The sequence below is a fragment of the Cupressus sempervirens genome, chromosome 11 (genome assembly GCF_028749045.1).
Source record: "Cupressus sempervirens isolate cs-2001-9-10 chromosome 11, ASM2874904v1, whole genome shotgun sequence".
NCBI classification, from domain to species: Eukaryota; Viridiplantae; Streptophyta; class Pinopsida; order Cupressales; family Cupressaceae; genus Cupressus; species Cupressus sempervirens.
The window spans coordinates 701,111,846-701,256,024 of record NC_143128.1 but is presented as its reverse complement, the minus strand read 5'-3'; the positions used below and the strand labels follow the sequence as shown (position 1 = coordinate 701,256,024).

Here is a 144,179-nt window from a genome sequence, read left to right as displayed (position 1 = left end):
GTTGGATCAAATAGTTGGTCCAAAGGAACTAAAAATGAGATTAGTATATGTTGTCATACTCCAATAGTAGTATTTGTAACTATAATTTACTTGTATGGGGTTTGTGATAAATTGGTGAAAATAAGGAATTACCTAATTCATAGCGATACTAAGATCAAGCCTAGATAATGTCCAAGTAAGGGGTTTTGAATAAACCTATTAAAGATATGCATTTAGACTATTGGAACAACCTAATTGAGATATTTGAAGACCTTAGAAAGAGTTGGGACAAGCCAATAAATTTGATAACCCAATTTGAACATTTTGAGGGACCCTTGTGGAGAAGGGTAGGTATTTAGTTTAATGGTTTGAATCTATTCTTGAAACAAGTCATTTGCTGAATGTTTATTACTTCTTGGGGATCTAGTTTGACTCCTCAAATCATTGGTATCAAATCTAGTAGATCTATTGAGGGCTGCAAAATTAGTTACTTGTGTTGTAGATTTTTATATTGAGAAGATGCCTCCAAAAAAAATATATAGAAGAAGATACAAGAGCTGATATAAGCTACTAAAATAATGGATAGAGAGTTGAGGAAACAAAGAGACTAAGATGCAATAAGGTAAAGAGAACTGAGACAAGTAAGCAAGTAAAATGCAACCATCTTGGAAATCTTGGAAGCTTTGGAAAGGATTCCTATGAGGGATGTGCATGAAGAACAAGAAAGTGATGCTTAAGCACTTGAGAATCCTCATGGAGAGGATGGAGGGGACTTAGATCTTGAAGAAAGATGGATGATAAGGTTTTTGAAGATATTTCAATGTAGTAGAAGAAAGACAATAATTGATTTCCATATCTATCATGACAAGATAGATAGTGAAGAGGTTTTGGGGTTGATAGATTCCCAAGAGAACTATTATAATTATGGAGATATAAGTGAAGTAAAATAAGGTAAAGCTATACAAAACATAGCTAAGAGGGACAACATTGACATGGTGGAGTAGTGTAATGGAAAAGAGGTTTTGTAAGGGTGGAACAAACATGACCAAATGGTGAAGGATGTGCCTCTTCCATCAAATAATACAATCCAAAAATGGAGGATAAGGAATAACTTGAAATAAAAGGAGATGGGTTTGATGACCTACATAGAGGAATTTCACAAGTTGAGCATAAGAGGTGGATTAGAGGATAAAGATGAAAATGTTGCACGGTATCTTAATGGGCTCATATAAAACTTGCAAAATGGGATTACCTTGATTTTTCCTAAGATGCTTAGAGATAGTTTCCAATTGGCTATAAGTGCATAAGATATGGTCAATAGGAAGACAGAGAGACAAGAAGGTGGTAGAGGAAATGCAAACAGAGGAAGGGGAAGAAAAACCAATAATATAGGAATAGGATAAGGAAGAAATGATAAGGGTAATGAACCCTTTTTTTCTTATCAAAGAGCAGGCTATAGAGTTGGAGGAAGATTTTGTTTAGGTAGAGGAACATGGATGTTTACAGGAAGGGTAGGGAACACATCAATTTAAGTGTCAATTAATTAATCAAGGTGAAAGGAAGATTAAGAAGAGGGTCAAGAAGTTAGAGCACATAGAGGTTCAGATCCTTATGTTTAACTAATTTTAGAGACTAAAGGATAAATGTTGATTTTTATAAGGGGAAAACAAAAAAAGTGAAACCAAAGCTATTAATTTTTAGAGCACAATATAAGAGTCAAGATAAGTTGTGAATGACAAGAATTCATCTAGGTTCCAATGATAGTTTAGTTTCATATGAAATGGTGAACAATTTATATTTGGAATGGTCACCACGCAATAGGCTGTATAGAGCATCACATGTAAGTAGTGATGATTTTCTTAAAAGATAGATGACTATGAGGTGACTATCCTGAATTGAATGAAATCTCTAAGAATTGATTGGAATCTAGTTCTATATGATTGTGCCTTACTTTAAATAAATGGAAGTTCTGAGCATTGTAAATCTGTTTCAAGTCATTAGAATGTGACTTCCCAGAAGTATGTACTTATAACTATTTTAAACTATGTCAAACTCTTCATGAAAGCTATGACTCAAATTCATCACCATTGTGTTGAATCTTCTAATATACATCTCCATTAAAATATGTTTGCTGGTGTAAACCTGTGAGGAATTGTTGGTCCTAATTCAGTTGTGTGTCGATATTAGGAATGTGACCACTTAATGCTACAAACCTTAGTATTGACATAATTTAACCATATTGCGGGTTGAATTCAATTGGGTTTGGAAATAAGTTATTTTTAACATGTGTATGAACTGCCAGCGCAATTCTAAATATAGTAGATAATAGCCTTCCATGTTTGATATTGAGGGATAATGTATGCACATGCTATAACAAAACTAGAGGATCATATTATATGCAGATTGAAATTTCTATTTTTCATTCAAAGCATAGTAAAAAATTTATTCTAGGAAGTCTATGCTAAAAACTATAGTGTACAAACAACCATTACTTCATAAATCACTTCAACTCAATCATTATGTTGTACAAACAACCTCATTGAATATGTCACTTGAACAAACCGATCATGTTACAATAGTATTAACCTCATGGAGCACACATGGGATGAATATACATAATCAACTATTAACCCTTTCCAACACACCAACTTTATGATAATAATGAGTTAAATTCCAACAAACTGGAATCCTTAGAGAGAACTATATCTGTCATTGCCCCATTATCATCAGATCGAGACCTATTTTCCTTCTTACTTTTTGATGATTGTGATCCTCTGCAATTCCAGGCATAAGATCATTAACATACAATGGTACTTGAACAAAGCACACTAATAAATATTGAGGATGTGAATTGATAATACCATTTTGCAGATGATTTTGGCATCTCACCCTTTATCACTTGTGCGTCAACTTTATTAGCCCTCTTCTTTGGTGGCCTGCAAATGAAGAATTAGCACAGTAAAAAATCTAAGATAAGATTAATCCACTAAGATTAACACACATGGGATGAATATTCATAATCAACTATTAACCCTTTCCAAAATTCCAACTTTATGACAATAATGAATCAAAGTCCAACAAATTGGAATCCTTAGAGAGAACTATATCTATCACTGCCCCATTATCATCAGATCGAGACCTATTTTCCTTCTTACATTTTGATGATTGTGATCCTCTGCAATTCCAGGCATAAGATGATTAGCATACAATGGTACTTGAACAAAGAACGCTAATAAATATTGAGGATGTGAATTGATAATACCATTTAGCAAATGATTTTGGCATCTCACCCTTTATCACTTGTGCATCAACTTTATTAGCCCTCTTCTTTGGTGACCTACAAATGAAGAATTAGCACAGTAAAAAATCTAAGATAAGATTAAAAAAATGGGTCCTATTAAAGAATCTAATATAAATTCAAATAATATATCTAGATTCTAAACAAATAAAAACTAAATCTCATCACTTACACATCATAACAATACGGTCCACCTTAGTCATGTGATAGTCTTGGGGAAGAGGTTGTAACATTGTATTTGGATCCAATTGATCACTTTTTATCTCTCTCCCTCTCTCCCTATTCAATCTAATGAACCAATTGGATCTGCTCGACATTTTAATGTCTTAAGTATTGCCTCATGGTCTGACTCATGAACTTTTCAAAGAATCTTATTATGTGGTTTTCGACCATATTTTATCAAGTGGACATTTGATGCGACAATAAGGTTTGAATAATGAAGAATCTTCTTCTCTGTTAGCCAATCCTTGAATAACCACAAGTTAGGATTCTTCATAGGATATCATCTAAGCCATGTGCCTATTACAACCACCGCACTGACATGGTACTCTAAACCTTCACCATCTATAACCGAGTGATCCAATTTTTGTTTGGCTTCAACACAAAAACACAAATAATAATATGTCCCTTCTTCATTGTCTTCAGGTGCAATAATAGCAAAAACATGGCCTGCAGTGACAAATGTAGAAAATGTGGTCATTAATTCAGAAAATACTTGGGCAAAAGTTATAAAGTTACATATTGAAATTACAAATATATATATATATATACATATATATATATATATATTATTAGGTTACACTAGATCTTACAAGCAGTCAAAGTCAATAGACGAATCCATCTCTACCATTTCCAATGCTTGTGGGGGATGATAGGTGTCAATTGGGTTCAACACCCATATATCTCATTTGTCCACCCATTCAGTTGACTCACAGTCATCCCAATTTTCCTCTACACATGATGGACAATAGCATGCCATTTTTTGTGTGTGGATACTCCATGAACCTGCATTAGAGCTTCTAAAAGAGTGTAACTCACTAGATCCTATTAGTATTCAACAATCTTGATATAGTGCAATGTTAGTATTATCTATCAACCAAAAAAATCTACGAACTGTAGACTCACCTTCCTTACCTGAACCCATTATAGTGTTACACCATTGGATGATGGATTTTGCATCTATCAATATTGCTCAATCTTTGTACTTTAGTTCCTCATGAGCCAAGGCTCTTTTATGCATGCACCTGCACCATCGTGCTCTCCCTTACCATGACCAACCTCTATGGAATTCCACATATATTGAATTCTACACAACCTGTGCATCCTGCTCAACCAATAGAACATCCGTGCATTCTTGAATTGATATGCACAATTGTTTGACCAAATAATGTGCTGATGATATGATATGCCCTTGTTAGCCAAATCTCTATAAAATAGTTGAAAAAAACCATGTACAAACTCTGTAAAATGTGATCGATCATCGTTGATGTAAAAATGGTACTCCCTCAAAATCTTCCTATCATCCTCTGTACTTGTAGGTGAATCCATGAATGTTATGTGAACAAATATGGAAACCTGTTGAGATGAATAATACTTTGCTTGCACTTCATTTTGTGGTTGTAGTGTGTAGTTCTCTGCAAAATCTACAACCAAAACAATGGTATCCAATGGAAACATATCCTTGCACAACTTGAATTGCAAATCCAACCATCGAGCTCTATGGGTATGCCTTGCATACTCGTAAATAATCTTTTCACGAAAAATCTTCATGAACTCATACACTGGAATATTTTTAATGACTAGATCACATTTTTTACCATGTTTCCCATCTTTTAGAACATATATCACTATCTTGAATTTTCTATAATCTACTATTTCATTTTCAATTGCATGTGTACTATCCATATGTTGACAAGTTGATAAAAGTTGCAAAGAACCACAAAATAAGCACGTACCATCCAAGCATGATGTCTTGTAAAATTGTTGGTTGTCCCCTATTTCACATAAAATGTTGGATATGAATTCCCTTGAAGATCTTGGTGGCTCTTTTATGTCACAATCTTGCAAAAAAACTGAGAATGCAAAACTACACATATATGCCTAAAAACATCAAAATGGTTAGAAAATTCAATATTTATCCTACAACAACAAGTTGTGCGTGTTTGATTTATCTTCACATAAAGAGGTTTACCCATCTCAAAAAATCTTTGACTTATTCAAATTTGAGGATACATACCAATAAATTTTGCAAAAAATTGTCTCTGAGTTGAGTCCAAAAAATGTTTCGCATGTGGCTCGCGATTTTGACTACCAATCCTCCTTCTTACAACATCTCTTTGATTAGGAGAAACATGTGTATTATTTTTCCAAAAATCTTCGATCAATGATTTCAAGGCTTCACTAATTTATTTATCCTTTCGCAGTAGTCTACCGCTAAATGTCCATAACTCATTTTTTGTTGGATCTTCTAATCTCTCGCGCCTTAGCATGGCTCTCCTTAGGGTACCTCTACCAATTTTTAATGTTTTGCTTGTCTTTCTCATGAGTTGAGCTTTTTTCACTTGGCTACTTACTATTTTCGATGTAAGTACTCGTCTTGTGATATTACTATCTTTGGTGCATGATTTAAAACCCACTTTGTCATAAGCACTCATTAGATTCTTTACAATATTTCTTTCATTTGAATTGTCCATTGTTTTTAGCCCAATAATCTTCATGATAGGCCTAAATTTCAAATTTTTCATCATTTCAACAAATAATTGGCATTGACCTATAATATTTAATTCTTCAAAAAATAATCTCCACATACTATTAACTTTTCTTTGACAAGTACGCTTGCTAATCTTGTCAGGCATTGATTTCAAAATGTTAGTATCAATATCAATCAAATATTTTGGTCTTCTAAAATGAATTTTAAAAGGTGTTCTAATCTCTTCAATTCTCTCAACATTTTGAACATCAATATAAGGTTGAGTGTATTGTGTACCTTGAATCAAAGATGATGTGCCTTGGCAATAAGATGTAAAAGATGGAATATCACCTACTTGATTTGTTGATGTTGTGCTTTCAACATGATATGATGGAGTGTGTATATCGTCGGATCTACAAATCAGTGTCTCTTCTACATGAGAGGATGATATGCCTTCAACATTGGAAGATGGTACTCCAACATTGGAAGATGGTGTAGCGGACGATATGACTCCAACATTGGAGGATGGTGTAGCTTCACAATTCAATTGTCTTCTTGAACGTAACAATCTCATTCATTCTCTTTGTCTGTCTAATTCTTCCTCTTTGTTTCTTTGTACTAGTGGTTCTTGATCCTCTTCGAAAGTCAATTCTTCATTATTGCTTTGTAATTTTCTTTGTTCACATAGTAACTTCATTTTATGTCTTTTAATTGCCAAATCTCTCTCCCTATCTTCATTTGTTTTAATCTTTGGTTTCTTCCTTGGCATGATGATGATTTCTACATGTCAAATTATTCAAACATTTGAATTACTTAAAATGTGTAAATTACAAATTATTCAATTACATATAAAAATTATAATTATTTGAATGAATACACAATATATATCAAACGATTTGTCAAATTTCTAACCATTCTGAAATAACATTTCATTCAAACATACAATTTTCAATGAATTCATTATATATTAAATAACATGTCAAATTATAATCAAATTTGTATCTATATAAAAACAAACAATATTTAAAATGGATTGCACTAACCTTTTCTATACAAGGAATATTCTAAAAGTCTTCAAATCACGTATCCAATGATTGAATTTGGTGTTTGCTAACTTCCAAAAGTGTTGAAATAGTGTTTGCTATGTTGAAACGCGTGATTTCTGTCAAAATAACAGAGTGCATAACAGACCAAAAGCAAGAAATGGATGAAATGGGCCTCAAGGTTGGTTTTTTTACCATTTTTAGGTGATTTGAGATAGTGTATATGCACTATAAAGCATGTACGCACTATGTGAAATCACATCACTCCCCATCCTCCCTACTCCCCATCCTCCCTACTCTCTATCCTTCCTACTCTCTCTCCCATCCCCTCCCTCTCTCTTCCTACTCTCTTTCCCCTATCCCATCCTTTACTCTCTCTCACTCTCCCTCTCCCACCACCTACTCTCTCTACCTCTCTCACCCTCTCTCCTCTCCCATCCCTGACTCTTTAGATCTCTCACACGCACTCTTATCCCCCCTATCTCTCTCCCTCTCCCTCTCCTACTGCCTACTCTCTCTCTCCTCTCCCATCCCCTACTTTATCTCTCTTACACACATTCCCATTCCCCCTATCTCTCTCCCTCTCCTACTGCCTACTATCTCTCTCTCAAGTTCTCTCTCTCCCTCTCTACTCTTTCTCTCTCCCATCTTGTACAAGCTCTCTCTACCACCACCTACTCACTCTCACACTCTCTCCCATTCCCTACTCTATCTCTCTTACACACACACTCCCATTCCCCCTCTCTCTCTCCCTCTTCCACTCCCTCTCCCACCGCCTACTTTCTCTCCCCCATCCCTTGCTCTCTCTCTCCTCTGCCATCCCCTACTCTCTCACACTCACACTCTCTTCCATCCCCTACTCTGTCTCTCTCACACACACTCTCTCATCCCCCCTCTCTCTCTCTCCCTCTCCCACCGCCTACTTTCTCTCCCCCATCCCCTTCTCTCTCTCTCCTCTCCCATCCCCTACTCTCTTACACTCACACTCTCTTCCATCCCCTACTATATCTCACACACACACACACACACACTCCCATCCCCTACTATGTCTTTCTCACACACACACTCCCATCCCCCCTCTCTCTCTCCCTCTCCCACCACCTACTTTCTCTCCCCCATCCCCTGATCTATCTCTCCTCTCCTATCCCCTACTCTCTCACCCTCACACTCTCTCCCATCCCCTACTCTGTCTCTCTCACACACACACTCCCATCCCCCCTCTCTCTTTCCCTCTCCCACCACCTACTCTCTCTCCCCCATCATCGTACTCTCTCTCTCTGCCACCCCCTACTCTCACACTCTCACACTCTCTCCCATCCCCTACTCTCTCTCTTTTAGAGATACACACACTCTTATTCCCCCACTCTTCTTCTCTCCCATCCCCTACTCTCTACATTTGTCACACACACTCTCATCCCCCCTATCTCTCTCCCTCTCCCTCTCCCACTCCCTCTCCTACCACCTACTATCTCTCTCTCTCTCTCTCAAGTTCTCTTTCTTCCTCTCTACTCTCTCTCTCTCTCTCTCTCTCTCTCTCTCTCTCTCTCTCCCATCCCTTACTATCACTCTCTCTCTCCCATCCCCTACTCTCTCTCACGCTCTCCCATCCTGTAATCTCACTCTCTCTGTCTCTCCCATCCTGCACGAGCTCTCTTTGCCACCACCTACTCTCTCTCACACTCTCACACTCTCTCCCATCCCCTACTCTGTCTCTCTTACATGCACACTCCTATCCTCCCTCTCTCTCTCCTCTCCCATTCCCTACTCTCTAGACTTGTCACACACTCCCATCCCCCCTCTCTCTCCCTCTCCCACTCCCTCTTGCACAGCCTATTATCTCTCTCTCTCTCAAGTACTCTCTCTCCCTCTCTACTTTCTCTCTCCCATCCCTTACTCTCACTCTCTCTCTTCCATCCCCTACTCTCTCTCACACTCACTCCCATCCCCTGCTCTCTCTCTCTCTCTTGCCCCCATCCTGTACGAGCTCTCTTTGCCACCTCCTACTTTCTCTCAAACTCTCACACTCTCTCCCATCCCTTACTCTATCTCTCTTATAAATAAATACACATTCTCATTCCCCCCCCCCTCTCTCTTACAGTCCCTGTCCCACAACCTACTCTCTCCCATCCCCTATTCTATCTCTCTTACACGCTTCCATTCCACCTCTCTCTCCCTCCCACTCCCTCTCCCACCGCCTACTATCTCTCTCTCTCTCTCTCTCACTCTCTCCCTCTCTCTCCCATCCCTCTGCCATTGCCTACTCTCTCTATCTCTCTCCCTTCTCTCATTCTCTACTCTCTCTCTCTTTCACACACACACACACACCCATCCCCCCTCTCTCCTCTTCCATCCCCTAATTTTTCTCTCACTTGCTCTCCCTCTCCCACTGCCAACTCTCTCTCTCTCTCTCTCTCTCTCTCTCTCTACTCTCTGTTACATTTTCACACTCTCTCCTATCCCCTACTCTCTCTCTCTCTCTTTCTCTCTTACACACATTTCTATCCCCCCTTTCTCTCCCTCTCCCACTCCCTCTCCCATCGCCTACTCTCTCTTCCATCCCCTACACTCTCTCTCGAGCTACTTTGTCTTCCCCCTCTCCCATTCCATACTCTCTCTCTTTCACACACATGCACTTCCATCCTCCTCTCTCTCACCCTTCCTCTCCCACTCCATCTCCCATCACCTACTCTCTCTCTCCTCCATCCCCTACTCTTAATCTCTCTCTCTCAACTTGTAATCTCTCTCACACTTCCTCTCTCTCCCATCCCCTACTTTCAATCTCTTTCCCCCATCTTGCACTCTCTCTTTTCCACCCCTACTCTCTCTCACACTTCCTCTCTCTCGCATCTTGTACTCTCTCTGTCACCCCTACTCTCTTTCCCATCCTATACACTCTTTGCCACCCCTACTCTTTCTCACTTTCTCTCTCCCCTCTCTCATCCCCTACTTTCTCTCTATCTCTCTCTCACACACATGACCATTCCCTTATCCCCCCCAACCTAGTTCTCTTATGCAATTTAGGTCTTAATAGTGCGTGCACACTATAGCAGGCACGCGCTACTGAGAAATTATGTTTTAGATAGTGCATGTACACTATATTATGTCCGCACTATAGCGCACACATTATTGAAAGCTTATTTAAACCCAAGCCAAAGGCTTGGTTTTGCCTTGGAGATCCAACCCAAAGGTTTAGAATTTATGAACAGGTCTGAGACGTGTTTTCTAGCAAACATACCAAAAATGATTATTTTTTCTTGTGTGCTCCCCTTCAAGATTCCTCGTGGTTGGGTATCGATAAGATCAGGTTATATAGCATTATAGGTCTCTTTGTTAGCTATCTAACCATATAATTTATTTTTAATTTGAACTATTTCAAACCTTTCATCTATAATCTCTTTTGAATGTATGTTAATTTTTTGTCAAAAACCACCATGTACTAATTGGGCTATAGATTTTAGCTTGTTCATTGAATTTTGCAACAACTTAGTTTTTTAGAAACTAGACTCCATTCTACACACTTTGAAAAAAAAAAATTGATTTTAGATTAGTTTTCAATTATTTCTAGGGGGAGCACACAGATATTTCACGTTTTTGGGATGTGTCTAGTTAAAAAATTTATTTTTTAAAAAATACACATTATAAAATTACCCAAAAAATCTGGGATAAACTACATAGTGTTAAGTAACTTTTGACCAGAGCGATTAAAGAATTTCAAAAAAAAAGTAACAATTTTACAGGGGCCACACTTTGTACTGTGTTATATTTTTTTGGAATAAACAATACCACTTTTTGTGGGCCCCTTTTTTGAGGACCTAAAACTAAACCATTTTGAAAAAAAATTAGTAGTTTAGAAACTAGATTCAAAGGACTACGACTTTTGTTTTTTTCATATCTTAAAATTTTGAACGTAACTATCTTCACATTCTTGTTGAAGTTCAAAATTTGTAGATTTCAGGAAAAAGGTGTCCACTTATACCCCCCTTTTGGCACCACAACTTTGTGCACTTACCCATAGACATGAATTGCAGGAAAATCAATGCACATCTTAGCTATCCACCTTTACCAATGATCACCAATGCTTATTTTAGCCCGTGTTCGACCCGTTTGATGTCTCAAACACCTTTCATTACCCCCTGCATCCCAAATGTAGCCATCCATGCCCATGTTCCTACCTTTTGGCCCATTTTGGTCTCCTTGCTTCTTCAGGTTTCTCGCATGGCCCTAGTTACCCCCATATTCCAACAAATCTCACTCACATCCTCATGCCACTCACACAAATTTTGAAATCATCTTACCAAAAAAATTCAAAAATTGTCTAAAATTACCAAAAAAAATCAAATATTGCCTACAATTACCAAAAAATTCAAAAATTGCCTAAAATTACCAAAAAAATTCAAAAATCATCTAAAATTACCAAAATAACTCAAAAATTGCCTAAAATTACCAAAAAAATTCAAAAATTACCAAAAATTACCAACAAAAATTCAAAAATTTCCTAAAATTACCAATTTTTAAAAAAAATTTGTCCAAAATTATCAAAAAAATTCAAATTTTGCTAAAGGCATTTAATAGGGGGTCATAATTACTGAACATAGCCATGAACGCTCAAAAAATTAACAAGACCCCAAAATTCTTGTCAATTCCTGCCTCACTTTAGCTCAATTAGGCTATACAATAGGACATACACTATTTTGAACCCAACACACCTTGTTGATATTAAGAAGCAGAGTAGTAATATCCTGAAACATTTTGTTGGACTTTGAAAAATTTGGCACAACTCAGATAGCGCAAGAGGTGCCCTCGTTTCCTTCCTCTTGTCACGAGCAACAATTCCCAACAGATCATTAGTCTTATTTATGTTGCAGTGGCCACGATTAGTCTAGCCCCCTCCAACAATTATATCAATGCTATCTTGAAAGTCGAGCTATCCATTGGGCTCTTTCATCCTCACTCAATTGGGGGCATAGAATAAGTAAGCATAAGCATGAGATCTTGGGCTCTCCCTCTAGCACCTTTTTAGGCCCAAATACCTTTTATAGGCCCCTCAAATGCCTTTTTAGGCCCAAACACCTTTTACAAGGCCCAAATGCCTTTTTAGGCCCCAAACGCCTTTGCCAGGCCTCTCAAGCACTTTTTTCAAGGTCCAAGTGTCCTTTTTAGGACCCCTCAAGCACCTTTTTCAGGCCCAAATGCCTTTTTAGGCCCCTCCAGTGCATTTTAAGGCCCAAAGCACCTTTTTAAGGCCCCAATGTCCTTTTTGGACCCCCCCCCAAAGTGCATTTTTAGGCCCAAAGCACCTTTTTCAAGGCCCTAATGTCCTTTTCAAACCCCTCCAGTACCTTTTTGGGTCAAAACACTTTTTCTTAAGGCCCTACTTCACTTTCTTGAGGTTCGAGTGTCCTTTTGGGGCCCCCAAATGCCTTTTCATAGGCCTTGAGAATATCCATCTGGACACATACCTAGAGGAATATCCCAACATTGGCCTTATAATTGTCTGTAACAACTATTAATATATGCAAAATTATGCCTTACACATTGAGGCTCCCCATTTATTGCATAAATCTATATTCCTCGTCCATTATGAGCCCACATAGACATTCTCACCTACCAGTAATGGTTATCCTTACTATACAGATCATATTGTTCCCACTTTTGCAGAGGTTAAAACCATTCCAATATTTGTCACAAAACACAAAAACATCCAAATACCTATCACAAAATCCAAAAACATTCACATATTCCACAAAATACAAAAACATCCAAATATATTATGAAAATACCAAAAATACACATGACAATGCATTACAATCAACATCTGTTGTCCCTTTGATTTCCACAACAACTAGCACAAAATTTTTATTCTCCTGCAATGACAATGACAACATTACAAAATAGTGTCTACCGGATCATTTACTCTGGCCTCCCTGGGGGAGGTGGCAAGATAGGGTGTCCAATCAATGGTGTCTCTTCTAGCCTCACTCCAGATGAAGAAGCCCCTAGTATCAACCCCCTATGTACCCACACTGCATCAATGGGAATTAGAAACCTCCTGCCATGCAATTGTGCACTCAACAGTTGTGCAAATTCCCTATCTATGAACTTCATTTCTTGCTTGTCCTCATTCAAGAATGCCTAATAATAATGTCCCATCCAATAAGCAGCTCTGTGGTGTACCTTCATTGTCTGGTGTGTTTCCACAAACACATTCTCCACCAACTTATTCACTCCCAGTGCAGTGATTGCTCGTTGGGCCACATCCTGCTCTTGCTACATTTGATCAGTCATCATTTTCCATCGCTCCATGTATGTTTTTGCCTCACTCAAACACTACTGTAATTGCCTCACCTTCCCCTCACTTAACGCTAACTGCTCTTGCAACTTCAATGCCAGGGAGTTTTCTTTTGCAATTGCCTCCCTAAATGACTTCGACTATGACTGTAGTAACACCAGTTCATTCTACATGCTCTCTAACCCCACTTGTGCCATCTTTAGTGATTCCTACAACCATTGAGCCGGTGATCACTCCACTCATATTCTTGCATCACTTCCCTCCACTCGTACGTGCTCCATGCACAGTTCCATTTCTAGCAACTGAGTCTGTGCATGCTCTGCCTCCAACACCTCTTGCACTTGTCTCACCTCCATTTGCGCCCCATCTTCCCATGCCTTCTCCATCAATCCCAGCAAAAACATGACCTCATGTTCTACATTCTCTACCCAGACTCTCTTTGTGGCTAACAGTTTCCATAATTTTTCTATGTCCCATGATGATTGACCTCCACCTCTCACCTCTAGTTGTGGCTCATCCACATTTGCACTACTTATTCCCCCTTCTATCGTCCCTTGCCCTAGATTCTCAAGATTCATCAACTGATGTGTCTCGCTCACTACTTCACCCCCACCAATGCCTCCCTCATCCTTCGAAGCTTCTCCCATGGACTTTTTAGGAGATTTTATCTCCCCCACCTCCTCCTTTGCTCCTAACATACTCTTCATCATCCCAGGTGGACTATTCTCCACCTACGTCATCAGCTTATCATCCAATATCACCTACAACATCTATAGCTCTGCAGTCCCTGACAACATCATTAAAGCCAACAAGGGCATTTCCTCTGCACTAATTCCCACCTCTTCAAGTTCTGCTGACCCTTGTCCTACCTGACTCGCCTCACCTGGCCTCGAAATTAACACTTGGAGTTCCAACTAATCCACCAGCTCCTCGAAGGTTCGCTGAACATGCTTCACTCTTCGCCCTTGCTTCATCCACTATCCCTAGCTAGCATCACCCTCTTGCTGCGACTGATCTGGTGAGCCTGACATAGTTTCACTTGCATGATTCCTGCAACTTCTCAATATATCCAATAATCGCATTCTACTCTTCACCTCACCTTGTTCCATTCCCATGTTATCTGCTTACATATAGCTATCACTAACTTGAGACTTGATCTTTACTAGCCTTCCACGTATCCACTCTTTGCACCTCGTCGCACTGGTACTCAGTACACTTGACTCTTGGCTTCAACATTCAACCACCCTAATTCCTATTGATGCACACCACCTAACAACATCCGTTGCTAAATCACTGCCGACACATCCCATGCTTTCTTATTTTCCTAGTACAACAGTTGCTCCCTAGCAGAACTAAACAAACTTGATACTATTAAGCACAATTGGAAGCACACCTGTTACACAAATAATGGTTTTCTACACTATCATGTGCTTTTAGTACCTCGATGATGTGCTTGACTAGAGGTACCGGGATGAATTCATGATATTTTTATTTGTTTTTCACTGTTTAACTCCAATGATCCTTTGGTTTCACACTTTATTGGTGTCCACCTGTAAGTGCCTCCTCTCATTTGGAGAGCCATGTGTACCTCAACCAATTTTGTGTGTTATCTTAGGTGAGGTCTTCTATCTAACATGTGACTGTTTGCGTGCCTATTTTTTTTATTCTTCTATAGCTATAGTTTTTGTTTTCCAGTAGTTGTCATATTTTCATGTACATTGTTCATCTTTGTTGGTACTTCTTGACATGACATAGTATCCATATCACTATAGCTAAGCTAGTGGTGGTTCTACTTAGTCACTTTTTATCACATGCTCTACGCTGAAAATTAATTTACATCTCTTTAAAAAGGGACAATTAGTTGCATTCATCTAGTTTTCATTTTTATCTTAGGCTCTTTGAAAACAAACAGTTGGCACATAAGTCAGGACTACACTAGATGACCTTCATGACATCACCCAAAAAAATTATGACTGGTTATCCAATCACCAACACCAACATCAATATCTAGATGAGCTTTTAGTGCTCAACTATCATGGACTTTGTCTCCTCACAATATTGCCACCATGCATTACACTTCATTTTCTCACATCACCGTCTTATATTTTCGTCCCACCTATTGCATTACATGGCTTTTGAATCTAAAACAATTCTAGTCACTATTGCCTTGTATCATATTTAATTCCTCATCACACCCTATCCTCTCTTGCATTACATGGCTTTTTGAATCTCATTTCATCATATCCTACTTCCTTTCTCTTTCATCTATCATTATTCACTATCACATCCCATTTCTTTCTATTTCATTTCATCCCATACCACAGTTCGTTTCATTTTATTTTGCTTCCCCCATTTTCGTACATTTGTGACTTGCATTTCGTGTTCATCATCACATTACCTTTATTTCATGCATTTCATCTCTTTTATCTCGTGGATTTTGAATCTAAAAAGTTGACATCCCATCTCATCACTGTCGACTCTCAGCCAATTTTCATTTCCTTCCATTTTTCTCTTTCATTCATGTTCATTGGTCATGATACCTTTTATCCCATTTTTCATTTATGATATCATATAATTTCATCCCATCTTCCCATTTTTATTTTTTTTTCATATTTCTCATTTCATCATGTCCCATTAAATGACACCTTGCCACACATTTGTTCATTTACATTTTTTTAATTTCCATATTCATTCTATTTTCATACCATTACATTAAATTGCAACAAATGTCATTTCATTTCATATTCCTACCATTACATTACATTGCATCTCATCATGACAAATTTCATTTTATTTCACTACATTATCCATGGTCATTTCATTACTTATTGTTTCATCACATAACCTTTCTTGCATTAGATATTTCATCTCATCTCATTACCCATTTCATTACATTTCATGTCATCACATACCACTTTGTTCATTAGACATTTCATTCCATTTCATTACCTATTTCATTTTATCCCATTTCATTACCTATTACATTTCATTTCATTTCATTTCATATCATGTCATCACATATCATTTCATTCATTGGACAGTTCATTCCATTTCATTACCTATTTCATTTCATTTCGTTATCTATTTCAATCCATTACCCATTGCATTTCATTACCTATTACATTTTATTCCATTTCATTACCTATTGCATTTCATTCCATTCCATTACCTATTGCATTTCATTCCATTTCATTACCTATTGCATTTTTTTCATTTTACTCCATTTCATTACCTATTGCATTTCATTGCCTATCTCACTTCACTTCATTTCATTACCTCACATTGTATTTCATCACATATAATTTCTTTTCCATATTTCATCACATTTTCATTACATCACATTTTATTTTATCACATTTCATTTCATGTCATTACATTCATAGTATCACATCACCTTTTCATTACATCATTAGAGACATATCATCTATTCTAAAATCATCATCCATATGTCATGCTACATTAATCATTTACACACACACACACACACACACACACACACACACACACACACACACACACACACACACACACACACATATACATCTACATCGACTCCTACCATATCCATCAAATCAAACAATCACATGCATACATAAGTCCATGATATAAAAAGTGCACACATCTGAACATCACATAAGCTCACGTATCTTATAAAGAAAAAATAACAATCAAACAATACATCCAAAGGCCAAATCCACATGAATATTAGATGAACTACACCACGAAGAACATCCAAATGATCACATAACATGAACATCAATAAGTCACAAATGTCTATCCATATGAACATCCAAAAGTACATTTGCATAAATGTCAAATTAACATCAAAAGAATAATCATACATAATGAAGCATATGATCATAAAACATAATATACACTCATCCATGAGTCAGTGCCTGATCTGATGGTCCTTGCTCACTGGTGACACCCATCCCCTCTCGAGGCACTTGCTCTATCGCATCTATTGATGATGCAACCTGCCCAATCACAATAGTTTGACTCGATGATGCCCCATCTATCCTCAGTGGTGGTGGTGGCCCTAGTGTCATCACAACTATAAATGTCTATAGGGTGCTCAACACCTCACCCATCTAAGCCTCTATGGCACTCATCTGAGTCTCCAAATCTATCAAACCCCTTGGCTTCTTTGGTGGTAGCTATGCCTTTGGTGGTACTAGCTATTGTACCTATGGCTATGCCTCTGGTAACACATGTTGTTTTCCTTGTGTTTGTGCACCCAATGAATCTTTGATCAGAGCTTGCACCCATGGTCTCTATCGCTGAACAAACTGCACATCCTCTAGCAACCTAGCCCTCACCTACTCTGCTCTAGCCCACTCTGCCCCTCTATCCCACTGACCAACCATTGCTCCACCAACCATCCCTCCTCTCACTTGTGCACCACCTTGGCCTTGGATCCCTCCAACCCTCCCTGCACCCACTAGTCCTTTCACTAGGCCTCGTACCACTCCCCTCTATGGTAGTACCATAGCTACTTGACCTCGCCTCCCCCATGCTCTGACCACACCTCTCACCCTACCTCTAGCCCACCATCTCCCTCTGCCTCTCCTTGGACCACCCTCATCATCATCACCCTCTCCCTCGCTCGACAGCTCATCAATCCCCAAAATACACTCAACTAGATCTGTGTATCTAGGGAAGGGATGCTCCCGAAATCACCGTGCATAATCTCCCTCCATCCCTACCTATGTCACCCCATCTCACAAGGCCCATGGCTATAGTGTGTCTATCATTTGCAAGAAGGCCTCCAGATAGGCCTCATACTCTAGAGTCAACCCCCACACTACCCTCTCTAATTGTACCTGGGAAAAATGTGTTGTCCCCTATGGCATGCCTTGCCACTGACCAAATTGTCTCACCACCTGCCTGAAACAAAACCACTCTATCATGGCAAGAATCTAACCAAGCAAATACCTCAGACTAAAGAAATACACCATCTCATCATCATCTTCTGCCCATGGCTTTGTGAACCTGTAAGATCTCCACACGACCTCATCAGCATCATCCAAAATCCATCACTAATACTTTGTCTTGCCCAAATGGGGCTACATGGTCATACTAGAATAGGTATACATGAATGGCATACCCTAAGGTTGTTGATGCACACACATTGGATGCATAATGGGAAAATGCTCCCATGTCCATAGCTGTAACAAAATCACCCCTACTGACAATGACGACGCATCAAAATACATAACCTGATATAAGTCATGATATAAGTGGGCCAAAATATAGTTTCCCCATGCAAATCTCCATGGCTCATCGATCATATCCTGTATCAGTCAGCCCCATCCAATTAGACACCCTCACCCTTAGCAGTTTGGCAACAAAAATCCCCTTATCAAACCAACCAAACTATCAGCAATGCATCATAGTGCAACATTTGAAACCATGATACGTTATCATCTCCAATGCTATCATCCCCAAACAAGTCTCAAAAAGCAGCACCATCAGTAGTCTAATCATAATAAACTAGATCCCCTACTATCAGGATCTGAAATATCCTATATACATCCTCAAGAGTCACTGTCATCTCCCCCATCGACAAATGAAAGGTGTTGTGGTCCGAGTGCCACCACTCGGCCACAGTTGTCAGTAATCCCCTATTCACTCAAAATTGGGGCATCTGTAACAAATATGGCAACCCACATCTATCTATCACCTGATAATTTATGCCCTTCAAGCAACCTACTACCTCTAAGGGCCATAGATACAGTACTCATACCATGAGCTTTTTCCCACACACCTATTTTTCATCAGACAAACAAAAACATTAGTTTTTGTCACAAAGTGATCATCAAACATTAGTCTCATATTTATACCTAGCTACCTAGCTACTAGTTCTATCTTGGACCTGTTACTTGTCTTTCTCTATCTAGAGCTACTTGTATTTCAGACTTGCTTGTCTTCCCTACTCTGTATCCTAAGCTAGGGCATCACCTATCTATCATTAGATTGATCCTAAAACATCACTTCATAAATACTTGATTACTATTGTCTACTCATTATGACGATCCCTGGCTGACAGACCTAGAATCTAGCCTTTTACTTTATCTTATGCTCAACTCAGGGCCTACACTCAGTTTTCACACTATAATAATCATTTGTGTTATTTCCTAAGATAAATGCACTGCTAAATTATTTAAATGCCTCAAAACAAGCCAGTGCTCTACTTTTGCATTCAGAAGCACTCCATCATAACTCATATGTGCTATAACATGTATAGGTGCTATTTACATCATCACATGCACTATTATATGGATCAAAAGTGCTATTTCACTCAAATGAGCTGCCATATTAGACATATGTGCTATAAAACCCATTAGATGCACTAAAACAAGCAAATGTGTTACTAAAACAACCAAATGTGCTCTTTCCCTAATGCATGTTCTCTGTTACTCCTAGATTAGGGTTTTAAATGCACTATTTCGATGCACAAATGCACTATAAAAGTATTCAAATGCGCTAAAAGAATGCATATGCACTAAAAGAACATAAAAATGTGCTAAAAGGTTAAAACTACCACATTTACCCTAAAAATTTGTGCAAAAATCCAAAAAAATAGGTACAAATGCAAAATCTCAAAAATGGAAAATCTTGACAACTTACCGGGGCACCGTAGTTTGCGGGATGCTCATATCGACGACCCCTCTTGAATCTATGCTCTTGTATAGGGACCACCATCCTCAATAAATCAGAGCTCCAAATCACCAAATGCAAAAGGGGAGTGTGAAAATGACAAGGGTAAAAGGTCCTTTTGACCTATTTAACCCCCCTAAGGGGCATTTATACCACTTTTTCACCCCATTTATCCATCATTGGAATCTTTTTGCTCACTCTCGTAAATTGGGTATTGTATCAAACCAATCTAATCATCTTTTTCTGTCAAATATCCAACATTTTAGAAATAAAATTAGAACCCACTTAACTTTTGCACTTCCATATTTTCTTCCAATTTCATTTATGAGGGGGCAGTATATCTGTATCAAATTGGGGCATCCAAACTAGAGCATTAAAATTTTCACAAAAATAAAAAATGTCCTACCCCAGCCAAAAATTTCAAACATCAAGTCTACCAAAACCAAGGTATCCAAGCGAAAATATCGCAACACCAAACCAACACCGCAATCAAATCATCAACGATCAGACATCAAACCATCAATAGATAGACACCACGACAACGGCAAAATATCATCAAATAGACATCCAATCATCAAAATTTGACCTAAAATCTAAAAATCAAGACAGTCTTTGAACTAATATGCTTCACATATTAGCTCAAAGAGGGACATTTGTAGACACCCAAAAATTGGCAAAAACCTAAATTGTGCAATTTCAATCAATCAATGCAAATTAAAGAGAAAATCAAAAGAAACACAACAGAATTTCAAATCAAATCACATTAGGTCATTAATCACCTATCAAATCGACAAGACCTAAATCAATTTTAAAAGAGGAGAAAAATGATTCAAATTCAAAAAATGAGGAAGAAAATAAGTGTTGAGAATAAATACGACATTTATTAAATCAAAGAAATCATTTATCCTCACAAAATTGAAAATCTCCCCTTTTTCATTTTAAAATAATTAGAAATATCCTCAATTATTCTCAAAACCAAGTTTGTTCGACTCTTCCTCCTGGTCTCTTATGAGATATTTTCAGTTTCAGTCTCACCCACTAGTCAAAAGTGAAAATCCTGATTCTTACCTCAACCCCTTTCGAAATCCTATAAATAGAGGGAAATTCAAGAGGCAAAGGACCCAAGTTTTAGGCATCTACACTATAGGCACATTTTGATTCATCACTTTAGCATTATCATTTTAGCAAGTTCATAGCATATTAGTATTCTTTTTATGTTATTTAGCATCATTTATTGCATGTTTAGCTTGTTGCATATCCATTTTGATAGCATATAATCTGCATTATAGATCTTGCATGCATTCTTGTAGATCTACATTTTTAGCATACTTCCATTCTAGAACTCACTAAGATTTTGGTCTGAGAGCTATTTTAGTAGTTGTAGTTAGGGAAACATGAGACGCTCGTAGAGATTACATTATGATGATGATATCTTGGGTTTAGTTTAGTTCGTCGTTAGTCTATTTTCATTCTACACTAAAGTTTCATGAATGCGTGTTCACACCATGTATAAGAACATTGAGTGGAGGGTTTTGTGGTTGTGTCACTATGGGTGAAGGGTTTTGTGGTTGTGTCACAATAGGTGGAGTGTTTTGTGATTGTGTTATGACAGGTGGAGGGTTTGATTGTGTAGGAGGTGGTCTTTTTTCTCTCCCTCATTTTTTTGGATTCCTTGATGCATCTATATCAAAAAAAATTTAAAACAAGTACAAAACTTATAAATTACAAAACCAAATTATAAAATTTGATTAAAAAAATACATAAACAATGAATAGAATGAAGATTTACCTTGTTTGTGGGGTGCCATGGATGGAGATGCAATCAAAAATCATTTTTTATGGTAAACTCGATCAAGTTTCTCCTGTGCAATTCACGCTATTGCTGTCATTTTAGGGTATAAAATACCCTCAAATGTGAACATCAGTCACAATATCTACTTTATAAAACCTAATTAAGTTATGTAAAGTATAATGGCCAGGGTTGGATACCAAGCCTAGTCGGCATTTCACTTTCAAATAACTCGATTAGGTTTTCAAAAACTCAATTGGGTTATTGAAAATTTTTCTTTTTTTGGGACGGGTGTCCACTTTTTTGTACACCATCTTGGTGCACTTACCCATTATTGAGAGGGGGGTGAATCAATAATCAACCAAACCATCAAAATTTTCGCCTTTTAAACCTCTAACTGATAATCAACTTAGAGCATTAAATAAAATCATCCATCACATGAAATCATTCACCCATGTGATACATATATTTTGGCTATGCAAAAACCTAACTTGGATCAAAATCACGGTGGGAATTAGTACCCACTAATAATTTGTATTCTTTTGAAGTATGCTCTATTAGGAGTTTACAAAGACATTGTTAGGTGCCACACTGTTAGGAGATTTACCTTAAGCCCTGTTAGGATATTTTCCCTATTAGGAGTAGCCTTGTTAAAAGACTTTGAACACTAGTTAAAGTGTTACTCTATTAAAGGATTTAAAATAAGGAGCTATTAGGATCCTCTCAATTAATGGATTTCACCTATTACAACTATTAGGGAATAAGAGAAAGATTGATCTATAAAACAAAACTACCTCTACTTGATTAGATCCACTTCAGCTCTCTTTTTCTTCTCAATCCAGGGTAAAAACACAAAGCTCTGTCACTGTTTGTGATATCTTGTACCGTTTCGACCGAAACACTTTCGGTCGTAACGGTTTCGACCGTAACTGATCCGACCATACACACGTGGCAGTTTCGCGTGCCTACGTGGCGCGTACTGTTTCGTCCGAAACAGGTTCGGCCGAAGGCGTTCCGGCTGAAACCTCGAGCCGGAATAAAACTCGGCGCAAACCTCTAGCGGCTATCATTGTTACTATTGCAATTCCTGGATGTTTGGAGAGTGGGTTAAGGGTTTCGGCTATAACTGGTTGGTGGTTTTTTCCTCCCCATTTTTGAATAGTTTTTAAACATATTTTTTGATTAATAGATGTTAATCGTACTTAAAATAGTTTTTTTTGACGTATTTTGTGAGTGAAATGCTTTAAATTATTTATTTTTAATATGTTTAAATTATTTTAATTATTTTAGATTATTTTAGAATGGTATTTAAATTAATTTGTTAGCAAAAATGTAGTTAAACATGTGATAAAAACATAGAAAAACATTAATTAAAAGTGTAGAAAAACATTAAGTTAAAATATAGAAAAATATTAGGAAAAACATTAGGGTAAAATATAGAAAAACATTAGGAAAAACATTAGGTTAAAATTTAGAAAAACATTAGGAAAAACATTAGGTTAAAATATAGAAAAATATTAGGTTATGAGGTAAACATGTAAAAAAATATTAGTAAAAAATGTAGCAAACCTTTAGGGAACATTATTCAGTTTCTAACATAACCTGATGGATCTAGAGGTGAAACAATAATATCTTATGGTGAAATTAATTTTGACATTAAATACACCTTCTAACATAACCTTATATTAACTACAATCATAACCCATACCACATTCTAACCATAACATAGGCCCTCTACTAACCGAATGAACCACACTTCGATATTGATGATGTTCATTTTAACAACTAGTTATTGTTAGGTAATAATGATTCTTACATTACCAAATGACACATAACGAGCTCATGATACATTTCTAGGTATTTTTATCCATATATATATGTTAAGGGGACCTAGGGACTCCTACTAGGTCATTACGTCTGTTATAGGTTGTAATAGGTATTCATATGTTTACTAGCACATAATAGGTATTGTCAGGTAACAATGAGTCTTACATTACCAAACAACACATTACTTGATCACTTATGTCAACTGCATTTTTCAATACGTTATCCATACATGTGTGTCTTAAGGGGACATAGGAGTCGTAATAGGTCATACTATTTTTTATAGTTTCTAATAAATCTTAATATTTATTATTAGGATATAATAGGTCTTATTAGGTAATGATGATTCTTACATTACCAAATGACACATAACGACCTCATGATACATTTTTAGGTATTTTTATCCATATATATGTTAAGGGGACCTAGGGACTCCTACTAGGTCATTACGTCTGTTATAAGTTGTAATAGGTATTCATATATTTACTAGCACATAATAGGTATTGTCAGGTAATAATGAGTCTTACATTACCAAACAACACATTACTTGATCACTTATGTCAACTGCATTTTTCAATACGTTATCCATACATGTGTGTCTTAAGGGGGCATAGGAGTCGTAATAGGTCATACTATTTTTTATAGGTTCTAATAAATCTTAATATGTATTATTAGGATATAATAGGTCTTATTAGGTAATGATGATTCTTACATTACCAAATGACACATAACGACCTCATGATACATTTTTAGGTATTTTTATCCATATATATGTTAAGGGAACCTAGGGACTCCTACTAGGTCATTACATCTGTTATAGGTTGTAATAGGTATTCATATGTTTACTAGCACATAATAGGTATTTTCAGGTAATAATGAGTCTTAAATTACCAAACAACACATTAAGATCACTTATGTCAACTGCATTTTTCAATACGTTATCCATACATGTGTGTCTTAAGGGGACATAGGAGTTGTAATAGGTCATACTATTTTTTTAAGGTTCTAATAACTCTTAATATGTATTATTAGGATATAATAGGTCTTATTAGGTAATGATGATTCTTACATTATCAAATGACACATAACGACCTCATGATACATTTTTAGGTATTTTTATCCATATATATGTTAAGGGGACCTAGGGACTCCTACTAGGTCATTACGTCTGTTATAGGTGTTATCCATACATGTGTGTCTTAAGGGGACATAGGAGTCGTAATAGGTCATACTATTTTTTATAGGTTTTAATAAATCTTAATATGTATTATTAGGATATAATAGGTCTTATTAGGTAATGATGATTCTTACATTACCAAATGACACATAACGACCTCATGATACATTTTTAGCTATTTTTATCCATATATATGTTAAGGGGACCTAGGGACTTCTACTAGGTCATTACGTCTGTTATAGATTGTAATAGGTATTCATATGTTTACTAGCACATAATAGGTATTGTCAGGTAATAATGAGTCTTACATTACCAAACAACACATTACTTGATCACTTATGTCAACTGCATTTTTCAATACGTTATCCATACATGTGTGTCTTAAGGGGACATAGGAGTCGTAATAGGTCATACTATTTTTTATAGGTTTTAATAAATCTTAATATTTATTATTAGGATATAATAGGTCTTATTAGGTAATGATGATTCTTACATTACCAAATGACACACAACGACCTCATGATACATTTTTAGGTATTTTTATCCATATATATGTTAAGGGGACCTAGGGACTCCTACTAGGTCATTACGTCTGTTATAGATTGTAATAGGTATTCATATGTTTACTAGCACATAATAGGTATTGTCAGGTAATAATGAGTCTTACATTACCAAACAACACATTAAGATCACTTATGTCAATTGCATTTTTCAATACGTTATCCATACATGTGTGTCTTAAGGAGACATAGGAGTCGTAATAGGTCATACTATTTTTTTTAGGTTCTAATAACTCTTAATATGTATTATTAGGATATAATAGGTCTTATTAGGTAATGATGATTCTTACATTATCAAATGACACATAACGACCTCATGATACATTTCTAGGTATTTTTATCCATATATATGTTAAGGGGACCTAGGGACTCCTACTAGGTCATTACGTCTGTTATAGGTTGTAATAGGTATTCATATGTTTACTAGCACATAATAGACTGACCTTACTATCAACCTTAATAAAACTATATCCCATTTACTTTATTAACATTCTTAACTCTAATTCAAACTACTAAATTAAGTCATGAGTTCTAAATTGTAAATTAACATTTGCTAACTAAACTCATTTACTTATCTAGTAACAAATTTTTCTATCCCTATGTCCTAACTCTCATCTACACTCCCCATAATCATCAAAGCATTTACATCAAAATTTAGATTTTAGTCAAGAATTATATTTTTTTATTGCATGTATGTACATGTGTGCACTTAGTTATAATTTAATCAAGAAATTTTATTTTATTTTTATTGCATATACATGTACATGTACGAATATTTATTTTTCACATTTGCATGAGCACGTTACAATGTACATTAGATATGGTCTCTAAGATAATTTGTTTTAAAATACATATGTATGTTACATGATTGTTCATTTAGCACTATACATTTAATGTTGTGTATTTATATGTACATGTGTTTCAAATTAAATTTAACTTTTAATTATTTTAATTTAAATAGACTTGTATGTTTATATTTGTATATATATGCATGTGCAGATCTCTAGATATTTATCACTCAGATTGTAGCTTCACATTCATATTCTCATATTTATTTTCATATATACATTATGGCATCCGATTCTGGGGATCGTGCTCTTGCATCCTCAGGGGATGCTAGTGTTCGTGGTGGGGATCAGAGTGTTGAGTTTGGTACAGCACGTAGATCGACCTCCACCCATGATAGACAACAGTTATTTAGAGATACAGTGGCGAGATTATCTCGTGCTATGCAGGTTTTGGATACCTCGCTTTCCTCTTCTACCACCCTCCCTAATAGGGACAAGGTCATAGCAATGTGAGAGGAGTTATTTCGTATGATTCAAACAGTTGAATCATACAACCCTTTTGATGATATAAGCATTGAGACATTTTATTCTTCTTTATCTCACAATGTCACTAGCACTATGAAGTACACACAGATTGATACTGAGGTTTCCACCGGCATGGTGAAAACCATGTTTCCATCTTATGCAGATCGTTGCAGAGTCAGAGGCTACTTTGCGACGAAGTGTATTGATCCACTCATTGCACCATTGGTGTATCCTCGTTGGTTGGCTACTCATCATAGATGGCCACAGAAGGATGAGTTCCCCCTATATTTTTGCAAACAATTGTTTGCAGAATTTCATTTACACTATGATGTTGACTATACAGATTATCCAGGGCATGTTGGGTAGGGTCAGGGGAGACTTTTTGACAGATTTAGACCCGCGGACACTCCTGTGCCCGTTAACAAATGGGCAATGGTGGGTCCAAACCTTTTGGTTATGCCGAGAGGTCCACAGATGGCTACTGCAGTTGAGAGTGTTCCTGATGACACAATTAGGACACATTTTTTCGAGCATCGCCACCGTCGCCACATAGTTACACGAGATTTCTTCTGATTGATGTAGTCGATATATGCTACGGTCTCGAGGTACCGCTCCCATAGCTGCATCATCTAGCACACCTATTGATGATGATTATGGAGTTGCAGACATACCTTCTCCTGTAGACATTTCTGCAGTCTTAGAGGTGGATGCATTGCATCATTTGGCATCATATTTAGCATCTGATCTTTTAGATGCATATCAGGCATTATCTACACTCTCAGGGATTCCACTTCGTGACATGAGCTCTCAGATTAGACATATTTTGTCACGTATAGCAGTCCCAGAGGATTCATAGAGGCAGGAAGACATTCTTGCACCTTCTACTACTCCTACTGCTACATAGGCCCAGGCTACAGCACCAGCCCCAGCTACTCAGGACCCTATAGAACCCCCCCTACTCAGGATCTCAGTGGCACCATATAGCCTGGTCTATTTACTTCCATGCTTTCAGATCAGGGCCGCACTATTGACTTGGATGCTGATACTATTTTTTCATTACATGATTCAGATATCAGTCAGATCGACAGAGCATTACATAATGCTACGGTAAATATCTCTATATGTTTAGATTTATTTTTATTATAGTAAATAATATGTCTATATGTTTAAATTAATGTATATGTGTGTGTTTGTGTATGTGTTATAGGGTTTGAGTGATAGTATGTTACGTTTTGTTGATCTGCAGACATCGACAGATCTTACACGTCGTGAGTCCTAGGTATGTTACAATATATATATATATATATTTGATTTATATACATGTAGATCTTGATATAATTTGTCTGTACACATAATTAAATGGTTCACTTGTTATTATTTGACACAAGGTTCAGATGCAGCTGATAGACCCTTTTGGGGACAAGGCCCAGGATCAGGAGGGGGGATGTAGCTGATTAGATCATATGTGGCCTTTTATTTTATTACACACATGTTATGTCTAGATACATATTTATCTGGACAGTTTGATGTTTTATATGTTATTTCCATATGCATACATTTTATATCCAGACACTTTGATGTCTTATATGTTATTTTCAGATACATGGTTTATATGGACACTTTGATGTTTTATATGTTATTTCTAGATACGTGTTTATATCATGGACACTAAATGATGTTTTATATGTTATTTTCAGATACATGTTTATATGGAGATTTTGATGTTTTATATATGTTATTTCCAGACATTTGATCTACATGATCTATTTTTATACATTTGATATGGGTACATTATATTCTCTAGATATATGCACATGTACATGTTATTGATCTTTTAATGTAGACATCTATTTTATTGATCTTTTGATGTCTTCATCTTTTATGTAACTTATGTATGTGTTATGCACATGTTTCTATATGTTATTCATATTTTCAATATTCAAGTTTACATGTATATGTATAGTTATTCATCTTAATGCCTTAATCTAAGTGTAATTAACTATATAATTTTAATGGTCGATGTACATAACAATATAACATATATTTAATGACATGTCTTAATTAACTGTATAATTAACTATATTTAGTCTAATTATATTTAATGTAGATCATGTATTAACTATATTTAATGACATGCCTTAATTAACTATGATTAACTATATTAAATCTAATTATATTTAATGTCTTAATAATTAAGTCTACTTAATGACTTAATTAACTCTATTTAATGGCATGCCTTAATTAAATATAATTAACTATATTTAACCTAATTAACTATAACTAACTATATTTAATTCTACTAACTATATTTAATCTAATTATATTTAATGTCTCACTAATTAACTCTATTTAATGACTTAATTAACTCTATTTAATGACATGCCTTAATTAACTATATTTAACCTAATTAACTATAACTAACTATATTTAATCTAATTAACTATATTTAATCTAATTATATTTAATGTCTTAATAATTAACTCTATTTAATGACTTAATTAACTCTATTTAATGACATGCCTTAGTTAACTATATTTAACCTTTAAATTAACTATATTTAATCTAATTATATTTAATGTCTTAATAATTAACTCTATTTAATGACTTAATTAACTATTTTTAATGACATACATTCTTAATTAACTATAATTAATAGCATTTAATTAATAAAATATAATGTACATGTAATATGTAACATAGTTCATATAACATATACATGTAAGAACATAACGATTATATACAAACATAAAGAATGTATCATATAAGAACATATAAAGATTATATGTACATACAAATACATACAAATACTAAAAAGGTTGTCTTAAGGGGAGGTCCTAATAGACCTGGTCTTAAATGAGATATCCATGTCGAATTTAAATAAAAATAACAATAGATGTCTAATTTTGCATATGCAAGATAAATGATCCAATGTACAAAAATTTATAAAACAAATATCCTATCAATATTAAATATGAAAGTATAAGAGCTATACAGGCATAACTCAACTAGAGCTCCACAATAAGTACATAGGTAAACTAGAGCTCCACAAACAATGTATTGTTAGGATCCCTCTCTACTTTTTATTATCTCTAGAAGTTTTTCATGTTCTTCAATAGGCAATTTCCACTTTTGATTTCCACGACGTCCTTTTCTTTGTACTGCTTCAAATTGTAATTTGGTTGCTATAACATGATTACTGTAGTGTAAAACCTTTTCTCCAGGCTTGTATTCAATAAATTCAATACCACTACCAATTACCCTTGTTTGTTGATAATATGTTCCTTCAATAACAACTGATCCAATTGGATATGACTATTCATCAGCATCTATAGTTCCTTCTAGCAACTTGTGTTTTGCTTTTGTGCATCTTAAAAGATAATAGTCCACATTTTCTGCATTATCTAGTAAGGCTTGAACTGCAAAAATATCTCCTGCATGTATATAAAAAGATAAATATAAATTAATTTTAAAACAAATATACATGTATATTAATTTATATATATGTATATATGCACACAAACCTGCCACAACTAAATCAGAAATGCGCTCATAATCAGCTGAATATACAGGTTCATGAATGTCAATGTCAATGTCAACATCTTCAAAAGGAGGCTTTCTAACTATCTCCTTCAAATCCCAATGTGAAACATATCCATTCTCAATATTTTCACATGCACTCACTACATTGTCCTTAATGCAGTCATCACAAAAACATGTTTTCTCTCTTACTTTAAGTACTGGAGGTTTATGGTTTCCTGTAGTCATCACTTGATGTAAACTTCTAATTCTAGGAATCGTTTGACAATTGTAAGGATTAGATCGATCTATATTTGTTACAAATACAAAAACTAATTGTCATATTTCAAAATAAATATTTAATTAAAAACTCAACTTGATTTGAAAAAGACATTAAAAATAAATATAACTTAGTTCACCTTTCACCTCCCAAAAGTAACGCTTATTGTATTCAGTATCTCGAGTAGCAAAATGAACTTTGCACCATTCAACAATTTGATTTGCACTCTCTATCCTATTCCCTGTATGTACATAAAATATGCATGTATATATAAAATTTAAAATATATGCTATTAGAGTATTAAACATGTACATTTAAAAAATGCATATATTTACCTGCAAGTTCATGTTGTTGAAGCGCATGTTTTATACATGCTCTTGCTCCATCATGCTCCCCTTTTCCGTGTCTACTTTCAAAGAAATTCCATAAAAACTTAACATTGGTTCTAGCATGTTGCATTGCTAACCAATTAAATGCTTTTGCAGATTTGAATTGTCCTGTGAACGTGAAACATGATAAGTATCTACAATTATCCAAGTACATATATTAAATAGAAATAGACATGTCCAAATAAATACAAGTTAAAATAAAGTTAAATAAATGTGTAACTATTTCGTGTATACTAACCTGCACATCCATCAGACCAAATCCAGTGCTCTGAAACATTTATTCCATGATTTCTGAGATCTTCATAGAACATTGCAAAACAATGAGCCACATAACTCCTGTCATGAACTTTACCATCACTAATATAGAAATGAACCTCTTTGATGATGATGCGTTCATTTTCATCCAATTTTTCTATCTGATCCACCTCAAATTGTGCATGTCTATAGGTCACTTGCACAAATATTGCAACTTGTTCAGAATGATAATATTGGCTTTGGAGCTCTATATGAGGTGCAAATGTATAATTCTCAGAAAAATCTACAATTGAAAGTATACAACCAGGTGGAAAATAATTTTTGGAATCACGAAACTGTTTAGCTTGTCATCGTGCACCATGACAATGTTGGATATGTGGATATATCAATGGACAGAACTTGGCCATGAACTCATCATAATGCAATTCACTCTCCTTCAATATAATTTTTCTGGATTCATCCCCTCTATTATTTTGGTATGTCTCATATTCATATCTGATCCATGAAACTGGTGTGGATTCATTAATATTCTCAACTTGCATAATTTGAGAAAATTTGTGTAAATTTGCACAAACTTCACACTGATTTTTGATGCATTGCACTTTGAATTCATCTGAATCTTCTAATTTATCACATAATATGGACCTCACAAATTGTGTTGTACTGTTAGGGATGACCAAATTAGGATCAAGTATTGCCATAACTTTTTTAAATGATTGCAAGTGTAGACCAAATTCAACATGATTTCTACAACAACAAGTTTCTCGCATCTTATTTATGCATACAAAGGAAGGACGTAAACTCTCAAACATTCTCTAACATATTTTGACATTTGAAAATTCTTGTTTGAATGCTTCAAAAAGTTCACTTTGAGTTATATCTATGAAATGTTTTGGATGTTCAATTTTCGCCCTTGTTTCTTGATCTTTAATTTGTATAGTATCACGCCTGTTGGAAGAAACACGAGAATGTGTGGTCCAAAATTCAATAACTTGTCTTTTTACTTCTTTAGAAATCTTGTCTTTTCGAGGAACTCTACAAATATTCACCCAGTTATTCTCAATGTTATCATCTAGCATATTTCTCCTCTTGATGTATCTCTGAACAGTTCTTCTAGATATATGTAGTACATTAGAAATTGCAAGTACCTATTTTCTATGTGTCAATTTTCTACTAGATATAGTAGTCATCAATGCTCTACGTGCATTACTCAAATCACCTCCTCGAGTTGTGTTGTCAATTTTGTTATAAGCATTTTGCAAATTTTCAACTATTGTTTTATTAATATTATGAGCATGGCTTTTCCTGTTATCAACACCCAACAACTCTAAGACAGGTCTCATATCTCTTCTCCTAAATAACTTGACAAATAATTTTGTCTGTCCAAATATACTTTTATCCTTGAAATATTCATCCCACATGTTCTGACAATGCTTTTTGATAGTGTTATCATTTATCATATCTTTAGATGGAATTTGGTTAAAAAGTAGTTCTTCATCCAAATCCATCAAATTTTTTATGCTTTCTAATTTGTCTCTATCAATACAACTGCCAATTTCTTCCTCTTCATTACTTTCATTTTCTTCATGAATCTCATCATGTTCAGGAATTTCAGTAGGTTGGTTTTGAGCATGTTTTGTATAGCCTTTCATTTTGTTATCTCTTTTTCTATCATATTTCCTTGATCTTTTCCTTTTACTACCCATTAAATATTTCAATCTATAGAAAAATAAAAATAAAAATTTAGATTTCACTAAATATCAGCTAATGGTTCAATATATAATACATAAAAATAAAAATAATTAGAAGAGAAAAAAAGCACCTTCAAAATATTCGATCCTTTGCAATATTGATTACGCAAAACAGTTGTTGAAAATTGCTTCAAAATTAATTGTTTTTTGCAAATCTTCTTCCAATTTTCGCTCTCCCTGTATATTTAATTTTTTAAAAAAGATAAAACAATATTTTTTTATATCAAAAAGTCACACTAACCACTAGCGATTTCTCAAGCTGACTGGGGGTTTCGGCCGAAACAATTTCAGTCGAAACTATTACGGCCAAAACGGTTTCAGCCGAAACAGTCTATGTGGCAGCCAAACAAGCAAAAATCAGAACTTTTGTAAACATCTCACTTTGAAGGCCAATTTGACCTACTAAATTGAAGTATTTTTTAAAACTAAAAATATACTTTTGTAGTTCTCGGAGTCATGATTATGATTGTATAATTTTTTTAAAGTTTTGATTATGAATAATATGTTATAATTTAAAAATATTACAAGTAGGTATCTTAAGATTCAAGAAGATGTCTATTCAAAAATAAGAAAAAAATAGTAAATCATGTTAAATTTTTATTTTTATTTTTATGGTGCACTAGAGGAGAGAGTCTTCTTCAAGAATATGTAATTTTAAAAACAAAATATGTAGATTTGATGGAAAAAGTTTGACGGGAGAAAAAAACTGTCTATTTCTGATAACTTTGACTTTGACCAGTTATAACTTCAAAAATATTAGCCGAATTTCAATTTTTCTTTTTCAGTGCACCAGGTATACATGTTAACTCTAACATATTCTAAAATCAAACCAAAATATGAACATTTGCATATATTTGTTTGACGGGAAAAAAACTCTATATTTTTAGTATTTTTTAAAAATTAAAAAATACACTTTAAAAATTCAAAAATAAATAAAATTTTCACTCAATTTAAAAAAAAAAAAATATAGACATAAACTTCATCCAATTTTACACATTTCATTAGTTTACATCATCTTCAAATTCTAAGCACAAATGCCACTTTTATTTCGTTAAAGTTGAAGACTTTAAATTCTGATATCACTTCTCCTTTATAAAAGGTGACACAGGTTTGTGCTTTTACCCTTCACTAGTCTCCTTCTTGGTTGGACCACACCATCCACTACTTCACTTTCACAACTGGACCACAACCAACGACATTAAACATGTCCTTTCTATTATTTATACCAATTTTTGTTGCTTCCACTAACTTTACCAAACCCTAAACATATTACTATTGGGAAATTCAAATATCCTGCTCAGATCCAATCATCACAAGATGTTATCTTACGTTCAAACATCGTTACACAACTGCACCAACTATTTTATAGTATTCTATGCTAGAGGTCAAACAAGTTTTGACTTGCCATGAGCTTCCTCTAGGATCTTCTCCGGAAACTCAATCGTGATCAATGTGATGTCAGATCATCACCTCTACATGTACATCTATATCACTAGATTATAGTTGAGTCACTTTAATTCATTAAAACCTTTTCACCTATCACTAATTCCAATTAAGTACTCATCACTCAAGAACTCATTCTTTGTTAATATGTTTATTTCTTCTTTAACCTATCTATCACAGCTTCACTAGTCACTCATCAAACCTAAAAATATTCTACATGTCGTATTTTCATCCTAGATATGCTTTACCTATCATGATAATGATTTTTTCTTGTAACTACATCAACTTCACTATCAAGTGAACTGCGATCGCTCCACTTCATTCATAATGGATTTGACAAACCAATCAAATCGATTATCGTTTTCCACTAACTATTTTAGAAGTTGTATTGTTATCTCACTAACCACCTTACTCTTCTCTTCACTAACAACGATCAACATATGTAGCTCAAGAGATAACTACAATGATCTCTTGATTATCATACACACCTAATTCTAACTACAACACTTAGTTCTCCATGGTTATGCTATGGCAACATATTGGGAACACTAGGTCAATATTTGACATCAATGACAACACAATAACTGATCATCATGTAATGAAATCATCACTCTTTTTATCATCATCATCACATCATCAATTCTGCTAACAATCTCCCTCTTTTGACACTAATGACAACACATGCTATGCTTGGCTTGACTTCATGCACAAACCCATTTAACAACAAAATTTATTTGAAACAAAAATGTTTCCACTTCTATCTTTTTCTCCATTCTTTTTACAAATTCTCCCCCTTTCATTGCACTTTCCTGTAGAACTTTATTCATATAGATGTTCTCCTTAATTTGCATATTAACATATTATCCTCTTCATCACTTTATGCACTTCTGACCTAATGAAACAACAAAATCACTCTCTCCTTAAAGTCATTCTTCATTCTCTCCCATGAAGTCATTTTTCATTGTCTCTCCCTTTGACAACTATTCTAAAGGTGTCAGTGCACACTTGTTATCTGCTCTGCAACCTTTGCTTCTTCACCACCTCTTCAATTTGCAACTATTCACCCTAAGGAGTAGCATCCAAACACCAATTCAAATAATAAGATATTTATTGACCGCACTTGAATTGATGCAACTACATCGTCTTCTAGTTCAACTTAGGTGAGGGAATTACCTATAACCTTCCCCTTAGAAACTCAAACATATCCTTGGGTAGTGGCTTTGTGAATATATCTGCTACATGTTCCTTAGTTAGCACATAATCCAACTTTACTTACTTTGCTTGGACTTGTTCTCTAAGATAATGATACTTAATTGACTACATGCTTGGTATTAGAATGCACCAATGGATTCATTGAAATCTTTATGGAACTTGTGTTATCACAGTAGATAAACAATGATTCATCTATCTTCTCTAGTATCCCTCCCAAAATCTGCTTAATCCATTATCTCTGTGCAATTAATTGCAACATCTACATACTTACATACTTTGCTTCCTTTGTTGATTGGAATACAAAATTTTGCTTTTTGCTTGTTCACGAAATAAGTCTTCCACCAAAAAGAATTCTCCACCACTTATGCTCTTCTTGTCAAGTTTCTAATTTTGAGTCTCTATAAGAACCCTTTAACACGTGTTTGACCCTTTATAAACAACAAAGTTGAAGCTCTAATCTACCAACACATTGAGTAAAAGGAAAGACAAAAATCCATGATCACATCTGAATCTCGATGAACACAACAATAGTACAACCGCTTAACTCGCTAAATTATATAATATTTTTATTATAAAAGAATACCACTTGTCAAAAATATAAAAAATAAAATAAATTACAAAAATATATTAAAAAAACAAAAACAAAACAAAAAAACATATACATACATATCTGTCTGTGTGTGTGGGCATAAAATATCGGGTCTTGAAGCCGCCATTACCTTGACGACGTGTGGCAGGTTTCGAGCTGTTCACGGATTCACGCGTCGGACGCTGACGTGGCGTGGTTTTGGTATCCGAATATAGACAAGTAGTAAACGATGCCACTCAATTCACTATCTTCTATAACATCCAAGCCAAAGTTCAGACAATTGCTTGTCACAGCGGTTTCACTGAACAAGAACAACGTTATGGCACAGACAATAAGTGGTAAGCTCTTTATCTCATTCTATTTCAATTAGGTTTCGAACACGTGACTTCCTTTAATTCAATTGAGTTCAGTTTTATTTGAAGGCTTGTAAAATTCAGGCATTTACAGTGTTCATTTGAAAATTATGATCGGCCCACCCATGGCTTCGCTAGCATACACGTAGTCGACAAATAAATTTCTTTTAAGGAATTATTCTTTGACTTGATTTGACGGGGTTCTTATTTTCAATTCTATGGAATTAGTCCCCGTGTTTAAAATTGGGCATTAAAATAATATTACCTTCCCAGAAAGAATGAGTCAATGTGTTATTGTTAAAAGACTTTTTCAGATCATTTTCCTTTTTTTGAACAAATTTGTTCAATAATTGTATTATTAAACTGCCTTTGCACTAAGGCCTATGGCTTTTGATATTTGCTCTGAACAAATTGTTGCTAGTTTCAATTTGAACCTTCACACGCTCAAAATAAAAGCAATGAATGCATTTCTTTCTCGGGGCCTATCTGATTAAGTTTTAGCATAATCCTTCCTCAGAGAATTTGTGCTTAGCACGATACCGAGATTCTTAACATTTGTATATTTAAGGTTAGTTATTTACAGCAAGTTAGCATTTTACCGGGGCCCTCGCCCAGCAAAAAGTAGCTGAAATTCACATTACCATAGGCCTCTTTACCAGTATCAAACAAAGTCAAAATAGCGAACTGCCATGAAAAAGCAGCTGCATCAGGTCCTTTTGTTTAAGTTAATGCCTTTTCCTTGGAGCTTCTTGCACAGTGAGCTGTCATTATCAGCCACAAGTATCGACTGTGCCCCTCGATACCTACTAATACGGTTAGTTTCACCATTGTTCATATAAATGGTAGAATTAAGGGTCTGCTTTAGGTTTTAGTCAGCCTGAGTTTAGGTTTAAGACTTTGAGTAAATGATTAAGATGAAGGCAGAAGACGCATTTTTAGAATATTTGACATGCTTCATGCTCCCATTTGGCTTGGCTAGACATTAGTGAGCAGGGATATCAACTCAAGCCAATGGCTATTCTTATAAAAAGCTTCCCGTACAAACACTTGGTATGGATGCAAATTATTGCACTCTCTTTTTTGAAGAAAACTCCTCTGCAAGCTAATGAAACTTTTTCTTGGCATATATTCATAAGAGCTTTAACCAGCTTCTGCTCCTTTTTGATGCAGTCCAATTGATTTGAAAATATACAGTAGGGAGTCAGGGCTTTTGGTTCTAGCATACCGCTGAGGACTTTTGACTTTTATTTTATCTATAGGACTTTCTGGTCTATAGTCTTAGCTGTATGGGAAATTATTTATTTCAATCTTATAAATGGGATTTGGTGGATAATATATTGGATGGAGCTTTTTGATTATCTTATTTAGTCGATGATTTAGAATAAGGGCTTATCATTCATGTGCATTGCAAAATTGAAACCAAAGTAACCAGATTATGATAACTATTTGCGCTGACAATGTGATTTTGATTCCTGCTTAGGGTTTATGTATTCACGAGAGTACGATGTCTGTGTACATATATTACTTTTGAGATCTAACTGGCCTGTGGTAACTGGTAAACATCATAAAGAATAGGATCAAAGTTCATAGTATCATTACACCCACAAAATTCATGATTAATCCAAAGTATTTGTGGCCCACTACATTTGTTGTGCCATTTCCCTTGTTTTCCTCAAGTTTCTCAATTTTTTATTTAGAATTGGTTTTATGTATACAGGAGAAGCAGGATATATATATTTAGTGTTCCACCACCCACTGGGGATGAAGGGACAAGGGGACAAAGCGCCTAAGTTCTGAGATGGTGGTGGGTGGTGCCAATATACATATAGTACTAGAAAAAGTAGTAATGAAAAGATGGATATGATCTACATTCCAAATGAAACTTTGGCGAATTACTAAAATAGCAAATACTAAATACTAAGACATAAATTGTATGTGTTGAATATGTCAAATATGACTGCTCATTATGACTGATATTGTATGGATACCGATACTATCATTCACCACTGATTATATGAAAAGCTTATGCATTGAAATTAACCATGGATGAAAATGGAATTGGATGAGAATTGTTGGATTATTATGAAATTAGCACCATGTGAATGGCAAACATGGAAACACCAACATAGAAACCCCTGTTCTGATTTTTATTCAGGGTAGCCAACGTAGTCAGCAATAATTAGGCAATAGCAACTACGAACCCTCATAAATTACCCATAATAGGCTCTCAAATGTACCTACATACATCCATACTTACATATAGATACATATCTACATATGCACGAACATACATACCTACATACACATGAATGTACATACATACATAGGAAATTTAAAAAAAAACACTTTTGAGATTTCTAGGGACAGGAGACTTCCAGAAGTCCCGAGGAAACATAGTGGACACTTGGGCGTCACCCAGATGTCTCAGGGACTCTTGGCCATCTCCACCATCTTTGGCCATCACGGTGGTGCCTGAAAATATCACCATGTCAGCTATAACCTTGATGGAAGACCCCATCCCTGTCCCTCTCCTCAAGTTTTCGAGATATCCTTTTCTTGGAAATGTGGTGCTATAGGGGTGAATTGCGTTCCGTGTGTCAGTGAATATATTTGATATTTGTATTGAATATAAAACAAACTTTATAAATCTTCAAGTACAATAGATGTGACTATCCTATAAAACATCATATTTGACCATTTAACTATGCATATTAATTATGGTTAAAAAGACATACTGCAGTCGTTCCATTAGGTAGTTTTTAAAAAAAAGCAAAAGTGGACTGGCCACTATATATATTTTATTTATAAAACTTGATTCAAAGTCTTCATTGGGAAAGAATCAGGAAAGAAAACCCAGCATCATTGACGTTCCATAAAAAGAGTTAGAAAGTATTCACCTATTACAATATTGGGTGCAAGAAAGCCAGCAACAACATCTCAAAACAAAATACCCCAGATCTATACACTATAAGAACTCACGTCACATAAAATCTGCAACCAGCAACAAACTCGATGTAAAATCAGCCCACTTACTTGCAAGCTTTTTTATCTGATGTAATCACTTAAATAAATTCTTCACCAAAAATAGTATTCTAATCACTTTATGAAATTCCATTAGGTAGTTATTCGTAAGTATATTCTAATCAAATTTCACCTCACATTAATATGTAGTTGTTAGTTTACAAATTTATACCACTTAGCTCAATACAATGTGCCTAACAAGTGGCAATCCAAACCAATAGTTTAGTTGGGTGTGATGATTTCTACACTAATACTCTGCTTATTTTGGAAGGGGCAACTACCTTCTTATGATTAAGAACAATAGAAATCAAACCACATATGCTTTTAACCATAAAGCAAATTGGGAGAGGAGCTTTTAACCAGAAAGTTTTCAAAGGCAAGAATCTCTATTTTTAAAGAAAATAGGATGAACACAAAGTTCCCCTAAATTTTAAAGAAATTGTACATCATCATTGATTTGCATATTACTTCACACAAAGTTGATAATCAAACAGAGACTCATAAATTCATATCCATAGAGTAATTTGCCAACACATAAAGAAAGTAACATCCAATAGTAGTGCATCCAACATAAGTTGAATGAGTGACCTGTTGATGTGAGTTTTGTTCCACAACAGCATACAAAATTGAATACTTAGTATGTCAAGATGAAACACCAAATCTCCAACTCTCTCTTGAATAGGGATGCTCATGTGGTAAGCAATGTAGACAAATTGTGTGATCAAATGAGACAGCCTCAAGGTTCCTTCTTATTGTTGACTTTCACTCAGTTTTATGAAGTGGTATGATAGTTATCACAAAGGGACCTATGCTGTTCATTCAATGGATATCAACTAGACTTTAACCTCTTCAAACTACTTCTGACCACATAAACTATTTTAGTCGGATAAAACTATTTTTGATACACACACACACACACATATACTTATTTGATATATATATATATATATATAACTATAATTAAATTTATTATTATATTAATTACTTAATAAACGAATAGACATGTCCCATGAAGGGACATGTCTCTTCTTGGCTTATGCTCTTTATAAATTCAAGAGGTTGCTGCCATTGGAAAACACATACCATAAAATAGGCAGTGCTATTACATTTGCAGCGATCCATGAAAATTAACATGGTACTAGAGTAGGTTTGAATCAAGGGAAAATAAGTTGATTTTATTTGCACTAGGTAATGAATTAGAAAGAACATACATCATAGTTGCTTCAAATAGCAATGATGGGAAGGCACCATAGATAAAGAGTGGGAGTAGTAGCAGTTATTTGGACATTGGGAATATTGACCAACATAACTCACCAACAAAAGTGTCCAGATGAAGGAATGTACGTGGCCTTGAAGGGGAAATTGGTTGCATGTGGATCTGAATGTTTGATCTACTTGCAGTGTGATTGCTACTTGGTGGTGCAGAAGCACCCAAATAAAGAATGTACATATGCCAATCAGTCACTACCGAGTGTCAGTTCTGTGCGAGGCGATTGGAGGAGTTTATCTTGGGATTTGTATAGGTCCTTGTGGGGTCGGTTTACCCTATTCTATATTGTTCTAGAACAGTCTATAAGCCGTTTTGGCAAGAAATAAGGATCTAGATCTTTCTGTGAGCTGTTTTGGTCTCGTAGGGTCAGTTTTCCTATTTTGTAATAATCTAGAATGTTTTGTAGACCATCCTAGCAAGTATAAATAGAGTTTTTAAGTTTAGGTTTAGTCAAGTTTTTGGATATGAAATTACGGGGAGAAGAAATCTGTAGGAGAGCAAGTGCATATACTGTTCCTTTGATGAATTAATTAAGAAGAATATTATTATCTATCTCTTTCTGGTGCTGGTTCCTTTTGTTTTTGCTCCTATTAAATTTATCTTTGCATCACTTGGGCTCATGGCAGATCAGAGATAACAATGCAGAAAATATAGCACTTCCAACTAGGATAGGTGTGACTGACAAACGTTGCTTGTGCTGCTCGAATGAGAGTAAGATTCGGGTGCTGGAGAAGTAGTTGACACTAGATTAGGTGCTTCACTCTATAGTTCAAAATGGGCGATGTTTAGAAGTATCGAAAGGTTCAAACCCTTAATGAAAATAAACAAGTTTTATATTCAATGGAAACGATGGGACACATTTTGCATGGACAAAAGGTAATACGTAGTGGCAGGTCAGCGAATAACAAAAGCAAGGTTTACCAATCACTGAATTACCCACAACATGGTACGACCATAAATACAATAGTGGACTTAAGACCGGTCAATAAGACTTGGAAAATGAACCAATTTTCCACACACATACAAAGGTATTGACCAATTGTAAGGGAGGGAATCATCGGACCCCACCAGATTTATGGAGGGGGGGAATAAACTATATCCTACATAAAGTTACCAAGATGATTATGAACAGATTGCACTTACTTTGACTTCATCATTCATGAAATGTTGTCCACATCAGCCACTAATAATGTAGAAGATTGTAGGACACATAAAATGGACCCACCACTAAGGTAATTAGAATTGTGTTAATAGTTATTTAATAATTTGAATTATTAGTAATATTATGACTTTTCTAATATTACCAATGAGAATATAAAATGGAATACAACTCAAGTATAATTATAAATATTGAATATGGTTAGTTATAAATAAGAATGTCATATGAACATTAAAATAATTTTATTGTTCAGAGGGAAGAGGCAATACTACACTATTATGATTATTATGAATAATTGATTATTCCTAATCATCCTTGAGTATTATATTAGTCTATCTCTTATTTTTTTATTTCAATGTGTTCTATAAGAGCTATTTGCCTTGATCTTTTCCTCCAAGTATGTTCTTGCAAGAAAAGGGGAGATTAATATCAAATTCAAAAGGAGTCTAACACTTCAGTATAGGAAACATTAGATGAGGAGCTGAGATGATTGATATTCAGAGGGAGTTCAAAAGTCTATGTGTGTGACTATATGATTTTAATGAGCCTACTCCCTATGTACATCATGAGGAAGTGATGACTTCCAAATGATTATCACTTGTATTTGCAGAAGTTATTAGAAGGTGACGATCTTACAATAACTTAAATCGTGATATACATTTAATATAAGTGTTGAAACAAATCATGATAAATTAGATCTTGTGAATCACCACTAAGTGTTAGATGTCATTCACTTGACGGTCTATGAGTTGTTTGTATAGATATATGATATGTATTTGGTGAGTATCATGTGTTGATATTCTGCAGGCTATTACCTTATTGAGTACTTGGTGAATATCACGTGTTGATATTCTGTAGGCCAATACTTAGAGTATTTGGTAAATATCATATGTTGATATTCTGGAGGCCAATACTCATGATATCAAAATGGTGGAGATCTTCTGATCAAATATATCCTTACATTTTGCCATTCTAAATATTACCAATGGCGTGATATCTATGCGTTTATCCTCCCTAGCTAGAGGGAGTGTTAATGTTTGGTAGCTTCAGTTAGATGAGCCTATTTTACATATATATATATATATATATATATATATATTATGAGATATAAGTTTATATGTGTAAAGTATTAATTTTTTTGATTGGTAAGAGGCTGAAGCCAAGATTAATTATTATGTGTTGTTATTAATTATTATTATTACCATTTATTAATTTGTGAGTAGATTCAAACCCAAGACCTCTTCGATAAGAGGCTCACAATTTACCATTGTGTTGTAGGCTCTTGCCTTATGTGTAAAGTATTACTATGTGAGAAATTAATATAATAATAATTCATGGAAATCCTATATATATATATATATAATAAAATTTATTATTACATTAGTTACCTAATAAATGAATAGACATGTCCCATGAAGGGACATGTCTCTTCTTGGCTTATGCTCTTTATAGATTCAAGAGATTGCTGCCATTGGAAAACAGATACCTTAAAATAGGCAGTGCTATTACATTTGCAGGGATACATGAAAATAACAAGGACAATGTTGATGATGGGGTGAGCCTATAACCAATCCTCTCCTCGCCGTATCAACTAGGCACAGGAGGTGCTATCTTCTATAGATGTAAGAATGATTTTCACATTGTCAATATTCATCTAAATACTCTACGAAGGTGCAATCTAAATGCACATCTCCAAAAGAAGTTAAACACTTGTTGTTTAGGCCCAAATCTGACCTTGCACTATTACTTATAATCTGCAAGTACCAAATGGTATGGATGTAACATACAAATTCTCCTAACCAATTAAAAATAGTATTTATCTATCAACTAATCCCATTCACATGACAATGATTTCCATTAACTAATTATAACTGGAAAGAAGTAACTGCTACCTAATCTAATTGCATTTAACTTCAATGAATGTAAAGGAAATAAATGAATGATTACTTTGATATCATTTAAATCAATCTAACATGTTCAACTGAAAAATAAAGTAGCAACTACCATTTTAAACATCTAATATATTTGTGCATATTTTCTACACTATCTATTTATGCTTCCATGATTCCAAAGGTAAAAGTGCAAAAGAACATACAGATATTGTTAGAAATGGAAAAAGAAATATGTAAATAAGCAAGACCAGGAAAGAATCTAAGAGAGTTAATGCATGAAAGGATATTACCATAAGATAGGAGAGAGAAAGCTTCAAGATCCAACACCATGAGACAAGATATTTGGAAAGGGGAAAGCAAAGAAAACCCCTTGTGATATTATGAATGAGGCATGAAAAGCCTAAGAAGAAAGAGAGAGAGAGCAAGAGAGCAATTGCTCATACAATAATTGAGAAGAGGAAGAAACCTCATTGTGAAATGAGAGAAGAGGGTCATCTCTTAAATAGAGATGAGAGAGAGGAGTTAGAATGTAACTCCCATGTCTATGAATGCCACCATTCATAAGTGTGTGAGGCCAAGTGTGAGATTCCTCTTAAGGAGGAATAATCTAAATTACAAATTACAATAAATATTTGTCCTCACATATTCCACTAGAGGACAAAATAAGATGTAGTGGAAAAATGACAAAAAAGAAATATATTAGGATACCTTGGCTTATATCCTAATATATTATAACAATAAAGAAAGGAAGTCTAACCTTGGTTTATAAATACACCAAGGAAAGATTACAACTTCTAACAGATATGATGGAGAATTCCCTTTGTCTTGTTGTTTAAGCCTTGGCATTGGTGAGAGGAGCACTAACATAGGCTTAACCTCTCAACCGTGGACCATACTCATCCCCACACATCCTAACTTAATAGAACGGCCCTCCCTACCTCAGAATCAGGCTCGGGATGTTTTTAAGTCTAGCCATCTGAGCAATCCGGTGGTTTGAGTGTTCCATAGTTATTCCTAAATAATTGAAGCATCTGGACAAACAGAAAGATCTCATGATAGGCACATCTGCCTATTTCTTTGCCAAGTATTTCAAATTGGGTTTGTAAACCCAATTTCCACCTCTTGAGTTGACAACAGGTTTCATCATTAGGACATTCATGAGCTATTATATGCATTTTGTTTCTCAGTTATCTGATTTCAATCTTGATTTTGTTTGCAAGTTAGATTTTACACCTCTCCACCAATCATTGGCCTTTCTGCCAGGTGAACTTCCTCGGTGTCAATATAATTTAATTCCATGCAAGGTAGCATGTTTAAGCTTTGCAACATTTGGATACCTTCCAATATACATAATTATCTTGGTTCAAAATAAAACTGATTCACTGGTGAGAACTCTGGGTATTATTGTTAATTGACAAAACCATAAATACTTCATATATCAGTAGGTGGTATAGTGGATTAGCTCTAGTATTTCAGTCTTAACCAACTGAGGAGATTAAATCGTTTTAGATTAAGAAGAAGAATTAAAGGTAACAAATGGAATATACATGAGAATAGATATTGATTTACTACTCAATCGAAATCTCAGTCTTCCGTACTTTAGATTATGATTAATCAATGTAAATAAAAACATGACATTGGACTACTTTGTTAACGGTTTTTGACTATATTCTCCATTCAATAATCGGCTCAGTAACATCTATAGCATCAAGGCTTCTTAATAACAATTTTGACTTCTATAGGGCACTGATAGTTATTAGATTGAATGTTAGTGAAATGCCGACTGAAAAATAAAAACAAGAAATGCATAACTTGAATTCCAACTTGGGTTTCTCTCTCCGCTAACTGATATTCTTGATTCCCATTGAGTATGGCCTTGATTTGGTTCTATTACTATGGATTAAAAGGAAATCAGAAGAGTGATATCGATTTTGTAGGTGTAGAATGGATTATCAAGAGGACGGGATTCTCAGGATTAATAACGTAGCATATCTTGGGAGAAAGGAGGATATCGCAAAAATGAGGAGGTTGCTCCCAAACGATCTCAAAAATGGACTTTTAATGGTTAGCTGTGACCTTTAGGCTACCATCGATTATCAAGAAGTTTTTCTTTTGATTCCTACATAAATTCAAATTTTGGATAAGAAGAAACAAGGAGGGAAAAATAATTAAAAGTTGAAGGGTTCAATCTTTATTTTATTATTATTATAAGTCCTTATGTATGTTTATATATGTATATCGATGAGATGACATCAATAGATTATATAATTATAATTTATTGGTGCCACTTCATCTTTATATATATATATATATCTATATATATATTCGTATTTAAGAGTTTATGATAATGATTAAATAAGAAATTGTCAAAAATAAATCTTCCAAGGTATATTTATATTTAATTTAAATTATTTAAGGTTTTTATTTTATTGTTTTTCCTAATAGCTCATGTGGTCCTATAATGCAATCTGTGGTCAAGTCTTCGTATCCTTTCCAAGGTAGTCTTAGGTCATACCTATCGATCCTAATGATTGGACCAATCGACCATCCCCTTCCAATGATCCCGTTTAGCAATGCTTCCCCTCTCTTCAGTCTTCTTCTTGCAATCACCCAAGAGAAACATTCTCGCCAAGACATTAATTCAAAAATATATTGATCGTTAATTCCAATCAAATAATTGTCAATCATCTAATGATAGTTATAGGTTGCTTGATTATTTTCCTCAACGCCTATATTAACTAACTCATTTTGCATGAACATGAAAGAAATAATTCGTTATCAGTTGGTACAACATATATAATTAACTAACTCGTTTTGCATGATTAGGAAAAGTATCAATCTGTTAACAGTTGATACAATGTATATAATTAACTAACTTGTTTCACATGACATGGAAAATAATAATCTGTTAATAGTTGATACAAAGTATGTAATTAACTAACTTGTTTCACATGAACATGAATAATTCGTTAAACCAACAGTTATGATCAAATAAAAAATTAAGGCAAAATTTGGGATATAACATACCCACCCCCTTAGATTTTTCATCGTCCTTGATGAACATAACAACAAAATTTAAGCAATACTTAGATAGTTTATACAAGAAGAAAAGAAATGTTCAATTCTTAGTTTCAGTGAAAAGATGGGGATATCTTTGTAAAATGTCATGATAATCCTCCTAGGTGGCATTATCCTTAGCATACTAGTCCAACTAAATCTTGCACTGAGTCACTTCCTGATTTCGTAAGTGTAGCTTACGTACCTCAAGTATTCTGAGTGGTTTACCTCTACCACCCCTAGTTCTCATACCTGCAATAATTTCCAATCAATCATATGTTCATGGTGGGTAATATACTTTTTACGATATGACACATGGAAGACGTCATGCATCCTGGCAAAGGCTGGTGGTAAAGCAATCCTGTAAGCTACTGGGTTCACAACTTCCAAAACTTCAAAGGGTCCCACATATCTTAGGGCTAGCTTAGCGTTTTTGCCAAACTTGATAGTACTTTTCTGAGGTTTAATCCTTCGTAATACCTTATCCCCTACTGAGAATTCTCTACGTGTTCTTTTGGCATCAACATAACTTTTCTGTTTGTCGTTTGCTTCCTTTAACTTTTGACAAATCTGGATTACCTGTTCCTCCATCTCTTGAAGCATTTCAGGCCCAAGAATGATTCTATCTTCCAACTGATTCCAACTTATTGGGGTTCGACATTTACGACCATACAAGGCCTCAAAGGGAACCATTCTAATGGTGGATTGGTAGGAGTTATTATATGCAAATTCTACCAAGGGTAAGTATATTTCCCATTTGTACTGTTGGTCCATATAGTATACTCTTAGAAGATCTTTTAATACCTGATTTATCCATTTTGTTTGACCATCTGTCTCAGGATGATAGGCTGAACTAATATTTAATTTAGTACCCAAGGTTGTAGATAATGTTTGCCAAAACGTGGAAGTTATCCTAGCATCCCTATTTGAAATAATTTTCTCCAGAATTCTGTGCAACCTAAAAATCTCTTTCAAGAACTTATAAGCAATCTCGGGTACTCCATAAGTTAAATTCCCTGGTATAAATGAGCAACCTTTGTCAATCTGTCAACCATGACCAAAATAGCGTTGTGTCGATTCCGTGTCATAGGTAATCCTTGTACGAAATCCATGGATATTACTTGCCATTTCCATTCGGGTACTTCATTTGGGTGTAATAGGCCTGCGGGGTACTGATGTTTTGCTTTTACTCTCCGGCATTCCAAACATCCTGCGACAATCTCGATTATCTCCATTTTCATCCCTTTCTAGAAATATAGAGGTTTTATATCAGATAACATTTTTGTTACTCCTGGATGTCCTGAATATAGGGCTAAATGAAATTCACCTAAAATCAGTCTTCAAAGTTCAGGGTCATTGGGCACATAGATTCTGTGGTGATATCTTAATAATCCGTCCTCTTCTAAGCTAAACTTTGAATACTTAGGATCTTGCGGGTCTCTGATAAGAGCTAAGCTGATTTTTGTATAAAATTCATCACACTCCAAGTGTCGTAAAATTTGGTCCCTTAACCTGAAGTTTACAGTAGTTATTGCCGAGATGTGTCTTCTCCAGCTTAGGGCATCTGCCACCTTGTTTTCCTTACCTTTAATATAACTTATGTCGAACTCATAATCTGCTAAGAATTCCAGCCACCTCCTCTGTCTAGCATTAAGATTTGGTTGGGTGAAATATACTTCAAACTATGATGATCAGATCTAAGCTCAAAAGGTTTTCTGATTAAGTAATGTCTCCACATTTGCAAGGCATGCACAATTGCTGCTAATTCAAGATCATGGGGTGCGTAATTTTGTTCATAGTTTTTCAGTTTCCTAGATTCATAAGCAATAACCTGTTCATCCTGCATTAACACACCCCCGAATCCTTCTCCGGATGCATTTTTTATAACTACGAACTGCTTTTGTGGATCAGGTACCCTTAGAATAGGTGTTGTAGTCAATTTTTCTTTCAAAAACTCTAAGGCTGATTGACACTTTTCTGTCTAGATGAATTTCTTTCCCTTCCTTTGAAGCGAAGTGATCAGATAGGCTATCCTTGAAAATTTTCTGACAAACTTTCTATAGAACCCTACTAACCCCATAAAGCTTCTAACTTCAGATACATTCTTAGGTATGGGCCATTCCTTAATTTCTTTTATCTTTGCCGGATCTACCGCTATACCCTGAGCTGATATAATGTGCCCTAGATACTGAATTTCCTTTTGGTACAAAGCATACTTAGATATTCTTAGATAATTTCCCATATAGTTTGTGTTCTCTTAATCTTTGTAGAACTATCTCTAAATGCCTCTGATGTTCTTCTTCGTTCTTAGAATATATTAAGATGTCATCTATAAAGACCAATACAAACTTGTCCAAACAATCCTGAAATATGCTATTCATTAAATTCATGAAAGTTGCTGGGCATTGGTTAACCCGAAAGGCAACAATGTAAACTTAATGTCCATACCTAGTTCTGCATGCGATTTTATGTATATCCTCCTTTATTCGAAGTTGATGGTATCCTGACCTTAAGTCAATTTTTGAAATACTGTCGCACCCTTCATTTGATCAAAAAGATCATCTATCCTTGACAATGGGTACCGGTTCTTGATGGTAACTTTATTGAACATTCTGTAATCTATGCATAATCTCATGGTTCCATCCTTCTTCACAAACAACACTGGGGCTCCCCATGGTGAGACACTAGGGCGGATCAACTTCTTAACTAACATATCTTGAAGTTGGATTTGCAATTCCATTAATTCTATAGTTGTCATTCTATACGGTGCCCATGATATGGGTTCCACTCCTGGTATCAAGTCTATGGTGAAATCAAATGCTCAGGAAGGGGGTAGTCTAGGAAGTTCTTTAGGAAATATGTCTTGATAATTCTTTAAATAGGGATATTTTTCCTCAAAGGATTCCTTAAACTTTTCTCTGATTTCCCCATCTTCATAAAGGTAGTCATCTCCATAAGTGGTTTTTTTTGGTTCTGTCCTTAATCCTAATTGCAAAAATCTCACAGCCCTTTCTCCCATATCTTTTAAGTTGCATTGCAGAAATCTGTTTAGATCTAATTTCATGCTTAATCCCTGAAATGCTTGTTGGTCTACCTTGATCATCCACACAGTTTACAGTTTTGGCCAGACAATCTACTTTGGCCTTATGTTCACTGAGCCCATTGATTCCTATGATAATATCGTATGATCCAAGGGGTGCTACATATAAGTTCAGTTCCGTTGAAAAATTCGAGAAGTCAACATGAGCTTCAATCAAGCATTGCTCTACCTTAGCCCTTGACTAGTTCGCATATTCGACTGTCCATGGTTTTGCCATAAAACTAGATCTTTTTGAAAACCTACTTAGCAATCTAGGTGATATAAAACATTTAGATGCTCCAGTATCAATTAATATGGACATAGGGTTTTCGTAGATCTTACCCGAAGTTTCAATGGGGCCTATCTATTGTTCTGCCTGCCTATTATCCAGAGCTGCGTGAATCCTCTATTGAAAGACTTGTTGTTGTTGTGGTAAAGGTGGTCATTGTGGCTGGTTGATGTCAGGTTTACTGGGGCACCGGTTTACAAAATTATCGTCTCCACAGTTAAAACATCCTTCTAGTGGTCCTCTCTTTTCATTAGTCCTGTTGTTTTTATTTTTTATAATAATTTCTTTTGGCATCCTTAGTCCCATTGCCCTTTAACTCTAGTTTGCTATTTTTGTAGTCCTTATATTGCTTTTTTTGAGGCCTGAAATCAGCACCATCTGAATTCCAGGTTGTCTTCCTTTTGTTGTCTCGGATGGAGTCATCCTTTCTGATCTTGTGTTCTTGCCAAACAGCCTTCTCTAGGGCCTCTTCCATGGTTCGGGGAGCGAGAACATCAATAGCTCCTCCTATACTATTGTTCAATCCCACGATAAATTTCCTCACCTTCAAATTGGTGTCTTGTTGATAAGGTGGCATGTATTTTAGCAATCGAGTGAATCTCTTCTGGTACTTATGTACTGACATGTCTCCTTGTTTTAAGTTTTGGAAGTCTAAAAGCTTCTGATCATAACAGGTTTATGGCAGCCAATGTTTCCAGAATATGTTCACAAACTTTTCCCAAGTGATTTTAGTGGTTCTAATGTTCTGTTCAATCTTGGTATTTCCTAATCAGGTTGCAGCTTCTCCGATAAAATGATATATTCCCTAAACTGCCTTCGAAGTTTTAGAGAAATTCCTAATCTCAAAATATTGTTCCATCTCAGTTAACCATGCTTTTGCTTCCTTCTCGGACTCAGAATTGGAAAACTTAGGTGGTTTTATTTTCTTAATGTCTGCTGATAAATCAACCACTATCTCTTTCTTCTTTTGCTTCTCCGATTGCTCGGGAGAGGGAGTTTTGTTATGCTCAGAGACTTTTGTCTTCGCTCTAGGAGGTTGTGAGGTTTGAGTTTCCTAACGGTTTTGTCCTATCTGGGCTGCCATTTCATACATTCTTTTTTCCATGGTTTCTAGCTTTAGTTGTGTTTCTTGCAAGATCTAGAGTAGCAATTCATTAGAAGATTGAGGGTTCTCACATATTATGTCTTGATTTACAATGTTCTCATTGCTGTTCATTTTTATGTTTATGGTTCCCACTTGTTAATTTACAATTGTGTCAATTATGTGAAAAGAAGAGATCTTTTACAAAAAAGAAAAGTCTTACAAACACATAATTTCAAATAACTTAATTTAATTTATCATTTCGTTGCTTCACTTAAAGCAACCTTATTTACAAAATATCCTCTATTGAGGATGTTTACATCAACATAACATTTAATCTTTCTTTGCAACACTTAATTTTGGTTCAGCTTGGTACATATCCCGCACAATCCAGGATCTATGAAACTAGAAGAGAGGATTGCTCTACTGAACATTCCAGCTTCGAATTAGCTTGTTTCTATATGCTGCTTTGCTAGCCGGAGTCCACTTGATTCTTTCTTTCTTCATCTGCTGAATTGCCTGATTCAGAGTTTTATTATCTTGGGGTACAAAACTAATGAGATAGGGAAAGATGGGGTGTCGAGTCTTCTTGCGGGGTGTTTTACGTACTTGCATCCTATAATCAGTCCAGAATCTTTCAGGTTTCAAGAAGGTAGGGTGCCCTAGGTTCAGTGTCAAACCCAACGCTCTGATACCATATGTAACATATGAATTTTCCTAACCAATTTAAAACAGTATTTATCTATCAACTAATCCCATTCACATGACAATGATTTCCATTAACTAATTATAACTGGAAAGAAGTAACTGCTACCTAATCTAATCAGTGTAACGAGACTCGGACTCGGCTTGGACTCAGCAAGGGTAACTTGACTCATGACCCGGCTCTGACTCGTGACCTGGCTCAGCGGTGACTCGGCGGTGACTTGGCAAAGTGAAAAAACCTCGAAATTTTGAGATTTTTTAGGATTTAAAGAACATTCCATGCACCCATTATTGAATAAAGCATAAAGACACAATAACATCATTAAATAGAAGATAATTTGATCATAATGCACATGCCACATACTTAAAGTTAAAAACTTAAAACTTAAAAGTCAAACATCGATTACATATGTACAATACTACAAACTACAAAGTTACAAACTTACAAAGGTAAATTGCTAAAAGTAAATACTATATTACTAGTAATTAAAGTCAAACTAAGATAAATCCATGCAAACCATCAAAATGTATATGTATTATCATTTATGCATTATGAAATCCAACACATCAAGATTCAATAGTCATCATCAAATTCAAATGTTCCAAATGCTGATCATATATTAAGTTACTGTTAAACTGTTAAACAAAAAGTTAAAACAAGACTATAATTCTACAGCTATGGCTCCTAGTCGGAGTCCTCATCATCATCGTCATCCTCATCGTCATCCTCATCATCATCGTCATCCTCATCCTCATCCCCAACCTCAGCCTCAACCTCAGGCTCAGGCTCAGTATAATCTATAAAATGTCTCTTAGTAAGGCGTCTAAGGTAGGTCCTGGATGTCTCAGTAGCCATAGCATCAGCTCGTGAGGTGCCTCTAGGATCAACTGTACTCTCTGCCTCTGGCTCTGCCAATCTCTGTGAGCTGCCACTAGGAACAACTGGAGCTCTTTGGTCCTCTGCTACCATAGCCACAACCTCAGCCTGGCCCTGTCTATCTGCCTGGTCAATCCACTGTAGGTCCTCATCATCAAAGATAGGATCAGTAGCCTCAGTGATCCAATCAGACTCTGGATCAACCTCCTCTAGAGTAATCGGAGAGGTGTCACTATCCAAAATCTCCCTGATCCTAATGCACAGGTTGTAGTGCACAAAGACTAGACTATTCATTTTCTGCACAGACAACCTATTACGCCTCTTCGAGTGGATGTGCTCGAACATGCTCCAGTTGCGCTCACATTTAGAAGCACTACTTGGCTGGCTCAAAATGCGGATGGCGATTTGCTGAAGGTTTTTGGTTGAAGGCCCAAACATTTGCCACCATCTATCTGAATTTTGAAAAAAGGAAAACAAAAAAATATTAGTCTCATTTCAAAATTTGAGCTTTAAGTTTAAAGCTAGAAATTTATAAACTAGTTTGTATAAGGCTTAAGCTGCAATCTTTACCTGGCTGCAATTTTGTACGACCTTCTTTGCAAATTTGACTTGAAAAAATGGGCCCTGATGCATTATTATAGGCATCCATCTCAAGCAATATTTTTTGTGGGATTAGGAGACATCTTCGATACCACTGTGTATAGGCCACTAAGAACCTCCTCATCTGCCTTGAAATCATCAAGGAAACGGTATGCCGGATTGAGGTAATAGGCTGCTGCGTGGATGGGCTTATGAAGCTGATTTTGCCATCTCCTATCAATTATGTCCCAAATAGGGCCATAGTTTTTCTCAACTCCTACATATTTGGCCATAATAGTCTCCTTGACCCTATCCATGCCTTCATAAATGTAGCCCATAGAGGGCTTCTCGCCATCAACAACTCGTAGAAGGGCTACAAGGGGCTCGGTGATCTACAAAACAATTAAACAAAAAAACAATTTAGTGAATGATGAAACTTTGCAAAGTTGCACAATGAATATAAATCAAAAATATGTATGAGACAAATTAATTTATAAAATTTTAAGTCTTAAGCTTTTAAAATTTTAAATTACCTCCACAATCTTCGAACATGGCTCCCAAAAATCATCATCATCATAAATGCATTTTGTTGCGTCTATCCCTGCAAGGCTGCTCGCAAAGGAGGAGGAACTTCATTCTGGACCAACAAACATGCACCTCAACTCTAACCTTGAACTCAGCAAGGATTTTAGTGTGATAAAGTTAGAGGCAAATCTTGTGATACCAGGACAAGCCAACTCCTTTCCCTTCGTGTATTTCCTCATAGTGCTGAGGACCAAGGCATGATTATAGATGAACTTACAAAGATTTTTGGCCTTGGTAACACATGATTTCACCCATACAAGCTTGCCAATATCCTCTAACATGAGGTCGATGCAATGGGCTGCACATGGAGTCCAAAAGATTTTTGGGTGTCTCTCCATCAATAGTTTTCCTGCAGCAATTTTAAATTAGTTAGTAAACAATGAAAATTTTTGATGTATTAAAAAACTTTTAATTTTCAAAATTTAATGAAAAATTAAAACAAATTTTTTAGAAGTAGAACTTAGAAAGTTAGAAGTTCAAATTTTACCTGCAGCAACATAATTAGCTGCATTATCTGTCACCACTTGGACAACATTGTCTTCCCCCACCTCCCTTATGACCTCCTCAATAGTCTCACATAAGAATTTTGCATTTTTCACACATGAGGAAGCATCTATGGACCTCAAAAACATGGTGGATCCTGAAACTGAAAATTAAACAAAATAATTATCATTCAAAAATCAAGAATCAAGAATCAATACTCAATAAAACAAAATTTTCGTTATTCAATAATAGTATACATTAAATTTTAGACTTCAAGAAGTAGAGCATGATGAATTACCTCCGCTAGAAACAAGAAAATTTAGGAGGGTTCTGGACCTCCTATCTGTCCATCCATCTGTCATGATGGTACACCCCTTTTGGCTCCAAATCTTTTTGTGGTCCTCCAACTCAAGTTTCATCTCCTCAACCATATCTAGCAAGAGGGGGCCACTCAACTCATCTTCAGTGGGGGCTTTGAACCCCGCACCACAGATGGAAACTGCATCAATCATCCCCTGCCAATAGGGAGTCCTATTACATTTATAAAAACATTTTAATTAGCATATTTCAAATTTTCAACATCAAGTTAAAAGTATAAAATTGAATATAAATTTTAAAACTTAAAACGTAAAACAATCAAATATAAATGAAGTTGAAAACTTGAAGTACCTGGCTGCTATAAATGGAATGTCGTAGAAAAACCAAAACTTGCAAATTGCTCTTACTCCAGCTTCATGTATCTCCCTATTCCAGCCCATGCTCTCAAGTGAGGGTTGCGCATCAAGAGTGGTACGCGGTACAAAAAACTTGTCCAACTTACTAGATTTTCTGACTCTAGGACGAAGAAGAGCAGCACTACTAGAAGGGGCAGCAGCAATAGCATCACTAGAAGTGCAAGGAATAGATGTAGAAGAAGCACGAGCAACAGAAGCACTAGGACGATAGGGGGACGGGAAGAACCTTCTCCAACACAACCTACTGACTCAGAAACATTTGCAGATGAGCGTGGAAGGGAACTAGAACCAATCAAAGCTAACTCTTCTAATTTTTTTTTTTTTTAAATTCTATTTCTTGTTCATATTTTTCTAAGGCTACATAACAAAAACGTTGAGCCTCAACAGATGTAGCTCCACAAGGCTCAATATCATGACCACATAAGCCAGCAATATGGTATTTTAATCTATTTATCCCCCCACTATTAATGGTTTTGCAAAATAGGCATTTTGTTTGAGTTCTCTTTCTACCCGAAAATTCTATGGTGAACTTCCAACACTCATCTTTTTTGTTGCCTTTAGAGACCTTGGGTTTTTTACCTCCAGAAGGCATTATGACTTAATTAAGGAACAATGTAAAGGTTGCTGCAATAAGACATTTTAGACCAAATATTACCATTTCAGCATTGCATTTTATGAAGATCTAAAGTAAAAAAAAAACTCATAAACAAACAAAAAAAATTTATGCAAAAAACCCATAAGTATAGACAAAAAAATCATCAAAATCTAAACAATCAAGTCTTACCTCTTTCAAATGCTTTGGGAAGTGTTGAGAAGAGCTCCTATAAACTCCTTGATGATCTAAACGCAAGCTCCAATGTCACAAATGCAAGCTTTTCTCCTCCTTTCAGCTGGTTGCAAAACAAGAAACCTCTATTTCTTTTCTACCTCTCTCTCTCTTTCTTCTTTTCACTATAGACTGTTATGGGAGCCCTTTTAGGGTTATATGAGTGAGATATGTAAAAAAAAAAAAATTAAAAAAAATGCAAAAAATTATATTTTTATGGCCCGGTTTCTTGCCTGTCGCGGCCGAGTCAAGAAGGCCGGGTCATGCGAGCCACTCGGTGACTCGTGAGTCATGCGAGTCACGCCTCGTGACTCGTCGCTCGCGAGTCACGAGTCATTGTGACTCGGCGAGGTCAGCGCGGCTCGCTGACTCGCCTGACTCACGTGACTTGCAGCGAGTCACGTTACCCTGAATCTAATTGCATTTAACTTTAACAAATTTAAAAGAAGTAAATAAATGATTACTTTGATATCATTTAAATCAATCTAACATGTTCAACTGAAAAATAAACTAGCAACTACCATTTTAAACATCTAATATATTCATGCATATTTCTACTTTGGCCAAGGATTTCAAATTGGTTTACAAACCCAATCTCCACCTCTCAACTTGACAACAGGTTTCATCATTAGGACATGCATGAGCTATTATATGCATTTTTTTTCTCAGTTATTCGGTTCCAATCTTGATTTTGTTTGCAAGTTAGGTTTTACACCTCTCCACCAATCACTGGCCTTTCTGCTAGGTGAACTTCCTAGGTGTCAATATAATCTAATTCCATGCAAGGTAGCATGTTTAAGCTTTGCAACATTTGGATACCTTCCAATATACATGATTATCTTGGTTCAAAATAAAACTGATTCACTGGTGAGAACTTTGGGTATTATTGTTAATTGACAAAACCATAAATACTTCATATATCAATAGATGGTATAGTGGATTAGCTCTAGTATTTCAGTCTTAACCAACTGAGGAGATTAAATCATTTTAGATTGAGAAGAAGAATTAAAGGAAACACATGGAATATACATGAGAATAGATATTGATTTACTACTCAATCAAAATCTCAGTCTTCCGTACTTCAGATTATGATTAATCAATGTAAACAACAACATGACATTGGACTACTTTGTTAACGATTTTCGACTATATTCTCCATTCAATAATCGGCTCAGTAACATCTATAGCATCAAGGCTTCTTAATAACAATTTCGACTTCTACATGGCATTGATAGTTATTAGGTTGAATGTTAGTGAAATGCCGACTGAAAAATAAAAACAAGAAATGCATAACTTGAATTCCAACTCGGGTTTCTTTCTCCACCAATTGATATTCTTGATTCCTGCCGAGCATGGCCTTGATTCGGTTCTATTACTGTGGATTAAAAAGAAATCAGAAGAGCGATATCGGTTTTGCAGGGGCAGAATGGATTATCAAGAGGACGAGATTCTTAGGATTAAAAACGTAGCATATCTTGGGAGAAAGGAGGATATCGTAGAAATGAGGAGGTTGCTCCCAAACGAATTCAAAAATGGACTTTTAATGGTCAGCCGTGACCTTTAGGCTACCATCAGTTATCAAGAAGTTTTTCTTTTGATTCCTACATAAATTCAAATTTTTGAAAAGAAGAAACAAGGAGGGAAAAAGAATTAAAAGTTGAAGGGTTCAATCTTTATTTTATTATTATTATAAGTCCTTATGTACGTTTATATATGTGTATCGATGAGATGACATCAATAGATTATATAATTATAATTTATTGGTGCCACTTCATCTTTATATATATATTCGTATTTAAGAGTTTATGATAATGATTAAATAAGAAATTGTCAAAAATAAATCTTCCAAGGTATGATTTATATTTAATTTAAATTATTGAAGGTTTTTATTTTATTGTTTTTCCTAATAGCTCATGCGGTCCTATAATGCAATCTATGGTCAAGTCTTCGCATCCTTTCCAAGGTAGTCTTATGTTATACCTGTCAATCCTGACAACTGGACCAATCGACCATCCCCTTTCGATGATCCTGTTTAGCAATGCTTCCCCTCTCTTCAGTCTTCTTCCTGCAATCACCCAAGCAAAACATTCTCGCTAAGACATTAATTCAAAAATATATTGATCGTTAATTTTAATCAAATAATTGTCAATCATCTAATGATAGTTATAGGTTGCTTGATTATTTCCTCAACGTCTATATTAACTAACTCATTTTGCATGAACATGAAAGAAATAATTCATTATCAGTTGGTGCAACATATATAATTAACTAATTCGTTTTGCATGATTAGGAAAAGTAACAATCTGTTAATAGTTGATACAACGTATATAATTAACTTGTTTCACATTACTAGGAAAAAAAAAAATCTGTTAACAGTTGATACAACGTATATAATTAGCTAACTTGTTTCACATGAACATGAATAATTCGTTAAACCAACAGTTATGATCAAATAAAAAATTAGGGCAAAATTTGGGATATAACAATGGACACTAGCTCTGCCATTAATCACCATTCAACAATAGCTTCCATGTATCTACTTCTACTTATACTGAACATAAAATAAAATCCTAAATGAGGAATTGAAGAAACCATGCAATACTCCAAAGCAATAACAAGTAATCCACCATGAAGACCAACAATGAATCAACAATTACTTTGATAAAATCATGGCAACAATTTGAACAAGTCTCATCATCCTCAACTTCTAATCTTATTCTCCTCTCTAGTTAATGACTAGCTCTTTACAAATGAGAAGGCCTTGACCTTTTATAAGCCTTCAATTATAATGAATGGTCAAGATCAATTTAAGATTAATGACAAAGTTTTACCCATTACAAATCCTATTTATGGTTGTCACACCATCAACCAATTACATAAAGGCACCACTCTATGGGTCAATAAGAAAATTAAAATGCTTTTGAGAGCCAATGAGAAAATTGTGCACTTGGCATAATATGATTGAAGTGCTTGAACATGTACAATTGGAAATTTCTGATTGGTAGAAGACAAGTGGGTGCCACCTCAACATACTTATCTTGTAGACTTGATTAATTCCTTTCTTTAAAAAATATCTCTTGATACTCAACATTAGCAAGCCTTTTGTTGTGATGGCATATTCCCAAATTTTCTTCATCTTTTGTTCTTGGAAATTTTCTTCATCTTTTGTTCTTGGAAATTTTCTTGTTGTCATGATTTGAACTTGATTGTACTTGCAAACTTGTATCTTGAACTTATTGAAGTGGTGAAGTCTTTCGTGCTGCTGGGTCCTTCAAAATGAATTTGGATTTGTAGAGGAGATTCAAGTTGATAAATTTTTTTTCTAATTTTTCTTTCTCCTCCTTTGTTTTCTTAAACTCCATGTTGATCTTGATTTTCGAATTTGCACTTTGGTAATCTAATTTCAAACCTTCTTCTCATTTGATGTCCTTGAGCCTGATATCATAGGCTCTATTTGCTCTTCAAGCTTTTCCTCTTTTTGAAGATTACGTTTCAAAACGAAAGAGAAAAAATATCAAGCTCATGAAATGAAGGAAATCTGAAAGATTTCATGAAATAAAACTTTATCAACATCAAAATGAGGAGGCAAAATGCAATTGATCGATGGTATTTCTCAATTTGAAGACCAAACTGTTTTTTCTTCTTGCATATCCCAAGTTTTGATTTTGACAAAATGGCTTAATCTTGTAACTTGAAATGAAATTTTGTGAAATCTAGGCTTTAGAGAAGCTTTGCGACATAACAACATGCCCATATTTTTCCTTCTTACCACCTTTAATCTCTGATTTTTGGGTAATAAAATCTTCCTTAATGCTCAAAATTTCTTCCTTTTGGAATTTCAAGTTGTTAAAGTTTTAGTCAATTCAGATGTATTTGTCTTTTATATTTGTGTGTTGATCTTATATGAGATATTAAGTTTATTGTAATATATATATATATATATATATATATATATATATAACTCTGATTAATGTTTATTATTATATTAATTATCCAATTATCGAATAGACATGTCCCATGAGGGGACATCTCTATTCATTATCTATTCTTAATATAAAAATCTAAGAGGTTGTTGCATTTGGAAACACATACTGAATGTAGTGGCATTGTTAGTACATTTGTAGTGACCCCAAGAATTTAATATGGTATCAGAGCCAGGTTCTCCTATGTGTAAAGATTACAGTTATGCTGGAGATGAATTTGTAGAGAGATATTTTGAGCAGTGGACATATTGGAGAAGATCATTGCCAAAAGAGTTACACATTAAATATCTTATATTACTGCTAGAATTTATAGATGGAGATTTAAATTTTTTTAAAGTGCTGCGCAAGATATGATTGTTGGACAAGTTAGTGCTGTCAATTTGATGTCGCTCAAGAGCTTGAATATCTTCCATTGTCACCAGCAAAGTAAATGCTTCTCTTCTACAGTAATTTACTAAAGGTGGTTGTTAATGTTTCAATGTCGAGCTTAGGATGTTTGTAGATTGCTTTGGGAGAGAGCACAATGTTTGTATGTCTATGAGAATATCTTCTCTTCCCTATGTTGCTTGACTCTCTGTTTAGGCTACGGCTCAATGCCTTTGTTAGCAATGTTTGTTTGGACCTGAAAACCTTACTCGAGGAGATGTGCAGACTCATGAGGAATGATTAGAAGTCTAATTGATACAAAGAGATGTGCAGACTTATGGGGAGTGATTAGAAGTCTAATTGATACGAAGACCATTGTTAGTTGGAGAATGATGGAAAGACATGATTAATTGTTGATCCATATTGAGTTACAGTAATCGAAATATTCCATTTCATGAAAGACGGAAATCAATACAATTGAGAAGTATCATCAGTGAATCAAAATCAAGTATCTTACAATGTAAGGAGCATAAGTATCATCATAGAAGTAGTATATGGACTTGCATGCAATATAATTAACGAACAAAAATAAATGAAGAGTCAACATGATTGGCCAGTCAAAGACTTTCATGGATTGAATAGACTTTCATCGAGGAACACAAAGGGATGCACTGCTTCATTATTATAAATCGTCGCCAATCAAGAGGCCATATGTATTCACATAGGTCATAACCACTAGCCGCCTTGGATATAAGAAACAAAGATGTCAAGTCATCCTCACATACTTGTTCAGAATAAGATCACATAAGAATATTAATGACCAAATTAACAATATAACACAACGAATTTTCATCTCAAAGGAAGGTCAATATAATTAGACTCTAAGTTGGAGATGATGACCTTATTCTAGAATTGTACAAAGACTATCTATGATGGACAAGAAAATGACTCCTCTGCAATGGATACGTAATGGGTATCAATTTGTGGGTGCTGGCATAGTGGGGACTCAATCCCTGATCGTCTGCAAACACAATGCATTCTTCACAAGTGCCAAGGGGAGATATGTTAGAGTTTGAGAAAATCTATGGCTAGGGGCTTATTTGATATTGATTCTCAAACATCATGCCATGCTTGAAGAGCATAGGAGATCAATTAAATCAATCACAAATGATATATTGTAAAAAGAAAAACTCTGCCAAAGGAAAGGGATGTCAAAAGGTGAAATCTTGATCATTTAATGATTCTACCTTTGATTTCATTGACTGAACCTTGATTGGAGCCACAGGTAACACTGATCCATAAACTGTGCTTACTGATAATGTGCGGTTTGGGGAAGCCTTTGGACATCGAACCATGCATAATCATACAACACTCTCCATCCAAGATTGAGGGGCAAACATATAAAATAAAGAAGTTATTGGAGGCACGCAAAACAAGGGTTTTCGAGAAGTGAAAGGAGGAATGAAAGCAATCCCTTTACTATTTAAGATCCTCGTAGAAATAAAACTTAAGCAACTCGTTGACGCTCTCTCTTCCTCTCGTATGGGTCGGGTATCTCTATTGTAATGGCCCTGTTTTTGGCCAGTTTGTGCAGTTGATAGAGTTAGCTCATCATAGCAACCCTCATGAGCTGATCGGGAGTTATGGGGGTCTCAATTGTGGACTTACTATTTTTAGTAAGTTTATTTTTGGCAGTTTCTATTTTTGGGCGATACAATGGGTAGTTGATTGTCACCTATAGTTAATCAGGTTAATAATTGTATGAGTTCTTGTTTATTTATTAATCATTGAGTTGCATTATTATAATAATGTTTATATTATTATAATAATGACTTTAAGAGATATTTCTGAAAAGCAAATTGGAAAGTTTTTAGTGTTGAGTTCTTTTGGGAAGCTTCCACAATTTCTGAAGTGGAGTTTTAAGAAAACTTTGACCAACGAAAGCTTATAAATGAGAGCTCTTTTCTTTGGGAAAAACACGCTTGAAAATATATTTTCTTTTTGTGCCTTTGTGGCTTTTCTTGATTTTTGACTTGTGAGCCCTTGCTGAAGTATAAGGGTCTCGTCTGAGAAGTTCTTGGCAATTGTGTTGCAGCATACAATTGGCCAACATTCTCCTACTATATGCCTGTAGCTAAGGAGAATTATCTTGATTAATATATTTATATGCTCATATTGACTGCCTAAGGGTTTGAAGAAATTCTGAGTTCTTTCATTGATAATTGTGCTGAGGTAAACAATTATCAAATTCTCCTACTGTGTTCACTGTGGCTAAGGAGACAAACATCTTGGAGGTTTATTTGGCAATTGAGGAGAGATCGATTTGGTTATAGTGACAGCTGGAAGTGTCATTCTAGAAATACATGTGGTACTGAATTTCAGATTTAATGCCGAATAATCATTGTAAGTGGACTCGGTCATTAATTACAGCTAGCAAAGTGCAGATTATACATCTTGCAAATAACGTGAGTGATCCTGTGCAACGTAATTGACATCAGACTTTAATTACTCCTCGTGCAGTTTCTATTGGGGTTGGATTCATCTAATTAAGCATTGGACGTTGGGGTCTCTAGTTGCATTAGGAGTTAGAGGTAGCAGCCACTGAATATTGGAGCCACGTTGGATACATTCTGGACATTCCTTGCTGATTGGCGCCACCTGCAATTACATACAGCAATCAGGTTCTTTAAAGCATTGTAATTTGAATAAAAGTTTGCTCAGAAAAACTTAACTTTTCTTGACAATAAAATCCAATATAAATCTGGAGTTGTTTTTTATGATCATAGTGTTCTCCTTTGTGTTATCATATACTCTGAAATATAGTTTTAAAGAAATAAAACAAAGAAAAAGAGGAATTTGTTCATTAACTGATTAAGACTTGCAGAGGTAAACCAAGGGTTTATACATCTATTCGCAAGAGCTTATCTCAAAGAGATAGAGATAGAAGAAGAAAGAAGGGTGATTTTGCTTCATATTGATAGTAGCCATGATGCCTATGGGAGGGACATTGCATATGCTGTGAAGGATGTGAAGGACCCACCATGATGACTCCAACAAGGCAATTAAGGGAGGGACATCCATATGAATAAATGGAGAGAGACGAAGTGTAAGGGGTCTACCTTGAACAATGCCAAGATCAACGTAGTGATATGGAACGACATTTTATTGGTGACATGGTACAAAGAATACTGAAAAATAACTATATAATTGCCCCACAGAGATCTATGATGGAGTAGAAAAATCATTATATAATAAATAAAGACTGTAGAGGGTATAAAACCTTCGATCAAGAATAGAGATCGAATAACAGGAAATGTAAAAGGTGGCTCGGTGAAACATGAAAAGAATCAACAAAGATTATAAAGCCAAATTCCCACATAACACTTCTATTGTATAAAGTTTGGTCTTCGTAATGGTCAAAGTGAGATGTGGGACCCACCAACAATGAGTAACATGAGAGGTTTAAAGGGAAGGAAGTAATGGCATCAAAGAGACCTATAATGAATGTCCATGTGACATGATCCACTATGGAAGGTGAAGTTAAGAAGGCACGATCAACTATTGTGTATTCTGTTTGAATGAGGACTAAGGTATGCTGATATTTATGAATTAAAATATAAATAGTTATTGAAAAGAGATTCATTTTTATTTAAATAGGAATTTGATAATCACAGTTAGTTATTTGATTAAGAAAATAATATGTTGAAGTTGGAATAAATGCTTATATGTTCAAAATATAGACATTTATCTATATTATTAGAATGATCTCATCAAGACAACTATAGCGGGACTTAATGAGCAAATTATGTGTGTGTGTGTGTGTGTGCAGAAGACTGAATATATGTACATATATTCAATATATATATATATATATATATATATATATATATATAATCTATATTTTAGTGAAATGGTTTTAATTATTATACAAAATTATTCTTGAGCATTATGTTAAGTCTCTTTTATTTTTGTAACTCATTATATACTATAAGAGCTATATGCCTTGATCTTTTCCTCTGAGAATGCTCTTACAGGAAAAAGAGGGAGATTGAGATTCAAAGAGAGCCTAGCATGTTATTAGAGGCAACCTTGAAAGAGAGGGAAAAGATTGAGGATGTTATTTGGTTAACCTTTAGTAATCTTGGTCTTATTGATTAAGAGGGAGTAAACCATGTTGAGATGGATTCTCCAGTGATCGGTAAATTGGAGTAGTCAAGAGTATTGTAATTCATGTATATATCTTGTGATTGTGATTTAATAGGCCTACCCCTTGTGTACATCATAAGGAATTAACGACTTCCAAATGATGTCACTTGTCTTTGTAGAAGTTACTGTAAGGTGATGATCTCACAATAACTTGTATTATGTGACATCACACCTTAGGTGAGTACTTGGTGAATATTGAATGTCGATATTCTGGGAGACCAATACTCTTGATATCAGATGTGATATCAAAATCCTATTTGAGTATTTGGTAAATATCATATGTTGATATTCTGGAAGACCAATACTCATGATATCAAATGTGATATCAAAATGATGGATATCTTCTGATCAAAGAGATCCCTAAAACTTGTCATTCCTAATATTACCAATGGCGTAATATATGTCTTGTGTTTAGCCTTCCCAGCTGAGAGGGAATGTTGATGTGTGGTAGCTTTTGTTGACTAAATTCTATGTTATACATTTTGAGTAAGTGTTGTACTTAAATCATGAGAATATTCATCTTGTGAGACTTACAACTGAGTGCCTAGATGTCATTAAATTAATTGTCTTTGAGTTGTCTATATAGATGCATATTGGGTATGAGGTAGGTATGGATTTTGTGAGTCTAACAACTAAGAGCTTAGATGTCATCATGTTGATTATCTTTGGGTTGTTTGTATAAATGCATACTAGGTATTTTAATAACTAAGAGCTTAGATGACAATTGTTGATCATCTTTGGGTTATTCAAAATATTCAGATCGTCCTTTACCTTTGATTATCAAAATGTATTTATCCTTCTTGACTAACAGGGAGTGTTAAAGTTTTAGTCAATTCGGATGTATTTGTCTTTCATATTTGTTTGTTGATCTTATATGAGATATTAAGTTTATTGTAATATATATATATATATATATATATATATATATATATATATATATATATATATATATATATATATATATATATATATATATATAAAACTCTGATTAATGTTTATTATTATATTAACTATCCGATTATCGAACAGACATGTCCCATGAGGGGACATGTCTATTCATTATCTGTTCTTAATATATAAATCTAAGAGGTTGTTGCATTTGGAAACACATACCTAATATAGTGTCAGTGTTAGTACATTTGTAGTGACCCTAGGAATTTAATACGAGTGGTTGGCCAAGATGAGGCTATTGTTTTTGTAAGATAATTTATCCCCTCTTCCGATTAGTTTACTGTCTTGGATGATGTAGTTTGCTACCAATCGGGAAGAAAAATCGCTGCTGGCTAAGGGAGGAATTTTCTGCCTTTAGAGCAGAGGGGAATTAGTTTTATTTGATGTTGAAATGAATTAACATTACCCCTCTTATATAGGCAAAGAGTAACTTGAAAAGACATGTCCTTGAGAAGGCTGACTTGTTCTTAATTAAAACTTCTTAATTTATTTCCTCGACTTCTCCATATGCAAGCCAGCATAGTAAAGGAGGGAAGCGGGCAATTGTATGTTTAGCTGGTCATTTCACACCTTTATCTTTTCGCATCACCACTCTCCATTTCTAGGAAAACTTTAGATGGCATAGTGGATAATTAATCCGAAGGGAATGGCAGAAATTTTCTTTGATTTCCTTTAAACTCTGATCTTGTATCGTGTCAACATTTTATTTACTCCATCGCATTCTTTCATTCATTCATACTTGGAGACTAAAGGTAATTTTTAGAACTAGTAATGCAAGGCGGGATTCATTGATGTCTACGGATTTTGAATCCCTGGGGGATGGCAAAATCTGCTATCTTGCAATTTTCTTTTTCGCTTATTGTCGTTGCTCCAATACTGATTTTCACTCTCAGTTATGTCAACAAAAAATCAATATTTCGATGTTTTCAGTCTCTACTCTGCTCTTCATTATGTGAATTGGAGAGCTTAAATGTTTTTCAACCATTATGTAGACAAAGCAGAAATGAAGGGTATGAGGGTGGTGGAATCTACCACCCTCAAAGATTAGCCTTTTTTCCAACTTAGCTTCACTCTTTTTCCTTCTAATTTCTCCATTTCCACTTTTCAGTCCTATTTCATCCTTATTACATTTATCTTTCACCATGCTCTCAAATTTTGTCTTGAATTGCCCTCACCAAAGTGGTAGGAATTCTACCCCTTTGAGGTTTTTCTTCACATTCACAACTTCAACTTTGCCGAGTGTGTTTTCTAATGGAGCATTTCACCTCCAAAGAAACACACTTTTCCATCAAGCTCAACAAAGGAGTGTCTTTGCACTTCGGTTTTACATCGCAAGCTACTTGATTTGAAAATAATGACTTGGCTTGATTTCAAGCACACTACATTCTCCCCCACTCAAATTAGGTGACAACCAGTCGTTGGTGCACCCTTGCTCCCTAGGTTGCACGAAAGACCTTCGTGTTCAACTTCTACCGATCAGAATTCCTCCCAGTGAGAAATTCCATAACCTTCTCCTTGTCACGCCATAAGATTTCTGATTTCTCCCATATCAAATGTTCCTGATATGCATCTTCCCAAATCACCAAAAATTCTCTTACCACCTTGCTAATCCCACGCACCCTTGTGCCAACGACTTCTTTAACTCAACAAGAGGGGTTATCCAACACATTTGTTGGGCCACACTCTAGAATGTTCCGAGCAAGGTCATCAAGATCCTCTTCATGAGGCCGTAACTGCGAAATGTGGAAGATGGGATGAACTTTCAAATGCAGTGCTAGATTCAACTTATATTGCACTTTTTCAACCTTGGTGATCACCTCAAGCGACCCGTCCCTACGACGTACCAAGGATGAGATGATGCTTCGAGGTGCCTTGAACTAGTCTAGATTCATTCTCAATAAAACCTTATCACCAATGTTGAACTCTAGCTCTCGCCTCCTACGATTAGCAAACTTCTTCATTAGGTCACTGGCCAATGTAAGATGATACCTTGCTGCATCCACCTGATCGTTCCACCTTTTTGCCACATTCACTGCATTTGTATCACTATCTTGATACCCACTAAGAAAAGTGTGTGGAGATAAGGGTTGTTGACTAGTTGCGAATTCAAAGGGTGAGTACTGACTAGAACCGCTTTTCTGAAGATTGTAACTAAACTAGGCAATTTCCAACAACTCCGACCAGTTCTTTTGGTCTCCATTCACAAAATGCCTAAAATAATCCTCTAGCGGAGCATTAATCCATTTGGTCTATCCATCCATTTGAGGATGGTAACTCGTGCTCATAAGCAGTTGAGTTCCAACCAGTTTGAATAACTCCGTCCAAAACTTAGATGTAAACCTAGGATCTCTAGCACTTATCATGGTAAGAGGAACTCTCTATAATTTCACCACAGTGCTGAAAAAGAGTTGAGCCGCTATCTCGACAGTACAGGGATAAGGTTCCATACTTAATGAATCGATCCACCACGGCCATGATACTGTCAACTCCTTCAACAAGCGATAACTGGGTAATGAAGTCAAGGGATATGCTTGCCTAAGGTCGAATGGGAACTGGCAATGGTTGCAACAAACCTCCAGGTAAATGGGACATTGGTTTATCTTGTTGACAAACATGAGAAGTCTTCACATACTGCTCAACCTCATTACTCATCTTCGGCAAAAAGAATCCTCGTTCTAGCAAAGCAAGTGTCCTATGCTGCCCTGGGTGCCCAACCCAGGGGGAATCATGACACTCATGCATCAACTCTCTCCTTAACTCCTTCCATTTAGGAATGTATACTTTGTTTCCTACAAAATATAAAATGTCACCGACTAAATTAAACCTCCTAGTCCGCCCAACTCGGACTTGGAGCACAATTCGATGAGCTTGGGTGTCTGCATCAAGGCCCTCCTTGATCCTTCCTACCATTTCTTCATTTAACTCAACTCAACTTGTAAACTGTTTCTCTTCCACCTCACCTACGATACCCAACTAAGCCTTTCGGCTAAGTGTATCCGCAACTACGTTGTGTCGGCCAGGGTTATAGACGAGCTTAAAGTCGAATTCGGCCATGAGCTCTTTCCAATGGGTCTACTTCAGTGTCAGCTTCGCTTGAGTTTTGAAGTAAGTAGAGCTCATGTTGTCGGTTCTAACAATAAAGGGCACACTGAGCAAGTGATGACGCCAAGTTCATTTCCTTCTTGTGCGTAGGTTAGTTCCTTTCTTTGTCATTCAGTTTTCTCGATTCAAATGCCACCAGGTGACTGTTCTGCATTAGGATACCACCAATAGCAAAATTCAATGAATCAGTCTACACTTCGAAAGGCTCACCATATCTTGGCAATGATAAAACTAGCTCTTGAGTTAATCTCTCCTTGAGCATTTCAAATGACTCTTGCTACTTTTGGCTCTAGTGCCATCCTCTATCCTTATTGAGCAAATTAGTAATAGAAGTAGCAAGCTTAGAATACCCAAATACAAATCACCTATAATAATTGGCTATCCCCAAGAACTACCGCACCTCATGCACATTCCTTAGTGGCTCCCAATCCAAAATGGCTTGCAATTTCTCAAGTTCCGGTCGAATCATGTTGTCCCCAACGACGTGACCCAAGAAGTTCACCTCTTGTTGCGCAAAACAATGCTTCTCCTTCTTGGCGTATAACCAGTTGTCTCTTAAATTTGCAAACACCCTTGCTAGGTACTCATGATTCTCTTACAACGATCTACAATACACTAGAATGTCGTCCAACTATACTACTATGCAACTATCTAAGAGTTGTCTAAATATATCATTCATGAGCATACTAAAAGTAGCAGGGGCATTGGTTAGCCCAAACGACATAACCAAAAACTCAAAGCTTCCATACTTGGTGGTAATCGTCATCTTCTCCTTGTTGCTCGAAGAGATGCAAATTATAGTAGCCTTGGTGGGATCAAGCTTCGTGAAATACCTCGCCTTAACCAAATGGTCAAAGCTGTCTGCAATCAGCGGCAATGGGTACTTGTTCTTTACAGTAAGCTTATTAAGAGCCCGATAGTCAACACATAAGCGAAGCATCCCATCCTTCTTTTGAAATAGCATGGGCGATGCATATGGAGACCGTGAAAGTCAAAGGTACCCAACTTCCACAAGTTCACTTAGCTGTGTCTTCAACTTAACCATCTTTGGCCCAGAAAGACAGTAAGGAGCCCGAGTTGGTGGCCTTGCTCCCGCCACAAGTTCTATCGCATGATCAACATGCCTTCTTGGTGGAAGACCAATTGGAAGACTATCCGACATCACATTAGAAAATTCGGAGATGACATCCTTAACAACATCAGGATCAGTTAAATTTGAAGAGTTATCTTCATCCCAACCTCTAACGATTGCTGCCAAGAACAACTCCTCACTTCTCTTTCATGCTACCTTCTTTAACCCTAGTGCACTTAACCGCTTGCTCAAATCTTGCGTTGATACTGTAGAAACCATATAGGGTTGGGCCAAATCCAATACCATAATGCATCCAAGATGGGGGGAAATTACAGCGTTAGCTCGACGCATGAACTCCTGCCCCAATATGAGATCATATTTGGATATCTTTATGGCAACAAGATTTACCATCCCTTGCCAAGTTCCTACTCGTATGACGACATTTCTAGCATCACCCTCAATCTCCCTAGCCGAGCTACTAACAGCTTTGAAACATGTTTCAGATGGGTCGATTTGCAAACCCAAACTTCTAGCCCTATCTACCACCATATAGTTGTGAGATACACTTGAATCTATCATGGCGAGAACCTTCTTGTTTGTAAAGAACGCTTCCACATTGCATAAGTCATGCTGGTCTTTCTTGGTCGATTGGCTAGTAGGAGTCTCTTTGAGTACATTGAGCAACTGTAACACCCTCGGTTTTTGCACTTTCTCTTCGGCTAAAACGACCGCTACTCTTGCTCATTTAGGGCACTCCCTTGCCTAGTAGTCAGGTTGATTGCAAATAAAGCAAGCCTTCCCATTTCCTTCCTTGCTCTTGTTAGCTGCGATCTACTTCTTGCCCATCTGCTTTGAACCGCTCGATGTAGACTTTTGCTTCAGCTTGGCATCATTGTTCTTCTTGTAAGGTGATCCATTTTGCCTGTCTCTTCGAGACCTGAAGTTCTTTCTAGCCCCACGATCCAATCTAGGACTGCCAAATCTCTTGGTTGCATCTCCTTTGTAGTCGAGAAGTCGATCTACTACTGCTATAGCATCCGCTAAGGTTTCCACCCTTTGTCATCGCAGCTTGTCTGATGCCCAAGGTTGCAAGTTTTTCATAAACAAGTAAAGCTTCTCAAAGTCATTAAGCTTGGAACACTCAAGGTCAAGAACCTGGAATGCTCTAACATAGTCGTGAACCTTGCTCGTGTGTTTCAACTCATCAAACCTTTCTCTAATTACCTAATCACAATTCCCCGATTTGAACTGTTCTTGGAGAGAAGCTTTTAGATCTTGCCAATTGTCAATTTTCGGAGTCGGTTTGTCTGCTCACAGATCACCAAGGTGTGTTTGCCACCAAAGCTTGGTGTTGCTCGTGAAGCATGTCGTGACTTGCTTCACCTAAGCATCGTCTACCATGCCCGTGGTGCCTGAGAGAAACTCTTCGATGTCCCAAAGGAAATCGCCGAGCGACTTGTCATCTCGATCGCCGTTGTACTTAGTAGTTAAGCTTGTTGGCTTGGCAGTGTTGGTATTTCCTTGCAACAACAAACTGTGCAAAGAGTGGCCATCCAGCATATATTGCATCTCTTCTTTAAAACCTTCCATGGCGTCCTCAAAGCCTTTGGTCTTTTCAGTAAGCTCAAGATTGGAGGCCTCAACAGAGATGAGACATTCCTCAAATTCACCTACCTCGAAAACTCGAAGGCACGAGTCATGAACCAAGAGCCAATCCTTAGTCTTGGGTTGACTAGGATTACCAACAAGACCAGGTTGTGGTTGAGTTCCGTCATGATGAGCATTATCTCTGTGTTCCGATTCTGCCATGGCACCAAAATGCCAACTTTCTTGGCCGTCAAAACCAAGGCATCTAGCCAAACACCACCCAAGCTATCTTCCAACTCCTTGGATACCAACTTTCAAGATCAACCACTACTTTCAAGATTAACAGCTCTAGTACCAACTATTACAGGGTCAGAGTTTTCTAACGTGCGGTACTACCTTTGCAACTATCCTAGACATTCAAAATCGTCCTTAGCCCCAATACAAACTACTCTTAACCAATGGTATGTAGAAGATAATCAACCGAGATTTAACAATTCATACATTACACAAGTAAAACTAGTAATAACGAGCATTCAAGCTATAAGATAAAGACAACTCAAATAGGGAAACTCAGATTTATTATTCATAAACACCGCAATCGTTTACAATATACCATCTGACTTCACAAGTCGGCTAACACCGAAAGTGCTTGTGATCTTTGTTACTAAATTTTTGCACACTTTTAAAATTTTAGTGTGAAGGGAAAATGCATGTGTTATTCATTGTGTGCCAAGAGATATAAATGTCCTTGTATTTTTTATTTTAAAAAATACAATTGATATTTAAAAAAGTATGAAATGAATATAAAAATGTTGGAAATGAAAATCTCACACAAGTCGTGAGTTTGACTACTGCTTCTATACATATTGAAAATAAGAAAAAACATAGCACAAGGAAGTAGAGTCAGAGGTAACCAGTCATTGCCTTTTAGCCTTTGACTGGTTATGTGATCTATGTTGTCGGTAAAATGTATAGTGTAGCGGATGGGTAGAGTAGTATCCGAACGGGTGCGTGACGCTTGAGTCACCCCTTTGGAAAGGTATATGTACACGTCTGAGATGAACTTTGGAATCATGAGTTATAATTGATAGATCATTGATCATTGTAGTCATTGTAATCGGATTGTAATCTGCAAGTGCATACATGAATAAAGTACCTGTTCTGAATTGAATCGTGTTATACATGTGTTGAACTTCTTACCCTATGCGGTAAACATTTGGCGCCGTTGCCTTTGAATCCCTCACATGCATAGGAGCTTTTTGAGAGGTGGGGACTAGATTTTATTGGACCATTGAAGGTGAGTAAAACAAGGTGCTGATACATCGTGGTAGCTACGGAGTACTTAACTCAATGGGTGAAGGCTAGTATCAGGAAAGCACAGGTGGAATGGGTAGTGCAAATGCCAGTATTTTGCACCAGAGACTACGAAGGGTTTTTGCGAATTATGATTGAAACATATGACAGGTTCTCCAGAATCAGTACATTTGAATATCTTGGTTGCAAGTTAACAGTATCATTCAAACCGGCGGATTTTACACGGGTTTTTGGCATACCTGGTCATGCATAGGGAGGGAGAAAAATAGAAAGCAAGCCGAAAAAGTTAAGCCATGAGGTGAAGATGAAGTTGATACAACTTGTGTGCGAAGACCTGTCACAAGTAGAACAGGAGGCTCTTTCATACACGTCCAAAGGCAGAGGACTAAAGAAATCTCATATCCAGGAGGGGCATTGGCGTTGTTTGATGGACATAGTTAAAAGCGGTCTCACAGGTTCGAGCCGTGCTTCAGATATCTCGTTTCCACACGTAGCCATGATGAATGGAATCTTGCACGACAGAGTGTATGATTGGGCAACACTATTGGCCGAGCAGATGTCAGAGTTTATGACATTGCAGCACAAAACGTTCTATATGCCACATTATGCTATTGGTTTGTTTTTGGATGCGACAACGCGGATGATCCCGAATGATGCATTGGAGGCAAAACTTGGACCACTCGCACCTGGCGAACCACCTATAATGTAGTGGAAGCACTTGGATACTCTCGGCACCAAAACAGTAGGGCAAAAGCGACCAAGGCCAGATGGTGGCGACACAGATAGTGGCCGAGAGGAGACATCTTCAGAGGAGAACGGATCTGAGGGGGAAGAGGAAGATGATGAAGAGGTAGGAGTGTGCTTTCGACTACGACACACTTGGTTCCTGTAGGTATACATGGTATCCTAGGGTTTGGACAGATTAGACACCCGATAGTGATGACGCCAGTCTCAGTTACAACGTAGCCCACCGTAGAGACATGAGCTGTAGCAGAGTCACATCCAGCACCGACGGAGACAGTAGTCCAAAGGCACTGATGAAGCCGGCTCGTGAGACCCTACTCGATATAGGAGAGACTTTCGTACCGAACAGGGAGATGGAGATAGACATGGAGACAGGGGTGTTGGAGGTACCTGTAGGCGAGGAGTTGGGGGCACCAGGTGTCCGACTGGATGCAGTAGAATCTGATGCGATGGTCGCAATAGACACGACACTGATGGCATCACCTAAGCAGGACAGCGAGAGAGAGGACAAAACCCAGAGGGTGAGTGCTTTTCTAAGTACGAAATTCCACCAAACTCCGGCACCTCGAGTGACATACTTGCCGACACCCACACGGGAAGCAGTGTCAGAGAAGGAGTTCGCGCAAACACGGAGTGAAGGAGTGCTGCATAGCGCTGTTGAGCATATGGCGGATGCAATGGAGAAGGCTATGGGTATACAACAGGAACACCCACTAGCGCAGGAGACAGTGTTGGTAGAGGTAATTTTTCTTGATGATGTCGCAGCTCTAGCATCTCGAACTCACGAGGTTCTGGCTTCAGCAAAGACGCAGACATTGGAGTCAGTAGGGAAGGAGCTGGAGAGAGTCATATCCTTCATATGGACGGGATGTCCAGCTGCCTTTACGGTTTGTTTTGAGGAGAGGGGATGGCTCAATGTGGAGACCACAGAGATGCGACAGGATTGGTCAATGACGAGGGAACCTGAGAGGGAGGGCCGGATTGAGGTACTGATTCAGGAGATCATGAGGTTACACAGAGAGATATATTACACCCTTCGGAGGAGTTAGGTGGACCAGCTAGCAGCTGAGGGAGCTCGGGAGGAGTCAGCTGCCAGGTTTGCTTCGAAGAGGGCAGCCTGGGAGTCGGAGCAGGTGGCCTAGCAATCCGAAAGGACAGCCCTATTAGCAGCAAAAGAACAGTTAGCAGCAGCAAATGAACAATTGAGGACAAAAAAGAGAAGATGGCAGCAGAGAAGGAGAAGGAATTGGGAGAGGTCAGAGAGGTGATGCAGTTAGCCTTAGAGCTCCAGTTGGAAGCAGAAGCAGAGTTGAAAATCAGAAAAGAGCAGGTCTACAAGCTAAGGGCAAAGGTGAACGAGTTGCGGAGACGGACGACCACTACGCCAAGGATGCATCCCTCTGTCTAGTACTTATGCATTGATGTACTTCGTTAGAAAATTTTGTTAATGAATTTTGTTGTATTGTCGTCTGGAGACGACCTTTTTTTTTGGGGGGGATGATGTTGTCGGCTACACTATACATTTTACTGACAACATCAATCTTTGTTGCCGCTCCTGGTCCAGCTCTCGATCTGATAGCTCCATGATGTTTGTTCTCCTGCATGGGAAAAATGGGGTTAGATCTGAAAAGATCTAAGCAATGATTGGTTATTACCAACTATGTACCCAGACATGCTATATATTTCCTATTCTGAATACATATAAAAACAACAGAATGAATTCTAAGTGCTTTAATGCAAGAAGCGGAAAATATAATGTTAAAGGGACATATTAACTTTGGTATGAAACCTTTCATTGTAATCAAGAATAGATACAATCACAGGAGAGTGGTTTTATGAGTGTCACGAGCCCGTGCTCGAACCTTATGAAACAATCATCATTATCATTGCTGTAACTCACAATGTATTCGAAAAGAAACAAAGAAAACAGAGAGAAACCATCTTTGATATTGGTGCCATGAAGAGAATTAGTTATCTGTTGGAGAATGAATTGCTGGAAAAATAGAGCAGTCCCTTGTAAATCTTGAGTATTCTCACTGCTGATGAAAGTTTTAAATTTTGAACAGCAGGGTTCAGATATAACTTTCAGCATCAATCTTTCAAAACAATCTTTATGAAAAATGGTAAATGCTGAAACATATGGGATATACATATAGCAAACCTTCATGATGGTGGCTCAGCAAAAGAATGTGAGAAAGGAAGAAAGGAAATAGCTAATGCTTAATTCGAATCTATGAGGTTCTAGTTTTCAAAGAAAAAGCCACATTCTGTATTTTGCCATCCTAGGTCGGCCTGACCTATAGATTTAGCAAGTAGCTCGCTGTGAGATTACATTATGAACCTACATTATCTTGGTGGTTAGTTCATCTCAAGGTTTCCCAGTTGGCATTTTATCATGTGAGAACTTGATGTCTCTGGGATCTTTGGGACTTCTTGAACTATTCTACAGACCATAAAATATTTTGTGGACAAGCTTTCAAAAAGTGGCAAGTGGATAGAGGCCATCAGATATGCTCATGCATTTAGTGTAATGGATAAAATAAAACCGGCAGATTTGTTGAAAGCATATTTGGAAGATAGACAGAAAGCTATAGAGGACATGGCGAAGAAGGGAGGAAAAAATCCATCTTATCTGCTTAATTCAACAATTGAGGAGATTATTGCCATAAATTCAGTCATCAAGGTTGTCAAAGAGTATAATCTGGAAGATATATGTCCACTTGCTGGTTTACAAAATAAACTTGAGAGTTTGCAAAATGAACTTGAGAGGTTGCAAAAAGGTAAAGAGATGGGAATGGATATAGGGGAACACTGTTTGTCCAAGATCAGAAAAATGAAGTCAATAAGAAGGCTGCCTCATCTACGCAAGAGAAGATGATGGTAATTACACCAAAGGAGAAGAAAGCTTCTGATGCTAGGTCTATGAAGGAAGATTATACCATAGAAAAGGAACCCGATTTCAAGGGAAATAACAATAGAAGTTTGAAAGGAAGCTCCAGCAACAAATTTCCTTCCAAATTAAAAAAAAGCAATGCCAGCAAATTCAGCAAATAATTTCATGGCGACATGTGTGGAAAACACAGAAATGGCAAACCAAATCTTTTAAAATACCTTTCATATTCATGGCTGCCAAGAGGAAAACCAGAGAAATCCCTGATTTCGAAGCTCAAACAAATTTCTTTCTTGGCCACGCACAAAACTAATGGATTCTTCATGCTATGGCGGCTATCAAGAATAGAATATAGCAGCAAAATAACAAATCCATGCTTCCGGCAAGTGCTAGCAAATGTCTTTCATGGTGGCTTCATCAAAACAAAACCCTCATTTTCCTCAATGGCAGCTGAAGACCAGTGAAATCCTTCACGAATTCTCCAGCAAGCGCTTTCATGGCGGCCAAAAGTAGAAGACCCAACAAAAATGTAGAGAAAAAGGATGGAAAAGCGCATTGGAGGGCTCTGGTTTTCCTCTCAAACCCTTGTTTTTCTTCATAGCGGCAGCTCTCTTCTTTTCGCAAGTGCAAGAAGACCAAATGAAGGGTATAACATGCTTTTAGGGTTCGAAATGCCCTTTATCCAATGCTCATGTCCAGGAAGGGGCTTTTGCCTTGTGTTTAAATTTCCCAATATTGCAAGCTTTGACGCCCATGTTATGAGTTTGTGATGTTTTAAAAAGGCAAATACAACTTTTCTTACCCTTATCTCAATACTTAGTGTTTTTAATTATTGCAAAGTTTTTGTTTTTTTAAAATTTTTTTTAAAAAGGTTTCAAATTAAATATGTTTCCTTGCAATAGTATTTTATTATAATATAATTTATTTTTGTTATTTTAATAAGTATCAATTATTCTAATAGAATATTAAGTGATTAATTATTATCACTTAATATTTTATATAAAATAATTAATATTTATTAAAATAAAAAGAATAAATTATATTATAATAAATTGCAAATTAATAAATATTAAATGCTTTATATTTTATTTTCGAAATATAAATCATTTAATAAATATTATTATGCAAAAAAATAAATATTTAATTTTCTTTTAAAAGGTTAAAAGACAGATATTTTGCAAAACATTATGACTAAGTGTTGAGTCAAAGGTGAGGATTTTTTCTTTAAAGAGGAATTATTGCATTTTGGAGACTTTTTGGAGTCTGCTTGGAGATAATGACTGCATTTATGAGGGGCAGTTATGAGGATATTATCAAACCATGCCTTTTGGGCTATTTTGTACACCTTTTGAAGTCTTTTCAAAGGCTCAAGTTTGGCCTTAAGGGCTGAATCCGACCTAGCATTTATGGCTTTCAAAATGCAGTTGGATGGAAAGTGCACAAGTATGAGTTGAAGGCTTATTTTGTTGAGGTTCTTTTTCATCTCTGCCTTGCTGTTTTTGTAAGTTTTTCAGACTTCTTGACAGGAGCAGAGACCTTTTTGTAACCCATTATTCAGAGAGATATACAGATTTGCAGCACTTTTAGATAGGAATTTCAGTTTGTGCCTTCTCTTTTTCTGTGTTTGTGTGTCATATTGATGCCTTCTATAGGATTGTTTTAGTCTTTTGCAAGTTGAAAGTTGTGTTATAGAGTAGTTTTGGATTGTGAGTAATTTATCCTCCTTTTAGAAATTGTTATTTTAGCCTTCTTATCAGTTATTGATGCAAGGATTCTGGTTATTGAATTGTGCAAAGGAGCTTCCTTGTTATTGTTTTTATTATGTGCTGGTTATCTATTAGATCTTAGAAATACTTTTTTGGTGCATCACCCTTAGGATTTAGATTTAGATTTTTTGCTATCCTTCTACCCTTTTTCCTCCATCAAAAAGATCAGTTTTAGGTCGTATAGAGTGATTTACCAGATAGGAAGCCGGCCTAGAACTCAGAGATTCATTCTAGCCACAGTTTACCCACAACCTTGGAATGTTTCCATGTTACTCCAAAAGGTTAAGTTTTCTACAAACTTAACAGGGTGCAATTTGGGTAGATAACAATCTTCACGAGTACAATTTAGCCCATCTAGACATCTTGCCAAGAGTCATAGAATGAACCCTCCAACTCGCCTATCCAATTTTCCTTGACATAAACACAAACATACATCCTACAAAACAAGCTATCCTAGCAACCACATCCAACATCATTTTCAACTCTCTCTAAATCACCAAGCATCCAAGACTAAGTAGGGGATCCGAGGTACCATAGAAGATCTTCAAAAGATCCGACCTACCGGTTAACAATTGGCGACTGAACTTGGCGATCCGTGGATACTCAACTTCACCAATGATCACTTCATTTGGCTGACAATCATGCCACACAACTTGGGTTAACTGAATGTGCTTCCTCCAAGCTATCTCGAGCCCTCCAATCTCAATCTGTGCATAATGATTTGATTCACACCCCCAGTCTACCGTTAGATTCATGCAATCCAAGTGTGTTTTCTAATGGAGCAACACACTGTTCCATCAAGTTCAACAGAGGAGTGTAGAAGATGTAATGTTTTTGTGCTTCCATTTTACATCCTAGGCTACCCAATTTGAAAATTATGACTCGATTTGATTGCGAGCACACAATCCGGATTTTCTTGGAAAGAGCTTCAAATCCGCTTTGAATCAATTCCTAATCCACTAGAAATTGCCTTAAATCAGTTCCAAACACTTAGGAGCTCCTCCTAAACCCTTCTCCTCCACCCAAGGAGGTGAACGTAGCAAAAATATAATGAGATGTCATTTTTTGGGCGCAAGTTTTATTGGCATTCAACCTGCGAGAAGTTTCTGAATTATCACTAAGAAGTGGCAATATATCGCTAGGAAAACGTTAATTTAGTGTCGAGATTTTGCCAACTTCTTGGCTTGAGAATCTGTCGATAAAATCATGACTTTTCTCACCGCATTTCGGCGCTATATTGAACTATGCTTCAGACATTGCACCATCAGACAGTTCCTCTATTTTCTCAATGTAGTCCTACCTTTCATTTAACCTTGTAGTCAGTTTGTTTCTTATTGCTAGGAATTGCTTTAGCTTATCTCTCAGTTCATGAATCATAACCTCTTGTTCCTCAAGATCCTTTTGATACCTGTACCTTTTCATCTTCAGGGCCCTTTTCCTCTAGCTATTAGGCTATTCTTCTTCGAGGACCTATGCTCTGATACCAATTGTTGGTATGAAATGGTATTGAGATGGGGGTGAATCAATACAATAAGTAATTTACTAATTCAAACCACCTAACATCGTCGGTTACATTATTCAATCAAATAATTGTTGTAATGAAATAAACTAAACTCACCAATCATTCATAATACACATAACACATAACACCAGTATTTTGGTTTCATGGAAAACCCCTATTAGAAGATAAAAACCACGGTAGGGATGGTACTCACAAATCCTTTCATGTAGTTAAAAGGTTGCCCTGTAAGGAGCTTACAAAAACTCATTCTGAGAGTTCAACCTATTAGGAGTGCTTTGTACACTATTAGGAGTACAATAAGATCTATTAGGATCTACCTCAATTAGAGGATTTAGAACTTCTTTTGAGAGTCCACCATATTAAAGGATTTTATAGTAACAAGATCAGTTAAAGTCTACCCAATTAAGGGATTGCCCTCATTGTAAATATTAGGTAACAATAACTTGGTTGACCTGCCTTTGGCACCATTTTCCTATCAAATCCTTTCTACTATGATTCTCACTTCAACTTCCCTTAGCTTGATCTTTGCTTCTGCAATCATCTCTCTGTGTTCGTCTTCACCTATCGCTCTGTATTTACCATCAGCTTGTACTCTTTCACCTGCACCGTTTTCTCTTTGTGTCTCATTTCTTTCTTCACCTCTCATCCTTCTTTTACCTGTATTCCTTTTGCCGCCTAATCTCATCCCTTTATTCAAATTACTTGCTTGTCGTGCTTGCATCTTGTTTGCTCCACATATCTCTCTATCTTCTATATGTTTCTAGTCCTTTCCTTTGATCATCATTGGATTCTCTTATGTAATTCCCAAGATAAGTCAGAATGTGTTTGAGTTGCTGAGATTCCTTGACAAATTCTCTATACCCATTTGGCTTCCACTGTCCGACTATTATTGTGTTCGTTCCATCTTCTAGAAACTTCAACTACATCGATTCTATCAATCACGTAATCATATTACCTATCATTTACCTTATATTAGCGGTCACAACTAAGTGTCACCGATCATGCATGTTTCTTCTACACCTATGTTGCCATGCTTCCATCAATGATAACCTTAGGACAACTATTTATTTGACTAGCCAAAGCCAATAATCTCCAAGCTTTAGTGCCAAGTGCCAACAAATAAATCATCTCCAAGTGAAAGATTTGAGGAAACCTTGCAACACTTTAAAACAATATTAAGTAATCCACCTGTTACTGATTTTTAACTTATGTGAAAAATCAGTTTCATATAAGAAAAAGATTTCATAAACAAAAGTGCATGTTCAATTCATGTTTACAATCAGATATTCTTTTTGCAATTCCTTCTATTGTAAACAAAAGATGAAAAAATAAGCTGAAATGTCCTTTGTATTCATTATCAAAAGATGAGTACAACTGAGATATGCATTTGATGAAATGCAACTGACATGCCAAATGAATATACATCTCTCACACAAAGGGCTGCAAGAGGAGCCACTATTACTCTATTGCTAAGATATTACCTATTCTATACAAATGGAATGAACATAGAAGAAAAGAAAAGAATAGGTATGTAATAGGTCATGGGTAACCAGTCATTTTCTGTGATGAATGACTGGTTGTGCTTCCTCTGGTTTGCTTCCTAGTATCAGTTGCTCCGTGCCTCATTTCCAAAGCTTTACTTGTGCCCTCCAATAGAAAGAGTAATGAGTTAGATCAAAAGATCTAAGCAATGCCATTGCCTCCTCTTGTACATACATATCCTATCCTAGTACCATCTCATACATTTGCATAGGAAAGGAAAGGTATTTTGGCAAGAGAGCATAAATCACATGCATGTATCAGAAATACATGAAAAGAGGTCTGTGTCTAAATCAACCGAATGAAAGCGTTAAAGGGACATTACTACCAGTTTTGAAACCTTTTGCTTCCATATATGCGAGCGTGATAATTGCAAAAGTACAACAGAGGGATGCATTTTGTGTTGATAAGAGATAAACATCAAGAGAAGTGGAGGCCTTATATTTCAGGGTAGAGAGACATTAGAAGTACAGAGTAGACAAGCAAATTGTGTATTCAGAGGGAAGAAGCCAAAAGCTTCAGATTTTGCATTATAAGTGTCACAAAGCAAAGACTCTTAACATACAATTTCTCTGCATACCCAATTTGGGTTAAATGAAACTCTTTGCAAAATAACAGGAGTAAATTGTAATGGCAGCTTATAACTTCAGGTTTACGACAGTATGAGCAAAGGCAACAGTAAACATGCCAAAGAAGTTTACCTTCATAAAGGCTCAATGGAAATACTAAGAAATGAAATCAGCAAGTACATCAGACAGTATCAACAGATACATCAGAAGGTGCCTTGTTAACAAGTGGGGAGTAATGCTAAAGTTGAAGGCAGCAAAAGAAAGTGTAAGGAAGAAACCCTCATCCAGTTTCTCCATCAAAAGAACAACATAATCACTAGAACTGAGAAATTGGGCTGAACCAGAATCACTAGAAGAAGCAATGCATCACAAATCTACGTGAATAAAAGAAAGAGTGATTATTTTAAAAAGGAAAAACTACAGGTGATCAGCATGGTGATACATTACAAATGCGAGTTTGACAATCCCTGTAGCAGAATAAAGAAAGATCAAGCCAATATTCTAGCAAATGCAAGGAAAGTACCTACAATTTCCAGATCTCAAGTCCTGCGCTTAGATACAAGCCCTGAAGTAATCTTAAGCATGGCACAGAGTTATAGCAGCAAATCTTAAAGTTTTCAAAGAGTTGAAAGATATAGAAGGAAAGGACACATATCCAGTTTTATATCACATACAAATGCTATAGCATAACAGAAAATAAAACCCTCATTCAAGAGAAATTAAAGTAATAATGCATTTATATTTAAGAGCCAAAGTATTCAGCGGGAGAAACCATGAATATAACATGAGGAAGTCAGTATACCCTCAACGGGAGGAAACTTGCTACAAAATGCATTTTCAGAAAAATACAAGAGGGGTTTTGTCTCAGACAAAGCAAGCAATGGGAAACTGTCATGTTCTATGGTAACAGCATGAAAGATCCAGATTAATAATAGCAACTTCTATGGAGTATAAATTCTGCAGCCATGTCTTATTCATACATTAAGACTGGAACATATCATGAGAAGATGTAAAAGAGCCTGTGGCATAAATTCGTAATGAAGCATCAAGCAAATTAAGATAAATGGTTGTCAATTTTCAGAGATTGACAAACACCCAATTCAGATTTATAATTGCTGTAAGTGTTAGACTACACAAAATCTGCAAAGACCCATTTTGGGTTGTTTGGGGAAATCAAACCTTCAATGGCAGTAAGTGACAATGCTTGTGAAATGTATAGCAGTGGTGTGCAGAATTTTTACTCAAAATTGCTTAGAAAAAGCGTGCAGGTTATCAAGAAAATCATCAGAAAATATCAATGGCATCTCACCTTCTGAATTGGGCTTAAGTTTTCCAGTGAATGGGAACAAAAAAACTCAAAAAAGCTTGCTAGCTTGAACTAGCAATGGCATCTAAAATAGGTCACTCCAGGTTCGAAGCTCGTCATCAGAGAAGAAATGTGTCAAGAAAAACTAAGATATTGTCAACAAATCAAACTTTGAGATCTACCAAAAACGGCATGGAGTTTTTTTTTTTTTTTTTTTTTAAATGGCAAAATATTTGGGTTTTACCTTCAAAGATGCAGATCCGGCCAGGAAGGTAGAGAGAAGAGAAACAAACTCTTCATGGCTGTTCCAAATGAAAGCTAACCCCAGACCCAGCCAAGAAAATGCAGAAAAAGCCGAGTATGAAACCAGTAATGGCAGCTGTGGATGGAGTTGAAACCCTATACATCCATCCTTCTCGAACCCTCCAATACTTCACGCCAAATGAAGAGAGGAAAATGAAATGTTTAGGGTTGAAATAGATCATATAAACTCTTTATCTTGTTTTCATAAAATGTTTGAAGTCTGCTACATTTGAATAGGATGGCATTTTCATTTCCTTAATTTTCCGTAGGGGGTAGTGCTAAAGTCTATGTGTTATTTATAACACTTTATTTTGCATAAAGTACTTTGCAATATAAGATAGAAATATTAAATGATATAATTATAAATCATTTAATATCTTTTATTCTAGTTGCAAAATAAGGAACTTAATTCTTCACCTTGTTATAAGTCCAACATGACATGTGTCATAATGTTCAGTTTTAGAAGGTTATGGAGTGAAGACTTGGTATTATGAATCAATTGAGTCATAAGGCGTACTTCTAGGAGTTAGTTTTGGGTCAAATTTGACTTTGTTGAGCCAAATTAGGAGTCTTTATGATCAGTTGAAGCACTTTATGGGCAGTTCAGCACGAGTCATGGGTTTCTTAATGACTTAGTGGAGTTTATGAGGCAATTAGTCATCATTTTGATGAGTATTGACTCCTATTTTGGAGGCTTTTTTCATGGATTTGACCCCAAGGGGTTTGTACTTAGTCTTTTGGGACAACTATTGGTTTTTCAGTTCTGATTATGCAGAGGAGAATTTGGTGACATTTCTTTGGTCCTAAGTCTTAATCTGATATTTTTCTGTAACTTGTTTTGAATTCTGAATATATAGACTGAATTATTTGTGAAGTTTTTTGCAGAAAGTTGCCCTTCTTTCTTTCTGTTACTTTGTGTGAATTCCTGATTGATGAAATAGGAAAGAGGATCTTAGGATTCCTTAATATTTTGTCTCATCTTTCACCTAGTTGCAGAGTGTACTTTGTTTGCAGGTTATAGTTTGTGTCTTCGATTTTGAGATGTTATGAGAATATCTTTCTTTTCTTTAACTCTCAATAACCGGACCTTACTCTGAAATATTTATGCAGACTTGTATAGGATTGGAGTGTTTTGTATACAAGGAAAATCTTACCAATAATTATCAGTTGTGTGCTCAATATTCTCAAGTTTGGTGTATCACCTATTAGTTTAGGTTCAACTTTAGGTGTTTATTTCTGCATTTCTTCCCCTTTTCCACTCAAGTTTATTTGTTACAGTATTCAGAACTTAAGTGATTATCACAAGGAGTCGGCCTATAACTCAGAGATTCACTCAATTCAGTAGAGAAATCACATTACCTATGAGTGATTCAGTGTTACCTGAAATTTCTAGTTCATTTCAGTGAGTTTGGTAGGGTGCAAATTTCAGGCCTCAACATCACCATGAAAAACCAACAATGAATTATCAATTACTTTGACAAGTATTATAACAAAAACTTCATCAAGTCTCTCTCTTAGCTAATCTATTGTAGTCTCCTATACTAAAAGCTTTGTCCTATTCTGATCTCCTAAGCTCATCCTTTACTAATTAGAAGGCCTTGGCCTTTTATAGTAGTTCTATTACAACGAAGGGCCAAGATCGATAAAAAATCAAGGGCTACGATTTAATCCTACACACCATAATTAAGGTTGCCAAACTTATAACCAATTACATGAGGACATTGATTTATGGGCTAATAAGAAAATTACAAATATTTTTTCAACCAATGAGAAAACGGGACACTTGGCATTTTCTTATTGGAGACAACCAATTGCCACCTTATCATCCCTATCTCATGTTTGGAGTCTTGGCTTGAGATGATGTTTGTTAAAACTACAAAAGTATCTCTCAATATTTGAGATTTTCTCCATCCTTTGAAATTTCCACATTGAATTAACTTGAATCACTTGCATCTTCGTGAACCCGTGAACTTTATCTTTCTTGATTCGTCTTGAATATGTCCCATGTAGCTAGATCTTTCATGCTTTCCTGAATTTCCTCTTGATTCCAATCTGAATTTGAAAGGTTGATAGGTTGACCATGAATCTTTCCTTCTCACTTGAGTCCTTGGGCTTGAGCCATCTCCTTGTAGCATCCACTTGAATTTTTGAGGCCTTGATCATCACACTTCTCTCTAGCTTCTCCTTCTTGTATTCACCTTGCAAAACAAAGGAGAAAAGCATTAAAAACATGAAAAAAATCTGAAAATAAAATCACATCAATAATAAACAAAATAGATTTCTCTTATTCAAGATTAAGCCTTTCTATCCTCTTGCAATGACCAATATCTCGGGTATTTTTAGAGGCTTGGAAGAAAATATTCTTGAGTGGAAATTCTAAGGCGAAAGGATTTCCACAGTACGAATCCTCTGGAGAGAGGATTCCATGGTGGGAATCCTTTGGAAAGAGAATTTCAACCAAATATGATAAAAATTCATCTCAATTTCAGTCACTTAGCATTAAAATTCCTTTCTTCTTCAACTCTTTGATGTATCCACTTGATTTGTCTTTCATTTTGTATGAGGAAAACAACGCTACAAGGAAAGGGGGAAATTCCAAGTTGGGAGGATTATTGTGTTGGGAATCCTTTGGGGAGAGGATTTCCACCAAACATGATTTATCCTTCCTTTCAACAATTTCCAACACTTCCATTGTTATCAGTCAATTTCCAATGATCTTGCTATCAACATTTAACTATGTATTTTTTCAGTCAAACTCATTGACCAACTCAACTCGTTTGCAGTACTTTTCCAACTCGACTCACTTGCATTGCTTTCCAACTCGATTCATTTGCATTGCTTTCCCGACTTGACTCACTTGGATTTCTTTCCAACTTGGCTTATTTGCATTGCTTCTCCCAACCCAGCTCATTTGCATTTCTTTCCCGACTTGGCTGACTTGCATTGCTTTCTCACTCAACTCATTTGCATTGCTTTCCCAACTTGGCTTGCATCCATTGCTTGGCTTGCTTGTGTTGCTTTTCTGACTTAGCTGACTTACATTGCTTTCCGCTTAAGTGACATGTATTCCTTTCCCAACTTGTCTCGCTTTCGTTACTTCCCCACTCATCTCGCTTGCATTGCTTTCTCAACTCCACTCCTTTGCATTGTTTTTTCCAACTCGACTCGTTTGCAATGCTTTTCTATCTCAACTCACTTGCATTTCTTTCCATCTTGGGCGAATTGCATTGTTTCTCCCAACTCAACCAATTTGCGTTTCTTTCCCAACACAACTCACTTGCATTGCTTTCCCAACTTGGCTCGCTTGTATTGCATTCCAACTTGGACCATGTACATTGCTTTCCCAACTTGCATCACTTGCATTGTTGCATTGCTTTTCCAACTTGGCTTGTTGGCATAAGATGCTATGTCGATTTATAAATAGATACAAATCATTACCATTGATTCAAGGGATAATATAATCCAGTTTTAATACATCAGTGATCAACTTGCGTGTATAATAGACAATGAAGACTTGATACAATTGAAATGAGGTTGTTCCCTTATCAAATTCTCACTTGATAAAGTGTAGGACTATCACAACAAACTATGCTGAATATACTGAGAAGATGTTGACAGTGTTGTTATTGATATCAAAACTCTTATAGCTGTAAATGTTCATACCATTAGATGTTTGTTGGTTGTATGTTGGATATATGTGTTTTTCTTATGTGTTGAAAAGAGTAATTCAATGCAATTTTTGATGAATGTCTCATTCCTATGGTTTTTTTTGGTACATCTGTATATTTGGGTGATCACCAAAGTATGAAGGTTTGGATAGAGTTTGTTGGTGGTTGTGTTTTAGAGTTCTTCCGGACATCCCTACTACCTAGATATTTATGCAACATATCAAATGCTTTTGGTTCAATGGTTATATTTTGTTTAGATAGGTTCTATCCAAAATTTACTGAGCTTTTGGTAATTGTGTTATGTAACGTGTATTTCTTAAGTGCAAACTATCTTTAGGTCTTGTGGTAATGTGGTATGAAGACTTCATATGTATGACCTATTTTTAGGTTTGGTGGGAGCATGTTAAACCTTAATTGTAATATTTTTTTTTGTGATGTAGCTGACATGTTTTGTGGCACTTTTGGTTCAATGGTTATATTTTGTTTAGATAGGTTCTATCCAAAATTTACTGAGCTTTTGGTAATTGTGTTATGTAACATGTATTTCTTAAGTGCAAACTATCTTTAGGTCTTGTGGTAATGTGGTATGAAGACTTCATATGTATGACCTATTTTTAGGTTTGGTGGGAGCATGTTAAACCTTAATTGAAATATTTCTTTTTGTGATGTAGCTGACATGTTTTGTGTCTAGGTTGACATATGTATATTGCAAATGGGGTGGCAAGTAGACTAGGTTTAACCATGGAGGAAACTCTGTAGTTAAGCACACTTGAGTTGGAGTAATACTGGGATGGGTAATCTCTCGGGAAGTCCCATTGCTTCACCTATGTGAGCATCACCTTGATCCAATGAGTGTTAAGTGTTCCAATCACTCTCATGAGAGATGGGTTCATATGAAGCACTACTCATTAAACATGGGTCAATGAGTTTGAATCACATAGTTGAATCTTGATAACAATATCACAATTCAACTTGCTGTGGAAAATATCTCCTACTTATCAATTGATGAGCTTAAGGGGCTTTCTGATGAATGGTTCATAAGACACAATACTCAATGAAGGTTTTACCAATGGGTTTTCAATAAGAATGGGTTTAACCATGGAGGAAACTGCGTAGTTAAGCATGCTTGAGTGGGTGTAATACTAGGATGGGTGACCTCCCAAGAAGTCTCGTTGCTTCACCTCTGTGAGCACCACCTAGATCCAATGAGTGTTAAGTGTTCCATTCTCTCTCATGAGAGATGGGTTCATATGAACCACTACTCATGAAACATGGGTCAATGAGTTTGACTCGAAAAACTACATAGTCAAATCTTGATAGCAATATCACAATTTGACTTGCTCTGGAAAATATCTCCTACTTAAAAATAAAGTATTCCAATAATGTCCTAAGGCATCCAATTGAATTCTCATTAATTCAGCAGGTGCTATAGTAAGTAGAGTAGTTATTTCTCATTAATGCAATAATATTCTGACCTTTATTGTCATAGTCGATGCTCCTATCAAACTATGTTTATTAATCAGTATGTCATTTGGCTTAACACTCATAACTAAAAGCTACACAAAAAAGTTGATGTTATAATCATAAATTAGTAAATTGCATTATTTTATAATGCATTCAAATTATATTTACATCTTATCAACTTTGCATAGAAAAGTGAACCAACTATAACCTATTTTCATCCAATCAGAATATTTTAATTGTTCTTATTGTTTACACAAAATATGTTTAATAGCATTAGCATTATAATAAGATATTAGTACTATTAGTGCTAGAACACATTACAATATATAATTCAATGAATAAACATTATACAATTAAGTGATAACAGAATTGACAACATGAACATCCGAGTACAATACACCATACACACCGACTCTTGGAAGTTGTATTGCACACTCCCAAATGCCAACCAGAGAATTGGAGTTAGAAAAAAAGCATGGTCATATGTTGGAGTATTATAGCATCTAATGCATAGTGGGCATTCATTTCACCCTACAATCTTGCTGAGTAGACTTACATAGTGGGAATTTATTGCCCCATCAAGAGAGTTTCTTTCTCCTGATTGGTCTGTGTCAACCCACTCATTAATTGTTGATTCTTTCGGCCTTCCATAAACCTAATCAGGACTGAGGTGGTGAAATCTGGATTGTTTATTTTTTGCTTAAATCCTGATCATCCATTGTAATCTAAGACCTATATAAAGGGCTCACTTCTCATTTGTAAAAAGTGAATTTTGAGATTGTTTGCTTAAGAGATACCAAGATAATAGAGTTGTCATTGAATTTTGGTAATCTCTTAATGTATACCACCGAAGTCTCAAATAAGAACGGAATTTGAAAATTGATGATTCATCAATTTTGAACTACCTTGTATGCATTGGCTTCCTCCTTATTACTTGTTGAGGGTTAAACCACTAATCCCAGCATAGGCTGACTAGCTTTATAATTATTATATCTAGGAAGTAATGATAGAGATAACAATCTCATTGTCAGCTAATGGATATGGAATCAAGTGTGCAACAACTTACCTTTTGGAACACCTACTTATTTCTGACTAAATTGTTTGATACATGTATTAAGTTGTACTCACTCTTGAAGTTTTCCCCGGTGACATTAATTTCTCGCAAAAAGATTTTGCTTGGCAATTAATCAACCCCATTAGAATTGATTGTAGGGGGCCCTTTGCATTCAGGCGAACAGTAGGGTTTACACATCAATTTTGATGTTTATGCTAGTGTTTCATATTGATTATTCAAAGTGAAGAATATTTTGAAAGTTACAATATATATTGTGTTCAGGATTGGATTTGTATATGCTTGGTAGGATGCAGATTTTGTTTAGAAATATCGTTAAACTGATTATAATTAATCTTTTAAATTTCCATTGGTCAGTACCATGAATTATGTTCTCCAAGAAATGCAGTAATTCAGTTTATATGTTTGTGGCTGTTTCTTGGAAAGCAATGTAATTTCATTAATTGCATGTACTTAGTTCAACCTTTCTAAAAGCATCCTTAAATAGGCTTTGTAGATGCTAATCATTATTATCTTGGATGGACAAAATTTGTGTGGCTTCCTGTTTTAGCTCTTTTTGTATATTTGTCCATGTTTATTTTTATACATGCACAAAGCTGAAATTTTAATGATTTTTGTCTTTTGAATGGTAGACAAAGCTGGTGCTCAGAAACAAATTGAAGATGGTAAAATTAAAGAGCATGAGGGAATTGATCAAGATAAGAAATTAGGGACACTTTCACAAGATATCATTCCTCACATCCTCAATTTGTTAGTATTTCTATCTATGAAGAGAACAATCTTGTAACACATCCATAGGGGTTATTTCATTAATGAGTTCCATTTTGTGAATTGGGCTATTAAAACTTATATCTTTTTGGAGTTCATGCTCAAACAAGAAAATAATGCAACTATTATGCAGAATACTTCACTCATAGGCATCTAATTTAGAAATTTTCTTTTTCTTTTTATGAAATCACATTAGTAGTAAAATAGAAGAAATTGATGTGATACATTTGAATAAACTATATTATTGTTGCAAGGTCCTTGTAATTGTAGTTTAGGTATCATAAGATCTTAGATGATTATGCATTGGAGCCTAGTTACCCTAATATGTATATTCCTTTATAAGATGAACTCGTGGAAGTTAGAGGAATTATTTGTTTGAGGAAGGAGCCTTAAGTTATGAGACAGAAATACAAAGAACAATGACATGGACTGTCTGTTAATCAGGGACCTCAAATAGTTAGCAGCAATCCTTCTTAATTGAAACAAGTACTGTACTTACACAGTGCTCTACCATTTCTCAACGTAAAAGTGGTATCCTTTTTCATGATATTGTATATTCCTTGGTGTTTAAATGCCAAGCATGTTCCTAGCTATTTATTATGGTTCCAAGAAATTGTGCACATAAAAATAAGCATAATTAAAGTAGGGAAAGTAACCTCAAAACCAAAGATGTCTCAAAGAACTCGGACTAGACCCAACAAGTTTTATAAATTCATCGTAACATTTTAATGATCTTGTTGTGACCTTGCATTTAGAACCAGATTTCTTTATCTTCAAGTGTAAACTTCAGTTTTTTCCATCTTTCCTGAAATGTGCTTATGAGAGCATTTATGATAACTGTACTGTTGAGTAGGCCTCATTGTGGTGCATGGGCCCTTAAAGATGCATGCGTATACAAGGATGAGATCTTGATATCACTTCAGTCAACATTCTTCTCTCTCCTTTGACCAATTTAATGTTCCCATCATAAAATAATTAATTAATCAAACCTTTGTTCATGGGTCGATTGATTTAGTATATCTCGGACCCATTTTTTGTTTTATTGTTTCCGGAGGTTTGGCGTGGGCTATATTTGTAAACCCTCGAGAAGTTCCTCCGAAGGGTATTTAAGCACGACATGTAGGTAGTAGTTGATATGTGATTTTGGATTATTTCTTATATTGCGAACTCCTGTTGGAGTTCTAGATTGTTCGCCATTTTGGAAGTGAAAGATCCTCCCTACTTGGCCGTACGGTTTTGGTAGGACTCAACCTTCAATCTATTCCGATTTCTCTATATTACTTCGCCTGGGTCTGGCAAATCCATGTCTATTATATTAGCAATAACAAATATTGTTGGTAGAACTTCCATTTCGTTGATATCTCTTATGTTTGTAAATCTGGAGTATTTATCTATATCGTTGGTCTCTTGGAATCATATGTGCATTAAATCAAACTCTCTAGTGTACGGACACCTTACGTTGCACAAGAACACCCTTCCATCCCATATTTTTTGTATGGCCCTCTACAAGTCGAGCAACCCTGCACATTGTCACCGTACGGTGAACTCCTTGCCTCACCTTGCATATCGTACGGTCACCATACTACCGTACATCCAGTCATTCTTGCTTCACCGTACATACCACACAGTCACCATATTACTATCTTACGAATAGTCCTCACATCACCCAAAACACCGTATGACTCGTTCCAACAACTCCCAACCATCATATGGCTTGTAACACCGTACAACATCCTTAATACTTGTCACCGTATGGCCTGCAATAACCTGCTACACCTGACCAAGGAGTTGTCGAGATCATCACAGTGGTATCAGAGAAAACAATCTTGCTAGCTTGTGGACAATGAATGAAAGTTTATAGCCGGAAGAGAAGAAGATCCCATTCGTTGATAGAATGGCAGACAAGAACCCATTGCTGCCGAACTCATGGCGCTACTTAAAAATCTTTTGAGGAATTAGGCACAAATCAATGATACTCAGCGACTTATGGAAGAAACTCTTAGGAAATTGGTAGACAATAAAATATCTGTTGAACAAAATGGTCATAGCGGGTACTCGGTGTCGGGTAAGGCAAACCCTCATCCAACATGCTCTCAACCTTCCATGTCGTCTTTCCCTACACGGATGGAGGTACCACATGGAGGAAAGCAGACAACCTTTGAGGAAGTTTAAGAATAGTTGAGAAAAGACTGGAAGAATGCAAATTTGGAGGACGATATATCCGGCAATGATTATATAGAACTGAGAATGAGATATTTTGGAGGCAAAAAGAAAGGATATTTTAACGATGATCTCAAAAGAAAGCTGAGTAAGGTAAATTTGTCACCATTTGATGGATCCATATCCATATCTACTCAAGCATGGGTAATGAAGGTCGATGCTTACTTCCAACTTAATCCAATGCCAGAAGAAGAAGCAATCAAATTTGCAGCACTACACTTGGAGGGAGTAGTGCATGAATGGTGGCATCATGGCACCATCACACTCGATCATAACCAAATAAATACCTATGTGGGATTCACTAAAAGATTGATAAATCGATTTGATGGTAAAGATCCGAAACTTAATTTCAAAGAATTGGCACAACTGAGGCAAATTGGATTGGTCGACCAGTACATCAACAATTTCAGAAACTCTCTGTTTTGGTCACAAACATTTTCAAAAGGAGACGGATAGTGCTCTGCATGGATGGACTGACGGAACCACTAAGGGGTTGGGTAAAAGGTTTCAATGCTGCCACCCTTTTGGAGGCTATAAAGAAGGCACAGAGCATGGCATCATCATAAACATCATCATCTCGAGGTTAGTCACACTCCAAACAGCCAGTATTTCCAAAGGACAAAGATAACAAACCTCTGTTGAAGAAGCCTTTGTTGGATGAAGCTACTAGACAAGAGCTATGAAGGAAGAAATTATGCTTCAATTGCAAGGGACCATGGGAGCCTGGGCATAGAGGCCTTGATAAAGGAAAAATACACTACATTGAAGTCATATCCAATGATGAGGACGATCAAGAGGATCTACCCACAGAAGACAACCATCCCCACAAGGACACCAAAATGGTTAATTTGAATCATATGGAGAGAATTGCAGCATTAGTATGGCATGGAGGAACCATCACTCTAGCCAGGAGCCTGAGATGTATGGTATTTCATGTATGGGGAACCCTTCAAGGACAAAGGTCATGGTGATGCTCGATAGTGGAGCCACTCTAAACTTCATAAACTCATCTTTGGTTAAACGAAGAAGTCTACCTATTGAGACACATGTGGGATTCCAGGCCGAGGTTGCCAAAGGGACACTTTTGCCTTGTACACACCTTGTGCCCCAACTGAGTATCACCATGGCTAATCACGTTGTGATGGAGGATTTCTTTATGGTGGACCTATATGATATGGAGGTTATTTTGGGCATAAAGTGGATGGAGACACTTGATGAATACAGTTAGAGCTTCAAACAAATGGACTTCACTTTTGTAGTCGATGGGAAGAAGGTTGTTCTCTGTGGAATGGCCAATGAAGGACCGAAGGAAGTTTCAGCACAACAGATGGAGGCAATTTTTCAATATGATGACATTGCATGGGCTGCACATTGTTTTGTTTCAGCAAAACCTACAGAAGGACGACAGACACCCCACTAAGATGACGATCTTCAAAATATTTTGAGTACCTATGATAAATTTTTTATAGACATTCCTCCTAGCATAGCCCCCATCGCGGGTTTGAAGATATCATTGAGTTGGGAGCTAGCTCCAAACCAATAATCACCATGCCATACAATCATCCCAAAAAATTCAAAGACGAGATCGAGAAGAGGATTCAGGAGCTGCTTGAAAAAGAATGGATTTGTCCTAGCTCTAACCATTTTGCATCATTAGTGGTTTTGGTAAAAAAGAAGGATGATGTGCATGTGTGTGGACTACCGTGCACTAAATAAGAAGACAATAAAAAAATAGATTCCCTATTCACAGGATCGATGAATTGTTGGATGAGTTGCATGGTGCAGTTTATTTTTCTAAAATAGATATTCGTTCTGGATACCATTAGATCCGCATGCAGTAAGAAGACGTGGAGAAGACAGCTTTCTGTTGTCATTATGGGCATTATGAGTTCGTGGTCATGCCATTCGGATTAACGAATGCACCAACTACTTTTCAGTCTTGCATGAATCACATCTTCAACAAACAACTATGTAAGTATTTGCTGGTATTCTTTGATGATATCCTTATTTACAACAAAACTTGGGAAGAACACCTAAAACACTTAAATGAAGTCCTCGAGATCATGAAGGCTTGGTCCTTGTTTGCTAAGCAATCCAAGTGTGAATTTGGAATGACAGAAATATTATACCTAGGGTACGTTGTCAACAAATATGGAGTGCAGTTGCACCAAGAGAAGATTTAGGCCATCTTGGATTGGCCCCCACCAAAACCGCTCTCTGAGTTGTGAGGGTTCTTAGGTCTGTGCAGTTAATACTTGAGGTTTGTAAATGGTTTCTCTCAGCTCAACACACCATTAACAGATCCAACTAAGAAAGACTCCTTCTAATGGAATGAAAGAGCGCCATACACTTTTGATAAGTTAAAAGAAGCAATAAGCACTTGTCCAGTTCTCGCCTTACCCGATTTCACACAATTCATTCATTCTAGAGTGTGATGCATCCGGAGAGGGAATTGACGCAGTATTAATGCAAGATAGACACCCTATAGCCTATAAGAGTCGAAAGATTACAAAAGCAGAGCGCCTATATTTCATTTATGACAAAGAGATGTTGACTATTGTGCATGCGCTAACCAAATTCTGACAGTACCTGGTAGGTGCCAAGTTTGTCATTTGTACTGAACATCATAGTTTGAGAAATTTTCTGGAGCAACGGGATCTAAACGAAAGGCAAAAGAATAGGTAAGTAAGATTCAGGCTTTTGATTTTGACATTGAATATGTAAAGGGGAAGAACAATGTGGTTGCAGATGCCTTGTTAAGAAAACCTACCATTTGTTTACTATCTCAGATCTTAGTTAACTGAAAAGCACACTTATTGGTGGAATATTTCAAAAACACTTTTGCATGTAAGCTAATGAACGGAAAAACTTAGAATGACCAATACAAGGTGGTGGATAATATCATTTACTATAAGGATTGGATATACTTAGTGCTTGAATCCAAACTGAAGCAGAAAATCCTAAAGGAAATACATGACTCACCCTTGGCTGGCCACCTAGGATTTCTCAAAACCTATAGAAAGCTCAAGGAGAAGTTTTCATGGAAGGGACTTAAAGGAGATGTATTGCACTATGTATGGTAATGTGTAGTCTGTCAATAAAACAAATCCAAACACATTTCACCTGCCAGATTATTGCAGCCCTTGCCTATACCATAACAGAAGTGCAAAAGTATTTCTATGGACTTCATCACCAGACTTCCTAAAGTAAACGGGAAGGATTGTATCTTTGTAGTGGTGGATAGGATGACAAAGTATGCATACTTCTTCATCATCCCCTTAGACTTTCAAGCCACACGAGTAATAGAGTTATTTTTCAGAGAAGTTTTTCATCTGCACGGGTTACCTTGAAACATTGTTAGTGATAGGGATGGTTGGTTTATCAGTATTTTTTGGACAGATTGTTTTGGTTGGCAGGAAAAACTTGTCGCCAAGTACTAGCTACCATCCTCAGATAGATGAACTAACAGAGATTGTGAACAAATGGCTAGAAGGCTACCTCCAGAACTAGGTTTCATCATAACAATGGACATGGGTCAAATAGATGCATATGGGGGAATACTGTTACAATACCACTTATTACATGTCCATTGGGATAGCACCCTTCAAAGAACTATCGAGTATGAACTCCTTTCATTTATCAACATGGTGTTGGGTGACAATCGTGCACCACGGGCGAGGGACTAGCTTCAGGAAGGACAAGACATCTTGAGATTCTTGAAGGAGAACTTACAAAGGGCGCAGAATCAACAGAAAATGTATGCTAATAGACACCGGATCAAGAGAAGTTTTGAAGTGGGAGACTTGGTCTATCTTAGACTCCAGCCATACAGACAATCTTCATTGACGACAAAAGGGAAAGAAAAATTGAAGCCACGTTTTAATGGTCCTTACCATGTAGCTCGTCGCATTGGTGAAGTTTCCTATGAACTAGAACTTCTAGAAGGGAGCCGCATCCATAATGTCTTCTATGTCTCCTGCCTGAAGAAAGTTGTGGGGTAGGACATCGCAGTAACTACAAACCTTCCACTGCTCAATGAAGAAGGGAAGCTCGTATTGAAATCAACCGAGATCATTGATGTATGTGAGAAGACTTTGTAGAACCTTACCCTGAGGGAATACTTGGTACACTGGAAATACTTGGCATTGGACGACGCGACTTGGGAAGGTGAACACATTCTGCAGCATCCCACATTGCATTTTCTTGAGGACAATCACATTTTGGAACGGAAGGATTGTAATGTTCCCATCATAAAATCATTAATTAATCAAACCTTTGTTCATGGGCTGATTGATTCAGTATATCTCGGAGTCATTTTTTATTTTATTATTTCCGTAGGTTTGGATGTCCGCTATTTTTGTAATCCCTCCGGAAGTTCCTCCGAAGGGTATTTAAGCACAACATGTAGGTAGTAGTTGATATGCGATTTTGGATTATTTCTTATATTTCGAATTTTTGTTGGGGTTCTAGATTGTTCGCCATTTTGGAAGTGAAAGATCTTTCCTACTTGGTTGTACAGTTTCAGTGGGATTCAACCCTCACCCTATTCTGATTTCTTTGTATTACTTCACCCAGGTTTGGAAAATCCATGCCTATTTTATTAGCAATAACAAATATTGTTGGTGGAACTTCCATTTCGTTGGTATCTCTTATTTTTGTAAATCTGGAGTACTTATCTAATATCATTAGTCTCTTAGAATCATATGTGCATTAAATCAAACTCTCTAGTGTACAGACACCTTACCTTGCACAAGAACACCCTTCCATCCCTTGTTTTCCGCACGACCCTCTGCAAGTCGGGCAACCCTGCACATTGTCACCATATGATGAACTCCTTGCCTCACCGTACATACTGTACGGTCACCATACTACATTCAGATTTAGTTTGGTGGGAGGAATCTCATTTTCTTTGATGTGTACTACATTCCAGGGATGGAACTAAATCTACTCTCAGTCAGTCAATTGCTGCAACACTCCCCACAATTGGATGTCACCTTTAGTTCACATCAGTGTACAATCACTGATAAGTCCACTTAGTCGATTTTTGCAGTGGGTCTTAAGGATCATGATTTTTCTAACTTACTGATTATGGTGATTCTCAGGACTTAGCTTATGGCTGCTCAGCTGTCTTTTGTTAGCACACTTTGGCATTAGCAGTATGGGCACTTAAATGTGCATTATTTCTCACAGCTTGCTCAAGAAGAGCTTGTCCTCAGATTGCGAGAGATTCAAACTCAACAACTTGGAGTTTATGATGCATGCCAGGCTGAGAAGCAACATCATACACCTTTCACCAATGGTGTTTCATGGCGAGCTTATTAGGTACTTCAACTTGTTCATGCTAATGTTTGTAGCCCTATGGCCACTCCTATTCTTGGCTCTAGGTATTTTATGTTTTTTGTTAATGATTTCAGTAGAAAAATGTGGGTATATTTTCTTAAAAAGAAATCATATGCATTTCCTATATTTCAAAAGTTTAAACCTTTAGTTGAAAAAGAGTGGGAAATTTATTATTACTTTTAGGTCAGACAATGGGGGGGAATTTTGTTCTAATGAATTCTCTAGCTTCTTGGATACTCATGACATCAAACACCGGTTTAACCACACACCACACACCACACACCACAATAGGATAGTATAGTTGGGCGTCGAAACAAAACAATCACCGGGATGGCTCGATCCATGCTCAAACATAGACATGTTCTGAAGAAGTTCTCGATAGAAGTTAACAATGCAGTTTATCTTTTGAACTGTTCACCCACAGTAGCGAGCAAAGGTAAGACTTTGGAAGAGGCCTGGTCAGGTTGCAAACCCAGAATCAATCACCTGAAAGTTTTTGGGTCCCTTTCTTTTGTTTGGATTAGTGTTCCACAAGGACGCGTCGCCTATGATTTTGGGCTCATCCCTGTCTCGAGGACGAGGGGACAGATTCTTGTCGTCCCCAAAGTTGTCTTCTTTTTGCCAAATTTGAAAATGTCCTCAAAACGACAATATTTTTTGGGTAGGAAACTTGGGGACAACGAGTAGTACCGGAGACCCCAGCTATCCCTAAAACTTCTAGCTGTGCCCTCCAGTCCTGCCCAAAACTATTGGTCGTTCCCTCTTTTCTAGCTAGTCAAGTAAAGGCAAAATGTTAAATTTTTTCTTTTAATGCAGTCCCGTAGTTATCTTAAAGACAATAATAAAAACATGCAAACAATATCTGTCCATTAAAACACTAAAACACTAACTCTTCTACTCATTTTAAGATATGACATACTTGCTAAGAGGAAGAAAAAAGCATAGAGCAATAGCTGCAAGAGCAGTGAGGAAAGATTGCATTTAGTATTTACTACTTACTATTTTAGTTAGACTTATTTTCATTCCATTCTGATTTCATGCATAATACTTGGAGCCTTTAGGCATTTTGATTTTTTCTATATATGCATGTGATATTGTTATAAATTATAATGGAAGTACTTAGTATTTTTCATTTGATAATTTTCCATGTATTGATCTTTTAAAATGTCTATGGTGAATGGTTTATCAATGTTATGATATGCATACTTGGATTTTGTCTCTCTGTATAAAAAAATTCCCTATCTTTTTAATTGTTGTCCCCTGAGGTCCCATCCCGTAAATTTTGGCTTTGACCCGTCCTCGTACTAGGAATACGTCTCTGTCCCGAAAACTCCCTGGAGCATAGGTTTGGATCCCTGGTGTGTTACACACCAAGTTGGATGCCAAGAGTCAGAAAGTCATGCTTGTTGGATATAGTAGTCTTCACAAAGCCTACCACTTGATCGACACTAAGACATCTCGTCTTCTCTACAGTCGAGATGTAGTCTTTAATGAGTAGCGAGGGTCATTCATGCCTATTTCTCTTATTCCTGATCCAGTAGATTAGCCTATGAAGGCTCATGATTTGGGAGTTAGACTTCCATTAGTTTCGCTTGGTGGGAGGGCTTCTGTAGCTCCAGTTATACCAGTGATCCCTGTATAGACACCTCCAGCTTCTCCTACAAGATCACCCAATGTAGATGCTTCACCTGAGTTTGATCCAGATTGTTTTGATGAGGAACCTGATCATAGAGCATCTCCTGATACTAATGTTGGCCATTCTCCTCTTCATCCTAAGTGGTGGGCCAAGAGATTGTTGATGTCAGTTTTGTACCACTACATAACATATAGCAATTGAATACTTGATATGGAATATCAAACATTCAATCTCTCTCTTGAAAAGTAAATACTCATGCAGAACATGAGAAAAACTCCAAGGTTCCTTACACCTGTGGATGCTAACTCAATTATATTAATGTGATTTGCTGGTTAATCACGTAGGCGGGCTTACGTTATTCATTCAAAGATAACTTGGACTTTTGCTGTGATGGTGATGGTGATGATGATGGAGTGTATGTCTGCCAATGATGTGTCTCCTTTTCTTTCTCCAAGAATGAAATCCAACTACTGAACTAGTTGTTTCTTTACCTTTACTCCTATGAATGGAAAGATTAGCAAATGGACGGGGATCAAATCTGATGAAAGCTTACTAGCGGTCTACCTCCATAGATGCAATGATTCAAGGGAAAAAGACTAGATTAGCACGCAAGGCTTCCTAACCAGCCGTTAGGATGCTAGTGGCCTAGTTTATAGATCCCTATCAAACATCCACTAATATCACTATACAACTATCCATCTACTCTTACTCTTAACAACTTTCTTGAAATAAAATCTACTTTAACAACTTCAATGAAATTTAAGTCTAACTATTGGAAGTAGAAACCATGTAATAACACCAAATGTTTTTAATCAACATGCAAGTCAACGCAATGATAAAGAGAAGCAATTTTTGTATTATCTTAAGCAACAATTTTTTTCAACCCTTTACAAATGAAAGCAAATGGCCTTACATAGGGGCCAAAATTACAACCAATGGTAGAGATTAAGAGGTAAAATCAATGATCCAGATTGGATCCTAGAAACCCTAATTAGGGTTGTGTTGTGAGGTTTTCACACCATCGCTCCAAATCTTGGGGACGCCCCTTGTTTTAATCGCCTTGGCAAATTTTCGAATTGTCCAACAATTTTGATTTTTTGAGAGTTTTGAGTCTTAGACACCTTCAGGCTAGATGGGGAGAGGGCTAGGTTTATTTTCACCCAGTTTCAACTTGATTTTCCAGAACAACCAATTTCATCCTTAGGCCGGACAAAATTTTAACAGGCAACGCTTGGCAGGATAAAATTGTAAATTTGTACTTAGACGTTTTTTTTTGAAAATCCGAATATAATTGTGTAAATTTGAATAATTCTCAAAAGGGAAATTTTGTTAGACTTGAGTTTTGAAAAATCTTAAATTTTTCTTTGGTGAAAAATTTAATTTTTTGGAGATGTACTCAAATTGCAAAATCGATTTTAGACTCTCGAGGCAATTTTATGTTGTGTTAAAAAATTAAAATTGCTTGGCAAAATCGATTTGAGTTGAATTGGCTTTAATGGATTAATATTGTCTTGAAAAATTTTAAGCCTTTAATGAAATTGGTAATTTAATATTGAAAAATGGCTTTTGCCAAAATTCGATTTTAATGACATATTAATTACTAAACCCTCATTAAATGGAAATATTTAACACCCCCAAGGCACCATTTACTTTCCTTTTGCAATTTGGAACTAATTGGCAAATTTAAAAAGCAATTTTCATTTTGGCAAAGTTAATTTTTAGCTAAGTATTCAATTGTGGGCCATAATTTTGCATTAATAATAGTTTTTTCTTGCTCCCAGGGCCCCAGTCGGCCAGCTAGGAGGAAATTGGAAAGTTGGGTATAAGAGGAGGCTTCTCTCCCATTTTCTCCTCACTTCTCACTTTTCCTCCTCAAGGTTGGCGATTTAGCAAGAGCAGTCCTCTCTCCATTTTGGGCGAATTTGAGCTTGGAGCAGCTTTTCTCCTCCTAGGCGATTTCTTTTGGGACTCAGATTTCTTGCATTTTTGGGCAATTTTGTTTGTAATCAACCATTTTCAGACCTTGGGCGATCTTTTTCTGGCAAGGGCAGTTTTTTCTTCCTCCTTGGGCGATTTTTGAGAGGGCAGATTGGCATTATTTTTTTGGCGATTTTTTCATGCTTGGGTAGAATTTTCATGTTTGGTGAATTTTCTAAGGGGCAAATCTGAAACTTCTTCTATGTTTGGCAATTTTTTCAAGTTTCAAGAGTTTGAAATTCTGATTTGCAAGAGGGTTTGAAATTCTCGAAGTCTAAACCTAAATTCCAAAAGAAAGATCCGACTATTGGTAGAGGTGACTTTTAATCATTTAGAGCTGAGAGGGGTCCTTAAGCTGACTTCTTTCATTCTAGTCTAAGCATTGCCTCCATTGGTTCTGCTAGTCTGATTGTCCAACACTTTACCATCCCGTAATAGGGTGATGAGATGGAGGATGTTAGTACAAGCAAGAATCCTAAGGGGACAAACACTAAGAAAGACAAAGAGGATATGATGCCCAAAACAACTTTCTTCTTGAAAATGAGGCAAATAACGGATACTAATGTTGGTGCAGTAGACATGATGCAGCTAAAGGTAACTTCAAATCATTTAGAATTGAAAGGGGTCCTTAAGCTGACTTCCTTCTTTCGTTCTAGTCTAAGGATTTCCTAGCTACGAGATGGAGGATGTTAGTACAAGCAAGAATCTTAAGGGGACAAACACTAAGAAAGACAAAGAGGATATGATACCCAAAACACCTTTTTCTCGAAAATGAAGCGAATAACCAATACCAAGGTCAGTACAGTAAACAAGATACAGGTAAAGGACAGACTAAAAGAAGGACAATCCCCCTTGGCAAAGAAGATATACAGAAGGCGGTTGCATATCACAGCCTAGGCGTTGACACTTCCATTACAACTATGATGAGCAACATCGGAGCAACACCTGATTTTGAAGACATCAGAGAAGAGGATATCAGTGAAGCAAAACTTGGATCAAGATTGGATGAATTAGGAAAGGTTGCTATCAAGAAGAAACATTTGAACACCCTTTCCTCTCTCAATGCCTTTATTGGATTTGCAAAAGAATATGAGAAGGATCATGAGAAGACACTATAGGTAGCAAGCAGAATGATGAAATTGGCTGAGCTCAAGATAAAGCATACACCTTGTCCTCCCATGGAAGAAGTCAACGAAAGGCTAGCTAGGTTCATTGCCTTAGCTAAAAGAATGAAAGAAAAAAGGAGAGTTATATTAGAAGATCATTTGATGTAAGCCCAAGTGGCAATTTCTCTTTCTTCTAGAATAGGACAAGTGTCTATTTCTGATTGGCTACCATTTTGGCGTCTTCTCATTGGTTGCCACTTTTACACTTTTTTCATTGGTCCATTGATGAGGTGGCATCTTCTCATTGGCCGATGGGGTGACAACCCTAATTAGGGTTTCTAGGATTCAATCGCGATTGTTGATTCTGCTTTTGATCTCTACCGTCCATTGTATTTTTGGCCTCTATATAAGGCCATTTTGCTCTCATTTGTGGGGGAGTTATGTTGGAGAATTGTTGCCAAGATACTATCAAAATTGTTTTCTATTCATTGTTGTGACTTGCATGGTGGATATACACGATCATTTTGGTGTATTGCATGTTTCTTCTCATCTCTCAAATTAAAGTAGGATTTTATTTCATGTTGCTAGAGTAGAAGTAGATGGCTAATTGTATGGTGATGTTGGTAGATGTTTTATAGGGATCAATACTAAACCACTAGCATCCTAGTGGCTGGTTGGGAAGCCTTGTGTGGTAAACTAGTTCATTTTCCTTTGAATCATTGCATCTATGGAGGTGGGGCCGCTGGTTAGCCTTCATTAGATTCGCTCCCCGTCCATTTGCTAACCTTTCCATTCATAGGAGTAGGAGTAGAATAGCGAGTAGTTGGGTAGTCGAATTTCATTTTGAGAAAGTTAGGAAGGTAGAAGTCATTAGAACCATTATTGCCTCCTCGCGCAATCAACATTATCTGGCGCTACATCCTCCAGCATCACTATCACCATCAACATCACCTGGCACTCATACAAAATGATCACCATCTCAGAAAAACCCCAAGTCATCCTTGAATGAATAGCATAAGGCCGCCTAAGTGATTACCAGCAAATCACATCAATAAAACTGAATATCCACGTGTGTAAGGAACATTGGAGTTATTCTCATATCCCATGAGCAATAACTTTTCAAGAGAGGAATTGTATGTTTGATATTCCGTATCGGATATCCAATTACTAATATGTTATGTAAGTGATACAAAACTTGCATCAACATTATCTGGCGCTAGAAGGAGGGCTGAATGATTTTCATTCTTAGATCATCTTGGAAATTTAGAGTAGAGATTGACAAGGAATGAGCTTTCAAAGATAGATTTGAGATGAGAGATCTCTTTTTAAAGTGAAAATCAAAAAATCAAAAAAATCAAAAAATTCAAAAAAGGGAAAGGTTTCTCAATGGATAGGCAAGTGGACATTCTTCCCATTTGGTTTGATTTGAGCAAAAGGTTACCTCCATTGGAGTTGTCTCAACTTGCAACATTAGGGAAGTGTAGGATACATGGTACTACGGATCATGAGGAGCTGGATTGTTTGGTGTTTCTATTGAGAGTGGACTTGGCATTAAGAGGAAAATTTTCTTTTTCACAAATACAGGAGCCTACGGTCTTTGTCAATTCGGAAGAAGATTTTCTTGTTTTCAAAGAAGACGTCAATAGGGAACCAAAAAACACATATGGAAGAAGTTCTTGGTGTAGGATACACGGTTACTCACATTCAGAATCTACTTGCCCATCTTGTCACACTATTGACTTGGTCAAGTTTCAATTGGTTTGTTATGAGGAAATATCAATGGGGGGGGTTAAACATTTCTCTCAACTTTTAAGTTGGACACCAAAGAATGAAGAGGGTATGATGTATCAAGATGATATGGTTGATTCTAATGTTCAAGATAACCGAGTGGATGAACCTTCACACATTATATCATGAGGTGGAGAGGTTGACAAGAAAATTGAGGAAACAATTGAACTTATCAAGAGAGAGAAAGGATGGTAGGCAAAGATCAACAGGTAAAGACATACGAAGAACTACAAATGGAACATCAAAAGGTGGACGAAAAGGAAATCTTTGGCGAGCTTTCATGCATAATTCAAGGGGTGACTCTTGAGGTTGGGTTGCAAGAAGCCTCAAATATCCTTAAAGAGAAGATAATCAAGTGGGTGAGTTGAACAAGGAATTACAAGATATCACAAGAGAATCAAGATATGAGAAAAATTTTGACAAACCAATACAAGGCGCTATCTCCACTACATTCTTTGGGGGGATGCTCGAAGATCCCATAGAAGAAATACAAAAGGAGTCATTGCCCAAAGCCTTTCAAGGTGATCAAGTTGTTGCAAGTGGTATGATTCACCATCAACTTCGACCTCCAGAAATTTTGCCTCTTGAAATGGAAGTTGATGGGCCACTCACAAAGATGTGTGATGGTTCTCCTATCAGTCTTGAAGGTACTATGTTTGGTGAGAGTCTATATAAAGAATTGCAAGTTGTTCCTAAAGAGAGTTCAAAGGGAAATTACATGCTAGATGATGAAGCTTCTATTGACAAGGATATGCAAGGATTGTTGAGTGGTGATCAAGTTGCTCCCATGGAAAAGGAAAATAAAGAAAAGTTTGGGTTGATGCTACAGTTGGATATTGTGTTCAAACAACTTGGAGAAGTGTTTGATGCGGAGAATATCAAACAATTCTTGATTTTTGAGGATACACTTGAGGAGATTCACAAGGATTCGCGATTCACTGTTCACAGGACAAGCCCCCAAAGACGATATTTCATGAGCTTGATTTCAAGATTGATCTTGCCTGGACTACCAATGAGTTTGGTGTTGATGCTATTGGGATGGTTCACCACCAGCTTCGACCTCCTAAGGCCGTGGAGAATTTTCAGGTTCCATTCGAATTTGAGTCATGCCAGTTTGTTTCTTTCCCTGCTCTTAAAGATGAAATGTTTGAAAGTTTTTATTTTGATTATGGAAATTCTGGAGAAACAACTTGTATTTGGATTAATCATGGACCCTATGAGTTGCCTCAATTGTTGGTCTTGCATGATAATTTTCTAGAGTTTGAGTTTGAGGTGACAATTTTTTTTCAGAGTATAAGGATGAGTTTGCAAGATTGAGAACTATCACCCAAACCTTGTTACTTTTGAACATCCTGAGAAACCATGTTAGATCTAGTGTATATATTAGATCGGTTAGTGTTGTCCCTTTAGGGTCTTGTACATAGTTAGGGTAGGTTTGTCTTGGACCATTTGGTTCAGGAGAGTAGTTTAGTTTCCTTTCAGTTGGGTAGATTAAAGTTTCCCTTTCAGTTGGTTAGAGTAGATTTCTTTTAGTTGTCTAGTTTAGGTGTTGTGAGGGAGCTCGAGCTTAATTTGCATCAAGTCATTTGACTTGGGATCTTTTAGCTTCCTTTAGTCAAAAGCAGTTTTGGTTTTGGGCCTTTGCAAGAGCAAAGGGGGGTCCATGTTATCACTCGTGGGCGAGGTGTGTAGATTTAACAATTTTGGTGACAAGACGGAGTCTGTCTTGTTCATTTCTTGAGTATATTTAACAAGGTTCAGAGATTAAAGGATGTGTTTAGTCATTGGTCTATGGTAGGACTTGTACTAAATTTGGGTCAAACTCGATGGAGGTTCTTAAGTTATCTCTGGCATAGTTACAACATTCTACTCACACTTAATTGCTCTAAGGTCTTGATGTTTTGAAGTGAAATTGGACTTAGTAAAAATCATACACTTGCTTCAGCACCATTGTGGTTTTCCAAACCCTCCGCAAGTTTCATTGCGTGCAAACCAAACAAAAAAAAAAAGAGAAAATATCATGAGAAAAGAGAAAAGATAGAATCAAATGAAAATAAAGATGAAATTTGGTTTGAGGGTGTGCAATCATCTCTACCGGTGCTCTAAAAATAATCACTAAAGGTAGAACCATGATTGTGGTGCCATAGTGATAACTCCGTCGGGGCTATAGACGCCTAACTGGCAGCGGGGCTCTATCTAGGTTGCTTTTTAAGTAAGGATATTATAATAACTAAGTTTAATGGATCTGAGAGATTATCAAGTTCTTGTCGACTGGGGAATAAATCATTTGCACACACGTGGGTAACTTATGGTCAAGGTGCTTAGGATCAACTTGAGAGTTCTTTCCATTGTTGAGTGCTTGTCTTTAAGTAGATTTTCGGATAGGCCATCATGAGATTTTTTGTTCTAAGTTACTTATTTCTTGAAATGTTCAGGAACAGGTTGCCACCCCATCAACCAATGAGAAGACACCACCTCATCAATGGACCAATGAAAAAAAAGGAAAAGTGGCAACCAATGAGAAGGCACCAAAATGGTAGCCAATTAGAATCAGACACCTATTCTACCCAAGGAGAATTTGCCACTTGGGCTTACATCAAATGATCCTCGAATATAATTCTACCCTTTTCTTTCATCTTCTTAGCCAAGGCAATGAACTTGGCTAGTTTGTTGTTGATTTCCTTCATGGGAGGGCAAGGCGTGTGCTTCATCTTGAGCTCAACTGAAATCATCATGTTGCTTGTTGCTTGTAGTGTCTTCTCATGATCCTTCTCATACTCTTTTGCATATCCGATAAAGGCATTGAGGGAGGCAAGGGTGCCCAAATGCTTCTTCTTGATGGAAACCTCCCCCAACTCATCCAATCTTGATCCAAATTCTATTTCATTGATGTTCTCCTCTTTGATATCTTCAAAATCAAGTGCAGCCCCAACATCACTCATCATGGTTGACATGGAAGTGTATACTCCTGGGCTGTGTTGTGCAATCTCATTTTGTATCTCTTCAAGTATCCTTAATTTGATGGTCAAGGCAACAAACCAAGACTCCACCATACTCATTGCTCCATCTACTAACTTGGTTCTCTCCAAATATCTGTCTGGTAGCTCAATATATACCTATAGCCTAGGAATGCCTAAGTCCTTGACTGGAAGGAAATCCTTCCACTCCTCTTCAAATGTTTTGAATTTGTCTCTAATAGCCACCAATGACCGAAATGTCAAGATAAAGGAAGGCAAGAAATTTCGGTCATCTTGAATTATATCATTGATCCAATCTTTGATTTCGTGCAGCTGAGCCGATATCTCTTCTATGTTACTCCCGCTATCTTGCGGAAGGGCTTCCTGGTGCAACTGTTAGATAGGCTGGCAATCTCTCCAATACTTGTTTTTGGCCTCCAACTTTACAATCCTCTTGTTTGCCTTCCTCAACCTTTCTCTAATTGAAACCATGCCTTCCTGGATCTCCTCACATTCCATGTCATCCGTTATTCTTCCCAAGTTACGTTCTACTATCTCATACTCCTGAGCTACAATCTCATCCATTGCCTTGCTAACCTTTGGTATAGCAATCTAAACTTTTTGTGACCCTCACATCACTCCTGATTACCTTTGCCACTATTTTTGCAATTTGTTTTTGTTTCTCACTATCTTCCTTTTCCACTAACCCTTGAATATTTTCAATTATTCGGACAGTCACCACCTTGCCTCTGGGCATAAGCATTTTCCTTAACCATAGTGGTGCAGTGCATCTCCCCAAATCTGGATTCGATTCGACTAGCAAAGCATCACCAACAGCCTCAGGCGCCTGGCCTATTTCCTCAGTATCAATTGGCCTATCCTCTTCTTCACTACTGACTGTCATATGATCTCCATGTTGGTTCTCTGAGAGAGGAGAGTACTCGGTACTATCACTGTAACCATTTGATTCTGAATCAAAACTCACCTCTATCAAGACCCTTTGTCCACTTGTATTAATTCCTGGCTCGTAGCCTCAATTATGCTCCCCCTTGATGGTGCTACATTCTGTTGCTTTGCTAGAGGCTCCTGATGTTCATGTCTTTTCTCAACCTCCAAATTTCTCTTCTTGCTCTTAACTGCGCTTTGTTGTTGGCTACTGCCCCTACCTTTTTGTCCGACTAGCTCCGCTGGACCCTCCTCCAGTTTCATCCTCTCATAAGTAAGGTGTACCTTTTGACTTTCTAATTGCTTTAACTTCCCATTGTACCGCGACTCAGTGTGTAGATCAACTGTCCTTATAAATGTCTCTAAGGAAGGATCTTAATGATCATCCCAATCCACTGGACCCAATTATGTTCCATCTACTATATCATAATCTTCTCTTAGCACATTTTCATCATCTTCTAGCTAATCAGGAATATCAAGGCCTCTCCATCTGATTGCCTCATCATGCCCACTGACAATCTTGAGAAAGCCAGCTTCCTTACATCAAAGTCATCCTGTGCATTGGCCCAAAAATATTTTATAATAGGAATATGTTTGAATGTGTTTTCATGAGATGCTTTGATAAGACCATTAGGATCAAATCCTTGTCTTGCTCTATACCATCTTAGATGATACCATTCTAACTCCTTCCTAGCTGCAAAAGTGACAGGATTAGGGCAAGTATTATTGCCTATTCCAAATGAGAAGGTAATTCTTGTCTCACCTTTAAGTTTCATCATTTTGTCATAATGTTCAAGTTGCCTAGCCAACTCCATCAAAACTATCTTGTTGGGTGGGTACCTTGGAAGTCTCTTGGGACAAACTGTACTTCCTGCCACTTTAATATATGTGAATTGTGGAAATTGGATGAACCAACTCCTATACTTCTTAAATTTTACTTCCACTTCCGTTGAGAGCCTTCTAGTAGGCGACCCTTGTAATATCCTTGCCAACTTCATGGCAAAGGGGTTATAAAATATCTTATAATCTTTCGTGTTGTGCAAATGAAGCTGTGGATAACGCTCATGCACCAAACATTGCCCCAACCCATTGCCAATCACTCCTAAGCCTTAAGTCCAGGATTTCCATATAATCTTGCAATCAGATAGAAAAGATAGGACCCCATGTAGAATTGCTTTTGATTTTGCACTATCCTAAATCGCAACTCTAAATTTTCACTTATAATTCTAGCCCAATCGAATTTTCTCGTTCCATTTTCAATTTCATCAATAAAGTAGTACATCCAGTTCTCGAATTGCATACCTTGAGCCATGCCCATGATCCAGCTAAGAGCCACAATAAGGTCGCTATACACTTATTTGAAATTTGACTTGGTGAGCTTTGACGACTTGGTAACTCCCTTTTTGCCTTCGTGCAACCAATTCTGCTTTAAATGAATGAAGTAGGCCTCCTGATTATCTTGAAATAACTTGGCCACCTGATCCATCATTACCACTGTAATGCCTTTATACTAGAGAATATTGAATACTTCTTCGACCACTTGTTCGCTGATGTTAGCCAACGCTCTCTTCCCTTCATCGAAAATGATGGACTTGGTGACATTATCAAACTGGAATGCACACTTCATTACCAATTCTGACAAGGCAAGGTAGGAGGGAAAGCCGCTGCATGTACAACCCCGCTCTTGTAGATCTTCGCCATGGAGGATTGTCCTTCCTTCAATCTATCCTTCAATTGTACCATGTTCACCGCGTTGATATTGGTATCACTTATTTGCCTCACTTTCGAGAAGAAGGTGGTCTTAGGCATCATGTCTTCCTTGTCCTTTTGGTATTCATTCCCTTTGGGTTTTTGCTTGCACTAACATCTACCATCCTAAACACTTATTTCTACACCTCCGTTCTAAATGATATGGACTACACTTATCAATCTCCAATCTTCTTTCTATTGATGGAATCTAACTTATTTCTGCCTCTCCAAATGCTATCTCTACACTTATCAATCTCCAAACTTCAATCCTAGGGGTGGGACTACCATTTATTTCTGCCTCTTCATTACATTATGATGGACTACACTTATATCTCTTAACTTCAATCCTCGGGCGGTCTAGCTTATTTCTGCTTCTCCAAGTGTCCTATCATGAAATCTACACTTATATTTCCCAACTTCAGCCTATCAATGGAATGATGAAGTGGTGGATGATGAGTGCAAGAAGAAGATAAGGGAAACGAACCAAGCAAGAACAAGGAATAGAATCCACCTTTTAAACCAATCTTCACCTCTAAAAACGAATAGAATTTTACCTTAAATCTGCCTTTACCAATAACCGGACCCTCTTCAAGTTCGGATCAGATCTCAGAAATTTCAATCCTCCTTGCAAATAATGATGCTCTAGCAAAAATCAGAATTTTGATTTCCTTGAAATTGCCCACACTTGCCAAAAAAAATCAGACCTTAAATCACATTATCCTTTCACCAAATAAAATCGCCAAATTTTGGTAAGAGAAATCGCTGCCAAAGATGGAGAAATCAAACTTCAAAAAAAATCACCCAAGCTGGAAAAAAATTGGATCTGCTCCAAAAAATCGTCCCAGGGCAGAAATTTGCCCAAACTGAAAGGAGAAAAATGCCACCAAGAAATGGAGAATCTACCCCAAAAATCTCTCAATCAAGAAATTTGCTTCCCTTTGATGAGAATCGCACATCCAAAGAGGCAAGGAAGCCCCTCTTATACCAAACTTTTTGCCTCTCCAAGTGGGCCGACCTGCCTAGAGGGAAAACAAAATTAAATTAGTCCCTCAATTAATGCCCCAAATTTAAATGCAACATTAAAATTACTTACCTTATAGTGAAATTAGCCCCATTTAATTGTCAGTTTTGATCAAAAAATGCAAAATTGAAACAAGGTAAGCTTAGGAGATGACAAAATTTTCATTTAACAACACTTTGGCAATTAAAATATCATTAAAATTGAATCTAGCAAGCCAAAATCAATTTTCAATTCCAAATTACCAATTCCCTTTAACATTTCTAAAATCCTCTAGGCAAAATTTCAACCAAATTAATAAGATTTTACAATTTAATCCAATTCCAATTTTGCAATACGGTTACAATTTTTTAAGAAAATAAATCCTTTTCCTGGCAATCAAAATTCAAACTCCAATTCCACTTTCACTATCAAAAATTTCCTTTTACACCAAAAAAATTCAAAATTTTCCAAAACGACTAAATCTAAAAAATTTCATTTTGAAAATGCTCAAACTTATACAATTTGTAATGGACACCCAGGAATGTCCAAAAGATGAACCAACTATTGAAATCATATTAATTCTAAAAATGCTGCAATCAAGTACAAAGAGATGTATTCCAAAGGCCAAACCCTAAGAGAATGACGTCTAGAATGTTACAACAGAGAATGAGCATCCCCTATTGCCAAAAAAAGTGTGATTCACACATCCAAGCTCTTATCAAATGCAAGTTATAATCATCCGATACAATAATCCGATGATCAGAAATGAGACTTTTAGCCCTATTTATCCTTTTCTTCATCCTTCTGGAAAGAACTAAAACATTAATTAATTGCAAGATCTAGAAGCTTCCTCCTTCCAATAATTAATGCATACCCTAGAAATTCCTCCCTGGCAATAATTAATCAAATCACGAGAGGCTTCCATCCTTCCAATAATTAATACATACCCTAGAAGCTACTCCCTTGTAATTAATAATTAAATTAATTAAATACAAAGTCACCTTTTAATTTTAATTGAATGACTTTATAAGAAATTAATTTAATTTCTTCTTATCCTTAACTTAGACTTTGGAGAACGTGAGAGCTAAAAGATGGGATCATTACAAATCCGCCCTCCTTGAAATTGCTTGTCTTCAAGCAATTAAGTAACATAATGGACTCTAACCTCCACCTGGATCCCAATTGAAGTAATATGTGATATCCATATTAAACAAACTGCAAATGAACATCATTAAGACCAACCACATGTCCTGTAAGTTAGCTCCCAAAACTTGTGCTGAAGAAGTATAAGTCTCAATGTCACCAGAAGGCGGCTCGATAGAAGATCTATGAAACCTCTTCGTCCCAACTGCTGCAACACAAAACTGAATCTTTGTAGATGGTGAAAACTGAGCCCAACTCCACTCAGGCGAATGATCAGCCTCAAACATCAAATTGTCATAAGACAATGTTGTATCCATGTTGAACATAGTACTATCCCAAGAGTGAACATTAACACTTTGTTGATCGATAGTATAATATGACTCTGTCACTATATTGCTCACCTCATTAGCAATAACAAGTGTACTATCATTAGAGCACACATCTACAACCGCATGCTTACTGCCAAACTCCTCGTTGGATGGTTCAACTGACATAGAAGTGGTTGTTGATATGACAGTTCCCTTGCATTCTCCGAATTCCACTATTGCTACATCATCATCCCCTGACAATGCTTCATATGTGGTCTCTTGACTTTGCACGCATGTCTCTACTGACTCTGTCGAAATGCCCACATCACCAACATCATAGCTGGCTGGCTCTACACGTGTCTTGATCCCACCTGAGAAATCAACTACCTTCTGCTCTGGAGCAACATACAAATCGTCAATGTTGATGCCCATATGTCTAGCCATAAGCTGCAACATCATATCCATTCGCCTATTCTGCTCCTGTTGCATCCTATTCTGCTCCTATTGCATACATTGCCCCTTCTCTAATGTACCCAATAACTGTCTGAACATCACATCTTGATCTGGACTAATATACATCTTTATCTAGCTATCTATATGATCTCCACAGGATGCTAGGACTTATAGCTCTGATACCACTGTAATGGACACCCAGGAATGCCCAAAAGCTGAACCAACTACTGAAATTATATTAATTCTAAAAATGCTGTAATCAAGTGCAAAGAGATGTATTCCAAAGGCCAAACCTAAGAGAATGACGTCTAGAATGTTACAACAGAGAATGAGCGTCCCCTATTGCCAAAAAAGAGTGTGATTCACACATCCAAGCTCTTATCAAATGCAAGTTATAATCATCCGATACAATAATCCGATGATAAAAAATGAGACTTTCAGCCCTATTTATCCTTTTTTTCATCCTTCTGGAAGGAACTAAAACATTAATTAATTGCAAGAGCTAGAAGCTTCCTCCTTCCAATAATTAATGCATACCCTAAAAATTCCTCCCTGGCAATAATTAATTAAATCACGAGAGGCTTCTGTCCTTCCAATAATTAATACATACCCTAGAAGCTACTCCCTTGTAATTAATAATTAAATTAATTAAATACAAAATCACCTTTTAATTTTAATTGAATGACTTTATAAGAAATTAATTTAATTTCTTCTTATCCTCCACTTAGACTTTAGAGAACGTGAGAGCTAAAAGATGGGATCATTACACAATCAACTTTTCAAAAAAAACATCTAAGTCCAAAATTTGCAATTTTATCCTATCAGATATTGTTCTAACCAAATCAAATCCCTCCTGGCCCGAAGATGTCTAAGGTGTAAAATTTTCAAATTGAAAACCTCTGGACAACTCCAAATTCGCTAAGGCAACCCAAAGAAGAAAAAAAGAAAGGGGAGTCCCCAAAAAATTGTGTGATAGTGTGAAAACCTCACAACAAACACTTGTTGATCTTCGTGATGATGAGCTCATTGATGAGAGAACAAATCGGAAAAAGAGAAAACCTATAGTCGGTTAATTTTACTCTTATGGCCAACAGTCACAGTGTGTTTGAATCTCAAACATATTCCGAGGCTAAAGGAATTCTAGAGTGGGAACAAGTCATGATATCTGAACACCAGAACCTACTGAAGAATAACACTTGGGTCCTTTCTAATCTTCCACCAAAGAAAAAACTCATTGGCTGCAAATGGGTTTACAAAATCAAATACAAATTTGATGGTACTTTGGATAAGTACAAAGCTCATTTAGTTGCAAAGGGCTTTTCTCAACATCAGGGCATTGATTATGAGGAGACCTTTGCTCCTACTGCAAAGATGAGCACAATCAGATTAGTCCTAGCCATGGTAGCATAGTTTAATTGGAAGGTCCATTTGATGGACGTCAAGAGTGCTTTCCTTAATGGTGGTCTCCAAGAAGAGGTCTACATGATGTAGCCTCCTAGTTTCAAGGTTGCTAGTAAAGAACATCAGGTTCTCAGATTAGTAAAAGCTCTCAATGGCTTGAAGCAACCCCTCGAGCATGGTACATGAAAATTGATAAGTACCTTAGTGACCAAGGCTTCCGGAGGAGTTCTTCAGATTCAAATTTGTACATCAAGACTACTAACAGTGACATCATCCTTCTGGTTATTTATGTGGATAATTTGATCATCATTAGTAGTTCAACATTTTTGATTCAAGGAATCAAATAGATTTTATGCCACTCTGGGCTCATGAATTATTGCTTAAGTGTTATTTTTTGGCAAAAGTCTTCTGGTATATTCATCTTTCAGTTCAACTATGCCAGGGCTTTGTTAGACAAATTTCGCATGCAGGATTGGAAGATTGCATCTACACCCATAGAGAAAGGTCTCAAGTTATCAGCTAAGTCTGATTCTCCTCCCGTTGATGATAATACATACAAGCAACTAATAGTCAACCTCTTCTACCTCTCTGCTACTAGGCCTGATATCAACATCATAGTCAACTACATCTCCCGCTTTATGACAACTCCCAAAGCTGATCGTTGGATGGTAGCAAAGTGTGTGCTTCATTATCTAAAGGGCACTTTAGATTATGGGCTTCTTTACTCTCAAAGTTCTAATGCTAGACTCAGTGGGTTCATAGATTCAGATGATAAAAAGTCAACTTCTGGATATGTTTTTAGTTTGGGATCAGATGTCGTCACATGGACCAGTAAGAGGCAACATGTAGTTTCTCTCTCCTCCATAGAGGATGAATACAAAGGGACTGTTAAGGCAGGATGTAAAGTTGTTTGGCTTCGTCGAATGCTTGGGGATATGCAAATGTCACCAACAAGGCTGACCACTTTGTTTGTTGATAACGAAGGCATTATCAAAATAGCATGGAATCCAGTCTTCCATGAACGGACCAAGCATGTAGATGTTCATTGTCACTACATACAACAATTGGTTTTAGACGGGACAATAGACTTGTATGTTCCTACAATGGATCAAACTACAGACATTCAACCTTTTGGTCCTAATAAATTTTTCAAATTCAGAGGACAGCTTGTTGTTGTGGATAGATTAACCATTAAGGGAGGGTATTACGATAATAGATAGCTTCTATTATTAGTTAATGGTTTTCTATTCGTTATCTATTGTAAATATTACAATGTTTCTAATATTTAGTTAGGTTGTAGATCACTGTTAGTTTTCTATCAGCTAGAATAGAAAGTTTCTATTCTTTACGATCGTTTCTATTCTTTTGTATATATTGACATTTGCTAGTTAATTTGCTGGTTTTATTGCGTAAATTATCTATTGCATTCTGAAAGTATTTTGGGAATTTTGGGAGAGAATATCCGAAAGGAGATTTTACAATTTGTAACTAATGAGATTTCTAGTGAGGCTTATTCAAGTTAATCTTTTGAGTGGGTTTTTATCCTTTAAGTGTTTCCCATTCATATATTTGTGTGTTGTTGTGTGCATATATGATTCTTTTGTTTTACAGATTGATATGTCTCATGCTGATTTAAAGTTGTGCTATGAACAGATATATGCTTTGTTCTATTGATTTATAAGCTTGTATTTGTTAAGATGACTAGTTTTAGAGACTATTGATTCATCACCCCTCCCTCCACCCTTTCAGAGGTTTGAGCATTCCAATGTTCCAATTTATAGCCCCCATCAAATGTGTTACCTTAATGAAAACATGACCCAAAGATATTTTTGTTTCTTTGTTTTTTAAATTAATAGCACCTGCAACCATGGTAGAGGGTGGGGTTGAGGAATAGACCCCTACCATAAAGCCCAAATAGAATGCCTTGAGACCACACAAACCATCATGGTGCATGACATTTTTACACAATTTTATCCCTTTTAACCATCCTTCAAATTTTTTCAAAAAATGCTTGACTTTCATACTTCCAAATATTAACCATTTTCATTTTTTAAAGCCTCCCTCTCTCATTTTCATAAGCCTAAGTAAGTCTAGTTGTTGAGACTCGCTAGGTATGTTATGAGTGCTTGAACCTATTATTATCCACCCACCTTAGGACATGAACAAGTCTTGTACACTAGATTTGACATAGTTGATTGGGTTATTTAAGGACCATTTGATGTAAATCATGGCCAATTGTTTAAATTGAGCCTTGGGACTAGAGCTCTTTCAAGTGACTACCATTTTTCTCTTCAAGTTGGTGCCTTGAAAGACTCATCTAGTTGCAACGATTTCAAAGTGTAATGCCCTACCTGAAGATCCTTGAAACAAGGACAAATAAAAGCCAATACATTTTTTTTAAAGGTATTAAGCATGGATACATGCAACTGATCACAAAGATCACAGCGGAAGAATCAACGAAACAGTCCAATCAACCAATGATCTCCAAACACTATTACTTACCAACACATCAATAACCAGCTAAGAAAGTTAAACAAACAAGAAACCCAAAATCTCCGAGCTATCAAGACATGGGAAGGGGCGCAACCCAATAGGGTATCCAAAACACCCTTCGAATCTCAACCGACAAGTCCGAAAATACCTGCTGTTTGCCCGAGTAGGTTTTTGCACAGAAATCAGGCGATACTTTTCCAGTATCATAAAATACTATACAATACTACCAAGAGATACTTGTCCAGTATCACGCGATATTTCTTACAACTATCGTGCGATACTTTTCACTATCACATGATATACTTTACTATTACTGTGTGATACTTTACGAGTGTCGCACGATAGAGCTTACTACCGTCGTGCAATCCAGTATCGCACGATATCTCTCTCTATAGCCGTGTGATACTTTTCCAGTATCGCCCAATGCCAAACTTATGTCGCCTAGGTTTGCAAAGAAACAACCCGACAAACAGTTAGAAGGGGGAAAGAGTTAGAACCTCCACACCGGGGAGTATCAGAACCACCATAGTCAAGGAGTAAACACTTGAAAGCATAAAGAAGATCAAATAGGTCTAACCTCTAATCCATCACATCTAATCCATAGCATCTAATGTAATCATTCGGAAAGCAAAATTGTAGTGAACATACATGTGCATAAATCAACTATCATAAGAAGGAAAGCACAAGAAATGAAGCCACCAAACTAAAAACAACCGTGCTTGTCTCCTCCCAACCATAGTGGCATCATGGGACCTCAAAGGCCCTAGCCATCCCCCGAGCATGGATCTCAAATTGCCAACAAGATAGTTGGAGTTGTTTCATGAGATCATTCTTACCAATAACCAACAAATAACATCATAAGAACAAGTATATCCAACATGCTAATCTACCAATAGCATCACTTATCCAAAGAAGTGATAAGAAACTTCATCTAGCAATATGATACAACATCATGATAAAGGAATGCATCAAGTAAACATGCTAAACATCATATAAAACATGATATCAATGCATCCAAAATAAAACATAAATCACAAGAGAACATACTCTGAATATATTGAAGTACCAAGTGAATATCCAGCACCGGCCTCAAACTAGAAGTAGACCATCTTTGTACACCGGTCCCCAGCAGTGGTAGGTAGCTAAGCCTCCAAACTACATGGAACTCGTAGGTCCACTCCCGCCATACTGATGGAGATAATGACCTGACCAAAATCACATAAAGCAATCACCCATGGCTAACACACGCCAATCAAGAATGTGATACCAACATCTCTATGCTCATGAAGACAATGCAATACATCAAGTCACTGGTCAAATCCACTATTGATAACTATGTAGGGACTCTAATGGAGTGTAAGTCGCTTGGCATCAGAAAGCCCAAGCTATATTGGGGGCGGAACGAATCCCTCAGGAAACCATCACACCATGCCCTCAGACAAACCATATAGGCATTCACTTATCTAATAGTTAGTTTTATTACCCATTTATTAATTTAGTTATGACTTGTTAGAACTTCTTCATGCTACCTTGTCGGAATACAACTGAGGTATACGAGAGAAGCCATTCCACACATTTACCCTACATACCCATGCTCATCTCACAATGAGTGCCCAGAGGCAATGCAAGTTTTCAACCCAACCCCAAATGAACAATCCCTCAACCGGCCTATATTCGAGACTTCAAGTCTCACAAGATCCCGTCAAATGCATTTGCATGTGCTCGTGTGTGGGCACAACCAACTACACAAAATAATCAAGTAACCAATGCAAGGGTTGGATATGAGAAATGCAACAATCAAACAAGTATAACAAACTCACTCAACTGGCCTATATCCAGGAGTATGGATTCTACATGAATCCCAATGATGCAACAAAACCATACATCATGAACTCACTCAACCGGCCTAAATCTGGGAGTATAGATTCTACACGAATCCTAGTGTCCATAAAATAGCAACATAACATCCAGGGAAACATGGAATACAATCCATTTCCACCATCCAAGGAGACAAATGCCAAAATCCCAACAAAATATGGGCGGCATTCAAACCGAGGCAAGACTAAAAAGCTCAAAACTCAAAGTTCTCGGATAACAAAAAAACTGAAACCCCAACTCAAGAATAGGGTCACAAGACCAGGGGTCCAATAAAATTCACCAAAGAAGCTCAGGTTCCCAATTCGGAAAATTTGGCAAAAGACATAAGTCCACAAAATCCACTATGGAAACACGAGTTCGGATCAGGAAATAAAATACTCCGGAATGTCCTATAACCATTTTGACCCCACAATCCTAATCATTAAGGCAAGGGCTACAAGATCAATCTCTAAATAAGCCAAACAAAGAAATGAGCGAAAACCCCGATGGCACGTAAAATGAGACATTGCCAAAACACCCAAAACTAAAACATCTTGGAATTCGACAAAATCAAAAACCCACTGATCAAATCTACCCAGCATCACACTTTTCAAATAAAATCATGGACCCGAACACTTGACGGAAATCCAACAGCATAACAACAAGAAAAAAAACCCCAAACCCACATGCTAAAAAGATCAAATGCTCACACCTGTCCAACCAGGTGAAGGGATTGCATAAAAACAAAGGGGAACACTAGTTCTCCACTCCCTAACATTAGTAACAAGAATTAGAAGCTAAAACAGAGCAGAACCATTAAAACTAGAAGGCCCTACCTCACAGCCAAAAGGACTAAAATAAGAAATGACACCATCAAATAATAGACCCGTCGAATACACTGAAGCACACGGCATAACAAGATCTGGCTACAAATCCAATGAGACCAATGTCACGACGATCCGCTGAGCCAATCTAACCCAACGAATAAAAAAAAAAAATGTCGTGAAAAGGGTTTTGACAATTTTCTCTCCAAGCATGAAATAACAAAATGAAAAGTGAACAATAAAGTTCCTTTTTGCCTATATAAGCACTTTTCCAAAGTGACTTATAAAATAGGTTATTAAAATGACTTAATAACCAACTGGCCCCTTAAACCCAAACAAATCAGGCAATTCCAATTGCGTGGAATTCGACTACAGCCAACTAGCCGGCAATAAAAAAAAGATTAAATCAATAAAAAATTCTCTTTGAGCATTAAACATCAATTAATTTAATCTTTTCTACGACCACTATGGAATCCTAAATGCATAAACACGCTCACAGGTCTAATCACATAATGCATCATGAATTTGGATTTACCAATTACCGGAGGATTAAAATAACAATAAAAGATACATCGACCATACAGGGATGATATTGGCTCAAACATGAAAGGTCTAATCACTAACTCCATGTGCCATTGTTGGGGATATAAGTCCTGCACAATAAACAAACACAATCAAGCATAGATGCATAATATATAATAGCCGAATCAACAATTATATGAAATCGTATAATTAAAGCATCTAATTAGTTTCATTAAAAAAATCTTATTAAATCGTTCATTTACACAATAGTAAAAGATTACTGCAAGAACGATGTAAGTATTCATAGCACAATCACATCATAAAGAAAGATCATCAAGGTTGCATCCATTAGGATTACTTACAAAAATCCAATGGGAGAGGCACTACACAAAGGGTTCATTGAACTAACAAATGCTTGATTAATTATATAGAATATTACTATGGGTAATGTTTAATCCAATTAGCTGATCTAAGGTTTTTGCTAAGAAAAAACTGAGTGCTGACTTGAGTTAATTGGTCCGTCAACTAATATTAGGCCTGCTTGAACTTACTCAAACGCCACTAGTTGAGTTTAGGGTTAATTAAGGTAGCATAGGGACCGATGAACGGGAAGAACTAACAATCAATCATTGTGGTTGTTTAGGTGGGGAGAAGGCCTCAAATAAAGAACAATGTGTGGGCTGTTTACTTTCAGCCTATGTTTTTGCTTTTACAAGAACCCTGGCTGAACTTGAATCAATTTGCATTGGGTTTTGATCATGGGCTGGATCTAAATTGCATTCTCTCTTGATCATACCTCAAGATCCTTGATATGGCTTGGGGCAAGATCTTAGGTGAGCCTAGGGAGAATCTGCTAGGTACCACAAAATCTATTTTTCCTGAAAACAAGTGAAAACAAAACTCGCTAACGTCAACTAACCACTTTCTACTGTCTTGATCAATAGTGGGGCATGAGATTTCTACACAACATCATTTTCCTTGTGCAGTAAGTGGGAGTGGCACCAATGCTTCTTGTCCTTCCTACAAATTAGGTGATGACATTGATGCTCTTGATAAAGAGTCACATGATATGTCTATCAGTTTTAGATATTAACCTTTGATGTCGACAATTGACATATAATTGCAATTATCAGCTATACCCCGTATCTAATTTTTTGTATTTTGTACAAATAATGTATATTTTTATATTTGTTTAGTATTCTATATATGTTGCAAAAAATCAGCAAACCACCAAATCCCATGCCTCTTCAGTAAACATAGCTTTCAGCACATTCAAAGATGCAATGCTTGGTTGATATAATTCGTGGGCTTAGAAAATTCAGAGTCAATTGAACTAACATGAAACCCAATGAGACATGAGGCTTAGCTAGGGTATCTTATTAGCCATTGACTTAATTGAGTTACAATCAAATAGATTTGCAAGACAAATAAAGTTCTCATTGAGACAACTTGTGGAGATATTGAGCTGAACTTAGAGCTTAACACCATACTTTTAATGTTGATTATAAAAAGGTTGAAGTTGGTTGCAACCACAAATTAATGAGACATCGTAATGATGAACATGAAAGGACGCTTGTCTTTGGATGTTGCTCGGTGATGGCTGTCTTTTGGCCTAGATCTATTGGATTTTTATATCTACCATTGGCCTGTTTTATCATGTCCCTCACTAAAATAAATCAGCTCCCAGAACAGTTTGTAATAAAGGTGTTTGTAGATAGTAGTTTTCCACAATCCATTAGAATTCTTAGCTGTGTTTTCTGGGTAGATTGTGTTACAATTTAATATTTGTTGTTAGACTGGGTAGATAGTAATAAAGGTGTTGTTAAACACCAAATTAATATTTGTATTAATATTAGATAAAATAAGTAATAGAATAAGAATAAATATAAAATTAAACTAAAAAGTAAGAAACGTAATATTCTGATTAGTTGCAAAGAGGATTCATTATCACATGTGGTCGTCATGATGGATGGATGGTTGATATTAATGAGTTGGAGAAGCGACGAACCTGCCTAGTCTCATTATCAACCCCAGTTGTTAGATAGTAGCCCCTCTCAATGCATTAGCAAGTAAAAGCCCTACTATTCTAAGGGAAAAGGTGAACACTCAAACATAAGAGCCTCTTATTTTCATTATTGTGTCCAGATAATGCAGAAGTTAGCTCCTAAGTTTGCAACTCAAAACTCCCCTTTGGATCTAGCTGCTGTTAATTACTCAAGATGGATTGTTAATTTCAATCCTTGAAAAGCAAAAGAGAAAGCAGTACTGAAACTGAAAGGTTTGGTACTTATTTTTCTGTCTAATTTTTCTTAAAAGTTATTGGAAGCAGAACCACATAACTGTTAACTGTGCATCTAGCAGGAATTGAGCCAGCAACTTCCCAATTATTGAGTTGGTTTCTTTTACCATTCATCCATCTTTGGTAAATTCCAAATAGGTATAAATAGGATTCTGCAGGCCCTTTTGGGATATGCAAGAGTTTTTGGATGTATTTCATCATTTTGGCTGCACTTTTAGGATGCTAACTGGGCCATGTATAAAGAGTTTAGACAGAAACCTAAACCCTTATAATTCCTTCAATATCCCGCAATTTAGTCAGGTGTTACAAGCTAGATGCTTTGAGTTTCTTTTTGGATTTTTGCTGGTCTAATGTGTATGCCATTCTAGCCTTGGCATTTTTTTGTTGTGTTTTAGTTATTTTTGGTCTTTTACTATCATTCTCTCTTTCATTCCAACAACTCATGTAATAGAACCCAACTGCATTATCTAATAAAGCATATTGAGTTTTCTTTGTTGTTGGGATTTTCCAGGAAGATATTTTTTTTGCTTGGGTATATTTTGTGCCCTTTATGTTGTTAATCTACTGAAATTTGTATAGATCTGTTTCCTGTTGCATCGTATCTCTTATTCAATGAGTGTGGATCTAGTATCTAGTGTCCTTTCACCAAAGATGGCCACAAATTCCTGTAACAGTCATGTATTCAATTTATAAGACTTATTATTTATAAAATGTTAAAATCTTGAGATTTCAGGTCAACCAAGACTATGACTCGGAAATTCCTTTCTACATCCCATTGTTGGTTTTGGAATTTATGTTAGCTTATTTCTTATTGATGGATGAAAAAGAGTTTTCAAATTATCATATACAAAGATGCAATACTTTTTTGAAACTAAGTAGTTGCTCCTTGATGTAGAATTTAAAATTATTTTCCAAGTTTGTCTGATAAGGACATCTAAAGGAATTTTAAAATATAGAAATTAAAGTTAGATTTTTTGACTCATATATTCATGGATTGCAGATATGGTTGCACAGCAAAAGCACATGACTTTGAAATTTATGCTCCTAATGCGACCTTTGAAGACCCTTTTATGAGTGCTAAAGGGTAAATATCTTTTATTTGTGAATGGGATGTTGGAAGGATGGGCTTTGTAGTTGAGCAGTATAAGATATGGCATCATTCTTCTGCATTGAAATTGTTGTGTTTCATACATTCATTGTTCTGGGTTTATTTTGGTTTCACAGAATCAAGCAGGTCAAGTCAGCCTTCTATTCCCTTTCAAAGGTGCTGTTCGAAAGGCCCCATAATTACTATTTCATCACTGCCCAGACTCTATTTCCTTTCTTTTTGAAGATCTACAGAGTAGATTTTGAGAATCAAAATTATCTTAACTTCATTAGCTACTTTCTTCGTAATGAATTGACATCCATATACACGATCGAGTACTTGTGTGTTATGTACCTATAAATAATTTAGCTGCACAAGTTGAAGTTGCATGGATACTTAATTTTTGATTAACAACACTTGTATTTTTCATTAAAATGTTGTTCGATACCATAACAGAGTAGATTTTTGAGAATCAAAATTATCTTAACTTCGTTAGCTACTTTCTTCATAATGAATCAACATTTATATACATGATCAAGTACTTGTGTGTAATGTACCTATAAATAATTTAGCTGCACAAGTTAGAGTTGCATGGATACTTAATTTTTGATTAACACTTGTATTTTTCATAAAAATGTTGTTCGATACCGTAAGACTTCAAATCTTTACATTTCGTAGTTCAGGCATTGGTAGGATACCTTTTCAATAATTCCTTATGCTTTTTTCCCAATGGATAACTCATGTCTCTATTTATTTTCTGAGTTCATAAATAAAATAATCTGTGACAAGTGAGTTTATCAATCTCTGTTGTTGTGTAAAGAAGGTTATAAATATCTGGAGCGGTAATTCATCTAACATTACATATTAATGCAAACCCACCTATCTAGATTGTCTATTACCCTACTGTAATGTCCCTGGATATTCTCCTTACAAATTACTTGCAAAACCAGTATTAGTATTGCATAACATCAAATATTAGTAAGAAATAAAATCTATTCTAAGTTAGTAAGGGAATTGATCCTAGGATTGCCTCTAGGTTGGGCATCATGCCGTTTTTCCATAGAGCACTCATCCAAGATCTCTTGGATGCGGACACCGTTATCCAAGCCTACGCATATGCATATGACTAGGTTTCAGTATATATACTGCCTATGGGAGATTAGGGAAACCATAAGTTCCTTTTATCCCCTTCAGATAGGAATCCATTTCTAATGAATATATAGTTCATTTTATATGGTAACCATATCTGCCTAAATTTAGGTATGAACTCTGAGACCATGGTGACCATGACAATCACTGATAGCCCCCCCTAAAGATATCAAGATCCATCTCTAATGAGCATTACACTCATCCTCTATGGAGTCCCAACCTCATCCCCGAGAATCTATCTCTAATGAACATTACATTCATCCTCTATAGAATCCAGGATAAGTGATTAAAGATATAATAAATAATTTGATATCGCCATTTTATTAGTTTCCATTTCTAAATTGTAATAACCCCTGCAGGTTATATCTTCTTCCAATACCAAAATCTCACTACTTCAAGGGTTAGACATTTCGTCAAGCAATTAGCAGGCAAGCTCTGAAACCTCTGAAAACAATACTTGGACAATAATTTGTTGACAGTGGCAAGTACAATAGAAATAATAATGCCAACAGTGTTCTAAAACAGAATAGCTAATAACAATTTAATGTAATGAATAACGGGTCTCATATACATTCCTTTTTACAACCAATTAACATAAAAGAATCTGAATCTGAACCTCCATATTAAAGACTGTTGGCAGGTTTCGATCTTGAGGCGGGTCCAGACTGGATCGTTTTGAGCTTCAGATACGTCCTTGTTTGTTCAAGAAAATTGCATCAACATTTAGCTGGTTCAAACCCGCGTCTTGTTCAATGAAGTCGCATCTGGTTCAGACCCTTTCCTTTGTTTCCTGCGGTTATTTACTCCACGCGTTTGCCAGCGATATTCACATGTGTTGAAGGAAGTCGTTGGAATTAAAATAGAAAATCGCTTCTCACGCCCAGTTCCTCCCAATCCCGAGTGATGCCGATGGACGGGTTTAAGTTTATTCTATCCGCTTCCTCTCCCTATTCCGCCCTCTATCGTTTGCATCTGATGCCGACTGCAGGTGATATATATATTGTTTTAACTTAGTTTCAAGCCCGCTGTAGTCTGCTACCGCTGATGAGAACAGAGCCGTATGGTTTCAAGAAAGTTCATATGACAAATTTGGTTGCCACTTCGACCAGATTTGGAGACTAGTGATCACAAATGTATTTCCCCAATTCGGCAATAGTAAGTTGTCTCCTCCAATATCAACAAATCATAAAATTTGGCTTTGAGCCATAGAATTTCTGCCTTGACGAGGTGACTGTAACGTCTCCTCCTATTTTGCAATAATTCGGATGATATCTCACACCCTCAAAATTGCTTACCTAAGGGAGTTTTCGTTCTCAAAGATAAATTGAGAATTTGCAGACCAAATGACTACAAATTGTTCCAACTGAAGAAGAAGTAAAATCCACAAAATCGCTTGTTCAAATGGGTGCCTCATGTCCTCTATTTATTCACTTGGTTGAGAAGTTCCGGAATCATCTTTTATAATGTACTTTTATTATTAAACTTTATAAAATTAAATTAATAACTTTATAAAGTTAAAGTACAACCTTAATTTAATATTAGAACAAGTAGGCCCCACTTACTGCATTATTATTCTCCGAGAGCAAAAAAAATGTAATCATCTGGAAATAAAATGACTCTCTTTCCAAAATCATTTGCCTACGAGAGTCGATGATAGGCAAATTCTCTGTTAGAGTTATGTCCTTAGAAAGGGGACATGACAGTCCGCCCTTCCTGAAATTGCTTGCCCTCAAGAAATCTCAAAGCTGGATGCTGCAAAATTGTTTCATTTTCCCAAGCAGCATCTTGAACTGGTAGATCTCTCCATTTAACCAAATATTCTCTGATTACCCTTCTGCGGAGCTTTTTTTCCCTGCTTTCTAAAATGAATTCCGGCACTAAGATCAATTTCCCTTCATCATCCAAAGGCGGTAATATGGTAGAAGGTACCACATTCTGTCCCAACGCCCTTTTGAGGCGCGATACGTGAAACACATTATATACTTTGCTATCTGCTGGAAGCTCAAGCTCATAAGCCAATTCCCCTATTCGCCTAGTGATCCTGAAAGGCCCATAATACCTAGGCTTAAGCTTCTCTGACCCACTCTTTTTAAGAGTAGATTGTCGAAATGGCTGGAGCATTAGGTAAACCATGTCACCCACCTCAAAGCTCCTCTCCGTCCTCTTTTGATCTGCGTATTGCTTATATTGATTCTGTGCCCGAGCTATGTTATCCCGTAGAGTGCTAATAATGTCTTTACTTTCTTGAATCAAATCCCCGGCACGAGGAACCCGGACATCACCCATTAATAAGTCAATAAAGCTCGGTGCATCATACCCATATAATGCTTGAAAGGGTGTCATCTGAATAGACATGTGAAAAGTGGTGTTATAACACTATTCACTCAAATAAATCCATCTTACCCGAGCCTTCTGCTGGTCAGCCACGTAATTCCTCAAGTAGCCTTCCACCCATTTGTTTACTATCTCTGTCTGTCCATCAGTTTGCGGATGATAACTGGTACTGGGTGTGAGCTCAGTGCCACATAATCGGAACACTTCACGCCAAAAATGACTCGAGAATCTACTATCCCTGTCACTGACAACACTGTGGGGTATCCCATGTAGCCTGAAAACCTCTCTGAAGAATACCTCAGCTACCTGTATTGCGGTATAGGTAGTGGTGATGGGAAAGAAATGAGCATATTTCGTTAGTCTATCTACCACCACATAAATGCAATTACGACCTTGAGCCTTGGGCAACCCGATAATGAAATCCATGGATATGCTTTCCCACTTCTGATCTGGAATAGGAAGTGGCTATAGGAGTCCTGCTGGGAAGGTGTGTTCTTGCTTATTCTGCTGACAAACAGGACACTCACGGACATACTGCAATACATCTGTCTTGAGTCCTTTCCAAGTGAATCTTTCTCGCACCTCTCTATATGTTTTAAAGTATCCGGGTTGACCAGCTATAGGTGAATCATGAAGAGCTCGCATAATAGACTGCTTCACCTTCGATCTTGGGACTAAAAGTATCCTGCTCTTGTAGATAATCAATTCATCCACAAGTGTATACCTGGTATCAACAATTGTCCCATCAACTATCCCAGATGCCCATGGGTCTCTAACATATTCTGCAATAATCAAATGCTTCCAGTCCTTAGAAATCTCAATCATCGAACTAAGATGTGGTCTGCGTGACAAGGCATCTGCTACCACATTCTGCGTGCCCTTAACGTAAGATATATCAAAATCATATGCCTGTAGCTTACTTACCCATTTCTGTTGTCTGTCATTGAGATCCCTTTGCCCAAGGAAATGTCTCAAACTGTTGTGGTCAGTTTTTATACAAAACTTACCACCTACTAAGTACTGCCTGAACTTAGCTAATGCATGCATGATAGTTAACATCTCCTTGTCGTAAATACTAAATGTTTTCTCTGGCCCACGGAGTTTCCTGCTCTCATATGCAATTGGGTGTTTGTCCTGCATCAAAACAGCCCCAATACCATCTCCTGAAGCATCACACTGGAGTTCAAATGGCTTCGAGAAATCAGGCAATGCTAGTATCAGGCATGAAGTCATGATCTCCTTAAATCTATCAAAACAAGCCTGTGCCTTCGCTGTCCAAACGAAAGCTCCCTTTTTCAGCAAATTAGTCATAGGAGCTGCGTGTTGCGAATATCCACAAACAAATCTGCGATAGAAGCCACATAAACCAAGGAACCCTCTCAGCTGTGTCAGGTTCTCAGGAGTAGGCCACTCCACAATAGCACGAATCTTATCAGGGTCCATCCGTACTCCTTTACTGATAATATGTCCCAAGTATAATAATTCGGTCATGCCTAAATCACATTTAGACTCTTTTGCATACAAGGACTCTGCTTGCAAGGTCTTCAATACTGTCTCTAGATGCTCCATATGCTCATGCCATGTTCGACTGTATACCAAGAGAATACCAACACAAATTTTCTCAACTGATGATTGAAGACCTTATTCATGGTAGACTGGAAAGTAGCTGGTGCATTGGTCAACCCGAATGGCATCACTACAAACTCAAAATGCCCACAGTGACATCTGAATGCAGTCTTCTCTATGTCCTGTTCTCTGACTCTAATCTGGTGGTAACCTGATCTCAAATCAATCTTACTAAAGTAGCATGCCCCATGTAGTTCATCTATTAGCTCATCAATCCGCGGAATAGGATATCTATTCTTAATAGTTTTCTTATTCAGCATCCTGTAATCTATACACATCAGAAACGAACCATCTTTCTTCTTTACCAAAACTACTGAAGAAGCAAAAGGAGACTTACTAGGTCTGATGTGTCCCATCGCGAGAAGCTCCTTGATGGTTTTCTCTATTTCATCTTTGAGCCTTTTCGGATGCTTGTATGGAGTGATCATGACTGGTTTAGCACCCTCTTCTAATTCGATGATGTGCTCAATCCCTCTATTAGGTGGTGTACCAGGTGGAATATCGCTGAATACCTTACTATACTTTTCCCTCAATATCTGTATGTCGGAATGATATTCTGTCTTTTGTTGTTCCTCCTGTGTAGGCATGAGAGTACACATGGCTGCCCATTCAATATCCTCATGTCTCACCAATCTTTCCAATCGTCTGAGAGAAATTGTTCGGATGTCACTATTCCGGATAGCTCTTAACACATGCTATTTCCCATCCACTTCAAACTTGATCTCCATGTCCTTGAGTCGAAAAGTGACCTCACCCAATAAACGTAGCCATGTCATACCCAAAACGATATCCAAGTCACCTATATTGACCACATGGTAATCCGTTTTGAATTCATAATTATTCAGGCATAACGGCATGTCTCTAACTATCCTGTTACACTTAAGAGTGTACCCATCAGCAACCTGTACTCGAAGTCCTTCGAATTCATCTGTCTTAATACCACGACGCTCAACCAGTCGTGCATCAATGAAGTTGTGAGTAGCGCCTGTATCAACCAAGTTGATCACCTTCTGTCCTGCTAAAACACCACGTAACCTAAAAGATCCCTCTTGCTGAATGCTAGAGAAACGCCCTTACTGTAAATGCAATTCGGGTTCCTCTTTTTGCTCTGAATTCCCTATTTCTTCCTCAGACTCGGAACTACTGTGATCATCCTCTTTTGCTGCACTGTCGGAATCCGACCCTTCGTAATATGCCCACATAACTCTGTTGGCCTTTCCTTTAGGTCTCAGAGGACAGACATGATCCCTGTCATATGGGCCTTTGCAATAGAAACATAATTTCTTCCTGCGCAAGTCGTTTAATGCTTCTGCATCCAGGGGTGTAGTAGATTTTCCCTTGGTTTCAATGCTCTTCCCTTTATTCTTATCAAACTTCTTATTGTCTCTAAAAGAGGTAGTACTTCGAGAGGTGAACCTATTAGAAGGTGCTGTAAGCTCCATACTCCGTGCTTTTCTCATGGCTTCCTGCAGTGTTGGTGGGTCAAATTCCTTGATCCATCCCTTGAGAGGTTCAGACAATCCTTCTCTAAATAAGATAACTAACCTTCTTTCAGACACATCCTGTACCATGAATGACAACTGCTGAAATTCACTAATATAAACTTCCAAATTGCCAGACTGTCTCAACTGTGCAAGGTCGCGAAAATAAATCTCTGGATCCTTCTTATCAAAACGCTCAACCAATCTATCCACAAAGTCCTGGTAAGATGTTACCTGATTGTGCTGCAAGGTAACCATCCCGTGTGACCACCAATCATGAGCTGCGCCTTCCAGATGCAGGGTGGCGTACCTAATGGCATCTATCTCTGTCATAGGTCTCAATGCCAAAAATGTATCCAACTTATGAACCCAAGCTTGCGCTGTCATCTGACCACTACCATCGAAAATTGGTAAAGTGAGTTTGCTAACAGCTCGCTGTAACTCACTATCATGACCTCCTCTAGGTCTCCTATTCTGGCGGCTGATCAAAGTTCAATAGTTCACGCACATGCGGGGGTAATGCCTGCCATTCTGCAATAGCAGCTCGGAGATCATCCTGGAAATCATCTGGCAAGTCATCTTCTCCTAACTCCTGAGCTTCTTCCCTTAGGAAGGTGGGACGAGTAGGCCTATTTGCTGTCCATGATTTGCGCCTAGGAGCACCTTGTGAGCCTGCTACACTTCTATTATCATGATCAGATGTCCCTCTACCTTGTTCCTGAATCCTGGGCTGAACAACTCTCTCCATTATGGTAGTCAAAGCTTGTAGTGACTGAGCTATTTCTTGCTGTCCGGTAGTCATGATTCTGTAAAACTCTCTGGCTTCATCGTCATCAACTCTGGGAAATCTTGGTGCACTCTGTGATTGTCGTTCCCCCATATCTCTGCCTTTATATCTAGTCCTCCTGCGAATATAATATCTGGAATATGATTGCATAAGATGTCCTACCCAACAGGATGGCAGGAACACAGCTCTGATACCACTGTAATAACCCCTGCAGGTTATATCTTCTTCCAATACCAAAATCTCACTACTTCAAGGGTTAGACATTTCGTCAAGCAATTAGTAGGCAAGCTCTAAAACCTCTGAAAACAATACTTGGACAATAATTTGCTGACAGTGGCAAGTACAATGGAAATAATAATGCCAACAGTGTTCTAAAACAGAATAGCTAATAACAATTTAATGTAATGAATAACGGGTCTCATATACATTCCTTTTTACAACCAATTAACATAAAAGAATCTGAATCCGAACCTCCATATTAAAGACTGTTGGCAGGTTTCGATCTTGAGGCGGGTCCAGACTGGATCGTTTTGAGCTTCAGATACGTCCTTGTTTGTTCAAGAAAATCGCATCAACATTTAGCTGGTTCAAACCCGCGTCTTGTTCAATGAAGTCGCATCTGGTTCAAACCCTTTCCTTTGTTTCCTGCGGTTATTTACTCCACGCGTTTGCCAGCGATATTCACATGTGTTGAAGGAAGTCGTTGGAATTAAAATAGAAAATCGCTTCTCACGCCCAGTTCCTCCCAATCCCGAGTGATGCCGATGGACAGGTTTAAGTTTATTCTATCTGCTTCCTCTCCCTATTCTGCCCTCTACCGTTTGCATCTGATGCCGACTGCAGGTGATATATATATTGTTTTAACTTAGTTTCAAGCCCGCCGTAGTTTGCTACCGTTGATGAGAACAGAGCCGTATGGTTTCAAGAAAGTTCATATGACAAATTTGGCTTCCACTTCAACCAGATTTGGAGACTAGTGATCACAAATGTATTTGCCCAATTCGGCAAAAGTAAGCTGTCTCCTCCAATATCAACAAATCATAAAATTTGGCTTTGAGCCACAGAATTTCTGCCTTGACAAGGTGACTGTAACATCTCCTCCTATTTTGCAATAATTCGGATGATATCTCACACCCTCAAAATTGCTTACCTAAGGGAGTTTTCGTTCCCAAAGATAAATTGAGAATTTGCAGACCAAATGACTACAAATTGTTCCAACTGAAGAAGAAGTAAAATCCACAAAATCGCTTGTTCAAATGGGTGCCTCGTGTCCTCTATTTATTCACTTGGTTGAGAAGTTACTGGAAGTTTTCCGGAATCATCTTTTATAATGTACTTTTATTATTAAACTTTATAAAATTAAATTAATAACTTTATAAAGTTAAAGTACAACCTTAATTTAATATTAGAACAAGTAGGCCCCACTTACTGCATTATTATTCTCCGAGAGCAAAAAAATGTAATCATTTGGAAATAAAATGACTCTCTTTCCAAAATCATTTGCCTACGAGAGTCGATGATAGGCAAATTCTCTGTTAGAGTTATGTCCTTAGAAAGGGGACATGACATAAATGCACCATTTTACATTATTGAATGTTGATAAGAAATAATAGTAATTATATATATATATATATATATATATATATATATATATATATATATATATATATATATATAGACACACACACACACACACACATATACACATATATTGTAAACTTACCTTCTGAAATGCTCAGAAATCTGAAACTGCTTGTCTTTTGAAGAATTAGCGATCTGCTGCTGCTACCTTTCCTTGTTTATTTTTCCTGTTTTCTTTTCCCACCTCAAACTTGGCTAAGGTTATTAATATTTATAAGAGGGAGGGAGAGGGATTCACATCCCCTCCTCTCAGTCGTACCTTTAGGTGTGACTGATCGCAGCCTTTGGCTGTGATTCAGTTACACTGTAAGGGTGTGTCTGTTCATACTTATATAATTTGCTGTGTTGTTTGTTTTAATAATTTCTTCTTTTTTTTAATATTTTAAAGGTGTTGTTCAGTATATATATATATATATATATATTTTATAATATATATATTATAATATTTAATTTTTAATTATTATTATTTAATATTATGATTATTATATATTATATAATATTATTTTATGAAAATTTTAATATATTTTAAACAAAAGAAAAACATTTTTATATTAAATTATGATAATTTTGATATATTATAATATTAAATTACAAAGGTACAATAAATTTTGATATATTAAATTTACAAAGGTACAATTTATATTCACAGATATACCCTATTCGAGGGTCATCACATTTTTCCCCCTCTCAACTTTGCTTGTCCTCAAGCAACTTAAGAACTTCCTCCTTTTCCCAAGTGGCATCTTCACTTGGTAGATGTTTCCATTTAATTAGATATTCTTTGATGGTGCAGTTTCTTAATTTCTTTGCCCGAGTGTCTGGGATAATTTTGGGACATAAGATGAGTTTTTCTTCATTATCTAATGGGATAGCAAGGAATTGTGTACTGCCCAATGACTTTCTTAAGTTGGGATACGTGAAACACATTGTGGATTTTATTGCCTTCAAGGAGTTCGAGTTCATAAGCTACCTCTCCAATTCTTTGTAATACCTTGTAGGGTCCATAGAAACGAGGCTTTAATTTTTCTGCTCCACTTTGTTTAAGAGTGGACTGTCTATATGGCTGCAGTCATAAGAACACGAGATCTCCCTTTTCAAAGGTCCTTTCTATGCGTTTCTTATCGGCATAGATTTTTTGTTGATTTTGAGCTTGATGTAGATTTTCTTTTAGGGACTTCATGATATCTCTATTTTGTTGAATGAAGTCTTGCGCCTTAGGTACATTACTCTCTGGTTGCAACAGTTCCCCGAAAGCTGGAGCTTCATACCCATATAGTGCCTTGAAGGGACTCATCCCTATTGACATGTGATATATAGTATTATAGCAATATTCTCCGAAATGTGACCTTCTGATCCAAGCGTTTTGTTGACCTGTAACATAATTTCTGAGGTAGCCTTCCAACCGCTTGTTTACTAATTCTGTTTGTCCATCTGTTTGGGGGTGGTAACTTGTGCTAGGTGTTAAGGATGTCTCGGCAACTCTAAAGAGTTCCTGGCAGAATTTACTAATGAACTTACTATCTCTGTCACTAATAATGTTGAGGGGAAGTCCATGAAGTTGGAAAACTTATTCGAAGAAAAGTTCAGCAACCTAATAGGCATTAGATTCGATAGAAACTGCAAAGAAATGTGCATACTTAGTAAGCCTGTCCACTACTACAAAAATACCATCCTTCCCTTGAGTTTTGGGAAAACCCGTTATGAAGTCCATCGATATACTTTCCCACTTCTGATGAGGAATGTGTAATGATTGAAGTAACCCGGCTGGATGGGTGAGTTCAACCTTATTACGCTGACATATCAAACATTCTTGCACATACTTTCGTACATTGAATTTTTTATTTTACCAAAAATATCTCTCTCTGATGTGTTTATATGTCTTATAGTATCCTTGATGCCCTACTAAGGGTTTATCATGAAATTCTTTAAGTATCTTATCTTTAAATTGGGAGTGGGGGGAAAGCATTACTCTTCCCTTATAATATATGAGGCTATCTCTAATTTTATAGTCTTCGTTGGGTAGGTTGCCTTTAATGATTTCTTGAGCCTGTGAATCTTGGTCATATTCCTTGATAATCCCTTCCTTCCAATCTTTAGAAATGTTGGTGATGGCATTAAGGTGAACCTTTCTGGAAAGTGCATCTGCGACTCCATTATTTGCTCCCTTCATATATTCTATATCGAAATCATAGGCTTGTATTTTACTCACCCACTTTTGTTGTCTATCATTAAGGTCCCTTTGGCTCAAAAAGAAGCGTAGACTGTTGTGAGTTGTTTTTACCACGAACTTCCCACAAACTAAATATTGATGAAATTTGACCAAGGCATGCATTATAGCCAACATTTCTTTGTCATAAATAGAATAGAGTCTTTCTGCCTCTGTAAGTTTGTAGCTTTGGAAAGCTATGGGCTATTTCCTTTACATGAGTATGGCTCCAATCCCTTCACCAGAAGCATCACACTATAGTTCAAAGGGTATGGAAAATCAGGAATAGCTAACACTAGGCAGGAGCTCATGGTTATTTTAAGTTGTTTGAATGCTGATTGGGCCCTCTCATTCCAGGTGAAAGCTACCTTTTTGGTTAGGTCCGTAAGAGGCATGGTGATTTTTGAGAACCCTTTCACAAACCGTCGATAATAGCTGCATAATCCAACAAATCCACTTAGTTGTGTTAAGTTTTTAAGAGTTTGCCATTCTTGGATTGCCTTAATTTTTTCTTCATCTACGCTTACTCCTTCCTTGCTGAATTTGTGCCCCCAAATAAATGATTTCCTCAAGTTAAAATTCGCACTTTGATATTTTCGCATATAGGGACTCTGTTTCTAAGATGGTTAAAACTTCCTTAGTGTGTTTGAGATGTTATTCCCATGTCTTGTTGTAAATGAGAATGTCATAAAAAAATGAGTAAAAATTTCCTTAGTTGTTGACGGAAGATATGGTTCATACAAGATTGGAAGGTTGCAAGTGCATTAGTGAGGCCAAAAGGAAGAACTGGGAATTCAAAATGGCCATGATGACAACGGAAGGCTGTTTTGGGAACATCTTCCTTCCTCGTCCTAATTTGGTGATACCTTGATCTTAAATCAATTTTTGAGAAGTATTTGGCCCCATGAAATTCATCCATTAGTTCATCAATTCTAGGAATAAAGTATCTATTTTTAATTGTCTCTTTATTCAAGGATCGATAATCTATACACATTCTCATTGTTCCATCTTTCTTTTTCACAAGGACTATCGATGAAGCAAAAGGACTGTTGTTGGGTTGAATATGTCCCATTTCCAATAATTCCTTAATGGTTTTTTCAATTTCTCATTTAAATTTGTGAGGGTGGCGATAAGGAGTGGTGATTACAGGTTTTGCTCCTTCTAATTCAATTGAATGTTCAAATCCTCTTTTTTGGGGTAGTCTAGCCAGAATATCTTCAAAGACCCTCTTATGCTTCCTAAGTATGGGGTGAATGTCGATATGTGTAGTCTGGTCATGGGTGGAGGATTCATCAAGGATCATACATTGAGCTATCCATTCTCATTGATTGTGCCGAAGAATTTTTCCCATTCTGTTACATGATACCATTTTTGGAGAGCCGTCTAGTTTTCCCTTTAATATTACTTCCTTCCCTTGGTGTTGAAAACATATCTCAAGATTTGGGCTATCCATTGTAAATCTTCCCAAGGAATTTATCTATGGCATTCCTAGAATGATGTCAATTTGCAGTTTGACCACAAAGAATTTTCTCTTGATTATATGATCTCCTATCTTGACTTCTAACTGTGGAGCAATTTTGGTACACTAGTCCATGGTGCCATTGCCCATGATTACTTCGAATCCCTCAAACTCTTGAGCTATCTTTCGTCTATTCACAAGTTGCTGGCTAATAAAATCGTGCGAGGCTCTTGTATCAACCAAGGCGGTTACATTCTATCCTTTAACAATTCCTTTAAGTCGGAAAGGCCTGTTCTCATTTCCTTGAGTGATGACAGCTAATTTCCCATGCTCTAAGTCCTCCATTCTGGCCCTTTTTGTGGATCCTCCATTGAATGTTTCCTCCAGATTATTCATTTGCCCTCTTTTGCATCAGTGCTCCTTAGTACACAGTTCCTTACACTTGAAGCATAGTCCCTTCTTAATGAATTCACCCCTTTCTTTACATCAATGGTCTTCATCTCATGGTTGTTGACAAAGAGAGCATTTTGTTGGTTCCCTCTTTGGTCCTTCATTTCGATTTGTTTTCAGGGGATTGATCTTTGCTTTTTTCCTTTGAAGTATCATATTCTATCATTTTTGCTTTTCAGATGGCTTCTTCTAGTGTTTGAGGTTCGAAAGGCTTCACCCTTATCTTGATATGCTCCTTATGACCTTTGATGAACATATAGACCCTTCTCCTTTGAGATATGTCAGGAACCATGACTGGTAGGCTTTGAAATTTGTTGGCAAACTCTTCAATGGTCCCAATTTGCTTGAGGTGGGTTAATTCTTGAAAATACTATTCTAGTTCTTTTGGTTGAGTCTACTGATGAGTTTTTGTGTAAATTCACCATAAGTAATTATACTCGTGTCCTAAAGTGATAATGCCATGATGCCACCAGTTATGGGCTTCTCTGGTTAGATGGATTACTGCAAATTTAATGGCATTTTCCTCTATCATAGGGCTGAGGGATAGGTAAGTATCTCAAGTTTTTGTACCAAAGCTTGTGTGGTTTCTTTCCTAGAACCATCAAAGTATGGTAGTGTCATTTTGCCTATCTTGGTGCGGAGGTCTCCTCCCTCATGATTTCTACGTTTGTTGTGGTTGGCTAGAATTTTGGTTTCATAGTATTCTTTAAAGGGAATAATCCTTTGGATCTCAGGTTCTAACCTTGCATACATTTGAGTTAGTTCTTCCACGCTATTTGCGGGCGGTTCACCTTCTTCGATAATAGGCTCTTCCCTTGGGAGGAATGATGGTAATGTAGGTCTAAGGAAAGAGTTTTGAGTTGAGTGCTCATTCTCGGAGTGATTAGATTGAGTATCTCTTGAAGCTGGAGTGGTTCTTTCATTTTGGTTATTATTGCTCATGTTTTGAATGGCTATTAATTGATTTGTCCTCTCAAATCTTTCATTGGTTTGTTCCATGAAGTTTCCTAATTCTTGGGCTAGTTGTTCCGCCATTGCTTTTCTTCCTCTGGTACATCGATTCGTTTGCATGAAATGGAGTCCATAGATTGGCAAGATTATGCTCTAATACCATTGTAATGTCCCTGGATATTCTCCTCACAATTACCTGCGAAACCAGTATTAGTATAGCATAACATCAAATATTAGTAAGAAATAAAATCTATTCTAAGTTAGTAAGGGGAATTGATCCTAGGATTGCCTCTAGGTTGGGCATCGTGCCATTTTTCCATAGAGCACTAATCCAAGATCTCTTGGATATGGACACCGTTATCCAAGCCTACACATATGTTTCAGTATATATACTGCCTATGGGAGATTAGGGAAACCATAAGTTCCTTTTCTCTCCCTCAGATAGGAATCCATCTCTAATGAATATATAGTTCATTTTATATGGTAACCATATCTGCCTAAACTTGGGTATGAACCTTGAGACTATGCTGACCATGACAATCACTGATAGTCCCCCTAAAGATATCGAGATCCATCTCTAATGAGCATTACACTCATCCTCTATGGAGTCCCAACCTCATCCCTGAGAATCTATCTCTAATGAACATTACATTCATCCTCTATAGAATCCAGGATAAGTGATTAAAGATATAATAAATAATTTGATATCGCCATTTTATTAGTTTCCATTTCTAAATGTACCATTTTACATTACTGAATGTTGATAAGAAATGATTGTGTGTGTGTGTGTGTGTGCGTGTGTGTGTGTGTGTATAATAAAGTTACCTTCTGAAATGCTAGAAATCTGAAACTGTTTGTCTTTTAAAGAATTAGCAATCTGCTGCTGCTACCTTTCCTCGTTTATTTTTCCTGTTTTCTTTTCCCCCCTAAAACTTGGCAAAGGTTATAAATATTTATAAGAGGGAGGGAGAGGGAGTCACGTCCCCTCCCCTTAGTCGCACCTTTAGGTGTGACTGTTCATACTTATATAATTCGCTGTGTTGTTTGTTTTAATAATTTTGTTTTTTTTAATATTTTAAAGGTGTTGTTCAGTATATATAATATAATATATATTATATATATTATAATATATATTATTTAATTATTATTATTTAATATTGTGATTATAATATATATATTATAATATTATTTTATGAAAATCTTAATATATTTTAAACAAAAGAAAAACTTATCTATATTAAATTATGATAATTTTGATATATTATAATATTAAATTACAAAGGTACAATTTATATTCACAGATATACCCTATTCGAGGGTCATCACACCTACTGCTAATAGGTATTACTTCTGGAATAAACTGTTGGATTTAGACCCTCTTCCTTCGAATATGGAAAGATATTTATTTTGCCAGAGAGTTCTGTATAACTTGGAGTTGTAGTTGGAACCTGTGGAAACTCTGCAGTTAATATATCTATTCAAATAACTATTTTATTCTGAGTTTAAAAATAAAATAATCTGTGAAGCGAGTTTATCAATCTCTGAAGTTATCTTGAAAAGGTCATAAATATGTGGAGTAGTGATTCATCTAACATTGCATGGTTCTTGCGAACCCAACAATCTAGATTCTTTATTCCCCTACTGATAATAGATATTGCTTCTGGGTTAAACTGGTGGATTCAGACCCTTTTCCTTGGAATGAAAAATTACTTATACATCTTGAAAGTTTTGTATAAGTTATAGTTTTTTTCTATAGCTTAAGAGTTGTAGTTGGAAGCCATGAAAAGTTTGCAGTATTTATATCTGTTCAGGTTTTTTGAGGGTTGCCGAAGGTTGAAAACTTGAAACTTCTGTCTTTCAAAAGAAGACATGCTCCATGATACTTTTATTTTTTAATTATGAATATCTTACCAAAGCAAGGTATTAAAGTTCTGGAACTATTAACATTTATATGATTCTTTTTTTGAAAATCAAGTTTCCTTTCAGAGCAACTCAAATATATAATATATGTCGTTACAAAATCATCCTCTTTCTGCAACTCTTCTCCAAATTAAGCCTATTCTTGCTTTCACCAAGAACTGGTCGTCAGAAGATATGAAGCTTTTATAGTCACTTATATTCAAAGTATTTGATACATTAACCATTTCATCATTTGCATCACTCTCATCCTTAACCATGGTTCATTTCATCCATTTGTTATCAAGCTTCTTATGATTCACATTTGGCACATGGGCATAGGCAAGTCCTCACATTGAATGCTTTACAGGGAGTAATTTACTGTTTATGGGGGTGCTGCATTGGTAGTCTATCTTGAATGTATGCAGACTAACTTGGTGCAAAATGAATCTGTTAAATTGTTTCTTCAACATGCACAAGGGACTCTCCAAAAGTGTTATATTCTTTCTACGACACCATTCAGTTGCAGACTATAGAGCACAATGTGTCTAACTTTGATAAAATTGTGTATGCAGTATCTCTTAAAGTTAATTCAGAGCCATACTTTCCACCATTGTCTCACATTTCCCTCTTTTAAAAAATATTCTGCATTTTTCCCATATATGTTGAAAACAATTTCAATACTTCTAATGTTTATGGATTTCCTTTCAAGAAATATATGAACCAGATTATTGAAAAGCCATCTCTGGAACTCAGAAATACTTATTACTGGAACCGTAGAATGTAAAGCAGTGCTTCCCAAAGTTGTAAGCATTACAAATGGCAATTGCAACAGGCATACCCAACTTTGTTTAGTTTTGTCTTATAAAAATATTTAATTTTCAGAAACCCTTTAGTTTTAATTAACTTAACTATGGTTAGTAGCAACTTTCATAACTACCTTTACCTACAAAAGGCTTCATTTTTTCTCATGTTATTGTGTGTGGAGTTTTGTAAGTGTGTCTTAATAGTTTTCTTAAAGCTATTTAAAAGTTTAGGTTCAATTATAGTGAGGGTAAGTCATATCAAAATACGTATCTCTCAATGTATTTATATAAATTTAGGTTTCCCAAAACAAAAGTATGCTAGTTGTAGGGCAATGTAAAGGTCTGGATTGAGATGAAAAAAGTGAAAAAAAAATTGGAACTAGGGAGTATATTAAAAGAAATGCTACTTAAACAGTGCGAAAATACTGCCATTGTGGCACCCTAAAAAATAGTGTCATGCAATGCTTCAAAATAGACATTTGTATAAGGATGTTTTTTTAATGTTGTTATGTGCAAACTCTCCTGTTGAATATCAGTTAAGTACCTTGTCAATGACTAACCAATCAAAATGTGTAAAGATGAATATTTAGTTTATGAAGTCAAGTTTTCCTTCTATAGTATCGTTATTTAATGATTTTTAACCTTCGTTATGGAGTTGTGTCTTGATTCCATCAGTAGATCTGAAGCCGTAAATGCATGCTTATAAATTGCTTCCAAAAGTTGGAGTGCATCTGCTAATAAGGCATTGCATGCAGTTTTTAAGCGAAGGAAAAATTGTTGAATACAGTGTGCAAGAAAATGAAACTTCCCCTGGAACTGGAGAGGTGATTTTACAAGGAAATATCTTAAGCATTATTATACATATTTCCCTTCAACAGTAGCTATAATAGTTGTTGAAGCTGAATAGATCTATCGTTCTTGGTGTCTTCTTTCGGTTTTCTCTGATGAAATTCATGATACCTACCTCTTCAACCTACAAAATTGTCTGTTACAGATACTAATTGACAACAAACAGCACTACAAGGTCATGGGGCAAGCTATTGATTTAACATCTTTGATTGCACTTAAGGTATAAATACTATTTCATAGAATTAAAATGGTTGTAAATATTTGAATGCATTGATATGTAACTCCCAGTATTCACCACTTACAATTGAAATGGGAGGAAAAGTTTGATGCATACATGTATTATTGTAGTACGATTGCTATTGTTATCAAGTTCCCAGCCATAGGTTACAACAGAAATGATGATGGATGTTTCATTACAGGTTGAACATGGAAAGATCATTCGACATGAGGACCGGTAGTTATCTTATCCTGTCCTGCTCCAGCTCCCTGGTGTTGAATGGAATGTGAGGACTAACAGTGGCAGAGGCTTTGTGGTTGCAGGTGGGGTAAGGGAGTTCTGAAGGATAGGCGTACTGTAAGTGTGCCATTGGTTGGGCGTGTGGCAGAGGGATTCCGCAGGTGTACAGGACTCATAACCCATGCGATGATGGGCTTTGGAAAGGATCCAACTCCTTGACATTAATATCAATCTTGAGTATCATGTCTTTAGTTTTTAAGAACATGCTATGTAATGCCACTGCTTGCTATGCAAACTTTGGCCTTTTAAGTTTGATTTCTGTACTATTGTCATTGATAGTGGAATATATAATTCTCAATTTATTTTGTATAGTGTGTAACATGCTTAACTATAGTCTATAAAAATAGAAAGTTCTAAATATTTTTTGATAATTTCAAATAGAATAAAACTTTCACCTACCTATCATTTTAATAGAAAGAAACTATTTCTCTTTTGCATGAACATGAAACTTATCTACAACTGGATTAACTACCTTCAAGTGAATGGAAATAATATATATATATAACAGAATCGTCTTAACATGAACAAGAATTTAACCAACAATCTACAACTGCTTTAAATGAAATGGAATATAACTGAATAACTACTTTCATTTGAGTGATAACATGATCCATTCTGGAAGTTTGGATTTTCTGATTTCCTGAGAGAGAGAGAGTCATCAGAGGCTTTACCTCCTAGCCATTGACCATTAGGCTTCAGCATAACTTCACAATCTGACCTTATACATGAGCTGAAGAAACTAGACTTAGGGGTCTACTTGTCACCTAAGTCTCTAGTGTTTAGAACCTACATTGATCTTAGTCAGCAACACTCTCTTGGCTCCATGCTTTGAGTGTGATTTCCCTGATTAGATGTGTACTCTTGGTTCGCGTGAATGAGGGCTGCATGCTTTTTGCATTGTGCCACCTTGGCCAAGGTTTATAATATGCAAGTATTGCACTTGATGCCGTTAGTTTCACCACTCTTACTCATATACATCAGTCTATTTAACTTTTAGGATCTCCACAACCCATCTTAGACTAACTGCATCAGTCTATTTAACTTTTAGGATCACCACAACCCATCTTAGACTAACTGCCCATTTCCAGCCAATTAATTAAATGACCTTAAGGAACGGTGACCTTATTGGTATCTGCTAATGTCTATGGTTCGTAACATACAAGATACCATCCAAGGGAAATTCCTTCCTAACAAAACTCTGTTGCTAAAAATCATTTTTTAATATGTGTCTCTATAATTCATTCATTCCAATTTGTTCCCTAGCACAATTATTATCTAGTTCCATTCCCTTGCTGGTATGTTACAATTTATTGTTTGATAACCATTCTGATCAGGATTTGATTTAATATTTCAAGTAAGATGATTCAACTTTCTTTATGATATGTTGTCATACTTGTTTATTAATGTGGTTTGACCAACAAAAGAATCAATCATGATTTACGATATCTACATTATTATTGAGCTATTATCGTTTTAGATAGTTGTAATTCCATTCATTTTAGATAAAAATTCACTGAGTAGCATAACAATCATATGCAGGTAATATTGGATAACTAGAAACTATGGATGAGTGTCATAACCCTCATTATGCAGATTAAGTAAATAATAAAACTTTATTTATCAAAGGAGATTTCTATGCAAGGATAGATTGAGCTTGTTGATAGAAGGCTAGGGTGTTACGACTTCCATGCAATACTAATGAATGCCACTGTCGATATTCTACAGATTCATAACTGATATGCAGGTTCATAACTGACATATAAATTCGTAGCTGGTACATAAATTATGCAGAATTATAATTGATATGCTCGACAAGACTATGGGTTCTCCTTATTCTCATATTTGAGATGGATTATTAATGATGATGCAGTCATAATTGATATGCTTGACAATACTATGGGTTCACCTTATTCTCATATTTGAGACGGATAATTAATGATGATGCATATTCATAAATGGATATGCATGACGTTGACGTACGTTCTCATATTCGAGACCTGAAGTGCGAGTGCTAATACAGATTCATAAATTGTAAGTCTGTGATTTGGATTCTTACGCTCATATGGATTTCTAGTGCTAATGTAAATTCAGAATTAATATGCAAGCAAAGACTGATATTCTCATTCTTATTTATGAAACATGGAATAATAATGCTACTACCAATTCCTTACCTGATATGCATGACATTGAATCTAATCATCTTTATTTTTATATATAGTTCATAAGATGCTATGTAGATTTATAAATAGTTATGAATCATTTGCATTGATCAAAGGAATATTTCATTCAGTAATATTACATAAGGGATCAACTTGCATGTATAATAGACAATGAAGATAAGATACAGTTGAACCTATTGAATTGTGAAGGCCAACAGACACATGTTTTTTCCCTCCATATTATTTTGTCTCTTCAGCTGATCATTTGTGATCTATAAATGCTGATGGCATGTATTGTAAATGTAATTCGTTTTCTCATTAATATAATTCCTCTGCTCTCAGTGTGGACGTAGCCACGATTTATGGTGAACCACGATAAACTCTGTGTTTATGCGTTTTTGCTGTTCTGTATTTTCTTTCGCATTCTTGGTTTATTTACAATGGGAATCAGAGCGTTGGATAGTAGTCACAATGGTGAAAGCATAGGAGAATTATTTGGCAAAGCTCCTACTATTCATAGTGAGGG

The 144,179-nt window shown here is 36.5% G+C and overlaps 2 protein-coding genes across 3 annotated transcripts; one reads left to right on the top strand and one right to left on the bottom strand.

Moving 5' to 3' along the window:
• The first annotated feature begins 36,157 nt into the window (after positions 1-36,157).
• LOC149531620 (Nuclear transport factor 2 (NTF2) family protein) lies at positions 36,158-141,854 on the top strand. The gene is made up of 8 exons (XM_089809462.1): positions 36,158-36,393; positions 90,102-90,219; positions 123,256-123,339; positions 123,480-123,519; positions 140,884-140,952; positions 141,123-141,197; positions 141,397-141,431; positions 141,518-141,854. The coding sequence occupies exons 1-8, from the start codon at positions 36,285-36,287 to the stop codon at positions 141,651-141,653; spliced, it is 666 nt and encodes a 221-aa protein (XP_089665588.1). The 5' UTR covers positions 36,158-36,284; the 3' UTR covers positions 141,654-141,854.
• Positions 54,035-58,560, bottom strand: LOC149531621 (uncharacterized). Of its 2 annotated transcripts, none has more exons than XM_089809223.1 (4): positions 55,155-58,560; positions 54,784-55,016; positions 54,490-54,642; positions 54,035-54,351 (listed from the first exon to the last, which is right to left on the bottom strand). In XM_089809223.1, exons 1-4 carry the CDS (start codon positions 55,241-55,243, stop codon positions 54,050-54,052), a joined length of 777 nt encoding a protein of 258 aa, XP_089665349.1. In that variant the 5' UTR covers positions 55,244-58,560; the 3' UTR covers positions 54,035-54,049. The 2 variants fall into 2 exon arrangements, with proteins under 2 accessions (XP_089665349.1, XP_089665350.1); XM_089809224.1 differs by having other exon boundaries at positions 54,784-55,000; positions 55,155-55,257.
• Positions 141,855-144,179: the final 2,325 nt, after the last annotated feature.

Excerpts from the sequence above, each read along its gene's own strand:
- LOC149531620 (XM_089809462.1), top strand. The coding sequence starts at position 36,285 with ATGCCACTCAATTCACTATCTTCTATAACATCCAAGCCAAAGTTCAGA. Across the intron at positions 36,394-90,101 it reads TATGGCACAGACAATAAGTG|ACAAAGCTGGTGCTCAGAAA; the intron begins GTAAGCTCTTTA and ends TTTGAATGGTAG. Across the intron at positions 140,953-141,122 it reads CTTCCCCTGGAACTGGAGAG|ATACTAATTGACAACAAACA; the intron begins GTGATTTTACAA and ends TGTCTGTTACAG.
- LOC149531621 (XM_089809223.1), bottom strand. The coding sequence starts at position 55,243 with ATGGGCTGGAATAGGGAGATACATGAAGCTGGAGTAAGAGCAATTTGC. Across the intron at positions 55,017-55,154 it reads ATTCCATTTATAGCAGCCAG|GACTCCCTATTGGCAGGGGA; the intron begins GTACTTCAAGTT and ends TAAATGTAATAG. Across the intron at positions 54,352-54,489 it reads AGCTAATTATGTTGCTGCAG|GAAAACTATTGATGGAGAGA; the intron begins GTAAAATTTGAA and ends AAATTGCTGCAG.